The 144,179-nt window shown below is 42.7% G+C and overlaps 1 protein-coding gene and 1 non-coding gene across 15 annotated transcripts; one reads left to right on the top strand and one right to left on the bottom strand.

Annotated features, from left to right (window-relative positions):
• Positions 1 to 12,839: 12,839 nt before the first annotated feature.
• Positions 12,840 to 12,901, bottom strand: LOC116885098. The gene has a single exon (XR_004385965.1). It is a non-coding gene; the product is annotated as a U7 small nuclear RNA (small nuclear RNA).
• A 32,655-nt stretch (positions 12,902 to 45,556) lies between these two features.
• Positions 45,557 to 137,344, top strand: Apc (APC regulator of WNT signaling pathway). Of its 14 annotated transcripts, XM_032885379.1 has the most exons (17): positions 70,626 to 70,716; positions 81,574 to 81,726; positions 88,538 to 88,619; positions 89,299 to 89,497; positions 92,404 to 92,512; positions 95,986 to 96,099; positions 99,721 to 99,804; positions 109,738 to 109,842; positions 114,100 to 114,198; positions 116,539 to 116,917; positions 118,392 to 118,487; positions 119,757 to 119,810; positions 123,023 to 123,162; positions 123,760 to 123,837; positions 124,479 to 124,595; positions 128,774 to 128,988; positions 129,782 to 137,344. In XM_032885379.1, the coding sequence occupies exons 2-17, from the start codon at positions 81,592 to 81,594 to the stop codon at positions 136,350 to 136,352; spliced, it is 8,577 nt and encodes a 2,858-aa protein (XP_032741270.1). In that variant the 5' UTR covers positions 70,626 to 70,716; positions 81,574 to 81,591; the 3' UTR covers positions 136,353 to 137,344. The 14 variants fall into 14 exon arrangements, with proteins under 14 accessions (XP_032741268.1, XP_032741256.1, XP_032741260.1 ...); XM_032885367.1 differs by lacking the exons at positions 70,626 to 70,716; positions 119,757 to 119,810 and adding an exon at positions 45,830 to 45,929; XM_032885373.1 differs by lacking the exons at positions 70,626 to 70,716; positions 81,574 to 81,726; positions 119,757 to 119,810 and adding exons at positions 45,858 to 45,929; positions 86,295 to 86,482.
• Positions 137,345 to 144,179: the final 6,835 nt, after the last annotated feature.

Here is a 144,179-nt window from a genome sequence, read left to right as displayed (position 1 = left end):
ACTTATATATAATAAATAAGTAAATTAAAAAAAAGAAAGAAAGAAAGTTGGGTGTGGTGGTGCACCCCTTTAATCCCAGCACTCGGGAGGCAGAAGCAGGCAGATCTCTGTAGATTCCAGGCCAGTCTGGTCTACACAGTGAGTTCCAGAGCAGATAAGGATGTGTAGAAAGACCCCGCCTCAAAAAACTAAACCAAACCAACCAAAGAAGAGCAACAACCAAAAACCAAGTAGAACCAGACATGGTGGCCAACACCTTTAATTCCAGCATTCAGGAGACTGACGCAGGAGTTCCTGGCCATCTAGGGCTACAAAGTGAGACCCTGACTGCAGGGGAGCAAATAGATGTTTATCATCATTAACAGAGGCACAGAAATTAAAATAGCTGTTTCATGTTATAAGTTTTATGTGTCATAAATAATATTCAATATTTGACTAAAGAATAGTTTTGTAAAATGGCAGACTTGGGGCTGGGGATGGAGCTCAGCTGCTACAGCGCTTGCCTCGTGTACACAAAGCCCTGGGCTTGGTCAAGCATCATCTAAACCAGGTGTAGTGTTACATACCTGCAGTCCAAGCACTTGGGAAGTAGGAATGGAAGGATCAGAAGTTCAAGGTCGTCCTTGGCTACATGAGAAATTCCAGGCCAGACTGGGACACAGGAATTCTTTTGTAAAATAAAATAATGACATGCTAGGCACCTGCCTTTAATAAATCAAATTCTTTGTTAGCTCATCATACTTGATGAGCTTACAGGCGGTTTTAATTTGTAGAACGACAAAGTATACAACTTCATTGAAATCTAGAAACAATCCATATAGTCTACAGTTTGAAAATTATGCAAGTTCTAAAAGGATTTCTATAAGATATCCGTAGCCATTTGTGAAGGAGATCAATGACGCTCATCTATTATAAATAGATCGTCTTTGGAGTTATAAATAAAGGCAATCAATAGTTCTTATTGAACACTTAGGAAATTTAGAATATAAAACAAAATAAAAGCCATTGACTGAAGTCCTCCCCTAAGCCCCTCATCTTTCAAGGTTGACAAGAAACAATTAGTCAGCCTCTCCTATCCTACGTAAGCACATGGAGGGAGTTTGTTCTGTACCAAAGGTCTTACCTAACAGAGTATCTGTACAGACTTTTTCAGAAGGGGCAGAAAACAGACACAGGAGTGAGAGGAATTTGAGATAACAGTGTATCCAGAGGCAACAAGGCCAGGGTCATAAAACCTTGAAATTTAGAGTTGAGAAACACACAAACAAAACCATAAGTACTTGTAAGAAAATTTTAAAAGTAGACTGAAAGATGAACACTCATGTGAATTCACGTTTTAGGCAACTTCTAGAAGTTCTGACACTATAATCACGGAAATCAGGAGCATCTTAAAGTCAAGTGTCTCAATCCATCCTTGTGGTTTGAGTGTTATAGTCCATTAAGCTATCTTGGCAACAGTGTTAGGAATGAGACTTCAAACAGAGCTTAGGTCCTGAGAGTACCTTGACTAAGGTCATCACTAGGAAAGTGGGTTATCCTGAGAGACCTCCTGAGAAAAGGATGAGTTCTGCATTTCCCTCCATCCCACCTCTGTACTTCCTCACTTGAGGTTCCCTCCACCTTTGTGGTGGTTTGAATACGCTTGGCCCAGGGAGTGGCACTATTAGGAGATGTAGCCTTGTTGGAGTAAGTGTAGCCTTGTTAGAGGAAGTGCGACACTGTGGGGGTAGGCTTTGAGACCCTCCTAACCACATTGGAAGCTAGTCTTCTTTTTATCAGCCTTCAGATGAAGATGTTGAACTCTCAACTCCTCCTGCACCATTCCTGTCTGGGACTCTGCCATGCTCCCACCTTGATGATACTGGACTGAACCTCTGAACCCATAAGCCAGCCCCAATTAAATGTTGTCCTTTATAAGAGTTGCCTTGGTCATGGTGTCTCTTCACAGCTGTAAAACCCTGACTAAGACGACCTTGTAATAAGCTGCAAGGAGCTCATTGCCAGAGATGGATGTGTGCTTTTTACATTCGCTCTTTGCCTTGAACCCATATGGCATCAGATGTTAACTTGGCAGCCTCCATAACTATAAGAAACAAACCTTACATAAGGCCCTAGGGACAAATGTACTACTGTTATTTTGCTCAAAGAATTATGTCATCACACCGCCTAATCAAAATTCATGTTCATATTAGCACTGCTCTTGGCATTGACCCAAGAAGCTTCTTTTTGCCCTGGGTAGTGGTTAATGTAGAGACTCAAAGAGATGAGTCTAATCGATGAGTGTTCATCCCTAAGTGGGATATCTGTATCAGTCCACGTCCACAAGGGTAGAAGCTAGAGGGTGGGTAAGCGTTGAGAAATGCTGTCTCTTGGATGTGACATGACCTCACTGTAGTTGTGGTTACTTGCATAAGACCCAGGCAGAATCAAGCCAGCCAACATCCTAGCATGCATGAGGCCCTGTCTCTAGCCAAAGAGCTATTGGCAGTTGATGGCTGCTGAGGGAGGAGTTTGGTTTTTTTTTCCTCCATGTATGCAGCTGCTGGTAAGTTGCCTATGCTTTAGTGAATGGCTGTATACCCATGAGCATATAGTCAACACTAATTGGACTCAATGGGGAAGGAGGAAGAAGAGGAAGAGGAGGAGGAGGAGGAAGAGGAGGAGGAGGAGGAGGAGGTGGAGGAGGAGGAGAAGGGGGAGAGGAGGAGGTGGAGGAGGTGGAAGGAGGAGAAGGAGGAGGAGGAGGAAGGAAACAGGAGAGGAGGAGGAGGAAACAGAGGAGGAGGAGGAGGAGGAAACAGGAGGAGGAGGAGGAAGAGGAAGACATGTTGGGAGAGTGGAAGGAGAGACCTGGGGGTAGTTATGATCAAGATACATTGTATACGTATGAAATGTCAAATAAGGGCTGGAACTGTCATCCAGGGTAGACTGTTTGCCTTGAATGCATGAAGACCTAGGTTCAGTCCCTAGTACTTCCAAAATCTAAGACATTCTATATGGTGTCATTATACCTACTGAGTTGGCAAGATGGCTTAGCAGATAAAGGCCTTGCTGCCAGGCGTGACATCAGTTCAATCCCAAACCCCGCATGGTAGAAGGAGATCGACTCCTGTAAGTTGCCTTCTGACCTGGACACTTACATGTGCTGGGACTCTAACCCAGGTCCCCTAGAAGACCAGAGCTCTTAACTGGAACCATTTCTCCAGCCCCAAACAAGATGTTTTCATAAACAGGAAAAAGTTTACCTTTCATAAAGATGTTCAGGCCAGGAATTGACAACAACATAGAAAGTCTGTCCACTGCCTGTCGCAGCTGCACACCTCACCCATTCTTCTACATAGTTCTTCAGCATGGACCACACACACACACACACACACACACACACACACACACACACACACACACACACACCTGCCTTCTACAAGGTCATCTCTACCCAGCCATGAAGGGAAAGACTGAAGTTCTCTCTGTGGAGATCCACTCTGCTGGCTGGAGATCCACTCCCTTCTGTTTATCAAAGGAGGGAAGAGCTATGTCAGGCCTGGTAGCAAGAACAGACATAAGTGACAGGTGTTTTGCCCAGCCACAGGGCAGATGGATGTTGGCCTGCACACTGAGTCCACAGAGATCTCCTGTTTGGCTAGGTGCACGGTTCAGACGAAGGGGAGAGAACTCAGGCAGGGAGGGGTTACTGCTTTTGCCATTCCCGCTGCTGCTGCTTCTGTTCGGGCTGGGCTGAGCCAACAGGAGACTGACTAGCCAGCGAAGGGTACAAGAGGGGTGGCGATTTCGGGAGAGCGGATCTCTTCCCCAAGTAGTGTTACAGCTTCCTGCACACCTTTAATACTTCTGAATAGGATTCTTAAATACAGTTTTGGGGTGGGTCAGGCTGGCAGCAGGTACTTCCTATTGGTTTGGCCTGAGAGCTTAGGAATACCTCATCTACATATTTGGGGGCGTGGTCCTGCTTCTACCTGACTGATCTGTCTCAAACTTCTCTACAGGTGGCTGTGGGGGGCTGTAGCTACGTGAGAGGGACCTGATCTCCTAGGAGACTGGGAATGTTCCTGCCGTCCCTTAGGGTCCCCTGGGGATTCAACCTTTTTCGAATCAGGAATCAGGGTACCTTTCACAGCCTACCGGCCCACAGATGGAAACAGCTTACAACTGCAGTACAGCTGGCCCTGCTCCAAGCACAATTCCTCCTGGAGATGATCGTGCGTTTTAAAGTTAACCACGGGTGCATCTATAATGTGACCTGTGCTGCTTATTGTGTTAATGAATTGTGCATAAGAGATCATAAATGGTTTCATAGAGAGATCTATCGCAGGCCTCACTCCTTTGCAGTACAGCTCTGTTCCACAGCCCTTTTGCTATCACCCCTTACTTAGCTCACTTCCGCACTAAGAGAGCCACAAACGCAACACAGGTGCTCCCTTAGCAGGAGTTAAAGCGGACAGCACAGCTCCTGAAACACCACCAAGTTGGTACGATTCTAAGATTGGAACTTAGCACCCTTCAAATTATATGTGTTTTATAATCATTCTGTTTCCCCAGGCAACATGATCAACCATGAAACCACTCTGGAAACTTTTTATTAAGAAAGAAGAAAAGAGCATACAGTAGCCCTGGAAAACTCCTCAGCCAACACAAGAGAAGTCCCAGCTCACAAGCCTCCCTTTGGCCAGAAGGAAAGAATGCTGTCCCTCAACCCTAGCCTGATTTAGGTTTTGAAACTCTAGAGTGTGGTCTGTTTATGGAAATCTACCGTGTGTGTGTGTGTGTGTGTGTGTGTGTGTGTGTGTGTGTGTGTGTGTGTGTGTGTGTGTGTGTGTGTGTGTCTGTGTGTGTGTCTGTGTGTCTGTGTGTGTGTAGTTCTCTGTGTGTGTGTGTGTGTGTGTGTGTGTGAAAGCTTTTGATGAATTCACACTTTCAAAGGTATGTCCATGATGTCTAAGCTTGGGTTAAATAACTACTCACATTCTCCACGTTTCCCTACCCTTGTCCACATCCACCGGTATCCATTACTTTCCCATGATATCCTTACCCATTACTTTTCCATATGTGATATTTTGTGTCCTGCAATATGTTATTTTGTTTCTCTCAAGGCGGGGGTGGGGAGTGGGGGGTTGGGTTCTCCATGTAGACCTGGCTGTCCATCCGCGGCTGCCTCTGTCTCTGCTGGGATCACGGATGTGAGCCGCTGCGCTCAGCTGGTGTGCTTCTGTTCAGGAGTCCTTTCTCGGTCAAGTACAGTTCCAAACCTTATTCTGTGCTTAAATTTCAAAACAAAGTGTTTTACATTGAAGCGATCATGCTTTTATAAGAACGGAGTCACGAATGACTTCTAGTGGAACACCTTTTTTCCTACTATCTGGGCTGAGACTTCAATCAAGATCCTTGTGCTGCCTATCTACCCAGACATTTGACACTGCCTTTTGTCCTAGCCAAAGTTCTGGTTTTCTATGCAATATTTTTATAAATGAAATGCCCTAGTAAATGATACAGAACAGCATTACTTAAGGGATTTCTAATAGAGGAAATTGAAGACCACGTACCTGGATGGAAAGGAACAGCCACTTCTACTCCACATGTGCCAAAAGGCAGTAGTGGGGGGTTGGTCTCCACAAGTCAGAGGACACAAAAGGACTTGAGAAGCAGGTGAGGAAAGGCTGCTAAAATAGGAAAGCCCTGAGAGGCAGCAGTCAGAGCATTCCTAATCTTCCCTTTCAATGCTTTTCACAAAATAAAATGAGAAAAGATTCCATCAGTCCCCAGCAAGTACACCAGGGGTGATATCTTGTCACTTTCATGATCCTTGAAGGTGAAGAGTTAAACTACATCATTTACAAAAATAATGTGCTTCTAGCCAGCCTCAGATTTCTAAGATGAATAAAACTCAAAACTGAAAGTGGTTCATGCAATTTTAAAATCTACTAACTACAGCTAAAAAAATTATTGCAAACTCCATGGTTTAAAATAACAAACCTTTATTTTCACAGCTTTACCGAGACCAGGATCTGGGAGCGCTTAGATGCTGGCCTTCTGTCTCAGTAAGTGCTGCCGGGCCTCTTTCAAACTCACTGCCTGGCTCTTGCCTGGAGGTCTCTGTGACTCCCCACTGCCTGGAGACTCTCCTGTGCTCTCTTGATGAAATGGTTCCTCTGAGGAGTGTAGGTGGCTTCCCTCAGAATCTGACCCAGCAACCAGAGTGCTAGAGGGAGTTAGGATGCACAGCTCCTCTGAATTGCGTAAGACTTGACAAAGTCCTTTCAAAGATTCTCACCAATACCTCAAAATCTGGAGTATGTTAGTCAGTTTTTCACCACTGTGAAAAACAAACAAACAAACAAAACACTTGAGAAAATCAACTTAAAGGAGAAATAGACTGACTGGGTGTGGTTATGCAGGCCTCTAATGCTAACGGAGCAGGTAGGCAAGCTCTCGGAATGGCGGCCAGTCCATTGCTACATAGTGAGTTTGAGGCCAGCCAGGGACACATCACAAGACTGTCTCTATAACAACAACAACGACTACAAACTTTAATGTAAAATGAAAGAAAGAAGGTATATTTTGGTTTGTGGTTTCAAAGGCAACCAGGAAGCAGAGGAGAGAGGAGGAGTCCCAGTGTGTCCAACCCCGCTTCTGTCAGCACCCCCTACCAGCCCTACACCTCCTCCCCAGAGTGCTGCAGGGGAGCAAGCAAGCCTCTGGGGGACGTTTCAGATCCAGACCAAAACACTGAGGGATATTGGGAGTGGACGTGGCCCCTGTGTCTGGGAAGGAAGGGAGAAGGTAGAGGAGGGAGGGCCCGTGTGGCACAATGGGAAGGGTGGAAGGCTCTTCTGGGACTCCCTGTGCGGCTTGCCCAGTGGCTTCCTCAGCGCATACCCTCAGCGAGCTGTGTGGTTCTGTGCGCACGCTCTGCACTCCCTCGGCTCCCACACCTGTTCTTCAAGCTGTCAGCTGCAGCCGTATCTGTACACACACATATCTGAAGGACCCATTGCCCTTTCTAGGCAGGCAGAAAGATCTGGAAAATTAGTGCCCCCTTGGGGCAAGGGTCACCTGATAATTAACCAGTCATATGCAGGTAAGTCCTCGTTCTTAGGCTTAGGCGTGACAGCTCTGACGCATCTTCCTGCTCCCATGGAGCACTCACTGGACAAGGTGCCCTACACTGGCAACCCCTGACCCCCTCACAGATGAAGTCCTACCTCTGCCTTCCTTGTTTCAGGTTCTGCCTGGGAGGAAGTCCACATAAGATCCAGGGGAAAGGACATAATGTCAGGTCCAAAGGAAACTCCGTTTCCCCAAGTTCCCCAAGGCAGGAGGGACAAATGGCTACCTGTGGCACCTACCTGCATATCAGAGCACATGCTGGCCTCCGGCTCCCTCAGTGTCACAGGTACCCGTTACACGTTTCAGAGTCCTTGCTGGCATCCTAGTCTGAGTCACCTCCTCCCCACCCTGAACTCCAGCCCACAGGCTTCGCTCCCCACAGCTCCCCCGCTCCTCACTACAACCCTGTATTCTGACTGTGGGCCATCTTTTTGTCTTCCTCGCTCCCTCTCTTTCCCTGTCATCACTCTCTGCCACCAGGTGTGGCGCACTTCCACTGGGGCTGTGAATTGTATATTTTTCTATGCAGCACACACCCTTGAAAGGTCTGTCTGGACAGACACCCTGTCTCTGTCTCCTCGTCTCTCCGTCTGCCTGTCTGGATCTTTCCCCCCCCCCTCTCTCTCCCTCCCTTTCTCTCTTCCCCCCTCCCCGTCCCATGCCTCATGTCCCTACTCCACTCCGGGTCAGCCTTTTGCCCCCCCCGCCCCTAATAACTCTCCTGCATTAGATTTGTTGTACAGTGTGAACTATGCACCATGTCTTGGCCTGGAACTGCCAAGGTAAATTTCTCTGCTTAATGCTAACACGGTCCTCTCTGCTGTTTCCCATGCTCCTGTCTCCTGCTTTCTCCATCATCTGTAGCATGACATCATTCTTCTTAAAGCACTCCCGCCCTCTTTCTGTGCTGCCAGCCATAGGTCCATCTGTCCTTATCTATGAGACTGCAGATAATCAAAAGCTGTTAGCCTAAGAATCATTTCATTAGGCCTAACCACGTCTGCATGGTATGGTTTGGGGGGTTTTGGTCTTTACATTCACTTGTTTCTAATAGGCATATTCCTAGTAGTAATCACGTATGATTTTTATGAAAACAACTGCATTAATTGGAGGGGCCTTAAAAAGCAAAGAGGAGAGGTTGTGGGGTGTGGGTAGGATGTGGATCAAAGCCTACAAACCTGCAGCCATTTGATGAATACGTTCCGAAGGCTCGTGCGACATGGTAACTACACTGATGGCATTGTGTAGTGTATGTGAGACTGACTGAAAGGAGAGCTGAAGTATTTTCATTACAAAAAACAACACAAAACAAAAAAAGGGGGGCCGTGTAAAGTGTAAAGTGGCCGTGTTTAGGCTTGGCGGTGACCATTTCACAACTTACACACGTGTGAAGCATCACAGGGTAGACCTGGAATATATACAATGTCACTAGAATAGACAAGCAAACGAAAAGAGAGAACAGCCGTGTCAGGATGTAAATCAGTAATTCATTCTAGACGGTGTGAACAGAGAGAACCATGATCTCCCATTATGACATTTTTCATGTTAACAAAAACATTTCTTCACGCCTAGCCAACAGTGACTGTCTTTAAAGTTGATAATGCTTCATACTGATGAGAGGCAACAAAACGGGCAGTTTTAGACAAAACAAGGTAGACAGGGGTGCTTTGAATCAGGGAGTTGGTGAAAACTGAGAGAGGCAAATTAACAATATAAATCAGAGGCTTTAAAAATCTGGGTGTGTTTGCTCCAGTAAACCTGTTATTTAGCCTGAGGCTTGTTTTTCAAAGACCCTAGCATGAGAGCGACCTCATGAGAGCATGAGAGTGAAGACACCTGAGTCAGCATCTCGGGGCCTTCAGGCTGGGAATTGACAAACTCTCCTGATGAGTCTTTCATGCGTCAGTTTACAGTCTACAGGTGTGAGAGCGCTGTCACGAATGCCGATTTCTTAGCAAGGAACAGGCTCTGCTCCACACATTGGGAACAGTCATCCATACGTTGCACCGAAAACGGTCTTTGTGGTCATGAAGGTGTTCACTATTAATATTATTGTTATTAATTATTATTACATTCAGACATTTTACATAACCAAACTTACTGGCATGTGATCTGTCGGAAAGATAAATGGAAAGATTCAATGATCTTTTAACAAGTGACATAGGTACCGCTCACCACACACACACACACACACACACACTGGTTAAAACACTAAATGGAAAATAAACATACATGTTGAAGTATGTTTATGGGAGTTTCTGCCCCACTCTAGCCTACACAGCTCTTGAATAAAAGACACAGAGACTTTGTATTTTATTTATCGGCTGTCGACACCGTGCTAGGCAGGCTCTGAGCTATTCTAACGTACATCCCAACGAGCCCTGTGTGACTTGCTGTCTGCCTCTCACCCAGCTTGCTGTGCTCCATGTGTGTCCTCAGGGCAAGCTTCTCTTGGCCATATGCTCACATCCTGCCTCAGGGCAACCTTCTTCCTTTCCTCTGTCCTCCTCCGGGTTCCTACCTGAGTCCCTCAGCCCAATCTGAAGTTCCACTTTCCTCTCTCTCCTGCCCAGTCCCAGGCTCTAGCCTGTTATTACCAATGAGAGCCTCTCGGGGAGCACTCCTCACAGCACATTGGTTAATACAATGCCCATGTCCAGACTGCAACCTCATCTTGGGGCACGGAAGTCTGAATACACATCGCACGAGACCAACCCCAACACAAATACTGACAGGATTGCGGATTATTTCTATTTTCTTCTGTGTCCCTGCTTGTTGTTGTTTTAAGACTAAGCATGAACAACTGACAGAACCAGAAGTAAATGCAACGTTTAAAAATTTTGATCCAAGTACCAGGGGAACGTCATTTTCACTCTTTGAAACACACTTTGATTTAGCAGCATTACCAAATGGCTGTGTTCACTCCTGTGTAAACCCGAGACCCTTCAATTTCATTCTTGCAACTAATTTTTTAATTTTTGTCCAAAGGAAATAAGCTTTAAATTTTTCATGAGGTCAAGAGTACTCTTAACGTTTTTTCAGTCCTGAGATTTTTTTAATCATATTTTATTATACCTTTTATGAACTTGGAATGGAAAACATAAGTGTGGTGTAAAATATTAGAGAGGCATAGAATACAGAAGAGGTAGCCATAATTCTAGCTTCTTCCCCTTATCACACACGGAGAAACACATACCTATCTTTATTTTAATACTTTCCATACTATTTTGCCTCTCTCTCTCTCTCTCTCTCTCTCTCTCTCTCTCTCTCTCTCTCTCTTTCTCTCTCCCCACCCCCCTTCACCAAACATCTTAGACACTCTTCCATGTCCTCTCATACAGAGCACTGTGTCACCTTTGTAATGACTGCACAGTACATGGATGGGATAAAACACCTCTGGTTTACTGTCGTAAGACTCGCTGCTAGGTCAGAGCCTAGAGCCTCGGGTGTGTTTATAACCAGCTCTGACTTCCTTCCTGAAAGCTCCCATCTGTCCTTTCTTTGTCTTAAAACTTTTAGGTTTCCTTTTTCCTTATCAAAAAATATTATTTAATGATTCATTTACTTTATGGGCATGTTTTCCCCCACATGTATGTCGGTGTACCACAGGCATGCCTGGTGCCAAAGAGGCCAGAAGAAGGCGTCAGATCCCTGGGACGAGGGATAGTCACAGTTGTGAACCACACAAGTGGGAGCTGGGAACTGAACCCTGCTTCTCTGCAAGAGCAGCAAGTGGCTTCAATCTCATGCTAACATCTTTTATTCTTTCTTCTCCGTCCTCTCTGTCCTGTTTCTTACGTTGGCCTTGGCTGTCACCCACAGGATAGTAACAAACAGCTCTGAGAATGGCCATTTGCTAGGGTTTAAACCTAGCATGTCTCCTAAACATTTGTATGCTAATGGACTGATCATCAGTTGATGAACTCTTGAGAGCTGACTGGGTCATGAAGGAGCTCATAGCATTGATACACTCATCCATTAAAGAGTTCACAGACAGCTGGACCAGTAGGAGATGAGGCCTCACAGGGAAGCTATGCCTTTGGAAACATGGATCTTATCCCTAGACCCTTCCTCTGCCCCCACCCCTTGCTTTCTGTCTTCCACGAGGTGGACGACTTTGTTTTGCCATGCCACAGCCCAGAAACAATGGAGCGATCAAATGCAGGCTGAAATTCAGAAGCAGTGAGCCAAGATAAATCTTTCCCCAACTCAAATGGTTTCTTCTGGATATTTTGTTTGAGAAGTGAAAAATGACTAGCAAGCCACCAGCATAATTTAGACAAACTTTGATCTTGGGGTTCTAGAGGGGTTAAGAGATCCAAGTTATCGACCTGGTTGGGGCAGCCTGGACCACTTGTTCTCAAACCCTCTCTTGCCTTTACTTAACCTCACGATACACCCAGCACTTCACCCCAGTGGCTTCAGAGTGCACTTTGGGAGTGGGTTTCCTTGGGTTTTTTGTGGGGGATGGGTTTGTTGTTTATTTTTGAGATTGCAATTTATTTATTTTTTATTTTACAATATTTATTTATTTATTTATTTATTTATTTATTTAAAAACCCAACTGCAGTTTCCCCTTCCTCACTTCCTCCCAGTCCTCCCTCAATCCCCGTTCACTCCTCTTCTGTTTCCCTTCAGAAAAGGCAGGCCTCCCGTGGATATCAACCAACCCTGGCAAATAAAATTGCAGTAAGACTAGGTGCATTCTCCCCTGTTAAGGCTAGATGAGGCAACCCAGTAAGAGGAAGGGGTCCCAAAGGTGGGCAACAAAGTCATAGACTGCTCCTGTTCCCACTTAGGAATTCCACATGAAGATCAAGCTACACAGATATAACATGTGCAGAGGGCCTACCTAGGTCAGTCCCATGCAGGCTCCCTGGTTGGTGGTTCAGTCTCCGTGAGCCCCTATGAGCTGTGGTTAGTTGATTCTGTGGGTTTTCTTGCCATGTGTTTGACCCCTCTGTCCTCTATAACCCTCCCCCCCCTTCTTCTGTGAGATCTCCCAAGCTTTGCCTGGTGTTAGCTGTGGGATTCTGCATCTGTTTCCATCAGTTGCTAGGTGAAGCCTCTCTGATGACAGTTATGCTAGGCTCCTGTCTACAAGTGTAGCAAAGTATCATTAGCAGTGTCAGGGGTGGGCTCCCTCTCATGGCATGGGTCTCACACTGGACCAGTCATTGGTTGGCCACTCCTTCAATTTCTGCACCATTTTTATCCCAGTGTATTTTGTAGTCAGGACAAATAGTAGGTCAAATGGAGTCCCATTCTCTCTACTGGAAGTCTTGCCTGGTTATAGATGTCTGGTTCAGGCTCCCTATCCCCCATTGCTAGGCGTCTTAGTTAGGGTCACCCTCATAGATTCCTGGGAGTTTCCATTGCATAAGGTTTCTAGCTCATTCCAGAGATGCACCCTACCCCACTCCAGTTTTCTCTCCCTCCTTCTGACCCACACCTGATCCTTCCTGTTCCCATCCCCACTCCTACCTCCATCCTGTCCCATCCCCCCATTCACCCACAATGTCTATTCTATTTCCCCTTCTCAGCGAGATTCACACATCTTGGGCCCTTCTTCTTACTTAGCTTCTTTGGATGCTAAGAATCGCTTCAGTTTGGGAAAAGATCCTGAGTGTAGGGAGGGGCAGAAAAAAACCAAAGTCAAAGATGGGGTGTAAGCTGACAGCTCTGTAGTCTTCTCAAAATAGCTCCCTAGACAGCTCTTGGATTTTCTTACCAAAGTTAGAAAACCTGCTAGAAAAATTCTAAAAGAGGTATGTTAGCTCTCTAGGTAGCTCTCTCTTGCAGACCAAAGCCCAGTCTTTTATTTACATACCAGTTCAGTCATTTTACCCCAGCTCCCTTTTGATTATCCCACTAATCAGCATTTATGATCTTAGCCCATTGATTCTTTTTTTTTTTTTTTTTTTTTTTTCGGAGCTGGGGACCGAACCCAGGGCCTTGCGCTTCCTAGGTAAGCGCTCTACCACTGAGCTAAATCCCCAGCCCCTTAAGCCCATTGATTCTTAAAAAAGACAGCAAGTGCATTTTTTTAATATAGCAAATGAACTCAGAGATCTCCTGTCTTTGTAACCACAAACAATAAGATAACTTAGTTGGATCCTACCCTGAGATCACCATTTCCACCATGTCTGGATCTAAACTCAAAAAAGGCAGGCCTACCATGAATATCAACCAAATCAGGTTGGCCTTGTACTCAGAAATCTGCTTGCCTCTGGAAGCACAAACAATAAACTTAGTTGGGTAGGATCTTGCCCTGAGATCACTACCCCCTAAACCTCTTCCTTAATATCTTTCTGATAAGCTGGTTAATTATTGCAGCTGCCTCTGGTCTTTTAGGGCTGTGAAGCCCCTCATACAATTTATATTTCATCTTTATATATTGCATAGTTGAGAAATCCTGTTTATATAGTTTTGAACTCACGTTTTCAGCATTCTTTCCCACAGCCTTAAGGGCTGTCCTGAAGATCACAGTGTTTACCATTTTGCTGAGGAACATAGACATATCCTCACTTCCTGGAATCATGCTGTTCCTAATTATCATAGAATCATTAACCTTGGCAGAGAGAATATTTCCCAAAGGAGGAATATGAAGTAAAATATATACATTATTATATGAACAAGCCTTACACCTAGCAACCATGAGCACTTGTAGAGGCCCACACCCTGCTGGCTCTGCTGTTGTGGTCAAGAAACATCTTATGCCATCCCTTCTCCACCCATGCAGGACTTGGCATTTGGGTCTGTAGATTGTAGCATGGTTATCCTTCACTGCTAATATCTACTTATAAGTACTTACTGTGTTTGTCTTTCTGGGTCTGTGTTACTTCACTAGGATGGTTGTTTCTAGTTCTATCCATTTGCCAGCAAATTTCATGATGTCATTGCTTTGACAGCAGCTGACTAATACTCCATCATATAAATGTATCACATTTTCTTTATCCATTCCTCAGTTGAGGGGCATCTAGGTTGTTTCCAGTTTCTGACTGTTATGACTAAAGCTGCTAGGAACATAGTTGAGTAAGTGTCATTGTGACACTTATATATAAGTGAAACTTCTATGTCTGGATCTTTTTTTTTTTTTTTTTTTTTCGGAGCTGGGGACCGAACCCGGGGCCTTGAAGCTTGCTAGGCAAGCTCTCTACCACTGAGCTAAATCCCCAACCCCTATGTCTGGATCTTAGGTATGATTGATTCTTAATTTTTTGTGAAACCAGATTTATTTCCAAAATGGTTGTACATGTTTTCTTTCCCAGCAGCAATGGAGGAGTGTTCTCCTTGTTCCACAGCCTCACCAGCACGAGCTGTTGTTTGAGTTTTTGATCTTAGCCATCCTGACAGGTATAAGGTGGAATCTCAGAGTTGGTTTGATTTGCATTTCCCTGATGGCTAAGGATGTTGAACATTTCTTAAGTGCTTCTTGAATATTAGAGATTCCCCTGTTAAATCTGTACCCTATTTTTTAATTGGGTTATTTGGTTTGTTGATTTCTAGTTTCTTAAGTTCTGTATAGATTTTGGACATCAGCCCTCTGTCATATGTGGGGTTGGTGAAGATCTTTTCCCATTGCGTAGGCTGCCATTTTGTCCTTTGCCTTACAGCTTTTCAGTTTCGTGAGGCCCCATTTATTATTGTTTATATATTATTATCATTTATTGTTTTACTGCCTGTGGGATTTGAGTTCTGTTCAGGAAGCTGTCTCCTGCAGGGTGCACATTTTTAATTGCAGGCAGCGAAAAAGGAATGAGGAAATGGTGGGCTGCTGTGGGCGGTTCTAATTTGCAGTTTCTCATATCAGGCATCATCCTGTCTCTAGTTTCCTGCTTCTGTCACTGTCTGACACAGGAGATGAAGAAGAGTTAGGAATCCTCAGGTTCTACTGTTTTCACACCTGCTTGCTCCTCACAGAACCCAAATCCCAGCTGCACGGTGACAACCTAACCAGGTAGAGCCGACACAAAGCCTTGTGTGTGTGATGCTGCTTGGTTCCATCTTGAGCAGCATACACTTTAATTTTTAACTCCTCAAACTTCTCTAGAATATTTCTAAAATGAAATTTTAAAAAGAACATAACAGAGAGGGCTGGTGAGATGGCTCAATGGTTAAGAACACTAACTGCTCTTCCAGAGGTCCTCAGTTCAATTTCCAGCAACCACATAGTAGCTCATAATCATCTGTAATATGATTCAGTGCCCTCTTCTGGTGTGTCTGAAGAAAGCTACAGTGTACTTATATACATAAAATAAATAAATATCCCACTGGACTGAGAATGGGGTCCCTAATGGAGGAGTTAGAGAAAGGACTGAAGGAGCTGAAGGGGTTTGCAACCCCATAGGAAGAACAACAATATCAACCAACCAGACCCCCCCCAGACCTCCCAGGGACTAAACCACCAACCAAAGAGTACACATGGAGGGACTCATGCCTCCAGCCACATATGTAGCAGAGAATGGCCTTATCGGGCATCAGTAAAAGGAGAGAGAGGCCCTTGGTCCTGGGAAGGCTCGATGCCCCAGTGTTAGGGAACGCCAGGGCAGGGAGACAGGGAGGGAGTGAGTGGGTGGGTGGGTGAGGGAGCACCCTCATAGAAGCAGGGGGAGGGGGAATGGGATATGGGGTTTCTGGAGGGGAAACCCAGAAAGGGGATAACATTTGAAATGTAAATTTAAAACAAAAATCCAATAAAAGAAAGGGGGGAAAAAAAGAAGAAAAACATAGTACTCATTCGTTATGTACCAGAAAACTTTCTTGGACAGTTAATTCTTGCAAAGTCTTACAGATAATTAAACACACAACTTTAATAAAACTAGTGATACTATTAAGTCACTCAAGGAAGTTGCTTTCAGCTGAGTAGAAAGGAGGAGGCAGTGCGTGCGTGCGTGCGTGCGTGCGTGCGTGCGTGCGTGCGTGCGTGCGTGTTTGTTCTCAAGTATCGAGGTATCGTTCTTGTTTAGACACCATCCACCTAAGTTTTTGAGACAGGGTCTCTCGTTGGACCCTGGAACTCACTGATTAGGCCATGCTAACCAGCCAGAAAGTCCCAGAGATAACTGACCTGCAGCTGCCCTCCCAGCACTGAGATTACAACCGCATACCAGCACGCAGATGGTTTGTGCTTATTTTTATTTATTTATTTTTGGGTTTTCGAGACAGGAGTTTTTCTGCGTAACCCTGACTGTACTGAAACTCGAGTGGGATGGCCTCGAACTCAGAGATTCACCTGCCTCTGCCTCCCGAGTGCTGGAGTTAAAGGCATGCGCCACCATGCCTAGCAGGTCCTCGTGTTTCCATGATGAGCACTTTGCCAACTGAGCTGCCTTTGCAGCCCTGGGAGGAGTTAATTTTTAAAAATTATTCCCACTCAATCCGAAGGCAGAAAACTGAAGTTGTGGCTTTGGCAGGGGGAGGGGGTATAGACTCGTTGAGGTCAGCACAGTCCTGTCAATATAAGTTAGAAAAGTTGGAAAGTTAGGCTTTTTTACTTAGCCTCATCTTGTTCTCAGTAATTGCTTCCTTTCAACCATAAAGCTGTTTAGTGTGGGAGACGCATTCCAAGGCTTCTCCTTATATTCACTGCTGCAGATCCCGTTTTAGCATAATTGCAGTCTTGGGGTTGAAGAGACAGGCTCACTCTATCGAGCTCTGCAGCTGGCTCTCTCAAAGGACAATGGGATGGTCCCCAGCTTAGTAACTGCATCGCTGGCTGTCAGCTGGGGAGAGGCCCTCAGGCTGAAATCTGCCCTTGCTTTGTCTGTGTTTCCTCCCTGGAAAGAGGAAATGGTTTAGAGCTTTTGAGGAAGGGAGCTATTTATTCTCCTGGGGCTTTTAAAGGGACCCGCTGAACTCTCAGTGTGGATTTAAGAATCTCGAATCGTAGATTTTTCACCTACATGCCTCCAAGAGACACCACTGAGCAAAAGCAAACAGCCAAAGCGGGAAAAGCCAAGTTGTGCAAAGCCTTTCCCTCTTGGTATGTTCTTCTGTGTGAAGAGAATAATGCAAGTCTACACGCTCTCCCCTTCATTACCTACATGTGACTCCGTGCTCAGCTAGACCCCTTACCACACACATCCTCTCCGTAATCTGAAATGGTCCAGCCCAACCCCATCTGTCCTCCATGCGGAGACCCGTGCTTCCACTCACTGACTTCTCTGCTTCTCAGAAACACTTTTCCTTAGAGCTGGTCCAGCTGTGTTGTCGCTTGCTCCCAGTCCTCGCTCTTCCTGCACACAATTTGCTGCCCACTCCCTTCTATGTCCTGTATTACGCCCTCAGTTTAAGTCTTTATTTATCTCAACTTTCAATAGTAGGGAAGCTTTAGAATGGCCCGTGTACTTGTAGGGCCTCTCTGCCACACTATTCCTTTAAATTAAAAGATACTCCCCTGGTCACATTAGCCAATATGGCTAAATTCAACTGCTTAAGCGTCTCTGGGTGGGTCAGTGCCGTGACTATGATGTTAGCTCACCAATTGCTTGAGTTACCAGGTAGTTCATACTCTTAAAGATCTCAGATCAGCTTTCTCATAAAATGAAAAGAACAGTGAGGTAACTTACACCCAAAAGGACATGCATGGTATGTTCTCACTCATAAGTGGATATTAGCCAAAAAAAAAGTACAGAATACCCAGGACACAATCCACAGAACTCAAGAAGGTTAGCAAGCTGAAGGGCCCAGGTGAAGATGCTTCAATCCTACTTGGGAGGGAGAAGAAAACAATCATGGGAGGCAGGGAGGGAGAGGGGAGAGGGGAAGGAAAAAGGGGAACATGATCAGATATGGAAGGGGTTGGGGGGAGGAGAGAAGCCCTGAGGGTCAGCAGAATGAATGGAAATTTCAACCTTCTAGAAAGTACCAGAGACCCAGGAGTGAGGGAAGCTCAGGACTCAAAGGGAGAGACCGTAGATGAAATGTCCAACAGTGGGGAGAGGGAACTTGTAGAGTCCACCTCCAGTAGAAAGATGGGGCATCAAGTGGAGGGATGGGGTTGCCATTCCACAGCCAAAAACTCTGACCCAGAATTGTTCCTGTTTAAGAGAACTGCAGGGACGAAAATGGAGAAGAGACCAGGGTAACTGGACCAGCCCAACTTGGGATCCATCTCAAGGGGAGGCTCCAAGTCCTGATGCTATTACTGATGCAATGGTGTGTTTATAGACAGAAGCCTAGCATGGCTGCCCTCTGAGAGGCCCAACAAGCAGTAGACTGAGACAGACACAAATACTTACACCCAACCAATGGACTGAAGTTGGGGGCCCCTGTGGTTGAATTAAGGAGAGGCTAGAAGAAGTCAAGGAGGAGGACAACCCCATAGGAAGACCAGAAGTCTCAACTAAAGTGGACCCTTGAGATCTCTCAGATACTGAGCCACCAACTGGGCAGCATATATGAGCTGGTTGGAGACCCCCTGACACATATACAGCAAAGGACTTCGGGGTCTGGCCACAGTGGGAGAAGGGGTGCCTAAGCCTCAAGAGACTTGAGGTCCCATGGAGTAGGGAGGCCTGGCACAGCGGGAGGGACACATCCTCTTGAAGACGAGCAGGAGGAATGGGATGAAGAACTGTGGAAGGGCAGATGGGGATGTGGGGGGGGGCAATGACTGGAATGTAAAAAATTAAAAGTAATAGAAAAATGAAATGAACAAAAGACCTTTTAAAAAACAATCCACATGTGACAGAAACCAAAATCAGAAAAGGACTTTCTGCCCTGGTCCAACTTAAATCTTTTTTGTTCCAGAGACGGGCTCCCTATCGGTTGTTATGGATGGAGTGGAGGTGCTATGTTGCCAGTCTGGTAACATTTGAAATGTTTGGAGATCTTCTGATTGTCATGACTGGTGTGGAATTACCTGGCCTCTAGTCCCTGAAAACAAATAGTATATGCCAAGGTTAGCTAACTCTGCAGGTAACAAATTCCCTCCGGAGTTCTGTCTACCTATTTCCCTATTATCAAATCCTATGTAATATTCAAAACTTGCTTCAACCCATCTCTCCCAAGGCTGTTTTTGCTCTCCAACTCCCAGTGAACATATCAACTGCCATTCTGTCCAGGAGTAATGCACTGTCCTCCATGTGCCCTAGGACCTGTGACCCTGTCTTTACAGGAGGCTGTTTCAGGTCACTGGGCCCATATTATGCTGTTATGTGCACAGCACTGAGCACAGGGCCCTGCACACACTACACAATTAGTAAATGTTTCTAATTCAAACGGTGAACCCATCAGCATAGAGGCTCGCAGTTGAAGTGGTAGAAGGGAAACTGCTGCAGATCGAGACTCGTCAAGCGAATCTCATTCAACGCGGAACTAGAGAAAATGTGAAGGAGGGGGCGGCCATCAGGGTATTGTCCTCACAATGAGAAAGAATGAGTCTTCCCTGGAGTCCTCTTTTCTGTGTGTATGTGTGTGTAGCCCTGGCTGACCGGAACTCACTTATGTAGACCAGGTTGGCCTGCCTCTGCCTCCTGAGTGCTGGGATCAAAGGTGTACGCCACCACTGCCCAGATAGATTCCTTTTCATTTATATACAAAATGTATCATCCTAACCGCTTCTAAGCACACTGCTTTATGGTATTAAGGACACACACACACACCACTGTGCACTTATCACTACCGTCCTTCCCCAGATCCTCTCCCCCAATTAAAAGTCTATATACGGTAAAGACAATGGCTCTCGGACACATGGGAGGCAGGGCGATTTGTCTAGACAAAGATGACACTTGGTGTAGTAGTTTCCTTTCTCATCACTGTGTACTGACATCAGGCTGTTCTCTGACCCAAATTACCCCATATTTTGTAAGGCAGTGGTATACAGGTTGGGCCTTAACCTGGGTGCTTCCATTGTACAAGTGGCACGTGGGCCTATTGTGAGTGCAAATGCAGAGGGAGGGCGACTCTGACTTTGCGGTGCACATAGAATAGATACCATCCCACCCATGGGCACAGACTGATACGCAACTTACTCCTAAGAGGCAAACTGAACTACCCTGTATTAAAGTAGATAGTGACCACACACATACCGTGGAATGCCAAACCATATGAGAAAAACCAGGCCTGAAACTTATGAGATCCGCCAGATGGAGAAAGAGTGTCATATCCTTGCCGGGACCCATATACAGGAGGAAGGCTAAGACTGCAATTATGACAATCTGAGCTTGTGGTATATATGTCAAGGGACCAACAGTCAGAGAGCTCCCAAACGTCCCAGGGCCGTCAGCTGGGCTGCATTGTTGACATGGAATATTAAAAATTGCTACCCAGGGGGTTGGGGATTTAGCTCAGTGGTAGAGCGCTTGCCTAGCAAGGGCAAGGCCCTGGGTTCGGTCCCCAGCTCCGAAAAAAGAAAAAAAAAAATTGCTACCCATTCATCCATCTGGGTCTGGTCATGTCCCTCATCGCTAGAGTCCCCGTGGCCCTGCAGTTTACTGACACAGACCCCACAGTCCCAGACTTCCCCTCTGCAGCTTAACGTGTTCTGACCCTTCATTAACTTTCTTTAAATCGGCACCTGCTTTCTCCTCTGCTTTCCGCAAACTTCTTTAACCCTTTCATAGCCATTTAGTAAAAACATATGCACATACACACACAACAGAGATACATAGCTATTGTGTGATAGGTAATGTGTGACCTAAGAGTTAATATTAGTAATTAGGATGGGATGAACCTGTATCTGCCAATGCCCAGATACCATGAGACATATGAGCTACTTAGCAAATTATAGCCAAGGAAACTAACATAGCTTGTGAATGTATTTTTACCCAGTAAGTCCTGACATGGTGGAAGGATAAACATGCTTGTTTCTGTTTCTGATCTGGGGCAATCACAACACTGTAACAGAATACTCCACAAAGGCAATTTCAGAAGGGGGGGGCTTTTGCTCCCTGTTTGAGGAGATACAGCCTGTCATTGCAGACAGGGCTTGGCAGCAGGGGTGGCACCAGGCAGTTTGCTGTCTCCTTGTCAGGAAGCACACATGAGCATGCTGTTCAACGCATGCTCTCTCCTTCCCCCTTTTAGTAAATCAAGGCTCCCAGCCTTGTTATTGTGCCTCTCACATTCAGGGTGGATTGTTCTTCATTAGTCTAACCTCTGTAGAAACACTCTCCCGGACACACCCAGGAGTGTGCCTTTTAGGGGATCCTAAATCCATTCCAACTGAGTGAAGATTAACCTTTACACTTGGTATATCCACTGTGAGTGGCACGAAACAACCGTGTCTTGGGATCTGGGATGGAGGACCTGCGCTTTCTCCTCCCCTCTACCTTTAGCAACCACTTGTCCACTGCTTTTTCAGGAACCTAAACCTGCTTATTCCAGAAAACCAGTATGTGAGGACTCATGCTGCATCTGTCCTTTCCTGACCTATTTATGTCACTTTGTGAATCTTCACGTTCCACTAATGTTATATGTCAGGGCGAGGGGGAGTGGGGGTGGCTTAATATGGGGTTTCTTTGTGAGAACCTGCCCATCCTGGAGCTCCTCTGTAAACCAGATCTCACTCTGGCCTGGAATTAAGAGATCTACGTGCCTTTGATCTACTCCTGACTGCTGGAGTTAAAGATATACGCCCCCCACCAGCCAGGGAGAAGGACTCTTCTGTAGCCCAGCTGGATTCACAATCATAACTAAGGATGACCTTGAACTCCTGAGTTACTGTATAATAATTATAGATTAGTATATCTTAAATATTTATCTATTATAATTATTAGTAGTCCATGATATGCATGGGTATGCAGGCCACTGTATGTATGTATGTATGTGTCAAATGGAGGATAACTTTATGATGCCAGTTCTCGCCTTGCTATTTTCTGAAGAACATTTTATAAAATAATAACCATCTTAATTGGTACAAAGTGATATTCATTGTGGTGTTGATTGGCATTTCCATGTTGATTAATGATATTAAATATCATTCGCTATGTTTGCTGGCCACTTGTATATCTTCTTTGGAGGATGTCTATTCAGTTCCTGTGCCTATGTATGTGTATGTGCGTGTGTGCATGTGTGTGTGTGTCTGTCTGTCTGTGTCTGTGTACATATGTTCATGCATGCATGTATGTGTGCATGCATGTGTGTGTGTGCATGTGCATATTTGTGTATGTGATGATGCACTTTGGTTTTTCAGGCACCACCCATTTTTTTCTCTTTAAGAAAAGTTCTCTTACTAGCCTAAAAGTCACCAAGTAGCCTAGGCTGGCTACCCAGCAAGCCTGTCTCTGCCTTCCCAACTCTGAAGTAGAAGAGTATTCCCTTGGGCAGGAGAAATGGCTCAGTGGTTAAGAGCACTGACTGCTGGGGTTGGGGATTTAGCTCAGTGGTAGAGCGCTTGCCTAGCAAGAGCAAGGCCCTGGGTTCGGTTCCCAGCTCTGAAAAAAAATACAGAAAAAGAGCACTGACTGCTTTTCCAGAGATCCTGAGTTCAATTCCCAGCAACCACTGGGAATGGGATCCAATGCCCTCTTCCAATGTGTCTGAACAGTGTATTCACATACATGAAATAAATAAATAAATCTTTAAAAAAAAATAAAAACAGTATTCCCTTACTCCAGCTTTTCCTTTGCTCAATTTTTAACTATTTGGGTTTTGTTACATATTATAGATAGCACTTCCTTATCAGCTAAAAGATTTTCAGACATTTTCTTCCATTCTATGAGCTGTCTCTGTGCTTGTTGACAATGTTCTTTAGTGCACAAAAATTTTAAGTTTCAATAAAGTCCAACTTATATGTAATATGTATTATTTTTTTCTATTGACTTTTTTGCTATTGAACAGTCATGGCATTCATTAAAAACGGGGATGGGAATGGCTCAGTTGGTAAAGTGCTTGCCTTGCAAGCACAAGGACCTGAGTTCAATCCCCAAACACACAGAGAAAGGCCAGGTGTGGTGGTGTATGACCTCAGGGTTAGGGAGACACAGAAGGACCGCTGGGCACACTGGCCAGCCTAGCCTAATTCGCTATCCCCAGAACAGAGAGAGACTCTGCTTCAAAAAAACAAGGTGAACAGCTCCTGAGGAGCAACAACTGAATTTGACCTCTGGCTTCCACACATATGTGAACATATGTGGGCACACACAGGCTCACAAATACATGCTCACACAAGCATTAAAACAAAAACAAAGACAGAAAGAAAACAAGAAATTCGAGGCTTGCTTTAAGGAGTTTGTTTCAGTGCTCAGATAAGAATGGTTAAAATCGAAGACAAGAATGACAATTAATGCCTCCTTTGAACCTTGTCTAACTCTTACTTCTAAATACAGCGCACAGGTTTTGAATCTACCTTAAAAGGTAAAAGCCCTGTGGCATCAGGAACATGTATTTGTGGCAAGTTTCATGGTCAGTGACTCACCCTTCCTGTACTATAGTCAGTCCAAGTCTTCAATAGCTGAAAGTCTACAAAGGTTGATCAAATTCAGATGACTCTTACATAGTCTCCTTAGCTGTGTTGACGCTATCGTCTTCCTCAGAATGAAAAGTCAAGCTGACAGTGTGAGCGGCTGACCTGAGACGTATGAATTAGTAGAGACAGGTTTAGGGGCACTGCCATGTCAAGGTTTGTAACCACAACATGCAGTGTGTCCTATGGTGAAGAGGTCTGCCTCACAGAATTAGCTCTCCTCCATGGATAGACAGACTCGGCTCCACCAAGGAAAACCTCCGCTTCGCCTTTCTTCCTTAGATCTGTGCTGTCTCTCCTATGAAGTTAAAAACTCATGAAATGTAAGCCCACGTCTTAGATTTGGTCTTTCTTCCTCTAGCCCTTCTCTGCTCTTTCCTTAAATTGGAGACTGTATTTTTCCTGTCTCATCTTTATCATTCATCATCATCAATAATTCGTATGGGTATTTTGTCTGCATATATATCTATGTCTGGTACCCAAGGAGCTCAGAAGCGGGTGTCAGATTCCCTGAGCCGGAATTACAGATCGTTGTGAGCCACGGTGTGGGCGCTGGGAATGGAACCTGGGTCGGAGCGGCCGAGCCATCTCTCCAGCCTCATTAATCACACGTTCATGAGATTTTCTGCACAAAAACAGGAGCGTTGTCTCCTGCTTCTTTGCTTTCTTTACTTTCGCTTCAGCATGGCCGCCATCACTAACCCAGAGATTTTTTTCCCCAGGCCTGTTTTAAAGCTAGCGACAAAAGAGTCTCAGTGAGGCACAGTTCTCTACTGCGCTCGCTTCCCTAGGGTTCAGACACTGAAACACGGGGGTGCTCAGCAGTGCTCCTTTTAATTAACTTCTGTTTGCTTTCACACTCTGTTTAAAATGGAAACGTTTTTAAACTGGAATGTATTTGACAGGATTGATTAAAACGGTTTTAACTCCCAGAGTCCGACTCTAAGAAATCTGAGCCCTCACCCACATCTCAGAGGTTAAAACAGCAAACACCCCCAACCGAACCACGACTGGAGAACTCCTTAGTTCAGCTTCTCAGGCTGCCTCTACCCGCGAGACACACCCGCCTCATTGTGAAGAACGGAATAAGCACATTTTAGCCACTCACTTTTAACATGCTCCAGGGAGGTAGATAGCTCCATTAGTCGATGTCACAGAAGATAAATGTACTCAAATTAGTTGCCCCAAAAATGCTCAATGAGCATCAAAGAGTCACATTCTGCTTTCCAAATTCTGAAGCAGACTATTCAAAACTACTGAAACATTCATTTTTCCCCCCACTGCGGATTGTTGAGCAGCGGCTAGGAACAGCTGTCCCTCCCTGATACCCTGCAGTGACGCCTACAGGAGTTTTCCTCCTTCTGCGTTCAACACACTAAAAGGTCTGAGAGGTTACAGGTCGTTTAGCAGCCCTCACATTTAGGATTTGACGGAAGGATTTTATGTACAGACACTAATGGACCCCGGGAAGATAAACATCTACATTTAGATGCATCAGCCTGTATGTCTGATATACATACAACTAAATGCATCTTACTTGGTGCCTGTGTATCTTTCTGAGAGTCAGGACCTGAAGCTAAGCCAGCCATAGTGTGTTTTGTCTTAGTGTGTGTGGAGGGAGAGGAGTAGACATGCATGTGTGTGGTGTGTTGAGGGTAAAGGACAATTTTAGATGTCATTCTTCAGGAGCTGCCTATGTTGGTTTTTTTATGCATTGTCTGTGTCTGTGAGTGAATATGTCATATGAGTGCATGTGTATGCAAGAAGCCGAAAGAGGGTGTCAGATCCCTAGAAACTGGAGTTGCAAGTGGTTGTCACTGCCTGACATAGGTCCTCTGGGACAGTAGCAAGCTATCTAGTCACTGAGCGCTCTCTCCAGGTCCCCATCTTGATTTTCTCTTGTTTGTCTCTCATTGGCCTGACATTCATGGATTTGTTTAAGGCTGGTCAACCAGGGAGCCCCAGGAATCTTGCTGTCTCTCCCTCCTCAGTGCTGGGGACTACAAGCACACACTACTGTGCCTGTTTTACTTGGTTTATAGCATGGGATTTGACTTAGGTCCTCCTGTTTGTGTGGGCAAGCACTTTACCAAATAAACTTCCTCTTTAGCCCTACAATACATTTTGGATGTGACATTTTGTTTTATGTCAGAGAAGTTGTCCATTTCTAAGTAACTATGTTTTGTGGTGGTTGTTGGGTTGTTTTTTGTGTTTCAAGGCAGCTTCTCTATGTAGCCCTGGCTGTGTTGAAACTCACTTTCTAAGCCAGGCTAACCTTAAACTCAGAAATCCACCTGCCTCTGCCTCCTGAGTGCTAGGATCAAATGTGTGTTCCACCCCTGCCCAGATTTTTGTTTGTGTTTGGTTTTTTTTTTTAAGGTTTATTTATTTTATTTATATATGAGTACACTGTAGTTGTCTTCAGACACTTCATAAGAGAGCATCCCATTACAGATGGTTGTGATCCACCATGTGGTTGCTGGGAATTGAACTCAGGACCTCTAGAAGAGCAATCAGTGCTCTTAACCACTGAGCCATCTCTCTAGCCCATGTCTGTTCGGGTTTGAGTATTTATTTATTTATTTGGTTTGGTTTGGTTTTTTGGTAACTATGATTTTTAAAATATATTTTAATTAATTTATTGTGTGTGTGTACATGTGTGTACGTAGACACGTAGACATGCTTGTGCCATTAACAATTGTGTGGATGTCAGAGAACAGCTTGCAAGAGTCTGTTTTTCCTTTTTACTGTGTGGTCCTCAGTCACACTCGGGTCTCCGTGCTTGGCAACAGTGCCATCACCCTGAGTCACCTCACCAGTCCATCAACTATGCCTTGAAATGAGATTGTACAATGATCTGCATCAGAGTTAACCTGACTGATAAAAACTGAAGATCTTCATGCATAGGGCCTGGGAACCTCCATTGTAGCAAACGTCACAGGAAATAGCCCCCTTCTTAGTCATCTTATGTCTAAGAAGAGTATGTTAAAAATTCCCCTTAGGAGGATTGAGTTCTCCTCCAATCTGTAATGGAAGGAAGGACGTGGGTACTTCTTCTCATATATGTAGAGAGAACTACTTGCAAAAAGAAATAAGCTCACTTAGTAACATTGTCAGACAGTCATAACTTAGCTGCCACATCTTGCTCTGATGTTTTTAAGTGTTTTCCAAAATGAGATGAAGTCTGGTGCCCCAGTCCTATGGCTGTGTTTTTTCACAGCTCACTGAGGACAGAGAATCCACCTTGGCCGCTGTGTAAGGACACAGCACTCTTTATTAGTCATGAGTGGACTTCTGGTTCATTCTTTTTTCTTTCTTCTGGCCACTGAGCTTCCTGGGATGTCATAACAAAATGCCATGGAGTTGGGAGAAGGGGGAATGTATTTTCTCGTGGTTCTGGAAACCAGACGTCAAAGATTGAGGTGCTGGCTAACTCAGTTTCTGTGAGACAGCTCTTCCTGGCTTCCCACGGCATGGGTTTGGAGAAAGAAATTTCTAAAGTTCCTCTTTCTTTCATAAAGGCATCAACCTATCATGTTAGGGCCCCTCTCTCCTGCCTCATCCAACCTCCTCTGTTTCTGAAGGCTTGATACGAAGGCAGTCACTGCAGTGTTCAGGTCTCAGCTTTTGAGTTTAGAGGAAACAGTTCAGTGCATCGCAGTGCTGAGCTTGGGAATGAAGACGTGGACTGCTTCATCCCACGGTGATGTATTACTCAACAAGAAAAAAGGCAAACTGTTGATACACAAACCAGCCTGAATGAATCTCGAATTATAGTACTAATTGATACACACCGTAAGAAGTCATGTAGGATGAAATTCACCATATAACTGTTGAAAAAAGGCAAACCTTTGGGGCCGAATACAAATCAGTGCTTTCTGGAGCTTGGGGAAGTGTTTTACTAATAGTGATAGGTCTGACATCTGACATGATCCCAATACAATAAAGATGAAGTTTTTTGCGTGATGGGAAAATTTCATCTCTTGGTTGCCATGGTGCTTACATGACTCTGTCAATAACTGAAAATCTCTCCACTACAAAGGTCACTTTACCATAGTCGAATTGTGTATCACTTAAAAAAATCTTAAGAATGATAAAAAGGAACATCTTTATCAGTTGGTGTTCATATATAACCAATAATGTCTCTCGATGATAGACCTGTTTTTCCCTGACTAGGTGGGCTTTTCATAATTGTTTTTTTTTTTAATTTGACAGAACCCTCTTAGAAAAAGAAAATCCTGTAATAAAGCAGAAAAGTGCAGTGGAGGTTTAAGAAAAGGGTTGTGTGTAGGAGGAGGAAGAGACGCACATGTATATGCAGGTATGGAGGTGAGAGGTCAATGCCGAGTGTCTTTCTGTAGTGCTCTCTGCCTTACTCGTTTTAAGATTTATTTTTACTTATGTGTATGTGTGTCTGTATTTCCATTGTGTCTGTGTATGCCATGGGTGGGTGGGTGGCCATGGAGGCAGGGAAGGGAGTTGGATCTTCTAGGGATGCCCTTGTGTTCTGAGACAGGGGCGCACACTGCCCCTGAAGCTCACCATGGACTAGACTGGCTGCCCACAGAGTCCTAGGGATTCTCCTGTAGCACAGTGGTGTCAGTGCTATTGTACTCAGCTTTTAAATGGGTAACTGGGATCCTAATTCAAGCCCACATGCTTGTACAAACATTTTGCCCCTAAGCCATCTCCATGGTCCCCTAGGAAAAGATGTTTCTCCCTTTAGTTTAAATGTCCTTTGTGTAATCCTACAAAACAGAGGTCACTGACTAAGGTTCCAAGGCCACAAATTAATAATAATATTAACAAAGCTAAGATAGAAATCTTTAGAAACGGCTCTGCTTTCTTGCCTAGAAGCAGCTTTTAAAAGATGAACAAAGACATCAAAATGCCGGAGAGAACACGACGAGCACAGCCTGCTGTGTCCGCAGCCTACTGTGTCCGGCAGCAACACAGCTCCTCAGAGGAAGGCATCAAAGGTTCCGCTCTTCAAACTGTGCCACACCTATACCTCACCTCTCTCCATTTTCCTGTCACCTGCCGGGTGTTCACACAGCAACCACATAATATCAGAAATAATATCACCAACCAACAGAAAAGTAAATGAGTAAGCAACGCCTTTGTTATATCAACACTAAAAGCTTTTTTAAAACCCCACCAAGCAGGAAATAACAGGTGGAAGCCACCATCCCCAGTGGAACTTGTTTCAGAGGAAGCAGGTGACAAAGCATTGATAGGCTATCAAACTGCGCATGCGGGCGCGTGACTAACACAATAATCCAGGAGGAGTTTGTCTATTTGATAAGCAGCAACCCTTTGAATACTTTTAGGGATTAAAAAAAAAAATCCTATCATACTCAAAAGTTCCAAAGAGGCCACGTTTTCCAGGGTGAAAGTAAAAATGACTTTGCATTAAATAAGATCTCACCCACTCTCTCCTAACTGGACAGAGCCCCTCCCACCACAGCGTGGGAATAGCTGACTTGGCATCTTGGCACAATGGGCCAGAGTGGGTACTCAAACATTGGCCACTAATTATCCAATCTATTCGGAAAGGCAGATGGCGGTGGGAATGGAGATTGACAGGTGAGCCCCCAGGCTGAAGATCCAGGAACCCACATCTCACCTAACCGGAACTTTGAGTCTTTACCGTGACGCCGAGCGCTATTGTATGTTAGGGTTGGTGTACATGGAAAGAAAGCTCTGCTGATCTGCAAATAACTGGGATTCAGGTTTGCTGCTGGCCGGCAGCTGCAGAAAGCAAGTCTGTCGCCTTTGTCAGGTTGGTGCCATTCAATGAACCCCCTAGAACTATCAATTCCTCGTCCCTTCTGGTCATTTTTACTGTAATTTTAGGGCTCCTTAATAGCGGAGGAGCCTGTCACTCCATAGCTAATATTTTACATTCCCAATGATGTCTCTTGACTCACATCACCCCACCCTCAAATCCATGCCACGTATCACCACCTTTAAGTTCCTAAGGGACAGGAAGAGCACACTCCTCAGTATGAGCTCTCAGCCTCACGATTCCTGTGCACAAAGAATTTTTCCTGCGTCCACACTAAGCTCTGTCTAATGAGGCCGAGTCCCATTCCTAGATCCCCCATCTTTGCCAGAGATGGGACTAGCTATGTTTTCTTCTAGCTTTATTAGAAACAAGAAAAGCAGGGCAATAAAAAATAAATTGGCTTCTTTTTTATCAAAATCCATGTGCAGGCGAGCTGTGTGTATCCCCCACTGCAGCCCTATATGAGACGGGAGCGGAGAATCTATGCTTTAAGTCTCCAGGCTGAGGAATTCTGCCACGATTGCTGTAAATCACAGGAGCATAGCACCGCCATTGTAAGATGCTATACCGTACGGGGGAGGAGAAATCTCTGCTTTTGTTCTAGCCGAGTCCCTTTTTAATCATTGAGTCTTGGCAGGTCTATGTCTCACCCAGAACTCCTCTTACTAACAGCTTGTTTCTATTCTTAGCCTGGTGAGAATATTTGACTTTGTGCTGTATTCTGGGAAAATCAGCTCAAGTCATTGAATGTGCAAATCAGGGGAGTTCTTCTTCAAGGTGCACTCATTAGTGTCATGTAATGCCACAGCTTGCATAAGCTGGTTTTTCATAAGAAAGTCTATTTTTAAAGTATTGTATTTGCCGGGCATGGTAGCACAAGCCTTTAATCCCAGTGCCCAGGGAAGCAGAGGCAGGTGGATCTCTGAGTTCAAGGTTACTCTGGTCTACAGGAGTTTCAGGACAGCCAGGGATCCACAGAGAAACCCAGTCTCCTAAAACTAAACTAAGCGAAAACAAATAAAATTATTGCATTTATTATGAGTATTTTTTTGGTGAAAAAAATTTTCCTATTAACATAAGAAAGTGATTAGACCCAGTTCTAGGGATACAAATAGACTTGCACGTAAGGGCATGTATGTTCTAGATCACTGACATGGTCTCGCCTTCTGCTTCCCCATGACAGCTGCTATGCTCCACTAAAGAGCTTATCCCTGATGAAGCCTGAAGCAGAGCATTCTTGGGGACAGGCCTTTCATTTTCTTGCCAACTATTTGAAGTGTTGGATGTGCTCTTCAAGATAGAAGAGGAATATAAGTAATTCGCTCTGGTGTGAAATTGAAACTCACGGGTTTAGACTCTTTTGATATAGATTAGAATGCAATCCAAATCTAATGTTGAAATAGTCCCTCGGTAGCTACAAGGGACAAGAGCTCCATAGATATCGAAAATTACGTATACTCAAGTGTGATATATAAAATGGTTTAGCATTTGCATAAAACCTACAGACATCTATCTTCCTGTGTTCTTTAATTCACTTCAGATGGTCTACAAATAGTTGTCCTACTGCACTGTTCAGGGAGTAATAACAGGGAAAAGGGAGGCACATATTAACTATAGATAGTATTTTTCCCAAATGTTTTCAATTTGCAGTTGTTTGAGTCCATGGATACAGAGAACTATTATATTGTTTCAATATTAACTTCAGCTAAATAAACCAAGAAAATACTAAAGGTACTGTGGTATTTGGAGCAGGCTAGGCACACTGATTGATACAAAGAGCCCTTTGTAGTTTAGAATATTTCACATTTCTTTTTTTTTTTGGTCCTCCCCCAAGGCCCCCCAGCTGGGGACCAACCCAGGGCCTTGCGCTTCCTAGGCAAGCGCTCTACTACTGAGCTAAATCCCCAACCCCTATTTCACATTTCTTAAAAACCCAACAGAAAAGGTTACTCTTATGAGGTTATCTATAAGGTTAGCACACATGAAGATTTTATATTTGATTCTTCAATTTGGGTATCAAAATCTTTTAAATATTGCCATCTGTTCCTGGAAAAATTCTATGGGTGAATGTTTTCCAATAGCTTCATCTTTGTTACTGTACCTTTCCAAGAAGCTAGGCTTTGTTTCCAATACCTATAACATGATACAAATAACTTTTTTTTTCTTTTTTTCAGAGCTGGGGACTGAACCCAGGGCCTTGCGCTTGCTAGGCAAGTGCTCTACCACTGAGCTAAATCCCCAACCCCACAAATAACTTTTATTATTATCTGAAATCGGTGGAAGAGACCAATGCGCATCAGCCATATGCGGTTTTGTACCAAAGTGCATCTTGGTAGAACTCCTTAGATTATTTGTTTCAATTTTCAGACCCACTTTACCACCAGTTAAATGTTCCGTTAGCTGGAGCTAGCCCAGTGTTGGATGAATATTGCCACAGCCCCCACATAAATGGTTCTCCGGAGACCTTGTGGACTTAGCAGTCTTTGGTTATCTTACTCCAAACGGAAGCTTTCAGTGGAGGAGCTGGACGATCTGGAGGTGGAACTGAAATACGAAACCACTTCCGTCCTTCTGTTGCCACCCCCCACTCATTCCTATCCCCACCCCTACCCCCTGCCTCTACAAGCTCTGAGGGCCAGAACAAGAGTCTCCCCAAGATCCAGCTTGTTGTCTTTGTTTCAAAAAGCACCAAGAATAAGAAACTTTGTACTCTTCTGTGGGGGAAAACTCTGCTAATTAAGGTCGAGGTCTACCACTGACCAGATTGCCTCTGGGCTGGGTAGAATACCGGGACTCCCTTCATTGGCAGGGCCTCTCCTCCTCTGACCTTGTCTGGGGAATTCAAAACTCTACCAGCGGAATGCCACTCAGTCTTCTTAAATTACAGGAGCAACTTCTTTTCCCCTGAGAAGAACCCATTCAACTAGCACCTGAGATTCCTGAAATGCTTCCCCATGCTAATGAGGCATTTCCGTGCCCTAAGCCTTCAGTCAATGACCTCTGCCTATCTCGGATGTTCCCAGTCCCAAACCCACAAATTATATAAACCTTAAATCACCCCAAGTAAAGTTGATCTGCCTCCTCGCAGCTGGTCCTGGTGTGATCATTCACAGTAGGTACTCACAGGGCTTCTGACGCGCCCACCCCCACCCAGCCCCCACTCCCATCCCCCACTCCCATCCCCAACCTCCGTTTGTCATATGCTCCCATTGCCCTCCTGGACCTTATTGGCTAATGATCCCCGAGGGCAGAGAGAGCCACACTCAGAGAGAAGCTGAATTTCTTCAATTCCCAGGAGTTGATGTTTCTTCTTCTGTGATCCTTTCTGTGTCTCATCAACAGGAGCAGTGCTGGGCATCACCTGTTTCCAGCCACCACCGCAGATGGGTTCCATGGTATCCAAAGGGGGCATTTCACTCCTGTACTAAAGGCAAAAGCAGCGTCTTCTTTGCCTCGTGTCAGAAAAAGTAGGTCTGGATCACGATTCTTCAGCACCATAACTAGAAACAATATATCAGAGTAGCTCCTTATGAGGAGATTTTGATAAAAAGCTCCCCTTTATTCTTTCATAATCTCTAGGAGTTAATGTGTGACATAAACATTTGGCCCTATGCAAATTTCTTAGAAGTAAATAAATTGAAGCTGCTCCTTTGCACTAGATCATTATCAGTTTTAATAACTGTTTTTAAAGTAGCTTGGTTTGAAGAGAGCTTTGTTTTTCTCCTCTCTTTCTCCCATCTGTCAGGTTTTGTAACAAAGCCATAATATGCTGTTCTGAGGTTAGTTACTGTGTTAATTAATGCACTGCTGTGCTAGCAATGCTTAGATGGCATGAGTAAGTAAAGGGGTTTAGATTATGAATATTAAGCTACAATAAGCATTTTTAAAAGTAAACCATTTATGATACAGAATCAATTTTAGAATTAATTCATATTTCTTAGTTGCAGGTATATTTTAAAGGATTAAGCCAAAGCAAAAGATATTTGAAAACACTTACTGCTTAGAAAATGAAAGGATAGGGCTGGAGAGATGGCTCAGCGGTTAAGAGCACTGACTGCTCTTCCAGAGGTCCTGAGTTCAATTCCCAGCAACCGCATGGTGGCTCTCAACCATCTGTACAGGGATCTGATGCCCTTTTCTGGTGTGTCTGAAGACAGCTACAGTGTACTCATATGCCTAAAGTAAATAAATGATTCTTTAAAAAGGAAAAAGAAAGAAAATGAAAGGATATACCAATGAAGAGATTCAACTACTGCATTTTTTCTAAAAGATTTACTTACTTCTGTTTTACATACATGGGTGTTTTGCTTGTGTGTATGTCTGGGCACCATGTGTGTGCCTGGTGTTAAAGGAGGCCAGAAAAGGTTACTGTATACCTAAAACTGGACTTACAGATGGTTGTAAGACACCAGGTGGATTCTGGGAATCAAACTCAGGTCCTCTGGAAGAGTGACCAGTGATCTTAACAACTGACCCACCTCTCCAGCCCCAAGACTCTTACATTTTAAAGCAACCCTTCATTTCCTGTCCCAGCATGTGTGTGTGTGTGTGGTGTGTGTGTGTGTGTGTGTGTGTGTGTGTGTGTGTGTGTGTGTGTGTGTGTGTGTGTGTGTGTGTGTGTGTGTGTGTGTGTGTGTGTGTGTGTGGTGTGTGTGTGTGTGTGTGTGTGTGTGTGTGTGTGTGTGTGTGTGGTGTGTGTGTATGTGGTGTGTGTGTGTGTGTGTGTGTGTGTGTGTGTGTGTGGTGTGTGTGTGTTCGTGGTATATGTGTGTGTGTGTGTGATGTATGTGTGTGTGTGTGCATTGCATGAACACACTTGTGTATTAAGGGTAGATAATTGAATTGATGTGTGAAGAGAAGTAGACTTTCTGCCTCAATTAATAATTCTCTTTAACTCTTTCATTCCCACGACTAGAAAGGAAGACCTTCTCATCTCCCTGACTTCCCAGTCCCTCAGCTCTCAGCTTCCATATTTTTCTACCATAGATGACCGTGCAAACACCACTTTACCATACCAACAGAGCACCCTCCCCCAGAGTGAGCCCAGTGTCTTCATCCCTCTGCATCCCTTAGATCAGAGGAGACTTCTGGGGTTGAGGAGGAAAGACTCAGACCCGATGCGTCACAGTCAGCGAGCTGATGTTGGCACAGCTTCTTCCCCATCATTAATGTCTGTCCTTCTCTAATGCCACCACATCCACTCTGACTCATTCCTGCCCCTCACTTTGTGCACTGCCTCTTTGCTGCCCTTTGCCATCAAGGGGGAAGGGAAAGCGGTCTATTATTTGAGAGATTTGGCTGGGAGAACATATCAAATGCTCTCAGACGGAGGCGGTTGTCAGCCTGCTTCTTTCTTTGTTGCTGTCCTCGAGCTCCAGGAAGTAAGTACTCCCTTTCTGGCATGTTATTTACAGACAGGCATTAGCCTGCCGCTCATGCCTGATGAATGCTTCTGCCCCTGGGAGGTCATATTCTGATGATGATGGATGGATAATGCACCCCAGCATCTGAAGAAGCTGCACCATCACTGAGCTATTGTTGCTGGGAGAAGCTGAAAACTGCTCCGGCCTCCAAGCCAGATCCAGAAAGAGAAATGCCCCCCAAGGTACCGAGTGTACCCCCAGAACCCACAAACAGTTCAGATGCTGAAGCAATGATCTCACCCCTATCTGAGTAATGCTTCTGTCCACAGCACAGACAAAACCTAAGACTTCAAAGAGAGTATGGATACGATAGCGTAAAATAGGTTTAAGATTTATAACCTACAGCTTGAGTGGAAATAGTTTATTTCTCTATTACGGAATTCAACTTATCTCTAAAGTCCTCATTTTTTACCAAATGGGAGGAAACTCTGCCTTACCGCTCACAAGATGACCAGGTATTTGCAGTTTCCAAGTCAGTCTCTTGGAGTAAATATTCAATTCAGTTAAAGACTTTAACTCAATCTACTTGGCGTTAAGTTCAACATAGTTGCTGCTCAACAAACAGCCTTAAAGAATCTCTTCTTCTCTCCCCATCAGGATAGCGTATGTCTGGATGGGAGAGAAGACAAATAGCCTGGTTGTGGTTCTGTTCTTGCTGCAGCCTCGCATTTCATGGCTGCAAGATGTATAGTTTTTCATCTGACCCCACCCCAGGTCGGGTGAGGCTTAGAGACTCAACCTCATGTCTGTCCTTTGGCTGCCCACCCTAGAACTCAAGCTGTAGTCACTGTGTCCAAAGATAGGACAATCTGTATCATGCCTCTCCTTGATTTGCTGGAACCCTGAGTTCCTCTCCCCTGCTTAGGCTGCGATCATTTCCAGTCTCTGCATTTACCTCTCCTTTCTGCTTGGTGTACGTGAATGCCGCCCTGATGGCTTCTTCTTGGGAAGAATTAGAAGTCCCCTTTGGTCCAGACTTGTCTAGCCTTACCTAGAAGTTTGTCCGCCACAGGGAAGAAAGGGAGGTGGCTGGAGCAGCACAGACACTCCCAGCTAACTTTCTCGCTTTTCCCCTCTTCTTGTCATCTTGCCACGTTTTGCTAGTTTGTTGTTTTTGTTCTGGAGATAGGGTCTCACTATGCTCGCTCGATGGCCTGGCCGAGAACTCTAGATGTAGACCAGGTCAGCCCCAGCCTCAGACATCTGCCGGTGGGGATTAAAGGTGTGCACCACCACACTCCATACCTGACCCTTACCAGGCCTTTCTCCCTGGCCAGGAATGGAATCCCTGTGAGCCTCTAACCTCAACCCTGAGTCTATTTAGCATTTATGCTCTCCTCTCAGCAAGGGGACTTTGTGTTGTTATTCTCAGCCCCATTCACAGTTCCCCTCTGTGTGCCCTGTCTCTCTTTCCTGTCTGCCATGACTGAACTTTTTTGCTTCACCACAGGCCTCTTTCCAGGATGTTATATCTACCCTTGGGTCCAGAAATCTTGGGCTGAAACTTCTAAACTTCTTTCTTTTTCCATTTTCTCCAGGATCTTGTCACAAAACAACTGGCTGATGCAGTCATGCCAGAGTTGGCCTGGTGATTGTGGGTGGAGACTGCCACAGGTGTAAGTCAGAAACGCTCAATGCTCAACATGTTGGGCAAAGACTTGCTTTCCTTCTCACGGACGGCTGCCAGCAGGCGCTGACAGGAAGAGGCAGGACACAAAGCTGAACAGAATTTGTTCTTCCTCTCCCTCCCTGTCTCTGCCTCCCTCTTTTGAGTCCTATGTCCTCCAGATTTTCTCTCATCTGCTGCTGCTATGCCACAAAGGATCAGGGGTGGGAGAGGGCTCCTACAGCAAGATGAGCAAACAGAAGACAGAGATATCGACATTCCACTCATCTGTCAATGAGGTTAATAGTGAGGCTGGATCTGACAAAGGTATCTGAGTGCTGAAGGAGAATGTGTCTGTCCTTTGAGCCACTCATAATAGAGCAATCCTAGATGGGACATATTTTAAGTTTAATTTACAATATTAACATATTCTCCATCACCAAACAATTTACAAAGCAATAACTCAGCCCAGGTTTGGACCACTTGTTGATATCCATAATGCGAAGAGATACTCAGGTTTCAAAATAGCAATGTGGCAGCACTGAGCGTGGTTCTGAAACATCATGCAGGACTCTATCATACAAAAGGTGGAAGAGTATTTGGAGTGTGGCTAGAAATGCAGCAAACTGACTGAAAAGCGACAGCCTCAAGTCATTACTAGTTTTGTTTTCAATGTAATAATAATTGAATTGTAATTTGATATCATTTAATCTTTAATAATGGCTGTCTTTAATAGCCGGCTCATAAAACCTCTAAAATTTCACAATCAACTCTTCCCATCAAGCTGCTCCAGCCTACTCAAGATCCTGATGCAAGTCTAAGGACCCTTTCCTCATCCCAAATTCTAGCACAGCCGTGGCACCGTGAAGGGAGACAGGAGGGCGGGGTGTGTGGTTGCTTCCCTTGGACCTCACCAATCGCAGACTGCTGCTGGGCCTGCTTTAGTTTTATAGCTATCCCCCTGATATTCAGACTGGCCGCTAGAGTTGAATTATCAATGTCATTAGTCAAACCTTGAGCTATGGGGGACATGGTTATGGGCTTCAGGGAAATCAATAGTTCATTTTCTTTGTTAAATTTCATTCCTTAAAAATGGTCTACGTTTTCATGACAAGGTCGATCTGAAATGTGTGTAAAAGAGTAAACAAATGAACTTAGACACTCCTCAGGAGAGAAAAAGGATTCTATTTTGGAGGTTTGTTGAGCTCGTGTTGTTTTGTTTTTGTTTTTTGGGATAGAATTTCACAGAGCAGATCTGCCTTAGAACTTGCTAGGTAGCCAAGGATGACCTTAAAATTTTTCAAATGAATTTTGCATTCTTTAAATATTTATTTATTTATTTATTGTGTGTGTAGGGCCTGCATGAATACATGCACCATGGCATTCATGTGGAAGTCACAGGACAGCTTGTAGCAGCTGGTTCTCTCCTCAACCATGTGGGTGGTAGAGCTCCAACTCAGGGCTTCAGGCTTCGTGGCAAGTGCTCTTACCCACAGAGTCCTCATAACAGTCTCCACCTTTCTTGTTTCTTTTGTTTTAAAAAACGGATTTACTGCTGATGGAGAAATTGTTATTCTGAGCTGTTGTTTATGTTAAAATAAATCTGAAAAACAGTCATCAAAAAATGCTAACAATTATCCTAGATGTTAAGTTGTTTTGTTGTTTTTTTTTTCCTGGTGATTTTTCTGAACTTCCAATTTTTGTTTTCAATGAATGCATTACACTGGTAATATAAAATGAAACAATTTTTAGTAACCTAATAATCGAACTGCACTGCTGTTGTCTCTTTAAAGGCTAGAAGGATGAAATAGCATTTTCAGTAAAAGCCATGAGAAATAAACATTGCTGTTCCTGATTTTGTTTAAAAGCCAGATATCCAGGAATGGGATATGGTTAATTATCAGTTTCTGTCCAGATGGAGTGCTTTCCTCTTCCCTATCATTAGATGGAAAAGCACAGCATCTCTGGCTGCTTCATTACATTCGGCTGATTCACTTGGAACACATTCAGAAATCGGCGGAGTTCAGAAGGGTGGTGTATTGTACAATAAATAAGTTGATATGGGTGTGGTGGGCAGGTTCTCTGGCAGGTTCATGTTTGAGTGCACACATGCACTTGCATACACACATGCACATGCACACACATATTCACATACACGCACACACATACACATACAGACATGCACGCACATACATACACACATGCACACACATACACACATGCACACACACATACACATAAACACATGCACACACATGTGCACATACACACGCAGACACACACATACACATACACACACGCACACAAAAAAAAGGAAAATAATAAAATCAGTAATGGTTTCATGAAGAAAGACTGCAAGTCTGTTCTATGACCTCCGTGGCTGGAATTGGAGCTCAGATGTTCCTGTTCTAATCTATTGATATGCAACATTTTGCCAAGACTCAGTTACCTACAAGAAATACGTATGATTTCATAGTTTCTCAGGATTGTGAGCCTGGTTTTGCTGGGTGTGTCTGCCTCCATGTCTCTCGTGAAGCTGCCTGCAGGAGCTACGTAGGTACCTGAACATTTGACTGGGGAAGAATATGTGTCCAATCCCCGATTGCTTAATCATGACTTTTAGAACACGGAGCAAAACTTAGACGATAGTGTCTTAATAAAATAGTGCCCTCCTTTGCTTCTCTGTTGCTGGGATAAATACTGACCCAAAGCAGCTTGGGAAGATAAGGGATTTATTTGGCTTGCAAGTTCTAGCACATCCTTGAGAGTGTCGAGGCAGGAACTTGGCGGTGGGAACTGAGGCAGAGACCACGAGGAAAAAGGCTTCCTGGCTTGCTCCCTATGGCTTTCTCGGCTTGCTTTCCTATACAACACAAGGCCTCCAGCCCAGGGCTGGCTGGGACCTCCCACAGTAATCATCAGTTTAAGAAAATGCCCCTGAGACATGCCCACTGCCCATCAGATGGAGGCAATCACTCAGGTGAGGTCCCTCTTTCCAGATGACTCCAGTTATCTCCACTGACGTAAAGCCGACCAGCACGGATGGACCAGGAGTGTGGACTCATGTTAAATGATTGCTCATGTGGGCATGCTGGGTAATGAATCATATGGTGAGGGGGTGTGAGAAAGGCTTCCCTTTGGTGAAGTGGAGGGAGGGTTTCGTCAATCACTCTGTGTTTTCATTTGTCAAATTCTCTTATTAACAGATTGAACATCCTGTCATTCTCAATAGTCACAGGTTTATTTGCATTATGAGCACCTACTGTCCAGGAAGGACAGCCATGTTTTATTACAAATGAGCGTTGGGTCTCCTCTCATTCATTTTCCACACCAGTTGATAATGACGCTATGAGAATTGTCTTCTTTTAGCCTGTTGATAGGTAATGTGGTTATATTGATTGGGGTCGTGTATAATTAGGATAGATAGTAGCTATTCATTTGATCATATTTGTGAACTTTTTAAATGCGTTTTCAGTTGAAATGCCAGCACTTGGTTGAGAATTTCTGCATCTAAGTTTGTGAGAGATGTTGGTCTCTAGCGTTCGTTTACTGGACTCTGCATGGTTCAGGGTATCAATGTGGCGCTGGCCCCCTAAAGTGAGGAGAGAGGACGCCTTCCTTTTCAGTTTTCTGGAAGAGAAAGCAGAAGGTTAGTTTGCTGGAGCTCTCCAGTTGAGAACGTCTGTATCTTCTACGGCATTTCAATGACAAGCTCCATTCCTTTAGTGGACAGAGGCTGTCTATCCTGTTTCATCTCGTTTGAGTCTCGGTGGTCTGTGGTTTTTATTCATTTGGTGCCTTTCTTCTAAAGTTGTTAAATTTACAAGTCCAACTGGGTCTTCAGGGCTCTCGTATTTCTCTGATGGCCGCTGGGACTGTAGTGACAGTGAACACGGTGACGGACATTGGTGTTGTATCCTTTCCATTTTATCTTGTCAGGCCCACTAAAGGTTCCCTTAGCCAGCTTTCTGACATCGATTGTCACTGTAGTTTTCCCTTTCAACCACATTGATTCCTGCTTGTGTCTTTATTGCCTCTTTTTGCTTGTTTTGGGGTTGTTTCATTCTTTTGTTTTCCATCCTCTGGATCCTGAAGACAGGGTATAGATGACCATCTTGAGACTCTCCAGTGTGATCTTTTCTTTTTTTTAAACATTTATATGTTTACTTGAGTATAAGGGAATGGTTGCCACAGCAACGGAGGGCAGAGGACAGCCTGCAGGAATCTGTTCTCACCTTCCACCACGTGGGTCCTAGAGTTCAAACTCAGACACTCAGGCTGGGCCGCAGTTGCTGCCTGCTGAGCCATTTTGCTGGCCATGTTTTCATCTCTTCTGAGGTAATCATTCCTGCTATGCAATTCCCTCGGCTCAGCTGCCTTTCACAAATTTTGATGCTTTGGGTTTTTTACATTTCACTCAGCTTATGGATTGTTTGTTTGTTTTGCCTTTTTAATTTCCCTTGAGACCTCCTCCTTGGTGACATTTTGTTTAGATGTGTGTTGTTTAACCTCCACATGAAGAGGGTTTTTCTGTGGCATTTTTCTCACTGATTAAGATCAGAGGCCAGATCCTGTGTGGTTGGCCTTCTGGACCCTAAAAGAGTCTATCATGGTGCTTGAGAAAATAAAATGCACTTCATTTCTCAAACTCTCTGGAATGCTGGGATCGCACAGGGTATGTGATTTTCTTTTAAAAGAGTGACTCAGTAGACCAACGTCTGCCTCCTTACACAGGTGACAGCGACCTCTGGCTCAGTGCCTTTGTGTTATAATGCTAGGAGAGCTAGACCATTGGAGCCGCCCTGGAAGCAGTTCCTCCGCCATAACGGTTAGCGATAAGAAAGTGCACATGGCGGTGATTGTGAATAGACACTTGTGGCCCCTTTAAGAACACCTGACACAAAAGAACTGTGACAGAGCATAAGTGGAGATGATACCCTCAATCAACTGTGTTCTGGGTGAGTTACGTCTGTATCCCCTGCAGCCCCAGAGGATCCACTGACCCCCTCCAGCCTCCTGGAGCACTAGACCATGTGCAAAGCCCTTCCCCACGTGGACACATAGTTAAAGTCTTTAAAACATATAATTAGGGCTGGGCGGCGGTGGCAAGTTAATTTAATCCTACTGGGAAGGCAGAGGCAGGCAGATCTCTGAGTTCCAGAACAGCTTGGTTTACAGAGTAAGTTCCAGGACAAACAGGGCTACAGGGAGAGCACCTGTCTTGAAAAGACAAAAAAATAAAATAAAATAAAAAAATTAGAAATCCATCTGTTGTTTTAAAATATATTTTTATTAACTTAAGAGTCTTATACCTGTGTGCAATGCATTTTGATTAGATTGACCCCCAACTCCTCCCCTAACTCTTCTCGGGTCCATCTCAGTTCCTCTTCCCACCCTCAAGCCCCTCCTAACTGGTTTTCATTTTTTTTTTTTTTTTCTGGAGCTGAGGATCGAACCCAGGGTCTTGCACTTGCTAGGCAAGCGCTCTACCACTGAGCTAAATCCCCAACCCTGGTTTTCATTTTTTTAAATAACACACTAAGTCCAATTTGTGTTGCCTTCATTCAAGGACATGAGACCATCCTCAGGACCAGAGTTAATCTGCCAGGGACCACACCCTCAAGAAAACTGACTCCATCTTCCCCAGAAGCTATCAACTGGCCATGGCCCCTCAGCTCAGGGTCAGGGCTCATGAGTTCTTCCCTGCTGCAAGTTTGCGTATTGACCAGATTGATCTACTGCAGACAACCACAGCCACTGTGAGTCCCTAAGCCTTGACATGAGGGTTCACTTGTGTGAACCACCTTTCTTAATGTGGCTCTTCAAAGTCTTAAATTGCTAGGCACATACTTCTGCTGGACAGCCTGAAACTGCAGGATGTGTATGACTGGGTTGTGTCAGTCATTTGTCCCCGTCGAGGTGTAAATTGAGGACTGTGAAGCAAAGTGACCTATTCTACTCCACTGGGAGGAGTGGTGGTGATCGTAGCTGTTTTGGGAGCATCAGAAACAACACTGACCTTCTAGGTCACCAAGCATCACACTCTCAGTTTAGGTTCCTACACCCAGCAGTGGCCACAGTGGAGGCTTCATGGACCCACTGTGAGCACCGTGATGATTGTTGTGCATGAATCTAAGGCCCTTCTGAGAAATTCTCTCCCTGTGCAGGCTCTTCATGAAGTTCCCTTCTCTGTCCTCATTCACAGGGTCTTTCCCCCTTCGGCATTAACGGTGAGTTAAGATGCAAGCCACACACCCACTAGTGATAATCTCACACTGAAACGTTCTGTCTTCTCAGCCACACTGTAGAATTCCCTGTGGCAAGTACCCTGTGGTGATGTGAATGACAATAGCCCCACAGGCCCATAGGGAGTGGCACTATTAGGAAGGTGGCCTTGATGGAGAAAGTGTTACTGGGGGTTGGGCTTTGGGTTTTCAGATGCTCAAACCAGGCCCAGTGTCACCCCCTTCCTGCTGCCTGAGCATCTGGATCTCGAACTCTTAAGCTCCTTCTCCAGCTGAACCTCTGAACTGTAAGCTACCCCAGTTAAATGGTTTCTGTGGTCATGGTGTCTCTTCGAAGCGATAAAAACCCTAAGACAAAGCTGTGTGTCACATAATTGTTCTTATTATCTGTCAGACCTTGTTGGTGATATCACTCAACAAAATACTTGCTATCATACAGATCTCTGAGGTAGGCAGGGATCGGCATCCTTGCTTGTGGATAAAGAAACCACTGCTTAGTGACTAGCATGACTTTTGCAGCTGGTTCGTGGAGCAGAAGCCCCCACAGACTACTCTCTGTCCTTCATTCCAGGCTCTGCCACATAAATCAAACGGTGTGTTCATTACCCAGGGTCACTGTCTTAGTTAGGGTTTTACTAACCATGACCAAGGCAACTCTTACACGGACAACATTTAATTGAGGCTGGCTTACAGGTTCAGAGGTTCAGTCCATTATCATGAAGGCAGGAGCATGACAGCATCCAGGCAGGCATGGTGCAGGAGGATCTGAGATCTGGATCTGGATCTGAAGGCTGCTAGGAGAAGACTGGCTCCCAGGCAGCTAGGACAAGGGTCTTAAAGCCCACACTCACAGGGACATGCCTACTCCAACAAGACCACACCTTCTAACAGTGCCACTCCCTGGGTCGAGCATATACCACAGGTTGGGCAGCATAACCCAGTGTGTGTACTCACGGTTCCGAAGGACATACATGTAAAATGAAGTGTCAACAGAGCATGTTCCCTCTGAAACCTAGAGACAAGTGTGTCCTTGCTCACCTTATCTGAGTTTTTGATGGTTTGCTGGTGACATTTGGCTTTCCCTGACTTGCTGCTACATTTCTCCAATCTCTGCCCTTGTCCTCACCTGAATCAGTGTCTGTCTGTCTTTCTCTCCCCACTCCCTCTGTCTTCCCGGCATCATCTTCTCATACTGGCATACTTGTCGGGTCTCTTCCCTTTGCTCTTTGGATCTGCTGTTTTAACTTAATTGTATCACTAATGAATCCACTTTCCAGTGTGGTCACATTCTCTGGTGGTTAGAAGCTGAACCCATTTGGGGGTGAGCACAATTCAACTCCTGACAGATGGTAAACGTAAGAAAGACTGTCAAAATTCTGTGATTTACATTTAATTTAAAGAGCCAGTAGGTGAAAAACAATATAATATACCACTAATTACTTAGGTTCAAATGTCTACATTCATCAATTCATGGTGTTAAAAAGTAAACATTGACCCTCTTGGGAAATTTACTGTTTAATGAGGAGACAGTAAGTAAACAATAAATATATCATTTAAGGTCATAGCCTTAAAACACTGAGGCACATGTCTGTAATTCTAGCACTTGGGAGGTAGAAGTAAGATGATCTGAGGTGCACGTGAGGACAGGCTGGGATATTTGAGGCCCTCTCTCAAAATGAAGTAAAAATTGAGGGGCCAATTACAGCAGCACATACCTATAATATTGGGGAACCTGATGATCACCAGTTCAAGGTCAGCCTGGGTTACAGTGATACTTTGTCCCAAAACAAACAAAGAAGAGGACGTTCAAAAACATCCTCTGCCATGGAAGAAATGACAAGGTGTGGTGATGAGGGATCATGCCCAGGGCAGAGAGGCAGAGTTAGTTAGGAAAGATGACCGAGTAGCCTGTCTGAGGTGGCAATTAAACCAAAACATGATAACAAGAAGTCAGACGTGTAAAAGACAAATGGCGGTTTTGTGGCTAGTCCAATCTTCATGTACAAAGGCCGTCAGGAGCTAACGCGGTAGGAGTTGTAGATGGGAGGTTCAACAGGCTGGAGTGACCACTTGGAGTTAAGGTCATCCTCACACCCCGGCCTGGAGGCCCTTTCAACATGGCCTCTCACATTCTAGCACTGTCCTCGAACCCTACTTTTATTTGTTGGGTTTCCCTTACAAATTCATTCCACCTGAAGTTCCCGTTTTTCTGTCCCCTTGAAAGGCTGTCCCAGTTTTAGGGTCATATGTCACCTGTGGGAAGAGATTGCTCAACACTGTCCGTTGGTGTTCATTTTCCTTTCCGTGTTTGCTCCTTTTCTATTCCTTATCACTACCATCATTTTTAGTTTTACTTTTTACAATATTTTTTGGTCTATTCCTTCATACTAGAGTGTGGATTCCACAAGTTTATATTCCCCAATGCTGTAACCCTAGAGCTGGGGTCAGTATGTCCAAGTGTTAACACCCAAAGAAAATTATGATAGATGGGTAATGCCAGGCAAAAGAACTGATAGCTGTTTGAGACAAACTGGGGACGTCCAGAACAGGTAGGTTTGGAATTAAAACGGGAGAGGACAGATGGCTGGAGGGGCACCTACAGAACAAAAACTGGTTTCTATCTTCTTCACTGGGCTAGGGACTTCCTTTGCTCTAGGGCCCGTATTCATTCATTTTTCTATAATCAGTGCCTGGCCCAGGACGTGGTACTTGGTGGATGCTTGATATGAACAGATGCTCGGAGATAACCGTAGTGTGCGCAGGATAAGTCTAGTAATTTGGTTTTAGTTTAGTTGGGAAAGGTGAGCAGGTTAGAGAGACTCAGGATCCCCAGAGCAAAGAACAGAAGAGACAAACCAAATACCGCAGAGGCAGGGCATGGGCTGCTGCGGCTGCGCAGTCCAGTCCCTCAGTCCCGAACAGCGGGACGCCCGCCAGCCGCTCCCATCGCGCGTGCGCACTTTCCGCTTCCCGCCTCTAACAAGATGGCGAAGGCCCTGTGCTGAGGGGGCGGAGTGTGGCTGCCGGAAACCCGGCCGCTACCTTCGGGGAAGCTTCGGGCGAAGGCCCGGGAGCAGCGGACTGAGGCTGGTGCGATGCTGTTCCCGGGAAGCGCAGTCGGCTACCGCTGAGGAAGGTGGAGCGAGGAGTTGCCTTTCCAGCGCCCCCTATGTACGCCTCCCTGAGCTCGGGGCCGGTCGCCGCGTTGCCCGCCTCCGTACCGCCCGTGACTCTCGGGGCCCGGAGCTCCGGCGGCGGCCGGAGTCGAGTCCCGGGGGAAGGGAGGCGCCCGGGTGGCACCCGAGCTTGCGGCCGCGGAGCGAGCGTCTGGCAGGTGAGTGCGGCTGCGCGTGCCGGCGACTCCCACCCCGGCGGCTGCGCGGGGACCCGACCCCGGCGGCCGGGTTCCGCCGCCCTCCGGTCTGCACGCTCCGGACCTGCCCCTCTCCGGCCTTCTGCTGGCCTCGGGCTCGCAGGTTTCCTCTGCACACCGCGAGCGGGGGTCGCGACTCCCAGCGCCCTCGCACCTTTCCTCGCTTCACAGGCAGCCTCGCCCTTGCTAGCAGTCTTCTATCCGCTCTAGGTGCGTGGGTCGTCCAGCCCGTTTCATTCGTGTTCAACCTTTTTGCTCCCTTTAAAAAACAAACAAACAAAAACCCAAGACCTTTGAGTTCTGGGAGGATTTTCTGAGCCTGGCTTGAGGAGTTGCAGAGGAAAGGCGGTTGTTCAGAGGCCGGTGGGATCTGTTCTTGAGAAGACTCCGGCAGACTGGGATGGGTTAAAAGCCTGACTTCTGCCTAGTGGATGGAGCCTAGGATGGCAAAACGATTGTTCGCTTTTTAAATCATTCATCTCTGTCATAGGCTTTGGTCTCAGCTTTTGAGACGGAAGCGTTAGGTTTTGTAGATCCATTGAAAGAATTGGAGTGTTACGTCCCTTAAAAAACAAGGAGGACCTTATAAATGTAAGATAGTGCACAATGGCACAGGAAAGGATTGCTTTCTTTAGGTATTAGCTTGAGGAACGCATTGAAGCTTTGGAATCCCTAACATGCAAGCCCTTTGTTGTTGTTTTGTTTTTTAAGAAAGGAATGATGGAGAAAAACTTTTTAAGTTCAAAACTACTCGAATTTCTTGTATTCTCAGTTGTTTCCAGGGCTTAACAGCAATTACAGCTCATGATAGTGTCTATTACGTGAGTTTGTGCCAATCTCAGCTGCCCTTCAAGGGTAGTCGCGATTACCAGTATGAAAAACTGTCCGGAGTAACTTAGGAGCCTTGCCAAAGTTTGCAAGTGCAAACTGCCCAACGGAGTAGCAGTGGAGGAAGTCATCTGGTAGTTTGTTGCTTCTGTCCCATTAGTCGGGTGTGTCAAGAGCCCCAACATATTTAAACAATATTAAAAATACTTAGCCATTACCATCTGAGGTTGCAAATGAGTGGGGTTTTGAAAGCTAGTGAGCCCAGTGGTAGAGTGCTTGTAAGACCGACTCTGTTCATTCTCCAGGATTGCAAAAAAGGTTATGAATTAAAGGTTTAGAAATAGAATTGCCCACCTTAAAAGAAGAAATCTTTTTGAGTTTTATATCTCATCTGTTGGCAGTTTCTCCCTCCCAGCATGAAGACTACATGCTCTTAGGTCTGTCTGTCCCTCCAGTGCTGAGCTTTCATTTCAGTTTGAAGAGACAAGAGGGAAGTGGGGCCTTCTAAACTCCAATGGCTGAGAAACATCTCAGCTGTCTGAGGTATACTACCTCTGTTTCCCAATGCTTTTGTTTTCATCATTATCTCCTTATTTGCTCACATTTCAGAGGAGGGCATGTGCACTTTTGCAAGAGCAGCCCTTTGCATCTCTCTCTACCGTTATCACTGTCTGGAGGCCTCTGGAAGTCTCTCCCTCTCTATGCTGTATGCATGTTCCTGTTTCCTGCTGAGCTGCCAGACACAACTCTAGGAGGCCATTCCAGATCCAAATTTTCCTTCAGGATTCCTTCTTCCAAGGACTCTGATGTAGTGAGATGCTTTCTTTCAGTCTTGGTTTTGACTCGTGTTAAAATTATTTATTAGTGGCTGTGGTCATGTTAGACTTAGACTTTTCTGTATCTGTAATACTCACCGTGCACGGTGGAACTAGAGGGAGTTAATGTGTGTTAAATGTCCATGTAAGTGTTTGTCACAGCCTTATCTCCATCTTTCCTTTTCACTATGATGTCACCACAAAATGGAAGTCCCTTACCATTTCATTGCTGTGGGGCCATCAAGATGGGTCAGTAGGTAAAGGCACCTGCCTTGGAACCTGACAACCCAAGTTAGCTCTTCAGGATTGTGGTTGAAAGAGATAACCAATTCTTGCATGTTGCCCTCTAACCTACATCACACACAGACTCACAATAAATGTAATTTTAAAAAAAAACTTTTAAAAAAATCACCAGAGAACACTAAGCACCAAATCGAATGGCAGGTTCTCTGTCATTGTTGGTTTCTATAGGCAAATGAATATATGTAAATTATATAATACTCTGTAGCAGTAAATGTCTGTTCTTAGTCTTCTCCATCATACTTCCTGGTCTCCTGGTCCCTTGTAAGTTTTTTGCATGTCCTGCCCTCTTTCAACTTTATTCTTCCCTTAATCCCTGTATCAGCTAGGCTGCAAGTGGCACGTACAAAGGGGGTGTATTTGGTCTTGTATTTGGCAGATGCATGTTTAGAGATCACCCGAAGTGTGGTTTGTTTAGAGACCATATCATCAGTACTGAAAGTCCACTTGTCTCCTTTTTTTCTTTTTTCTTTTTTTTATTTATTTATTCATTTATTATATATATAAGTACACTGTAGCTGTCTTCAGACCCACCAGAAGAGGGCATCGGATCTCTTTACAGATGGTTGTGAGCCACCATGTGGTTGCTGGGAATTGAACTCAGGACCTCTGGAAGAGCAGTCGGATGCTCTTTACCGCTGAGCCATCTCTCCAGCCCTTGTCTCCTTTTTTAAACATTATCTTCCTGTTTGAATTTTTTGCTCAAATTTAACAATGTTGATGTCATGGCCTTCATTTACTGCCATTGGAAGTTAAAGACTTCTGTAGATATTCCCAGAGTCCTCTGCTCTCTGCGCTTGAACAGTACAGATGATGCTGTTAGGTCTCATCACTTTGTCTGAGGTGGTAGTTAGGTAGGAGTGAGTCCTCCCTAAAAATAAGGGCTGCAGCACAGCACAGGGTGGGTGAGATGGGTCCCAGGAAGCCTTCATGTCTTCGAGGCTTTGTAGGTACTTTGGTGTGTTTTCTTGGCCATCATGCCATATTTTTTCTTTATAATATAAATCATTTCTGTGTGGATTTTCCTGATCTCTGGATCTCTGTTTCCCACGTCTGTTTGCTGTGTATTTCTGTCTTAGATATGCTGCTAAAATTCACATGACAACAGATGGAGTCAGTTTAGTCTGCATACATCTCCGTCTTATGGCGTGTTCATATGTGCTTTATGCTTACTCTCTCCTCCTCCCAATTTCTTTTTGTAACCACTTTCTTCTCAGCCCCCGATCTTGAACCTTATAGTCAAGTAGGCTCTTCCCCGCTGCCTGTCAGTCATCAGCTCTTAGCACGTTAGTTAGGCTCCGAGTTATAGCGTGCTTAACCGGGCAGTTTAATCAGCGTCTCACATAAAAAGATGATCAGAGTCAGAGGACTTCATGGCTAGTCGATTTAGCCGTACAGAAGGTTGTCAAGGACCCATCTCTGACTGACTAGTGTGCTAACCTTTGAACATAGGCATATGCCATCATGGTTCTTCATGGTTCCCTTTTTCCAAGTATCACTTAATTATATTGTAGCCAAAAGCAAAGACCTGTAGGTGAGTAAACCTTCCACAAAAGGCCTGTATCAATCAGGTGTCTCCTAATTGTAGTATTTGGAAAACCCATTTGTGGTGGTTAAATGTAAGAAGAGGCTCAAGAGAGAGTGGCATATAGTGTCTGTGGCATACTTCTACTTTGTTCTATGGAGAATTAAATTTAAAAAGAGAACTTGCAAATGACAATAGTCCGCTTAAAGCACTGTTTATCTGTGCATTGTTATAAACCACACACAGGTGTTTTGCCAAACATTTTAATAAAATTTGCAAGAATCAAAGAGCATGTATTCTCTTTGAGCTTAGGGGCCAAGGCCAGCAAACTGTAGATCTGTGCACAGGTCATGTTTAGGCTTTGAAGTAAATCAAATGGGTTCTGGTGATAAAACTCTGTTTAAGTCATTAAAGGACCTGAATGGATAAAGTAGTGGCAGAGTCATGGAAGGGTCCACCGGGGTGACGGTCTGTCTTATCCTTGTCAGGATTTGAAATCAACATTGCACTTAAGCTTGTAACATCTCTCATTTCTGCTCAGAAATAGTTTGTACACAATGCTTGTTATAATCCAGCAAAGAAGACATCAGGGTTCTAGTAATGATTTGTTGTTTTGTCAGATGCAGTCATAGGGCGGGAGGTTTGTCTTTGTGGAACAGTTTCTACTAAAGGTTTTGCTAATTAAATCTCTCTCTTCTCTTTTTCTCTTCCCGTCTTTCCCATCTTTCCTCTCCTTTACTGGGGGTTGAACCCTGTGCTTCACACAGACTAGCTAAGCTCTCTATGACAGAGCTATACCTCAGTTCTTGATTGCTCATCTGTGTGCACAGGTGAGCATGAAGCTCAGAAGTTGGCCTCTGACGTCGGTCTGGAGCCGTTTGCCTTGCTTGAGACAGGACCTCACTGGAACAGGAGTTCCTGGGGCTCCTGACTAGGCTAGGGAGAGCCGGTGAGCCTCAGGGGTCCTCTAGCACTGTCTTCTTGTTGTTGGGCAAATACTTTACCGACTGAGCCCTCTCAGTCCCTGTTAATTAGTACATATTTATTAATATTGTAATAATATATACTATGTTATATCACCATATTTAGAGTGTGGCATATATTTACTGTAGCTTGTATTTCCTATGAACTTATATGTAGGCTCATTTTTACTGATCTTAAAAGATTGAAGCACATGCTTTAGAACGCCTTCCCATCTGCCTGAAAGGTCTATTTTTCCATTTTTTAAAATTTTTTTAATTTTTTATTAACTTGAGTATTTCTTATTTACATTTCGAGTGTTATTTCCTTTCCCGGTTTCCGGGCAAACATCCCCGTAATCCCTCCCCCTCCCCTTCTTTATGGGTGTTCCCCTCCCCCCATTGCCGCCCTCCCCCCAACAATCACGTTCACTGGGGGTTCAGTCTTGGCAGGACCCAGGGCTTCCCCTTCCACTGGTGCTCTTACTAGGATATTCATTGCTACCTATGAGGTCAGAGCCCAGGGTCAGTCCATGTATAGTCTTTGGGTAGTGGCTTAGTCCCTGGAAGTATTTTTCCATTCTTAGAGGATGTTTTAGTTACAGAACTCTGGGTAGCAGTTACCTATGGAAGACATGTTACATTGGTTGTCGCTTTAGGCCAGCTCAGGTTCTTATTGACACCATGGCTCCTTAAACTCCCTCTGTCGAGCAGGCTGACCTCTAACGCACAGAATCTGCCTGCCTCTGCCTCCCAAGCACTGGGACCAGAGGTGTGTGCCTCAGGCCTGGCTCACTCCATGGCTCTTAACATTTTCTTTTAAAAACAATTTCGTTATGTCCTTTTATGGAAGGGAAACTTTTTAACCTTGTCTTCTGCTTTATTATTGTCATGAGGGAATTCTTTGGACTTCATGAATGCATGGGTCAATTCTTTTTTTTTTTTTTTTTTTTTTTTTTCTTTTCTTTTTTTTGGAGCTGGGGACCGAACCCAGGGCCTTGCGCTTCCTAGGCAAGCGCTCTACCACTGAGCTAAATCCCCAACCCCGCATGGGTCAATTCTTATTGCACATTACGTCAGCCAGGGCCTTCAAATGTCACCTTTGCTTCAGTGTTCTCTTTTGATTTTAGTAAGGTTTTTCATTAATACATGAAGATTTCTGCCTCTTATGCACCCTGCCCCCTCTTATTTTCTTAAAGGCTTTATTCTGGACAGTTTTATCCTTAAAGTACCTATTTTTTCATTCATATCTAATATTTGGTCACTGGTCCAGTAAGTGCTTAATTTAGTTCATTTTTTCAAATGCATGTGACTTTTCATAGTGTGTGTGTGTGTGTGTGTGTGTGTGTGTGTGTATGGTTAAACTTTGGCCATTATCCTCTTGAGAATAATAATTAGGAGTTATAATTATCTGTCAGTTATGAAAATCTGTCAACGCTAATGTTTACAAATCTCTGGATCTGTTGGAGGAATAATTTGATGTATAAGACAATAATAATCTTTTTGTGAAGATTTTTATTTGGTCAAGAGTTTGGGGCTGTGAAACCACCTTAATCAGATGATCACAATGTTACCTCTGCCAGACCACCTGCATGACTTATGTGTGGTCAAAGGTCATGATCTCTGCTAAGATTTGAATGTTGGGAGTGACCTACAAAGGTCCACATTAAAGACCTGGTCCCCAAGGTATCACTGTTAAGAGCTGTAATGTGAGATGTTTGGTGTTGTCCCCCCAAAGGTCACTTTGCTTTTGGGGCTCAGGAGATGAGCTGCTTGCTTTGACTGTGCACCCGCCATCTTGTGCTGCTCACCAGAGTTCCAGAGTAGTGGGGTCAGGAGGTTATGGGAAGCTCTTCTTTTTGGGTTAACTTCTCAGGTGTTGGTTGGAATGACAAAGCAGAGTGTGGTCTTCTAGTTCTTTGTTATCTTAAAATGGAGGGGTCCCTGAACCAAAGCCCAGAGCCAAAGATGTTTTCCACTGTAGTTGGCATCTGTGTCTAGGACTCTTTTTGGCCCCCAGTCTTGCAGTGCAAGCAACATAAAATATTTATTTGTTTGTTTGTTTGTTTTTAATAAACTCACCAAAAGCAAAAGTTGAGATCACTTTTCTGAGTTCCAACTTTTAATGGGTTTGGACTGTTTATCTCTCATTATGTTAATAGCTATTTAATGCTTTTAAGGAGATTGTTTTAATATCTAACTTAAAATTATTTTCAGAGTTGGTCTGATTGTCCCGTGTGCTATGTTTCTAAGTAGAAGTCCAGACATTTGACAACTTGTTCCAAAAAGACCAAACGTTCTTTCATTAGTCATCTTTGTTAATGCCTCTTCGTGGCATAAATGAGAGACTCAGGAGACATAAAAACTAACACGTGGTTGTTTTCTTAATACCCTCACATATTTGTTTTTGTTTTTTTGAGACAGGGTCTCTATATATCCCTGACTGCCTCTAACTCAGAGATTCCCCTCCTCTGGGATTAGAGGCTGAGCCACAGCCTTCCCTGCCCTGATATGTATTATTTGCCAGGCTAGTTCCTGCGTAGAGCCCCTAGGAAAGGAGGCAGGATATTGTAGTCTAGTGTGGTCATTGGATTAGTTGTCCATCTAACCCGAGGACATAATGTGAACATTGTAAAGAGGGATTTTGTTGGGACAGAGAGGACAAGCACTGAGTCGACAGGGCTTACAAACAGATTGTCCTGCGTGTATTTTCAGTAACTAATGTGAGAATTCTTGTGCTGTGTGTTATTTGGGATGTGAGTGTCCACCTGTGTCACAGCATGCACGTGGAGGGTCAAGGACTGTGGGCGCCTCAGTCCTCTCCTTAATCCAAGGTCCCCAGGATCAAATGCAGGCTGTCAGGCTTGGACGTAAACACCTTTACCTCCTGAGGCCAGCCCAGGAAGTTGTGAATTTTACTCTTTCATGGACAAAATAGGAGTTTTAAATCTTACATATCTGTAAAAGTGACTAATTTGTATTTGAGTTCTGAATTTGACTAAAAGTGGAAGTCAAGCTTTTGGTCAGGAACTCTGGGCTTTATATTGGCAGGCTGCCTTCCTTGTTTGGATGGTTATACTGGAAATTAAGAACAGTATTGATATTCATAACTATGTGATGCTTTCCATATCTGCAGTCAACTCGATGCATCAGAAACATACAAGCGGCCCTTTGGTAGGAAAAGTAAAGTTTCTGAGTTTCGCTGATTCTTTGTTTCCCTCTGCCAAATGAATATACTGAAGACCTATGTTGGTTATGGTGCCCTTGCCTCCTGTGTTGTCTCTCCTTTGCCCACTTGTCTTCAAAGCATGGATGATAGATAAGAAGAGACTTTTAGAATCAGAAAAGGCCCTGCAAGCATGGAGTCTGTTGGGCTCTTCTGTCTTGCCGCCTGTGTAAACTGTGAGAGATTAGGAATGCCCTGTCATTGTTTCCTCAAGTGCTGTTTGCCCTGCACTGCCTCCTAGACAAGGCCAAGATGGTGACTGATTGGTGTCTTTTTCAGATCTGTCAAATGGCTAGTGTAGCTTGATTACTTACATATTTATTGCCAATGCAGTTAATCTTAGGCTTCATGAATTAATGAGTGAATTTTGATTTCTTAAAGTCTGCTACCTGACTGAATTCGGTTTGCGTTAGTCTCAGCCCTTGGTCTTGGAAGCTGTTAATTTTTTGTGTCAATCCTCAGCCTGGCCTTTCTTAAGCATTCCTTACCCAAAATACTTGAGACCAGAAGTGTTTTGGATTTTTATCCTTCCTGGGTTTTGTAATATTTACATATGCATAATTTGGGGATGGAACCCAAGCCCAAATATGAATCAGCTTATATATTTCTCATACTCCTCAAGCTGTGTATATGCATACTCATATAGTCTCTTGGTTGTACCAGGACCAGACCCAGGGCCTAACGCCTCAGTGAGCACAGACCGCTGCTCTTTAGTTTGAATTTTGACTCTGGCCTGTTACATGAGACTGTGTTCACTTTCCCATCACGTTGGCACTTACAAAGTACTGGATTATGGAAAGTTAGATTCCTGGTTTTCAGATTGCAGTGCTGTGTATTTTCGAAAGATTTTTTACTTAAATAGTAACCTTAGTAAAGCCGCAGATGTGTTAGATTGTGTACCTCAGACAAGGAACAAATGATACAATTTGATACTATTCCACAATCACAGCATTTAATAGATCTAATTAGTGAGCCTATTACCTTTTTTCCAATCTTGTTATGCTTGGCTGACAAGTGTGATGCCCAGTTTTCCTTGGTGTCTTCCTTTGTGTGCCCTGGAGTGTAGTTTCAGTTCCTTTATTTAATTAACCTGGGACATTCTACCCACCTCAGTCTTTTAATTTCTTCTGGCTTTGCCATAGTTTCATTTCAGAACATCTTTGATATATTTTATAATATTCCAGCAGCCTTACATTAGTTTCTTACTTCAAACACATTTCTCCTGTGTCTTCTCTAACATTAATTCACATATTGATAGCACCTAATAATATATTAGCTATCTGTTGAAACAAACTTAAGGGTTGAAAAGTGGACAGGATCTTAAAATTTTTATTGTTTAAATAATTTATTCATTTACTTTTATGTATGTGTATCCGAGTATATCTAAGTGTGCAAGAACCAGAGGTGATAAGAAGAGGCATCAGATCCCCATAAATGGAATTACAGGCAGGTGTGAGCAAGCAATCATGTGGATGCTGGGAACCAAGCCTATGTTTTCAAAGCAGCAGGTGCTCTTAGTCACAGACCATCTCTTTTTTTTTTTTTTTTTTTTTTTTTTTCGAGCTGGGAACCAACCAGGGCCTTGCGCTTCCTAGGCAAGCGCTCTACCACTGAGCTAAATCCCCAACCCCCAGAGCCATCTCTCTAGCCCCCTAAACATTACTTTGGTTGTTGTATTTCTTTGGTTGAATACTTACCAGCTATGTGCATGTATGTCCTAATCATACATCATATTGGGTTGAAACTAAGTTATGATTTTCATAGACATTTAATACTCACTTAAAAACCAAATCATGTTATAAAAAATGGAAGTCTGTTACAACAATATAACGCCTTTGACAACATCAAAATTCCTTCACTTTCATAAAAAAAAATTAAGTATTTTCTGTATTGGTAGAATTTTTCTCACAACTTAATATTTAATAAGGAGTTGCCGTGTTATGGTTTCCCATTAGTTTATATTGAACTAGTGAGTTTTTTGATCAGAATAGAATTAGGTCTTTAACAGGAAGTTACATTCCAGTGTGGCCAACAGCTTGCTCATTAAGTGTCATAAAGGTGTTGAGGATTTGAATTTGAGCTGTGAGAGGAATGGCTTCACCTGTGGCCAGTGTTGAGCACTTGGCTTTCTGTGCCTGGAAAGTAGATTGCTGTATGCTTTGGTTTTTTTTCTTCTAGTCGTTTCACTTTTGTTGAGTTTCAAATTAAAATGTTTTATTTGTCTTATAGCTCTTAAAAGCCCTATGATTCTAGTAGCTGAGGCTTCTAGTTCATTACTTGATCTGTAGTTATCATTTACTTTGAGTATTTTATATAATTCTTACGTAGTAGATGTATACTGTCATTTTATTGAAATTAAGCACTCATCATTGGTATAAGAAAAATCTGTTGAGAATTAATTGCCTTAGTTCTTAGAGAACACAACCTGGATTCAAATTTGACAACTGTCTTAGTGTTCTATTGCTGTGAAGAGCCACCATTACCACCACAGCAACTCTTATAAAAGCAAGCATTTAATTGGGGCTTCCTGGCTTCCAGTTTCAGTGGATCAGTCCATTCTTGTCGTGGCAGGAGCATGGTGGCACACAGACGTGGTGCTGGAGAAGGAGCGAGAGTTGGACATCTGGATCCCCAGGCAGCAGGAAGAGAGAGACATTGGGCCTGTCTTAGACTTTTGGAAAACCTCAAAAGCCTCCTTCAGTGATACAACTTTCTCCACCAGTGCCTCACCTACTCCCAACAAGGCCACACCTCCTAATCCTTCTCAGGTAGTTGATGACTAAGTCACTGCCTGATGACTAAGCTTTCAAATATTTGAGCTTCTGGAGGCCATTCTTCAAATGACCACTGCAGCTTTAATTTGATCAGGAAAACCCGTTGAACTGTTATGTGGTTCACTTGTAAGTCTACAAGATGAAGGCACGGCATATTTTATGCTTTTTAAATACATTTCCTGAGTTGATAATATGGAGCCACTCCTTTTATATAAAAGATAACTTCTATACACAGACATTTAAAACTCATATCCCACTTAGATTAACAAACGTAGGCCATTTCTCGTCATATTATCTTGGGTGTTTTCAGATTGTAACTCTTGCTTGTTCTCCTTAAACCCTCACCCTCCCACCAGGGGATAGCTAGACAGTGGTGGAAAGCTTGTCCAGCAGGTCTAAGGCCATGGGTTCAACCCCTAGCACTAGATGGAGGGAAGAGAGGTAATGAGCATAATTTTAGGCTAAAAGTAGTTAACTAAAGTAGTCTGAAGTTTCTCCCACTGTCTGCGTACACATGTTCATATATGTTGGTGCACATATGTGCATGTGGACACCAGATGACAACTTCGGGTGTCTTAGGTGCCATCGATGATCTGTAGCTTGACAAATAGGCTAAGTTGGCTGGCCAGTGAGGTTAGGGATCCACTTGTCCTGTCTCCAGCAGCTGGGCTCATAAGTGCAGCACCACACCCAGTGTTTTAGCTGTGGATTCTGGGGTTGAGCTTGGGTGCCCAAGGTAAGCACTCTACCAACTGAGCCGCCCCCGTTACATCACTCCCATCGTTTGCTTGTTCCTGGTTGTTTGTTTTTGTTTGTTTGTTTGTTTGTTTGTTTGTTTTGAGATAGGGTTTCTCTGTAGCCCTGGCTGTTCTGGAACTCACTCTGTAAACCAGGCTGGCCTTGAACTCACAGAGATCCACCTGCCTCTGCCTTCCAAGTGCAGGAATTAAAAGGCTATACTACTACCTCTGACCAGCTATCATTCCCATTTTAAACATAAAAGAAATCAGCTTTGTCAAGAAACAGACTTAAACTTTTGATCTTTGAGTAGGTATTGAATGCATGCAGTACACATCTCAAACTGCAGCCATGTATATATAAAATGAGAGTAAATCCTCTCGTCTTGCCTCATCCACAGAAGCAGAGGCAATCAATTACTAATTTCTTGCTTGTCTTTTCAAGTTCTATCCCACAGAAAGACAGATTTTAATAAACTGCTATGGATGCTCTTTTGGAGGGCAAAAATGTATATTATTAGAGTATCACATTCAGGAACTTGATGTACTTAACAATTTCCACTGATAACTTGTTCACACTACAACAAACTTTTTCATTTCAAACCCTATAAAGCAAATATTAGCCAACAGTAAACAGCCTCTGGTCACAAAGCACTTCAGTTTGGAAATCCTTCTGTTCCGAGTTTAAAAGTGGCTCTGTGGTCAGTGGTAATAGGGACATGTGGTGGGGGCAGCTGGGTTGCCAGCCGTTGGGCAGAGGGTTTCCAGGCATTTCCATTGGGCATTACCAGGGTAAGGGGAGAGAATCTGAGTCTTCCACTAATTGCTTACCTATATAAGCAATTTTTGTCAACTTGACTGGAGCTAGAAATTCATTTCCAAGTTGACTTGCTTACTCACCTGACTGGTAGATCAGTGTTGAGCTGGGCCTCTCATGTTAGCCTCTCTGCAGGGCTACTTAGGTATCCTGAGGACAGTGTGACTGGTTCGAGAGTAAGCAGTCAAGAAACCAAAGCAGGAGCTATCGTTTCTATCACCTAGCGTGGAGGTCCCTTACCTCCATATCTCCTTCATCACACAACTCTGCCTTACTCACTATAGGGGACCGCACACAAAAGCCTTGGCCCCCAGAGCTTTAAAGTCTCCGGGGATCATCTTGGAAAGTGGTTGTTGTCCCTTAACATAACTATATACACAAGGATTACAGTAGCATTCCTGGTTTGGTGTCTGTTGTTACCTCGAGGATAAGACTTTCAGAGCACTTTCTATTCTGCACCCGTTGATTGCTTACTGTTCGGAATAGTGCTTGCTGGTCAAACCTGGGGCCGGCCCTTTACCCCTGAGCTACCTCCCCAGCTCTTGCTTTACTGAGACAAGTTTCTCTTGGTAGCACAGACCTCTCTTGAATCACAGTGTAACCCAGGTTGATCTCACCTTCTCTTCTTTGTGTTGGGATTACTATTACAGCATGCCCCACCATGCCTGGCTTGGTTTACTTTTAAAAAAAAGTCTAATAAGACAACAGTGGGAATAGCTATGGCTATTGATGACTTCCTCTTTGATATTGAAGGACACATATATTAGATATGGTTCTCCAGAGGAGGAGAACCTAGACAAGAGGGGGTGTCTGGGAGGGAAAGAATGGTAATCTCAAAGGCAGAGACAAAGGAACGAGGCAGGTGTAATCATTCTGAGTCAGAAGGCCTGTGAATGGGGGGAGGAATGAGGGACTGACAGATACCCTGGAGACAGAGCTAAGGACAAGGAGCTATGCTGTCATAACCCAAGAAGAGAGCTCATCCTTGTGACTTTTTGCTCTGTCTAGATCTCAACAGACTAGATGATGTCTGTCCACATGGGTGAGGATAGTCTACTGATTGAGATGCTAGTCTCTTAGAAATAGTCTCTCTCATAGGTACCTAAGAAATAGTACCAGATATTTGGGTGTCTGTTAATAGTCAAGTTGCACCACTATTGGCTAAATCATGTGTTACTCTGCTATGTTGTGGTAAATAATTAAAAAACAGATTCATTTATCCCAGGCTAGTGCCGGTACCGTATGTAGGGCCACATGGCATCTGCGGGATAGTTTCATCTCAGTCAGCAGAGCGTTTCACCTGCGAAGCTCCATCCCATCTCACACTGCCGATGGCTACTCTCTGAGCCCAGCGGCAATCCATCTAGTTCCCAGGGCGGGTCACTGCCATATCAGTTTCATACAGAGACCACCTCTCAAGGCTCTCTTCCTGTGGACTCAGTTAAGTCACCACATGAAAGGACACACCACACAATAACCTCTGATCCAATTGATAAGATATAATCTGCCCATCTCGACAGCACAAAATCCTGCACACACCCATCCCTTAAAAATAGTCATAATAATCCATATCTATGTGCAGAGAAGAATCTTATCATCTGCCGCCATGTTCTTCCAGCTCCTTCTCCTCGCTCCAGCCCCTCTCTCTTGCCTCTAAAACTTTGTTTCTGTCCATCCTTCTTTCTCATCCAATGACAGGCCTTGTTCTATCCTGTACCTGCCTTCACCCACATAATGACATCAGCCTACACTGCTATAGCTGTTACCATCTAATCCAGCCAATGGATTGTCATTCAGATTTTAATGGGCATAGGGTATCTTTCATTCATAAAGGTATGAATTCTTACCGTATTCTGCATAAATTTTAGATGTTGAAATCATTATGCTGCGTGAATAATGTGGAGGAGTGAGCGCCACAGTATAAGACAGAATGGGAGAATTATCTGTTATTATTCAAAGAGAGCTCTGATGGGCTAGGGAGAGGACTGGCCACATAAGCATCGGGAGCCAAACATGGCAGCGTGCATCTGTAATCCCCACACTAGTGAGGTAGACACAGAGGATCCTTGGGGCTTGCCGTCCACCAGGCCAGATTGGTAAGCTCTAGGTTCACTGAGAGACTCTGTTTCAAAGTATGAGGCAAGGAGCAGTTGAAGAAGGTGTTAAACATTAACCTTGGCCTTCAAACACACATGCACACATATGCACATCCAAAGTAATAAAAATACCCAAAGTAATTTTTAGGAAAGAACTTGAAATATTTAGTTGCAAGAGGGTGCGATGACAGAAAAGTCTGTAACTCACATGCTTGTTTAATTCATGTGTTTCATGCATTCAAGTTAAACATCAGGTAGGTAGTTGAATATTCAGGAGATAAGGTTAAGAAAGAAATACCACTTTGAGATTTAGCATAATATAGTTGGGCATTTACTAGGTGAGAATGATAATGTAAGTGGACAATCCTAGAATAAATTCTGAGGTACGCCATTCCTTAGATGACTAGTGAAGATTGTTAGTGGCTTTTAAGTAAGTGTGCGTTGGAGTTTTCCTATAACTCAGATAGCTCCCAAGTAATGGAGTCTGAACTATTACATGTATTTATCAAGCTTTAAGGGCACAGCACTGAGCAGTATTACTCTGTTTTAATCCTCTAAGCTAATCTGGCTCCCACCCAGGCAAAATCCCAGTGATACTTGCATTTTAGTATTGATGTGGCTCCCTGGACTCCAGGTGTTTCACATGGCGTCTCCTCTCTCTCCTTCCCTCCTACCTTGGCTGGAAGTCTACCCTTGTTCTCTACCCTGCTCAGTCATCGGCTGATCAGCTTTTATTGACAAATCAGAAAATAAATGGGGAACAATGTTTACATAACATTGAGACAGGAGATTCTCAGAATAAAAATTGCCACCAGATATGGGGAGCACAGAAATCAACACTTGAATAATCTTCACACAGTGCTCGATAAAATTATACCTACAGAAGAGGCAGGGCTACTCAGTGAAATTAGGAGGAAAGCCATTAGAACATGGCATAGAAACTAAGTCTTGAAGTATGTTTAAGAAGGAAGAATAATCATAGCTTTGTCAAATATTACTAAACAGATGGAATTTGGCCATGTCTTTCACAGAAATAAAATATCTAGGACGGATTTGTACAGATTAGTAATACTAGGGTGTGTCTGTAAGAGAGAGCGATCCACTAGAAAAGGAGAGCTTGATTATGTAGAGAGAAAAGACTAATTAAAAAGATAGAGTGGTTAGATAGAATCAACCTTTGATAGGAGCAAGAGAATAAGGTTAGTCCACACTTATGACCGTGGAACGGAAAGATGGTGGCTTGTGCTTGGAATTGCAGCACTTAATAGGCTGAGGTAGGGGTATTTCTGTGAAATCAGATCAGCCTGGGGACAAGAATTGAAACAAAAGAGACAAGCAACAGTAGGGTGGGCAGCTGATCCATGATGGTCACAATAAAGTTGCTTGTCTAAGGTTCCAGTCAACAGCTGCTGCCACCCAACAGCATATAATCTTGAGGTGTGCTGGAGAATGCAGGAAGTGGAAGGTTGGCTTTGAGTTGTTGGCAGTGAAAGAATTCACCAAGTCAGAGCAGAGTTACTGAGAATACTGCAAGGGAGCCCCTGCCCCTTAGGAAGGGGCTCACTGTGTGTATGCTAGTGCCTTTGTTTGTTTGCTACCTTACATAAATGGTTGGTCAGTGTTTGACTTGGGTGGGAGTGGAGTCAGGACTTGTAGGGTGGCAGTTCCATGTTGGAAGTTTGTGGTATAGTTAGTTTTGATTGGCTGTGTTCAGTCACAGCCTTTCTGTAGTACCCATCAGACCACTCCTCAGTGCTCCAGCTTCCTGAGTTTCTTGTTACTTTTTCTCCCATAAGCAGCATGGTAAACTCATCGGTACACCCAGCTGGTCTCGGGTGGAATCTTTGTTTTGGTTTTCGGTGCCCTCTGAGTATGGGTAAAATAGACATTCATTTATGTCTTCTCAGGAAAAGATATTACATATATCTGCTATATCTGTAGCATTACAGATATAAATTTGTGTGTTATGCTTGACAGATTATGTAGTTTTTTCAGTAGCTTTTTTTTTTTAAAAAAGAAAGATTTATTTATTATATAAGTACACTGTAGCTGTCCTCAGACACACCAGAAGAGAGCATCAGATCTCATTACAGATGGCTGTGAGCCACCATGTGGTTGCTGGGATTTGAACTCAGAACCTCCGAAAGAGCAGTCAGTGCTCTTAACCACTGAGTCATCTTTCTAGCCCCTTCAGTAGCTTTTATATTGTTAAATAATTGTATTAATTCTTTGAGAATTTTATACAATATACTTTGAACATTCATCCCCCTCAGCCCTCCTGCGCCTTCCCACCCAATTTTATGATTACTTCTTCTTCTTTCTCCATCAAGTCCAGCTAGTGCGTCACATTACTAAAGTGTGCGCACACCCTCTGCTAGGATTTTGTCTGGCTAGAGCTTGTACAGGCCTTGTGCATGCTGTCCCTATTGTGCATGGAAATTCAATTGCTTTTATTATATCAGTGAAGTTGCTCTTTAATTGAGCATATCATAGGTGGTAAAAATAGATTTGTTACGGGTTCGAGGAGACATGAAAAGCTCAGAGTAGGAAGCAAACTGTCTAGGAAATAGAGTAGTGTGAGTCCCTTTCATGTCTTTACTTGTAAATGTAAAGTGAAATAGCCAGCTCTGTTCCTGACCCGTAAGAGTGCCACTTAGTTCTACTTCCCAGAGCCCCAGAGGAACCTACTTCCTTTGTGATTTCAGAATTTTGCAGGCAACACACTGTTCTTAGGGTCAGAAGAGTATTGTTTTCCCGTTTTAGAAGGTAGAGGAGGGATGCCAACCCTCCACTTGCAGACTGATTAGTTCTTATAAAGTCAGTTTCTGTGGGACAGTTACCAAATTCAGCCAGAGTGCTTATCACTTCAGTGGATCTGTGGCTGTCTGTCTGTCTGTCTCTCCATCTCTGTGTGTGTGTGTGTGTGTGCGCGCGCGCATGTTTATGTCTGTCAAAAAGAACTTTGTATTCTCAGTCATGAAAAAACACTTGGAAAGGTACTCCTCTTCTGCTCCACCTATTTTATTGAATGAGTCTGTTGTTTTTTTGTTTTTTGTTTTTTAAAATTAAGTAGCAGAACTTTGGGGAAAGACTAAGAAAAGACCATTTTCTATGGAATATAGTATGGTTTAAGATCAAGAGACATTTTGATATTCAATATCAGTTAAGAAAGGTATTTGAATGTGAGATGAAATGTAGTTCAATTTTTGAATCTTACTTTTGGTTTCTATAAAAGAACCTATGTGCTATTTCAATAAATTCTATCTGACCTTGGATACTTTTACAAAAGACATTTTTAAAGACTTAAAAATTATATGATGTTTCAGTTCTAAAAACATTAGCTGGAATGGGGATATATTTAATGGTAGAGGATGTGGGTAGCATTCAGAAGCACTCAGTCCCCAGAACCAGGAAAAGGCCACCACATCTGATTTGAGGGAGGGTTCATGTGTATTCTGTGCATTGAATTCATTCATCTCAACTCTGAATGTCAGAGACATTCATTATGAATCCATTGACTAGTGACTTGTTTTCTTACCAGAAGGAAGTGAGGTCTGTGTGTTGAGTGCCACCTGCAGTAGTTGTACAGAAATCCAGGGTCTCCTGTTCTGAGTGACAACATCCTGTTACATTAGGGAAGGCTTATAATTTGTTTCCATTTAGAACCGTGGATTATCTGGCCTATAATAACGAGCTTTTGTCTTCCAGTGTACAGACATTAGTGTTTAAAGTTGAACAGAAAGCAAAAGGAAGAGAAGATACTCAGAAGAAGAAGAAAGGGGCTCATCAGTAGGAGATGCTGCTGTCTCTAGTTGTTATGGAGTAATAAAAAAGGATTTGTGCATTTGATTTGTTTGTTTTTGTTTTGGGTTGTTTTGGTTTTGTTTTGATGGTACAAGCTTAGGGATATTGCCAGGTATCCAGCACTCAGTTTCTGAGACCTCGTCTCAGGAAAACCAAACAGCAACAATAGAAAGCATACAGACAGACGAGTGGGATTGGGAGGTATTGCCATGAAAGTCAATCTTTTGTTGCATGGAAGCTTTTTAATTTCATGAAACCTATCAGTCAGTCTTTGCTGTGTTATTTCCCAAGCTGTGTTATGTTGTCAGAAAGTCCTTGCCCGCTGCTTCTGTCTTGAATGCCTTTCTTCGTTTTTTTCTCTAGCTGTTCTTAAGTTTCAAGTCCTACATTAAAGTCTTTGATTCATGTTGCATTTATTTTCCTGCAGGGTAGGAGATAAGGGTCTAGATTCATCCTTGTACAAGTGACTGCACAGCTTTTCCAGAACCATTTGAGAATGTCTTTTATCCAGGGCACTGGTTTTTTGTTTTGTTTTGTTTTTTTGACACCTTTGTCAAAACCAAGAGGTTTATTTTCTGCCTGTTATTCTGTCCCATGGACACACTGCCTGTCTTTATGCCTGACTACCCTGGTTTTGTGATCTGAAGTATACTTTGTGATTCTTTTTTTGTTTTGTTTTTCTGTTTCTGCTAATAATTTTATTAGATCTTCTGAATTATTCACAGAAATATAAAACAGCTCCAAAAGTCATGCTAGAGAACAGAAGACCCCAGATAGCTAAGATACTCAAACAGGGAGTGCAGTGGTAGAGGAGTCATAATACCAAATTACAAAATATATTTTAGACTTTTGTTCCCTAAGAAAGAACAGTTTATTATATGCCTTGATTCTGGAACTTTTACAGCTTAATATAGTAAGAATTTAGAAAAAAGAATATAAAAGTTGATAAATAAAATTCTTTTTTTTTTTTTTCTTCTTCAGAGCTGGGGACCGAACCCAGGGCCTTGTGCTTGCTAGGCAAGCGCTCTACCACTGAGCTAAATCCCCAACCCCTGATAAATAAAATTCTTACTATAGTCAAACTATATTCTTTTTCTTGTAAACATGGTTTTCCAGTTGAAAATACTTTTGACCATAACACTTAGCTATAAATTTTATGGATATAATTTCTGATCATTTTTCCTTTTGAGTAGGAAGAGAGAGTAGTCCTGTTGCTTTTTGTAGACTCTGCTCTAATCATACATTCTTCTTTATTTAAAAATACGTATTCCGTTGCCTGTGGAAGGAAGCTTAAAAGTTGAGCCTAATAGGTAAGATCAAACTCTGTGCCCTCAGCATCCTTCAGGGCTTGTTCTGTCACTGTGCTCTCTCTATAGTCCTTTCTTGATAAGCTAGGCGTGATCTAACCTTCCATCTTTTAACCATATTAAAACTTGAATCAGCTAATGGTTAAAGCTTACATTACACATGGCCCAGTCCTTCCCAGACTCACTAGCTGATGCTGTGCTCATCATGTTGTGTGTTCACATACTGAACAAAGTACGTAAAATACCTGAGAAGCAGCAAGGGCAGGAACATCAAGGCTCCTGACCTCGTTGAGTTTGGGAAACAATAAGAAAACTTAACAAACATACAGACAGGACCTTTTCTATTTCAGAGTACACATGAACACCATGGTGTGATAGGAGCTTGAGGAGTAGAATGGTGGTGTCTTTGAAAATGGAGGGTGTAAAGAAACAGGCATAGATTTGGGGAGCAGAGTTCTTTGTCTGTTTGATTACTGGAGACTGAGTCAAGGGTTTTGTTCATGGTAGGTAAGTTCTCTTCTTCTGGGCTGTACCCTAGTTCTTTTTTGTAAGCATATACATATTCATACATGGACTTAAAACACATGCACATAATTAAAAATAAAGTTGTTTTTAAAATGTTAAGAGAAAATGCATAGCCCAGGTGGTAAATCAGTGATACATTGTATTATACACAAGGCCTTGGCTCACTCCCCAGCCGCCACCTCCCCCTCCGACCTGGCCCACAAAGTTAGTTGGCATTGTATATAAAATATATAATGTTCTGTATTTTTATAGTATCTCATAGTTATAGTTACATAGTATGTAATTGTTACTTTGTACAATATTCTATTCATCTTGGAAAGGTATCAAAAGTTTTTAACATCTTAGCAATAATGCTTAATATTTTTTACAATATAAATAGTTCCTCTTTTTTTGCCTCATTTTTATTTTGATGGTACTAGGATTGAACCTAGGGATAAGCACTAGCATTAAACTGTATCCTTTCCTCATATTTTTTTTTCAAAAATATTTTATGTGTGTATTTTGCCTATATGTGTGACGGTGTATCATGTATATGCTTGGTGCCTGCCAAAGGCCAGAAAGGGGCGTCATATACCCCAGAAATATATCTCTTTGTAGGCAGAAATCTGTTCTGTTTGAATTCTGTAAAGAGATAGTTGAATTCATCATTAAAAGCAAGACTCAACTAAGCCTCTCAAAAAGGAGCATTGATTCTAACTCACTTCAAAAACTGAATTACCATTGTTAATATCCTTGTCAGTTCTTTAAACTGCTAAGTTTTTTAGAAAAATGTATCTACTGGTCTGGTATGAAGTTGACCAGTCCTGAGGGAGGAGTGAGGTTGAATATAGGAAAGATGAAAACGACGTAATAGGTTCATTCTCCAGCACCCCCTGGTCACTGAATCACTGACTACTACTAGTGCATGTAGTAAAAATGTAGACAAGTGTTGACTATCAACTGATTTCTTAAGGTCTAAGTTACTTTTAACTCATGACGTAAGATGTGGGAGGGCTGCAGGTCTACACCATGTCAGCCCCAAGTGTAGTTCTCATAGGCATCTTATACTGCAGTACTGTGGGAAGCAAAGCCACAGGCCAACAGGAGTAGTTTCACTGAAATGTACATATACGGCATTTGTTCTCGCCCCAAACCTCGCTGTTTCTTCCATCAAGTCAATAGAATCTTCATCCCCTAGCCTTGAGCCTCAAGTGCACCTCCTGTTATCATTCCACCCCTCTGCAGACGGGGAACTCTGCTAACAGACCCTGACCTGCCTTGACTCTGCTTGGCAGACAGAAACTTTTTTTTCTCTGCTTCAGAGAAGCGACAAACAGCTGTTGATAATGTTTTTTTAGTGTGTGTGTGTGTGTGTGTGTGTGTGTGTGTGTGTGTGTGTGTGTGTGAGTGAGTGTGAGTGTAAGCACGCATGCGCTCACACACCATGTTTGAATGGGTGCCCTTTGAGACCAGAATAGGGCATGGGACCACCCAGATGGAGTTAGAGACAGTGTGAACTTTCTTATATGGGAACTGAACTTGGGTCCTCCGGAAAAGCATTCTTTAACCACCGAGTCATTTCTCCAGCCTCTAAACTGTGAGTCTTAAATTGGGCTTGATGAATATATGAAATATAGAACATACAGTTGAAGATAAACTATTAATCTTATTTGGTTGTATGTGTGTCTCTGTGCATGTATTTATGTATATGTAAAAAGCCTATCTGTCTATTGGGTGTGTGTTTGTGAGACAGGGTTTCCTGTGTAGCCCTTGTCTGTCTTGGAACTTGCTTTGTAGACCAGGCTGGGCTTAAATTGAGAGGTCCGCCTGCCTCTGCCTCCTGAGTGCTAGGGTTAAAGGTGTGCACTATTACTTATGCAGCTTGGTCATAATTTTTTTTAAGGTTCAAATTTTTCAAAGATAATTTTAATTCACTATTTAATAACACTTATAAATGAAGCCATTTACTAAAAACAAATGTAAAATGGACAGATATTTAAAATTAGAAGTATTTCTGGAAAAATGAAATCTTAAAAATCTTGATATAAAATTTATTTCAGTGTTATATTTTGGATAAAAGTTATCTTTATTTTTTTTATCATTCCATCTATTTCTGTGAGAGTGTGTCTACATGTGTAGGTGAGGGTACTTGTGGGGCCCAGAAGATGGTATCTGGTTTCCTTGAAGTGGAGTTGCTAGACAAGAATACTGGAATCCAGACCCATCCATCCCTCATGATAGAGCATCAACTGATCCTGACAGCTGAGACATCTCTCTAGCCCCCAATTCTCTCTTTAATTCATGTATATGTAATGCAGATCATAGCATAGAATATAGATATAGACAGCTCTATTCCTATATATGTACCACCTGGTACATATATATTACTTTACACGTAGCAAAACATATTATCACTGTTTACATTGTTAGTTGGAGTTTAAAAAAAATAGTAATTTTTTTTTTTTTTGGTTCTTTTTTTCGGAGCTGGGGACCGAACCCAGGGCCTTGCGCTTCCTAGGCAAGCACTGTACCACTGAGCTAAATCCCCAACCCCAAAATAGTAATTTTTTTAAGATAACATTCAGTCTTAAGGAAGCTGGCTTTTTTTTTTTTTTTTTTTTTAGTTCTTTTTTTCGGAGCTGGGGACCGAACCCAGGGCCTTGCGCTTCCTAGGCAAGTGCTCTACCACTGAGCTAAATCCCCAACCCCGGAAGCTGGCTTTAAAAAAGGCTATTATTGGGGTTGGGGATTTAGCTCAGTGGTAGAGCGCTTGCCTAGGAAGGCAAGGCCCTGGGTTTGGTCCCCTAGTTTCAGGAAAAAAAAAAAAAAAAAAGGCTATTATTGATAATTGAGTTTTTTTGTTTTTTTTTTAAATAATCTAGTTGGCCACATGATTACAGTATAAAAAGTCTTTGGTTTCTTGTACGTGAACCATAGTGGTTCAGGAGCATAATGATCATAGCTTTCTTTGAGATGTAGTTTTTGGTGAGCCATGTGTAAGGAGGCCAATGGGTTCATTCTCCAGCACCCCCGGTCACTGAGTCACTGACTGCACTAGTGCGTGCAGTAAAAATGTAGACAGGTGCTGACTATAACTGATTTCTTAAGGTCTAAGTCACTTTTAACTCAGAGCCTGAGTCAAATTATTAGGCTTAATTGTTTTATAGACTATTAGGGATTATTTTGAGGAGTTTTTAAAGTATATTCTTATTTTGCAAGATAATTTTTCTTTCTGGAAGGTCAGTCGTGTATGAGAAATCCTGAGTGTGTCATAGGTGGTGACCATGTATGAGTCCTACAGAGGGAGGGAGGCGCTTCCAGTTACAGGACCGTAAGTCTTTGTAAAGCCACGCCATCTCATGAAAGGCACTTGGGATACAGTGAGGTTGACTCACATGCTTCCTTTGTTCAGTATGACTCGTTATTTTTTCTAAATATGTTAAGATTTTAGTGTGTAATTCTAATTACAGTTATAGTGTGGTCAGTGTGGAAGTCCTGATTTTCATGTAGGAAATATACAGTATAACTGGTATAAATGAAGATGGATAGAAAAGACCCAAACACAGAAAAAATAAAAAGCATATTCCCCACAATCTCAGCTTTAAAAGAATAACTATTTTTGTTGTGTTTTATTTTAAGATTTAATTTTTATTTTATTTTTGTATTTATGTGTGGTTCTGTGCACATGAGCCAAGAGAGGGAGTCAGATTCCCCTGGATATGGAGTTACAGACATATATGAACTTCTTCACCACCATACCCTCTAGCCCCTTGTGTTCTACTACTCTATATAATGTTGTATACACTGGAATTGCCTCATAAATGCTACTTAGCAGCTTCTTGTCATATTTGAAAAAAATACAAGAAGTTATAGTGAATATACTTCATTTAAATCTTAGTTTTAAAACTTAAGTGGATAGGGCTAGGGCAGAGAGAGTGCTTATTTGGTAGACTGCTTGCTTAGCATATAAGACGCCCTGGGTTTTATTTTTAATGTCTAGCTCCTCATAAACTGTGGTGGTGGTATATACCTTTAATTAATATCAATTAATACCTCTAATTAACTAATACTGATTCATGGCAGCATACACCTTGAATCCTACCTAACACTCATGGAGGCAAAAGTCCAAGGTCTTTCTTGGCTCTCTCAAGTGTGAGGCCAGACTGGATGCATGAGACCGTGTCTCAGAAATCAGTTTTTAAAAAGTTTCCTCTTTTAAACTGAGTTTAAATTAAACTTTTAAACTAGAGTTTAATGTGAATCTTGTCCTTTTAACTCATAAATCAGTAAATGAAGCATAAGTGTATGCAGTAGGCTCACCAGTAATTAACAACATGTACTGTATGCCTGGGAGTGCCTTAAATACTTTCTCCATATACCAACTTCTATTTTGTGCTTGTTCTCATTTTATAAAAGAAGAAATCTAATCACTAAGAGGTCAAGTGACTAGTTAGAGGGTGAGAAGAGCAAAAGCTTTTAGACCCGGCTGCAACTCTGAGGTCAGACACCAGTCACTCAGTTCTGTCATCATGGCTTTTCTGGTAACTGTCCTTATACAGTTGTAATTAGAGTTAATATACCGAATAAGTTAATGATTTGCAATGTCAAGTTATTAGTTGTAATTCACGGACTAGAATTGTGTTTCTCTGCTGCAAGTGAATCATGGGAATGAAATATATTTACTGCCCCTCCCACCGTCAGTATCCTGCATCCTGTGCCGGGCTTTCCACCCTGAGGAGCTCCTGGTTAGGAGCGTCAGTTAACAACAGGCTCTCTGGGTTTGCCGAGGTAGAGGTTTGAAGGTGCACAGGAATCTTGGTTTCCTCTGGACACTGCGGTGGAGTGGGGTGGGTCTCTGCCCTGCTGTGAAGCAGGGTCAGAAGCGTGAAGCAGCTGTGTAATCCGCTGGATGCTGACCAGGGCGCTCCCCATTCCAATCAGGAGCCTGAGGATTGGCTGGGCGTAGGCACACGTGACCGACATGTGGCTGTATTGGCGCAGCCTGCCGGGGTGTCACTGGAGACAGAATGGAGGTGCTGCCGGGCTCGAAAATGGGGTAGGTGCTGGGCTGTGATGACCAGGTTTGCTACAGGAGAGAGGGGGGAGGTGGTTTTCCCATGGACTGCCTTAAACCGGTGACCTTTCCTTGGCACAGGCTCTGCTGCCACATGCCAAGCCTAGGAGGCAGGGGCGTCGTCCCACTCCTCCCCCACCCCCCACTGCAGCACAGGAGATAGATTTCCTGTGCTTCTGATCCTGGGGTTTTTGACAGAAGAGGAAGAAAGGGGGAGGGGTAGAAGTGGTAAGGGGAGGCTGGGGAGAAAGCCGTTTTGTTTTTTATAATGCCTGTTGACAGTGGAGTGGAATAAGAGTATCTAAGGAAACGAGTAGAGGACAACAAAGAATGGAGCATATTCATGGCGAGGAGCGAAAGCCTAGCCCTTTGAAAGGCTGCTTTTCCTCCTTGGCCACAAGGACACAGGCAGTGGTAGCCAAGAGTGGGCATTCAAAGCTGCAGCTGATGGCTCATGTGGAATCTAGCGGAAAGGGCTACCGAGGATGGGAGGAAGAAAGGACATGCACTGCAGATCCCAAGTGGTCATTTGGTTGACTGGTGAAATACCGTTCAGTAGTACTGCGCCTGCTTTTGTACAGTGTAGAAGTGAACTGGCTGAGAATAGGGTGGCAGAGACACCAGTGTCTTTGTTAGCTCCAGAATGCAGTGGTAGAGGCTTTCCGTGGTGACTGCAGCAGGGCTTTGCTGTAGACAACTGCAGAGGAGTAAGTGCCCCTGAGCAGATAACATGCTCAGTAGCAGGCAGTGTACAAGAAGCCAGCTCGTAGCTTCACCCCAGACAGGAGAAAACACATATTTTGCACTTTAAAGTAGGAGATATATCAGATTATGAATGTTTTGGCAGTAAAATGTATCAAACGCTTTGATTTTATATCACAAGATAGATTCCAGATGGTTTGATTTAGCATAAGAACTATAGGAAATCTTAATGCATTATGTATGGAACTGGATCTTTCCCTTTGTTAGTCTAGCTTTTATGCTGTTAATTAGATCATTCGAGGTTAAATCACTTTAGAATGTAAATTACTTGGTGAAAAATTGTGGGCAATAAATTTTTTATAGGCCTGATACTTGAAACCTATATTTATTAAATAAATTTGTGTTTCTCTTTTGTCTTTTTAAATTTTAATTTAATAAAATCTACAGATAACTACTTTAGATGTACATCGATTTAGTGAGTATCCACAAGGCATGCTTGGTATGTTTGAAAGTGTTCATCTGCAGACTGAGTCTTTGCCTTATTTCTGCATGTCTGTGGCAACCTCCTGCACTCCTGATACCCTGAACTGGACTAGTAGTGGCTTTGTAGGGCCCTTTGGGATCAGTGTCCAAGACAGTCCCCTTTAAATACTGTTTGTGTGGTTATCTTAAGGGAATTTCCAATTTTGTCTCAGTATTTTTCAAAATAATAATTACTTGAGTAAATAACACGACATAAAATTTTCATTGACAAGTTAGCACAGTTTATTCATTTTTGCTTTGCTCTTTGTCACTGTTTTGAGACAGTTCAGACTGGCTTCCAACTTACTTATGCACTCCAGAGCAAATTCAAACTTCCGATCCTCCTGCCTCAGCCTTTCAAGTGCTAGGATTATAAGATTTTACCAGTAAGCCTGGCCTAACTTTATTCCTTTTGTTTGTTTGTTTTATGTTTTAATGTTATGTGATTGTGGATGTCAGGATTAAAAGTACTTAGGGTAGCTTTTGAATCTGATAGAAAGCATAGCCAGGAGTAAAGATATCAGACAGAGTTGACAAGCGAATTAATAGCTAACTCTATTCAGTCCCCAGGATCTCAGTGTAGGTCTTGAGTTTATAAAACTCTCGTTTTCACAGATGTTGTCTCATTTAATCACTTAGTGAATGTAGCATTATTTTCATCTTATATGTTCCAGTTCTCTTACTTAGGTGTGTGACACTACCTAAGGCCATCTATTGTGTAAAGATAAGCACTTACATCTATTTTGCTACTTCTATAAAATCACTATTAATGTCTCAGAGTAGAGCATACAAAATAGTGTATGTATGACAATTGAGTTGAAAAGCAGTATCATCTGTGTGGACAAGAATCCCGGTATGTGTGACTTTGAATGTTTTGTTTTGACTTTCAAGATAGGGTCTCTCTGTGTAGCCCTGGCTAACTTGGAACTCACTCTGCAGACCAGGCTGGCCTAGAGCTTACAGAGGAGCTTCTGCCTGCCTCAGCCTCCCAAGTGCTGGGATTGAAGACTTGCACCACTACTGTAAGAATGCTTTATAAAAGATTTATAGCTTAAATTACATTTACTTATTTATTTACTAATTTATTGTATGTATGTATGTAGGTCACATGACAACCTATAGGTCTTGGTTCTCTCTTACTATGTGGTTTCCAGGGATCAAACTCAGTTTATCAGGCTTGATGGAAGCACCTTTACCCACGGGGCTATTAATTAGCATAGTTAAGATCAATCTTTTAAACATTTCTACAGTATTACATTGCAATATCTTTCGAAGTGAAGTAAATAGAAGACTACATTAAGAAGAAATCACTCCCGTTCAGGGTAACATTCACTGTCACTGAGCTTTTGTAGTCCTTAAAATTATTTATTGTTAATTACTATATCTAGAATTATGTGACCTATTTAGAAATTCATAAATTAAATATTCAAAAGTATGTTTTGTGAACTAAAAGCTATTCATGATTTTGTTTGCATTACTTAGATTTTTGTTTTACTGTTTTTCTCCTTTACTGATTTTCCGTAGTGTAACTAATATTGCAGTGTTACATGTTTAAATGCTTTGCCACTCCAATCTCACTTCCCACTGGGAGGAGGAGTGCAAGTGAGACCTATCCGCACACGCACCTGAAATGTGATAACGCTTGGTTTAGGACAGTAACACTTGAGGAAGCATACTCAGTACATACTTATCAGAGTGCCAGCCACTGCCAAACCTCGGAAAGAACCAAATGAAACCTGGGAACAAACTCTTACGAGACTCGGAGCAAACTGTAAGATTGAATGCAGGTTGAACACTGATAGCTTTGGCTAGCCCTGGGCACCTTTTCAAAAAGATTTATAGTATCTGAAATATTTCCTGATTTGCAGGAAAAGGGTAGATTCTTTGAGGTATGTTATATAAGGAGAGCTTTCTCCTCTTTATTTTCACTTCTCCTTCAATTCTTCCTTCAAAGTGTGTGTCTTGGTTTTGCAGTGCTGGAGACCAAACCCCACAGCCTTCATGCTGTCCCGAGTCTCTGAGGTGCGTCCAGGAGCATTTATAGGTGTACGGTTTTGTGGTATTGAATGCATTGTGCATCTATAACTACCGTCATCTCCAGAATGTCTTCTTCTTGTGGAAACTTTTGAGAACATTAAAACCCAGTTTTCCTTGCCCCTTGACACCTAGCAACCAGCTCACTACTTTATGCCTTTGTGAATTTACCTGTTGTAGAACTGCTTATAAAAAGATTCGTATAGTTGACATCTTTTGACTGGCTCAGTTCATTTAGCATAATGTCTTCATATATGGTCTATGTTATACCGTGCTTTAGTCTCTTATGTTTTAGCTTCATTCCTTTCGAAGGCTAAGGAATACGGTCATATGCACACTAAGTGTTGTTTATCTGTCCTCCTTCAGAGTGTGCTCCTGTTCTGTCCTCAGTAGTGCGGTGTGACCATGCGTGCTCTGAGAGCTATTGTCTTTGCTTTCATGCCCTATGTGTGCTACCCAAATGTTTTAACTCACTGCCATTTTTAGAGACCTGTCATTTTTAATTTCTGTCCACTGATTTTGTGCTGCTAACAGCTGTGTAGCATCCCATATTCGCCGTTACTCTAGTGGAGACTGTAGGGTTCCTTTTTTCTAAATTCTTATCTCAAACTGCAATGGTATACACTTGATCATGACTACTCACTGGTTGCCTTAGTTATGTTACTATGTTACAAATCACACCAACCCTTAATGGCTTGAAATGACATTGTGCTTAAATTATAAGCATGTTATTGTTTCCATGAAGCAGGAGTTCAGGAGCATCTTGTTTGTGTGAGAAAACTCCCAATTTCTCAGGAAGCTTCAGTCAAGATTTTGGTCATCTTGGTAGTCATCAGACTAGAACGGAGGCTAATTCTAAGATGGCTCACTTGTATGGCCTCAGCTTCCTCGCGGCTGTTGGCAAGAAGCTCGTTTTGCAGATCTCCATGGGGCTGCCTGACTGTCTTCATGACATGGCAGCTGGCTTTCCCCAAGTGAACACAGCAGGAGAGAGGAAAAAGGAAAGCACTTGTGACCAATGTTTCAGAATGTCTGTACACTGTTATTTCTGTTGTCTCCCCTTTATTACAAGCCACTGAGTCTAGCCTACAAAAAAAAAAGACGAGTTAGACCTCTTAAAGGAATAGAGTCAGAGAATTTGCATAAACATTTGAAGGTTGTTTTATGAACCAAGAAAATGTCGCTGGAATTTAGTCCTAAGAGAAGTGATCATCATATTGGCATTGTTCCTGTTGTAAAAAAGTACCACAAACTTAGTGGGTTTGTTGTTTGTGAGGGTTGGTTGGTTGTTTGGGTTTTGAGACGACGTCTTGTGTAGCTCAGGTTACCTTTGAACTCCACATGTAGCTGAGGATAGTCTTGAGCAATTACTGATTTTCTACCTCTACTGCTGGGGTTATGGATGTATACCCAGTATTATGTGGTGGTGGGGTCAAACCCAAGGCTTTGTGTGTGCAAGGCAAGCACTCTCCCAGCTGAGCCATATCTGCAGCCTACTTCATGGTTTAAAACAAAAATGTACTCTTGTCCATTCTTGGAGATCAGAAGTTGAGATGGTTTTCACTGTACCAAAGTGAAGACACTTCAGAGGCACAGCATGTCCTAAAAGCTGGAGAGAAACATTCATTTCCCTGCCTTTCTTTCCCCCAGCTTCACTTCCTTTCTTCACTCGCCCTGTCATAATTTGTCTCCCTCTGAACCTGATGCCTTGCTTCCGTTGTCACGTGTCCTTTCCTGCCTGACCCTGTGTCTTAACTTCTGAGGACATATGTGATAACATTGGTTCTGCCGAGTTGAGGAAAATTTGCTGTACAGGCCTTACTAATGACCTCTGCAAAGTCCTTGTGGCCAAGAAAAGCCATGCGTTTGGAGATAACAGTGCTGCCATTTTGTTTGCCACAGGTGTCCTAGCATAGCCTTTTTCCCTGAAGCATTTTAAATATTAATTTTGAAAATAATTATTTTGGAGTGGGTGTTTATCTGTATATTAACTACTTAGGACTTAGTCTGTGACAGAAACTGAGAGATGAGGTTATCCTTTGTACCTTTTAGACTTTCGCAGCACCTTTTGTGGACTTCCTAGTCAACCCCCAGCCTCTCTATACATCTAACCACATACACACTGGTGTTATATCTCCCTCCCTGGTTTTCTAGATTCCTCCATACTGCGTGTGCGTGCATGTCTGTGTCTGAGTCTCTCTCTCTCTCTCTCTCTCTCTCTCTCTCTCTCTCTCACACACACACACACACACACACACACACACACACACACACACACACACACACACACACACACACACACACACACACATTCCTGTTACTGAACTTGGGGGTCACAACCTGTACCCCAAGTCAGGTCTGGTCCCCCATCCTCAGCAATTAAAAGCCAATTGAAAGAACCAAATTAAAAGTGGAAGCTGAAGACTTCTTCAGTGTGGCCACATTGGGAAGAGAGAGATGTAGGGACCCCTCCCTCCCTCCATCTTCTCTGTCCTGAAGTGAAATTAAAGTGAAAATAGAGGACCTAGGATTTGTCCATCTAAACAGTTCAGGTCAGGATGTGTGACCACTACCATCATGGGTAACCTGCCCTTGTCTGGACTTTAGTCTCATTCTATAATCCAAAAGGTTTTTACAACTGTGTGGAATCTTTTCCCAGGAGACAAGTTTCCCTTTGCTTCTTCCACCATGAGATTCTTAGGAAATTTCTATTTCTTTAAGGGCTCGTTTCAGTAGTATGATAGTCAAGTTGAAAGACCTGGCTCTCCCTTTTATCTTCATTTCTGCCAGGTCTGTTGCCTTCCTTTCCTGAAATACATTTGCATTGATGCCACTGTGGTCTGATGGGTGAAGCAGTTGTGGCCAAGAGAACAGTAGGTGGTGCACACAGCCCTAATGGGTCCTTTTATGGGAGAGCTTCCTGACCCCCAAACTCCAGGTGACCTCAGAACAAGGGACATATTAGCTTATCTTTATATTATTTTCCCAGAGCTGTTGTAACAGAGTGCCACCAGTGGTAGTCTAGAACATTAGAAATCCCTGATTTTACTCTTCTGGAGGCCAGAGTGTTGGAAAGATTAATTTTTTCTGAAGACTCCAAGGAAAGAACTTGTCCCTGTCTTAGTTTTTGATGCTTGGTGACATCCATTACCTCCCAGCTCTCTCGTCAGTCTGTTTCCATTGTCAGACAGTATTCCTACTTCGTGTCTCCTGTTGTCTGTCTAGTCACGGCCTTCAACTGCACCAGTCATAGATTTAGGTCCTACTTTAATATAATGTCTTAGCTTTATTACTGTGCATAGACCCCGTCTCTAAAAGGTTTATATTTATGTGCTCCTGTGACTCAAACAGTCCAGACCGTTGCTAGAAATGAAAATCAGCAACACATAAAAGAATACCCAAACAAAGCAGAAATAGTTTTCTAAACTAAGAAAAATAGTAATTTTTTTTTTTCTTTTTGTAAAGAAAACCCAGAGCAAAAACCCTGCTAGCCAGCATACTCTGAAAGTGAAAACCAGCATCGGGCTTTTCCCTGACTTAGATGGAGACTGCATTTCTTCCCACTGGTGGAGCTTGGCTTTATAGTCTGACATGGTTGGTACTGTCAGCCCAGAGTGGAAGGGGAGCACCTTCTGGGCGTAACTACTTTTGATAGGAAAAGGTTTCTTATACCACTAACACCCCCTTACAAGACTAGGTGATGGTGTATGGATAAGAAGTTATTAAATATTTTTTGATTCCATTATGTAGCCACAGAGAGGAATCCATTATTTTATTCTTTAATGGAAGATTATTTTTTCATTTTTTCTTTGACTTTGTCTTGCTTTCTGTTTGCTCCTGTAACTGATAGGGCATATTCTGTCTGTTCTTTTCTCTTGCATTTACCTTCTTTGTGACTAGAGTTGGGAACATTTTTGTGGAATTACAGAAACTGCATGTTACAAACAGACGTCTCCTAAAGATGTGTATGTGTACCTTAGGTGGGGAGACAAAACATGTCAAAGTAAGCTAGAGCATAGTTAGGCCAAGGTTCGTCATGTTTACTGCTCCTTTGGCAGGAGTGTGCAGTGTGGACTACAGGTGTCAGAAAGGCTTTGTGTAAGGCAGCTGGTCTGGACCTGGAAGAGTAAGATGCACCATAACAAAGAGCATGAAAATGCATGGCAGCCAAAGAGGAGGTCAAAGCACACACACACATACGTGCACACATGTACACACTCTTAAAGAAGTCCTAGAAGAAACAAAGGACCAGACAAATATGAAGGAGAGAAGAAGACAAAGAATTTTTAAATGGTAGACTATATACGATGCTGACAATATGCTTAGACAGCTAGAGGAGACAAATTAGCAAGAAGACTTACCTACTGAAGAGATTTCTTTTTTTTTTTTTTTTTTTTTTTTCTTTTTCTTTTTTTTTAGCTGGGGACCCGAACCCAGGGCCTTTGGCGCTTGCTACCACTGAGCTAAATCCCTAACCCCCATACTGAAGATATTTCTAAACAGTTAAAGAATCTTTCTTTCCAGAGGGAACTTTCTGATTTGAATCCTAGCTGGTTTTCACAGGTTAGTATCAAACTAGTCTAGACCATTTAAAAAATGAGACATGCGGTTGGGGATTTAGCTCAGTGGTAGAGCTTTCTAGGAAGCGCCAAGGCCCTGATTCTCCCCCTCGAAAAAAAAAAAAAAAATCTGTCTCCAAAAAATGAGACATGCACCACTTTGTTTTATGGATGTAGCATAATCTTCATTCAAAATCTTAAAGTCCCCACACATACACATACAAACATGTACGTAAATACCCACAAACACACACACCTACACACACATACATATACATAAATACACCTACACGCACACACACGCACATACATAAACACACCTCCCCACCCCCGCTGCCCTCCACCCCCACACATGGTTCTCATAAGATACTGAAATACTTAAAATTGAAGAGAATAAAGCACGAACAAGTGGGGTTTGTTTCAGGAATGGCTCAACATTAGAAGAACATACTTTGAGAGAGGAAAAACCTCCAGCAACTTAGGGTTTCAGCAACCCCAGACTTAAAATAGTAACAATGAATTCTCCACATTTAATCCTAATTATGTATCTTTTATATTTACGTTGCCTTTCTCATTTCTTGCAATGCTGTGTTTTTCAGTAAGCATTTGGAGAAGAGTCTAGATAACAGTCTCCTTTTGGCTTGCTTTTGACCTACCTAAATATTTATGCATGAACAGAGATCTAATTGGCTTCTTAACTATAGAAAAATAAGTTGGCGTGTGTGCATACTCTTCGTAAAGTCAGGTTTGGAGATTATTTTTCTCATTTCACAAGGCATGTACCATTGTGTGATCACATAAGCATCTTTCCTGTGCTTGTGTGGGTGCTGGGGATTAAACCCAGAGCCTTGCACATTCAAGGCAAGAAGTCTACCACTGAGCATCACCTTCAGCTCCCAAATTTAAAAATAAGAAGTTGCTGAATGACTTTCCAGTTATATTATTTGGTATGAAATTCTTATGATGGCATGAAATGTATTCCCAAAGTAAATGCATGAGTTCGCAAGTTTTGTAAAGACCAGTTGCAGGTGAGGAGTGACAACTCAGCGTCCTAGGAGGGTTGAAAGGTGGAGAATTCCTGCATGAAATATCTTGTTGTTTCCTTTTCCATTGTTAGAGCAGAAGAACTTCAATGAGTTAGGTTGTATAGGGGAATAGAGGTCAGGAAAATCATGAAAGACTACCATTCAAAACAAGCCAGAGGTTTCAGCCATTAAGACTGCCTGCTGTGGCTTCCAGAGGACCTAGGTTGGTTCTCATACTGACACTGGGCAGATCACAAGCTGGCCTATAACTCCAGCTTAGAGGATCTGATGCCCTCATCTGGCCTCCTTGGGCATAGAACTTCTGTGCACAGTCTGTACGAAGGTCAGCCCCCATCTGAACACTTGTAATAGTGTCTGCCTGCTGTGCAGTTTGCTTTTTGTGATTGTGAAATTGTGACCTGTCTTAGTATATTTCCACATTATGTTTCCTTGTTTGTTTGTTGTTTTAGAGTAGCATCTGTTTTTGTAAATGAAATAAATTACTTTGAAGCTTAATTATTAGAATTTCGTCAGATCCCCACTTGTCAGGTGATTTCAATGTGCTGTGTATTTCTGGGCCTGCTCATTATTGGCATATCTAAACAGAAAAATGGTTATTTTTTTTCTGTGAGGTTCTCCTCCATCTTTAAGAGCTCTCGTTGGTGCTGCAGAGAGTGGCTTACTTGTGCACTCTCGTCTGTTGGTGTAAGGGAAGGACGGCTTCACTGTAAGTTTTGTTAAGAAGTTATGCTACACGTGTGTTTTATAGTTGACTTACACGTTTTTGTTTTTCAGTCTATACTGTGTACTGACTCCACTGGGGTTCCTGTAAGCTATATTAAAGCAGTTGGTAAATGCCCAACTGCAGGTTGAAGTAACGAAGGGGCAAATGTTAGCTGATAAATGACCACCCCTGAGCCTGAGCCCGGGCATCCAAATGCAAGTGCTTGTCCTTTGTACTTTGGAGACTTCCTGTGGATGGTCTCCAACCCAGGCCTCCCTCCTTGGACATCGCTGGGCTGTCCCATTCACCAGTGGAACTGACTAGATCCGAGTCCCTTGATATGCTGTCAAGGTCCCCAAGTTGTGCCATTCCCATATTATCATGAGTAGCCAGTATGATATTATTCTTGTGTTAGATAATGCAGAATTGTTTATTCTTAATTTTAATTCCAAAGTGAGTTGACATTAAACTAAAAAGAGAATGTGGGCTTCCTGACTCTTCCTTGATCAATCCCAGCATACCTTGTGTCATCCTGTAACTAGTCATGCCAAGGACCTCTTATTTCTGAGCTGTTCTCTCTCTTGTCTTCTCTCCTTTCTTTGCAGTCTTACTTCTAAGGTCATCCATGTTAACCCTTTTATCTTTTAGCCTGTTTGAATACTGACCACTTTTGCCATAGGATGCTGTTCATCCCATCAGAATTTTGTTTTCCTTTGTGATGACTTTATGAATGGCTGTAGTTCTGTGGCATTGTAAATCTTAAGAACTACGTTGCCATAGATAATGTTTTAATACAAAGCCTTTTATTAAATAAAAATGGTAAGATGAACTCTTGTCTCATTACTGTATCCTGGTTCTGAAATCCTATTAGCCAAGTCCAAATCAGAAACTAAAATGCAACGTTACTTACACAGATTCTTTATCAGTGGTTATATTCTGTAAGTTTGACGTACTGGACTAGTTAGGTCATCTTTAACCTTGAAAGAGTCTTACCAGTAGAAATCTTACCTATAGACATGCAGATATCTTCAAAAGGGACTGAAGCTCTGCCCTTTGCTTTAATGCTGTTTCTCTTCAGCTCAGACCCCATGTTCCGTCCTCTTAGGGAAGAAACTATTGCTGCTTGAAAGATGTCGTTTGGAGAGCAAACCTGGGCACAAGCACCACTCCTCCTGTCTGGAGAGCTTCGCTTCCTTTGTCTCTTTCTTCAAAACAAAACACGCAGCTACTCCATTTTTAGTAGTGAATTTCAAAATCCTTTTTAACCTTGTAGGTCCAAGGGTAGCCAAGGATGGCAGCAGCCTCATATGATCAGTTGTTAAAGCAAGTTGAGGCCCTGAAGATGGAGAACTCAAATCTTCGACAAGAGCTCGAAGATAATTCCAATCACCTTACAGAACTGGAAACTGAGGCATCTAACATGAAGGTATCAAGACTGCGACTTTGATTGTAGCTTATCCACTTTCAGTGTTTCCTCTTGTAAACTTGGGATAGCTGAGACACTTTATTTACCTAAAACTATATATAATAAACTCTTAGAAGAGTTAACATATTCTTAGTAAATGCATCAAATTAATATACTGAATCATGCAAAAAAAATTAACCTTGGTTTTGGTTCATTCTTAGTCTTTAATTTTAAAAATAAGATCCCCAACTTTACCTTATACTTGATTTAGTGGAAAGGTTTTCTGTATACGCGTGGAGATTAGCTTTATTTTACAGTGCATCTCAAAGGTTACATTGTCCTGTTTAGAAAATACAGTCATCATCAAGTCTACGTGGTGATTGCCATGGTACTTCAAGCCCTGAAGTTTTTTCCAGGTAGCAAAAAGAGTTACAGAGTATTTAGTGTGTAGAGGCGAAAACCTTCTGTCTTCAAAGTCATTGATTAAAATTTTAGTTACTTTAATTTCCAGTTAAGCAGCTTCCCACTGAATTTAATAACTTCATAAAATTGGAGATTGTCAGTAGAAATGTTTCTTTCCTTTAAAAAATTTGTTTTGTGTTGTTTCTGTTGCTTGGCTATTTTAACATCTCAATTCTGGCTTTTTCTTCTGAACACTCTGCTTTCCATATTCCTAGTCTGTCTAGTTCTTTCTCTGTCATTTCAAAGCCTCCTCTCTTTTCTAGACTGTTGTGTATCACTGAGGAAACTGATCTTCTCTTTCCTACTTATCCTTTAGATACGACATCCTATCCTAACAGGGCAGCCTTTGATCTCACAACTCTCTTACCTATCTTGCTATTGATCTTTTTTTTCCACTCTAATAATTGCCATAAAACGCTCTGGCAATAACATCTCCAAAATATTCACTTCATAGCCCTTTGGAAATAGGTAAACTATAACAAACACTTATTTTTCCTTATCACCAGCTACAGATCAGTGACTTTAAGTACCTAGGTCAGTTATCTACTAGGTTAAAAAAGCCATTTGTTATTTAACACCTACCAACACTTTAAACTGCAGTCCGGGGCATGTGTGTGAGTTCAAGACTACAAAGTACAGATACATTTTGTGTACTTGACTAGTATACTCTGTAGACCTCCTCCTAGAGGACCTGTTTAGATAGTAAACATCTAATTTGTGAGAGAACTCAGATCTAGATTTAACTTTTTATTTAATTACTTAAGTCAATTCAGAAATAGTTTTTAAGAAACATTTTGGGCAAGACATTTTAATTGACACTTTAATCTCCATGCTGAAGTAGTGTGCCTTTCGGAGTGATCGTACAAGTCACACAAACTTATATGATGGGCTATCAGGCTGCATCGGGAGATGCAGGTGTGCCTGGATTTGGTGATTATCCAACTCTTTATGCACGCATCCTAGCAGATCTGTCCATGGGTGTCGTCAGAATTGGGCCATTACAACCTTCAGTGAAGTTAGCTATGTGTTGCTTCCCTAACGCTCTGCTGTTAAAGAGCAGAGCTGTGGCCTGTGTGTCTTCCACTGACTGATGTGCAAAAAGATGTGTTTGAAACCACTGGTGCGTTCCATTTTGGGTTACAATTAAGTACAGTTGTTCTTCTCCCCAAACACACTTAGTAGTCTTTGGGACACATACAATCTCACTACAGTATGTTTCCTGACCTTATCAGTCTAGTTATCACAAAGAAAGGCCAGGTACATCCTGCTGTTGGTTACAGAACATCACTATGAAGGTATAACAGCCAGGAGAATGTATATAAAAAGTTAGGGAAATATTAGCAGACCATATATTTGAGGGAATTGAGGAAATACTTGATATAAATATGATACTGTGGCTGTGTTCAGAAAGAATCCCTATTTGAACATACTTATTAAAACATTGTGAAAGAAATGCTATGCCAACTTTCCCAGCGTCATGAAAAGCAAAGCAAGGCTGAGATTACTGGTGACTTTCCTCTCTGGGGACATTGGATAAGTACAAGCTGATCTTTATTCTGGGCACAGCAGACAGAGTTGCTGGAAGGTATCATCCCTGAAGGCAGGCAAGAAGAACTCTAGATATGGCTGCCTTTGATGGGAGGTTAGGGGAAGGTGGAATGCTAGTTTGCAGGACTTGCTACAGAGAAACTTTGGTTTCATAAGGTATTTGCCGGAATTTGAACTTTTTGAATCAGATTAAAAACCTCGGCTCCAAGGACCAGATTTAGTGCTAATAAGATAAGCGTCACCAGAAAATAAGCGGAGTGGGAAACCACAGAAAGATGCTCAAGAGACAGCTTCTGCTATGCCAGAGCTCGGATGTGAGGCCACGCAGAGCAGGAGGTCAAAGGCTAAGGAAGCCAGTTTGCCATATTTCAATCTAAGTCAAAAAAGGTCACATTCAAGGTTTAAATTACCTGAAAACTAAGTTAGCTTTAAACCATTCACTGTGACTAATAGAATGGAAAATAGCAACCCCTACAGTAGGAAGAGTACGTTCTGGAAGAAGAACACACCTACCACCGTACGTCTTTCTTGTTCTTACATACACACCATTTGCATACTGTCAAGTTTGAGAAATAAGAAAATGGTAATCAAGAAAACAGAAGATAGGTGGTAATTCAGAAGCAATCCCGGTGTTGGAGTTAGTCAGCAATTCTTTACAAAAATATAATAATGTATTGAAACAAAAGGAAATTTTTATAGAATGCCAGAAATACTATAGATTTTTCACAGGGAAGTGTATTACAATAAAAACAAATCAGGTGTGGCTCTCAGGAAACACATCCCAAAAAGGCTTCAGCTCAGCAGCGCTGGGCCCCTCTTAGTTACTGGTAATTTCTCAGCTCGAGCCAACTGGTGTCAGGTGTCCCAGCAGAGCAGAGGCTTTGCTCTAGTGGTTCTAGTCCTGTTATCACAGCTGTTTCTTCAGCCCCGGCTGACCAGAACCACAGTCTTGATTGAAAGTAACAAATGACCCCCATAGAATCCTTAAACTTCCCTCTGAAACTTCCCAAGCCAGGCCACCATCTTTTGCACTGCCCTCGACATTCTTATCTTCCAAGGTTCCACAGAACAGCCTACCAAGCTTTTAATACCGAATGGCTTTTCTACTCTAAAGTTCCAAAGTCCTTCCACATTCTTCCCCAAAACATAGTCAGGTCTGTCACAGCAATACCTCCCTATCCTAGTACCAACTTGTCTTCGTTAAGGTTACTATTGCTATAATGAAATACCAACAATGAGCCAAGCAACTTGGGGAGGAAAGGGTTTGTTGTGGCTTGTGCTTCCACATCACAGTTCATCATCAAAGGAAGTCAGGACAGGAACTCAAGCAGGGCAGGACCCTGGAGGCAGGAGCTGATGCAGAGGCCATGGAGGGTCCTCAGCCTGCTTTCTTACAGAATCCAGGACCACTGGCCCTCTAGGCCCTCCCCCCATCAATCACTGATTAAGAAAATGCCTTATAATCTGATCTTATGGAAGTTTGTTCTCAGCCGAGCTTTCCTCCTCTCGGATAACTCTAGCTTGTGTCAAGTTGATATATATATTAATTATATATATATATATTAAAAAAAGTAAAGGCTTCATCAAAATTAAAAACATATGTCTTCTAGAAGGCTTCAATAAAAAAATGAAAAAAAAAAAGGCCATCTTTCACTATTGAAAATAACCTACCACACTACAATACATTCTACAAAAGAACTTATTTCAAAATATAAAAGAACTTCTACTATAAACAATAAGATAGTGAATTTAGTCAGCAGGTAAAGGCACAAGACTGAGTACATGCAGGGGGAGCACAGAAGAAAGCGATGCGCTGCTGGCATCCTTAGTCCGGGCACTCCTAAGACCAGAGGAGAGCAGAGACAGGAGGACCACTTCCCAGAAGCTCGAGGTCCTTAGCCTGGGACATCTGGCTTAGCAGCAGCCTCAGCACAACAGATGAGAACTGACTCCCAAAGCTTGTCTGACCCTCACAAGTGAATACACACAGACCCACACAGACCCACACACACACACACACACACACACACACACACACACACACACACACACACACACACACCCTGGGTGTATACATTGAGTAAACAGACAGATAGGTTTAACTATCCAGGTTTTTTTGCAACAAGGCCTCAAAAACTAAAAGATAACTAAAAGGAAGATAAATGTCCGGGTACACTAGTGGAAAATATCTCAGCATCACCTTCATCAGTGAGTACGAAGATCATTTGACTCCTACTCAGATGGTTAAGATTTAAAACAGATTCCCACAGATGGGAATATTGGAATGGACACACTGCTCGGGGCCCTATCTCAAGCACAGAGGCACACAGTCAGTCACACACTCACACACTCACACACTCACATACTCGACAGCAGTTTCTTTTCAAGGTAAACCCTGTGACTGCAGCATTTGAACTCTGAGAAACTACGCCAAGAGAAGTAAGTACTTGTGTCCACTAGATGTTTGTACAGAGTGATCGTGTTAGCATTCTTCATGTCAGCCTTAGTAACATGGAGATGTCTTACAGATAATTATGTTAAAGTAGAAACAGAGACTCAAAGGACTGTATACTGTCTAGTTCCAGCATAATGGTTATTTCTGGGAACTGAAGATGCATTGACCCGAACTTGAGGGGACCAAGGCTGGAAAGGCCAAGCCACCAAGGACTGAAGATCTGTCCCTGTGCACATTGAGCCTCAAAACAGAACACAGTTGGGATTACTTTTGTTAGTAGGCATAGACTATTCATTGCAAGCTGTGAGTAAAGTAAGTCATGCTAGATGTTGTCCTCTTAAGGCTAAGTAACTGGATGTGAGTGAGTTGGCTTATCCGGCTTTGCTCAGTGACGTTTATAATTAGAAGCACTTAACAAAGATAACCTAATAGACACATTGGAATAAGCTAATACTTCGCAAAATTGCTACTCTTAAAACCCTTAAAAATTGTAGCCTTAAATTTAATTTGTTTTATTTACATTGCTGCTTTTATTAATAGATTTCTAACAGATGTACAGATATTGGCCTTGAGAATTAAGCCTAAGGTGACACACATTCTCAATAAAAAAGCATTCTACTGCTGAGCTGTGCCTAGCCACAGAGACTTCCTGTTCAGTTATTTACTTGCTGTGTCCATGCATGTACATGTGTGTCCCTGTGTTTGTGTGCATGTGTGTTGCACATGTGGAAGTCAGGACAATTTGCGGGAATCAGCATGTGAGTTCCAAGATTCAAATTCAGGCTGTAAGTCCTCCCTGGAAGCACTAGTTTTATTACAAGGTGTGAATGTTAACTGGAGTTCAGATTAGAAAATGTGAGCACATGCCAGAGTCCCTCAGTTGTGCAGGGATCTGGAGAGGGACCGATTCTCAGACCTGTGTGTCCTATAAGCACAGACCACTGAGCTTGCCTACTGTGGCCTGCCCACTGCTTTAGATTGTAGTTCTGTCACTGAGGGGAGGGGAGCTCTCTCCACTCATCCTATGTGATCGTGTTTAATGGGGTCCTCTTTCTCTTTGCACACTTGGTTTTTTCTGTGTGACACACGGTGATAAGATGATAGGAGGTGATGTGAGATGTTCAAGGACTGCTGCAGCTGCCAGCCAGAGGCAGAAGAACGAGAGCCCTGGAAAAGGAAGCCATAGTCTGCAGTGTTGTTCTCAAGCTAAGGAAGAGCAGCTCAGTTAAGCATTTGGGCACGCTCTGCTCTGGCTGGAGAGAGGTGTCTATGTGAATGTAGAATCCTTCCCACAGAGGAAGTCACCTTCATGCCCCATACCTCCCACTGGAGTAATTCAAACAACAACACAGCCTGCTGTTTGACGGGCACATGTAAGACCACAGGTCCTTTGTTTTCATTGCACACAATGACAAGAGCAAGGCAGGGCAGGGAGCTGTCCCTCGAGGATTAGCTCACGTTCTGGCAGGTTTCTTTCCATGCTTTCGTCTGCGATCACTTACTGTCCAGCGACACGGCCTTAAGTCAAGGTTGCAGATGCTCACTGCATCCCCGACTTCCGAAAACTAATTGTGAAACAAAGGACACGCTGGAAGCTCCTGAGGCCTGCACCGCTGTATGGGAAGTACGGGCAGTTACTAAGGAATACTAATAAAACCAAGGTTTATAGGCAGCCAGGCAGAAAAATTGGATAGAAAATTATTTCAAACTTTTTTCGGGGGGAAAATCAAGAAATCCTTTCTGTGTGAAGAAAGACAGTGACATCAAGGGCTGGAGGCAGCTAGCATGCGGTTATTTGAGTGTCTGCCAAGAGTGAACCAATGCTCTGGCCAGCCCTCGGGTGTGCCTGGCCCTGAGTGGTAAGTCACTAGACAGCAGAATTGTCTCCTGCTTGTGCAGGTACAGGCCTAAGAGATGTGGGTTCTAAGTAGCCACTTTTGTATGGCTTAAGCAAGTCTGTAGGTGTCAGCTGATTGAAAATGGTAATAATTCCAGCTTTCTTAAAAGTCATTAGCCCATATTGTAAAAAACAATGAGTTTGTTTCATTATGTCTTTTTATGTATGCATATAATGTACTTGGATCATACTTCCCCCCAACCCCTTTACCTTCCTTTATAAAGTATACCATGAAGTGTCCTGCATGGAGACTCCTCAAATCACCATTATCACAAAATACCACTATTGTTGTTGGGATAAAATAATGAAAAATAGGTAGTATGTTTAATATACACTATAGCCTATGGCATGTTGTCAGTGTGAACTGAAATAGCTTTCTCCCCAGTCCTATCTAAATGCCAAGAAATACAGACTCATGTGTTGAAAGGTTATTTAGCATTTCATGCTAATGTACTGTGCTCTCTCACTAGGAAGTACTTAAGCAGCTGCAGGGAAGTATTGAAGATGAGACTATGACTTGCGGACAGATTGATTTGCTAGAGCGCCTTAAAGGTACGTTTTTAAAGGACTTTAGAGATACTGTTGTAAGCTCAGTTTCCAGGTCAGGTGCTCTCATGCGGACCTGGGCTCAGCCTGCTCCTCTTCCTCACTCCCCACTGGGTTGTAGCTGTGGAATGCAAATAGATACAAGCTCTGCTGCTTGTCTCTGCTTCACATCATTGGCTTTGACGTTTCCCCTCAGATCTGACATATTTTTAAAACTCATTTCATTCTACCAGTGACTAAATACGCTTCAGTAAGCCATGTGCCATGAGGCTTCTGTGGCAGATAGGTGCGAAGGGGTATTGTTATAGTCTTTTTGCCTGTATTTTCCTATGCTATTTCTAGTAATATCTGTCTTAAAATGCCTTTCTCACTTTTTTGCCTAAAAATTCCAGTGCCAGACAGGGACCCTGCTTCTTAATAAATGAAACCAGACAAATTACTTTTTGAGTTCCTAATATTATCTACAGGGAATCTAAGGATTTTGTGTGATTTTCCTTTAACACACTTGTTTGCAGTATAACTCATGCTGACTTTGCAGGGCAAGTTTTAACTATTTTAAATAATTACTCAACTGCATATATTTGTAGTTAAAATATAAACCTAAGAACTCACTTTTAAAATAATGTAATAGGAGTATTTTACATGGCATAAAGCAGTTACTACATAAGAACTTGTTTCTGTTTAGAATTTAACTTAGATAGCAATTTCCCCGGAGTAAAACTACGCTCGAAAATGTCCCTCCGATCCTATGGAAGTCGGGAAGGATCTGTATCAAGCCGTTCAGGAGAATGCAGTCCTGTCCCCATGGGGTCATTCCCAAGAAGAGCATTTGTAAATGGAAGCAGAGAAAGCACTGGATACTTAGAGGAGCTTGAGAAAGAGAGGTAACATTTGTTCCTTATGCAGTGTGTACTCGTGTGTACGGGAGCTCCCTCTGCTGTTCTGATGTAAGATGATAGGTGGCAGCATGCACCGATGGAGCATCACTTTGTTTTAAACATCTTTCTCGCTTTGTAGACCAGGCTGGCCTCGAGCTCAGAGATATCCCCGCCTCCACCTCCACCTCCACCTCCCACGTGCTGGGATGAAAGGTGTATGTGTGCCCCACAATCTGCTGGTTTAAATATGTTAATGATCGTGCTCGCAACAATTCTAAAAGTGGAAAGGAGGAATTTTCTTGAAATTCTAAGATCTTATATTTGATTACTTTGGTCTTTTAAATATTCTACACATGGTGAAGCCTTGGTACAGTGGTGAGCATAGCCACCTTTCGTTGAGTAAAATAATCTGTACATTGGGTAAAACCCTAAATCACAATATTTATACGTAGGTAAATGTATCAATGACTTATAGTAGAATTTCAGGTTATCTTTTGAACGAAATTCAGTAGCTGCTACTTTGTAAGGAACTCCATTATGGAAGGCAGACTAGCTGTAACCACAGTGAGAGAAATAGTCATGCCTAACAGGGTGCCTTACAGCTGGCTGTAAACCCAGTTCCAGGGACTCGGATCCTTCTTCTGACCTCCGTAGGCAGCATGTATATGGTACACACATATACAAACAGTACACCCACACATACATAAAAAATTAAACTATTTATAGGAAGGAGTGCAGCATGTTTCACTGGTAGACAAAGGCAATGTTATTTTGATTTGGGGTGAGGCCATCTCTAAAGTCAGCCTGGCCACGTGGACTAGGAGGGTGTTGAGCTCTCTTTCATCCCTTAGCTGTGCCAGGGCCTTCCCTCTCTTTGTTCCCTTTCGTTCCATAAAGAGGCAAAGGCCATGTGAGCAGGCCAGACTTCCCAGGAACTTGCTTTGGTGCTGATATTATTAGTTAGAGAGCTTTAGAGAAAAGAATTTCTTAAATGGATTTTACTGCAAGTGCTAGATTTCATAACAGCTATTAGTAATGAGAACTTTCAGTGGACATGTTCCTTTTATCTTGGCCTCTCTGACACGTAGGGGAAAATGCTCTTGGCTCCTGCTGTGGCATCATTTATCTCTTGCCAGTCCCTGTCCATTTACTTTCTCACAATTGAGGATGCTTAGCTTTGAAATTGTTTCTTGGGAAAAGTGATCTTAGCAAGAACAAAATCTTCTATACACATTAGTACTCATTATAAATGTTTCCCAAGGAAATATCAAACAGAATTTTAAAAATAATGTATCATAGGAGAGGAGAGCATCATTGTATATGGCCAAAGTTTAGATCATAATAGAAAATATTCACAGGTCTGATGACATGAATATCCATAACAAAAGTGTCTTAAGTGATGAATTGAAGTGACCGAGTCCTGCCGTTCCCAGTACAGACATCCTCTAATGAGAGGCAGAAGTTACCGAAGGGGGTGGGCTGCAAACTTGGAAAAAGCCTAGTCTCGTGCACATCAAAAGACATCAAAGTCTGGGTGACATCCTGAAGGTTATAAATCTACTTACGTAAGACTCTAGAAGTTGTATCATACACTTAAATGTGTGGAAATTATAGGTTATACAGTTGGTACAAGACCTTACTAGAACACTTAAGTTAAAATTCATGTACCATCAAAATTTACCATGTGTTCATGCATGAACATGTATGGAATGAAGTGCATAAAGACATTCATGTAATAAATATTATTATATAAGTATAATATTTATTACACTTGAAAGGCCCTGAGTGCTCCCCAGCAAAGGATTGGCCGTAGTATTTCTCCTTTATGAGTTTATTAATTTCGTGAGATAAACAGAGTTAGGCAGCTATAAAGAAGTACATAGTAAGTGTTTTGTTCTCATATGGAATGATATTTTAAATGAAAAAACATGTGTAGGACAACATATATACTAATAATCTAGTATTTATGTTTTTTTTTTTTTTTCTTTTTCTGTTTTTCGGAGCTGGGGACTGAACCCAGGGCCTTGTGTTTGCTAGGCAAGCGCTCTACCACTGAGCTAAATTCCCAACCCCTAATATTTATGTTTTTAAGTGTACATGTAATTATGCACATTATTCTTCATTTTATAGAAAACCTCTGGAAACAACACAAGAAAATTATTCTATACTTTGCTTAGGGAACAATAAGGAGCTTGCACTTGTTAGTCTATTGAGTCTTACCTCAGTCACAGTCTTCTGTTATATGTTTATGTTTATAATGGTCAGGTGTGTGGTAGAACCGGTTCTTTCTGCCTCAGAGTAGCGCCCTCTGACTATAAATGTGATGTGTTTATTCACAGTGTTGTTGCACAGTGGCCTACCTCGGCATAGCAGCCTACCTGGATGCAGCCCCAGGCTTCTCCCTTCCCCAGGCTTCTCTCTTCCCTAAACTTCTCCCTTCCCCAGGCTTCTCTCTTCCCCAGGCTTCTCCCTTACCCAGGCTTCTCTCTTCCCCAGGCTTCTCCCTTACCCAGGCTTCTCTCTTCCCCAGGCTTCTCCCTTACCCAGGCTTCTCTCTTCCCCAGGCTTCTCCCTCACCCAGGCTTCTCTCTTCCCCAAACAGTGCAGCTATTCTTAACTCTGTTAGTGTAGTGTTTATTTTTTTCCTGGCTTTGGGTTCTAATCTGGCCACACCTTTCACTCACTTCTTAGACTATATGAAAGAGAGCCCTTGGTTGAAGCAGAACTGATGAGCGTCTTAGCAGGGAAGGAGCACACTTGATACTCAGAAGTCAATGGTTGTAATACTCAAGTCCTACTACAAACCCCAGTCAGTGCGCTCTCACAAGTCCATTGCTGTCTTACAGCAGCAGCTGCTGAGAGCACCAGGCAATATGTATTAGCTTGTGTAAATTTACCCTTCTTTTAAACAGATCATTACTCCTTGCTGATCTTGACAAAGAAGAAAAGGAAAAGGACTGGTATTATGCTCAGCTTCAGAACCTCACGAAAAGAATAGATAGCCTGCCCTTGACTGAGAACGTAAGTAACTCGGCAGTGCAGCTTTTAGATTTGGGGACTTGACCTTCAAAGGTACTCAGGTCACCTATGAAGAATTCAAGATAACTGAATTTGTAATCATTTATAAAATGTAATGTGTCTTAAGCAGCTTTTGACCTAAGTATGTAACGGTTACTGAGTGTCACCGTCGTCGTTGTTGCTGCTGCTTAGCTTTGTTTGTTTTGTGGGGATTTGTTTGTCTTTGACACAGAATCTCATGTGCCCTGACTGATGTCAGACTTGCTATACAGCTTAAGAGGACCTGATCCGCCCAAATATTGGGATCACAGGCCCGCTTTACCATAACAACTTGTTAATTAATGGTTAATAGAAGAAAAAATTTATTGTGTACCAACAGATACTTATTTTAATCCCACAGGAGTTTAAATCTGAATTGCTCTTAGACAATTGTATTTTTAATTGGTAGAAACATTATACTATCTGTTTGCAGTTTCTGTACAATGCAGGAATCATACCAGATGGTTTTTACAACAAAAATATCCTTCAAGATAATATGAATCTTATTCTATGTAGTACAGATGCCAATAGCTATCGTCATGGAAGCTACTGTGTTTGTGAACTCCATGCTCCTTTATCAAATACACTTAGGTTTAAATCGTTTAAGTCTCAGGAATACACCTAATTGTAGGGGAAAACTAACTTGTCCCTTGACTTCCACATTCATGCTGTGTCAGCGCATAGCTCTGAGTTAATCCCAGAGCACCTCATCACCTGCATACATGATACATGCCTGTAATGGCTATGTCCAGCATAGCTCCAGAGATGGGTGTGGCTGAGACAGTGGGGAAATGAGGAAAAGACAAACACACGGACACACAAACACAGCACCCTGGGTGCTCAGCGTGTTTATTGTACAGTGTTAAACAAGGAGGTGAAGTTATTGCTAGCAGACAGACAAGGAGTCAGGTTTAGCTCATTTCAGTAGGGACAGCCTCTACAGGGGAGCTGCCTTCAAGGCATAAACATCAGGCCAGAGGGAGAAAGCTGTGGTGGCCATTATCTGTACACGCCATCAGAATTCACACTCAGACCAGGAGAAAAGGCTGTGCCATTTCCCATGCGTCTGAGTCTGTGGGGTCCTTGACATAGGCTTGCCCATATTAACAACACACAATTACTCTGGACTTCACGTCCTTGTGCCTTCTCCTCCCCACATGGAATCTTAGCATTCAGGAATTTGAGGCAAGGGTATCAGAAATTCAAATTCATAGCTAGGGAGATGGCTCAACAGTTAGGAACATTCGCTGCTCTTCAGAGAATCTTGAGTTTTATTCAACTCCCACGTGGAAATTTACAATCATCTGTAACTCCAGTTTCAGGAGATCGAATGCCCTCTTTTGACCTCGGTGGGTACCAGGCACCCACATGGAGTGCATATATACACACAGGCAAAACACTCATACAAGTAAAATAAAAACAAGTCTTTTTTTAAAAAACTGAAGGTCATCCTCAGCTGTATAGTAATTTGTCCCCAGTGTGTTATATAAGGTCCTGTCTAACAATCTAATACATTAATAATCTCAAGGCTACATGTCCATCAATATTTTATATAATAAAAGGGGAAATAGACAGTCTCTTATCCACAGACTCCAGGAGACTGACCCTGAGGGTGACAGTGAGTCCAGGGCCAGCCTGAGCATCAGGAAGGCACCTTCTCAGTGTAACCTTCATTCTTTTTTTTTTTTTTTTTTTTTTTTTTGGTTCTTTTTTTTGGAGCTGGGGACCGAACCCAGGGCCTTGCGCTTCCTAGGCAAGCGCTCTACCACTGAGCTAAATCCCCAACCCGTAACCTTCATTCTTAGCGTGGGTTTTCACTTCCTTATAGTAGTTTTGAGAGAATGCAGTGGGCAAAAAGGGGAACTAGAGGGAAGAAAAGCCTTCCAGAATATAGTTATCTGGGTCTCCTGAGTGCAGGAGCTAAAACTCAAGGCTTAAAGTGCTCACTTTCCTTGGTTAAATACCAGAAAATCAAAAGTAAAGATCAGTTGTCAAATAAATTTATTATTTGCTATTTATTAAGTAAGCATTTTTGGTAGAATACAGAAAAATACATAACCGTCGTGGGCCATTGGTAACATTGGTAATTTAAGCCTGCTTGTGTTTTATCCTCACGTTCCGTACTTTGTCTTCTTATTGGGGAAACAAGTCAGCAAACATCTCCATATGGAACTACTCATCTGCATATGGAAATACCATCCACTTACCAGCTCTAAACCACAGGATTATAATGTGCCGGGTCGACACTTTACAGTCCTTGCACCCAGCCTGCCAGGAGCAGTTTTCTGTAAGCGTGGATTGTGAGGAGCTCGCCTTCCTCCTCTCCATGGCTCCTATCTGCCTGGCAGCTACCTCACTGTGACCGTCAGTTAACACCCACTTGTGAAGTGTGTTCGTATCTCACTTTCTCCTTACTTTTAGATTTTTACAGAAGTCAGTGTTGATTTTGTCTGGCTTAATAATTTTTTAAAATATTTTTCATGGTTTTCTGGGGTTTTTTTTCTAAGATATATTTATATTTATGTACATTTGTGAGGTTGCCAGATCTATTGGAACTGGATTTACAGTTGTGAACTGCCATGTGGGTGCTGGGAATTGAACCCCAGTCCTCCAAAAGAGCAGCCAGTGCTCTAAACCATGGAGCCAACTCTCCAGATCCAGCGCTAATATGTGAACGTTTTCTTACTCCATTTTCTTCATATGGCAAATGGAATGTTTTTCTCTGTTTAGCTTGTACATATAAGGCAGTTGATCCTTAGTTCAATCAGAGGTTAAGGGTAATGAACGCCTGCTGGCGTTTTACCCCCTGATGCTGTCTGTGTTAACTTACTAGTTTTCTTGTTTGAGATAGAGTCTCATGTGGCCTAGTTCTCCTGAACTCCCAGTGTAGCCAAGAATGACCTTGGACTCCTGATCCTCCTGCCTCCGCTCCCTAAGTGCTGGGGTTGCAGGACACACCTAGTTTTATGTGGTACAAGCTGAGTAAGCACTCTACCAACGAAGCTCGTCTGCTGTCCAAAATACTACTTTAATAATTAAAGGTTCCTCGGGGCTCTGAGGTGTAGCTCAGTGGTACTGTACTTGCCTAGTGTGAACCCCAGAAAATCCTAGTACCACAGAAGTTAATTAGGTGCCCCTTTAACAGATAAAAATCATGAGGGGACAGAAGTTCGGCACACCCTGCCTGGACCAGTTACATATTTTCAACAGCACAGTCTCAGGTAAAGCCAGCTTTTGCTTCGGGCCGTTCCATATGTAATCAGGGACCCCAACTAAGCTTGCTACCCACTCTCATGTTTTAGGATTCCTTGGAAGAAATTGATAGCTTTCTCAAGTCTGGTGACTCACAGTTATTTACTCAATTTCTTAATTGATATTTATGTGCTTTTTGATTTTACTAATAAACTGAGAAATTAATGTGCTCTTTGTGGTCCTAGTTTTCCTTACAGACAGACATGACAAGACGGCAGCTGGAGTATGAAGCACGGCAGATCAGGGCCGCAATGGAGGAGCAGCTTGGCACCTGCCAGGACATGGAGAAACGAGCACAGGTGCCTGGCGGGGTCTCACACTGCACACTGACAGCTCTGCCAGTGTCTGTTAGTGCATTGTCTGTGTGAAGGGTGTAGTTCAGTGACAGGGCACTGCCCCCCTATACAAGGCCATTGGTTTAACCTCCAGCACCATCAAAGAGAAAGTTCAAAGTCTGTCTTAAATTGCCACTATTTCAGGATAACAGTTTCTCCTGGCTGTTGGGCATTATAACCAGTACTGACTTAATTCTGCTCTGCTATGACATTTGAGTATTAATCTTTCTGCATAGAATTACAGGGAAAAAATATTGATTCTCCTGTAGCTGATAACTAGCTTCGATTCCTTTGAGATTGCTGTTTCTTGCAATCTAAGTTTGTGTGGCAACAGTCAGACGTTAAAAAAAAAGTAGCAGCAACAGCGCACGTTTGAGGCAAAGAGGAGGTGTAAGAAATAATGCGCGTAAGGGAAGAGGGCGTGAGGGCTGAGGAAGAGAGGCCAAGGAAGGACGTCACCTGCTTTTATTGTAGAGCACTTCCTTGTGCGCAGGTGTGTGACAGGCTAGTGTAGCCCTGTAGAAGACAGGTGTAGCTACTGCCTCACCTTGCTTTAAAGTGTGCATGGGGAATTTTTTTTTTCACTTCTCTAAAAAATGTAATTGGAATTAATTATATTTAAAGATTTCATTTAGATAAGACTATTATTTGTATGGTGATATATCAAATTCTGTAAAGTGATTTTTTTTTCTTCTTTCTAATTTTAAGTTTTTTTCATGCAATATATTCCCCTCTTTCATCTCCAAGATCCATTTCATATTCTCTCTTAAAGCCAAAACTGTGGATCCTGCTCCATGTTGTCCGACTAGTTACTACTGAGCACGTGGCCTGCTCTAAGGTGTGGCTATTGAACCAGTGTCTCTATTGAAGAAAACTGTTTGCCCTCTCCCAGCAGCTACAATTTCAAATCGCTTCTCGGTTAGGGGTGGGATCCATGTTAGAATATAATTTTAACTGGCGGTGGTGGTACACATCTTTAATCCAGCACTTGGGAAGCAGAGGCAAATGGATCTCTGAGTTTGAATCCAGCCTGGTCTACAGAGTGAGTTCCAGAACAGCAAACTCTACATAAAGAAACCCTGTCTTGAAAAATTAATAATAAAAAATTATATCTAAGGTAATATTTAACACCATAACATGACACATTTTATAGTTTCATAATTGATAGGAAAAAGATTATGTGACATGCATATCATGTATCTATTTGTATATCTGTTATCAAATTACAGTTAGTAATTTGAAATAAACATAATTGAAAGTATACATAAACATTTGAGTAGAAAAAATTTTTAAACCTTCTCTTTGGTATTTTTTTTTAGATTTATTTATTTATGTGAGTACACTGTAGCTGTCCTCAGACACACCAGAAGAGGGCATTGGATCTCTTTACAGATGGTTGTGAGCCACCATGTGGTTGCTGGGAATTGAACTCAGGACCTCTGGAACCACTGAGCCATCTCTCCAGCCCTTGAGTAGAAATTTTTTAAGCAACATGAGATAATAAAGTATAAGGCTGATGAGTTTTACTATATTAAAATTAAGAATTTATTGTCATTAGGAACCATCAGAGTAGTTACAAACTGGAGGAAGATAGTTATTATTGCAACTAAGGATTAAAATCAAGAACCTGTAATGAGTTTCCAAAAATATGTTCTATTTACATTTAGATTTAAATTTGAGATTTTTGTATAATTATTTTTTAAATGTCAGACAGACTTATTTCCACCAAAAAAAAACCTATGAGAAATATTCATTTGCATTCTTAGAATGTAACTATGAGTTATGCTTTTTGTTCCTAGTTTTGTTTTGTTTTTTATTTGTTTTTAGAGATCCTGAGAACATGATGACATAGTAGACATAACATTCTTGTTATGTACAAAGTAAGTGGATAGATCCCGGGTTCTGACTTGAGTCCCAGAAGAGATACAAACCCGACTTCGTTCTGGCCACTTTACGCCTGGATGTGGCATGTTTCATTTTGGTGGCTGAGGTTAACACTTTAGGAAATTTAATTTTGTATCTTGAGTGACACAACACATTTTTCCACTTGGGAATAACCATGTGAAAATTAAGTTTAACAATCACAAACAGGACAAAAAGGCAGGGCTGGCCTTCAGTGACAGCAGTACAAAGTGGCGTCTCCTTTATAAGAACAGAACAGAATAGAAATGACAGTGGCTGGAGTGGTGGCCCCAAGAGTACATCAGAGCTAGCACAGTGTAGGCGTCATAGAAAAGCAGTTATTCTGTGAGAGCTTCCACACTTACGGACATCTACAAAGGATGCTAGAGTCCTCTCCCTGCTCAATCTAAATGGGCTTTATTTTGCATAGTTGTAAATGTTCTGGATTTATCTCATAGATCTCAAATACTACACATGATACTATCTTTTGTCTATTTATAATATGTAACTTGTACTATAATGAGAGTAAAAAGGTGAGTATGGAAATGTTTGTAACATCTGAGAATAATTTTCTGTACTGTACAGTGAACGCTTACAGATGTAGTCCAGACTCTGTGCACCCCTGTAACCCAGCACTCAGGGCCGGAGCAGGAAGGTCGTGTTGGAGGCCAGCCTGAGCTACATGTTGATTCCTCTCTCAAAAAGAGGGGCTCAGGTGTGATAGCTCTACTTTAAAGCAAGTTCAGTTGGTTAATAGTTGTGAAAAATGTCGGCACTCAGTCTTAACATAAAAGAGCCAAAATTAATAGGAGAAAATGTAAAACATTTGAGTCTTAAGAAAGAAAGGAAACTCAAAAACAATAAAAGTCATTTTCATCAAAATTTAAAGTACCCGTCATAAAGAATGAAAAGGAAAAATATCTTTAACAGTATAAAGAGAGCAGTTAATATCCCTAAACTGTGAGGATTCCTGTGGATCAATTCTTGAAGACTATCCAACAGTCTGTTTAAAGGATGGACATGTTCAGTACAACATGTAGAGATAACTGGTAAATAATTCAAGGACATTTAAAGCAAAAGCCATTCTTGTTCCTACCTTTGTGAAGTCCATTTCTGCTACTAGTTTGGTTTTCAGCCTCCTTTTTCAGTGACATCTCATCCCACAGCATATTAGTGAAGGCTGGGAAAATGCCCATCAGGTTGTAACAGCCTACTTCAGGGCCCGTGTGCTGCACGCACCTTTAATTCCAGTCCTGGGGAAGCAGAGGCAGGTCTATCTCTTGAGTTCCAGGCCAGCCAGGACGGCGTTAGATCATCTCCAAACACAAAAGCAATCACAGATAATGTGTTTCAGTGAACATGTCTTTCAGAAGTTCCTTCACAGTGTGAATGCAGAACTGTATCATCTTTGTGTTCCTCGTATTGTAAATAAAAGTAATGTTCATTTGGAAAGCAGAAGCCAAAGAAACACAGTTCTAAGCTACCTTCAACCGTGCACTAACTCCTAGGCAAGGTGGACAGAGAAACTGGGGGTGGGGGGAACAGGGGCAGCAACCAAATGTAAAGTAAATAAATTAAAACAAAACACCCACGGCTGGCAGCTCTAGGGGTACCCACACACGATTACGCACACAGCACATAAAAATAAGTGAGTATCTGACTTGTTCTCTTTTTCTATTTCAGCGAAGAATAGCCAGGATTCAGCAAATAGAGAAGGACATACTTCGTGTACGGCAGCTCTTACAGTCCCAAGCGGCTGAAGCAGAGGTTAGTAAAGTCCCCTTTTGTTAAGTGCGTGTGTGTAACTTCCTGGAAAAGAAACTGTGTGTGCTTATATGGCATCATCGAGATATGGACCTTTTAGAGAGAAAGGTTTTTTTAAGATTTATTTTTATATGTGTTTGCTCACACATATGTCTATGTGAGGGTGCCAGATCCCCTTGAACTGGAGTTACAAACAGTTGTGAGCTGCCATGTGGGTGCTGGGAATTGAACCCAGGTCTCTTCTCCAGCCCTAAAACATTTTATACTTTTCAACAATTAAAATTTAGTCTTTAGCATAAGCTGTCAATTTGTATTATCAAATCACTACTTGAGCTATCATTACCCTTTAAGTAGGCTTTTTCCTATATGTAATCCCAGACATATGTATTTGTGGTTATCTCAGAGTCCTTACTGAAATGATAGTAAAAGCATTAGATGAAAAGAATCACATACACCAGAGAAAGTGACAGGAATAAAAATGGAGGCTCTGGAAGAAAGTTCAATAGACTTAACTGTTATAGCATATTGTAGGAAGGCTGTGACAGAGCCCAGGGTATATTGTGGAATCCTAAAGGGTTCCAGACTGACTCTGCAGGTCACCTGTGAATATAATTATTAGAAGAGACTGAAACGAGGTTAGTTGAAAACTGAAATGAGAACCAGGTGAGGTGGTGGGGAGACAGCTTAGCAGTTAGAGCATGGGCTGCACTTCGGAAGAGCCAGGTCAGATTCCCAGCACCTGCATGGTAGCTCACACCATCTGTAAGTCCATTTCTATGGTATCTGGTACCCTCTCCTAGCCTCCATGGGTAGCATGCTTGCATTGCACATGATTGTACATGTATGCATATGAAGGCAACACCTGTACAGATAAAAATAAATTTAAAAAAAGAAGCAAATGAGCCCCTGAAATTTTCCCACATTTTTGGCACAACTGCTGCTGTTTCTCTTTTCTTTTCTTTTTTTTTTTTTTTTTTTTTTTTCCTTTTCTCTTTTTCAGAGCTGGGGACCGAACCCAGGGCCTTGCAAGCGCTCTACCACTGAGCTAAATCCCCAATCCCGCTGTTTCTCTTTTCACTCCTAACGGAAAATTAGTTGCCCCACACACACCACCCCCCTCAGAAAGGATCTTTAGATAGATTACAGTGAATTTAGTGCAATTAATTGAAGCTGGAGACAGTGTATTAAAAAGTTGAATTAGTTTGAAATTTACTCAATGGTGAGATTCCTGCTGTCCTCTAGCCTTGTCATCTCTAGGAAGCTTCTTTAAGAAACATAGTTAACCCAAGAAAAGGACTAAGGAGTCACCAACAAACCGGACCAGCTAGTCCATTCTGTGGTCACGGTAGCTGGCAAACTTCATTTAATTTTTCTGTAGCCCACTCCAGTCTGAGTGGACACTAACAACTGCACGGCATTTTAATAAGGTTCTGGTAAGAGAGATCGAAGAGTAGCAGAGTCTCGTAGCAGGGAGAAGGGAACTGGGCACTACAGCTGACGCATGCCCCAGCAGAAGCAGGGTGTGACTGCGCACGCTCTCCTGAACCTTGGCATTAGGGGGGCAGAGCAGCAGGCCAGCCTGGGACACACGAGGTCCTGTTTCAGCCATTCACCCAGGAGAATTTTTTTTAAAGAGGTCATGAGAGTTAAATTTAAAACCACAATTGAAAAATTAAAAGATAGTTTTTATAAAGTAAAGAAGACAGTGAAACACAGACTAGAATGGCAGGCAGAGATGGCTCAGCAAATGCAGGTACCACCATAGAGCTTGCTGGCCTAAGCCCACTGCCCCAGCCAAGGACCCACGCGGTGAAAGGAGCCGACCGGTCTCTGCAGTTTTTCTCTGGGCTTCATAGGTGTGAATACAGGAACACACACACAGACTTAAACAAGTAATAAATGAAGAAGGGCTTATATTTTAAAGAAAACTCTAAAGCCTAGAAAAGGAAGAGAAATTCCAACAAAATATAAAGTGAATTCCTTTAGATTTCTCAGCAGCCAACCTAGGAATCCAGGAAATATGACTGTGCGTTTTTTAAAATTCCAGAAAAAATTCAGTTCCTTTGATATCAATTATTTGAACTCATTCTTTGTCTTACGTCAAATACCTGAAGTTGGTATTGGATCCCACAAGCAAAATTGATATTTATTTGTAAGACTGTTCCATCTCACCCATTTTACAACAGGACTTGATGTGCCACCTGTAATTGTTTGTGCTGGGCTGTGACTCCCACTGAAGTGGGTATACTGCAGCCATTGCCATCCTGACAGTACCCGACCCCACACGACAAAAGCCAAGTCCTTCGACCTTTAAGTGCCCTGACTGTATGCTACCCAATTGACCTTACACTTCCTGTTGGCTATAAAAAAAATACCCCAGTGGAGAAGTCACAGCCGCAGGAGCCTGAGGCAGCATTCACAGCCAAGAAGCAGAGAGCAGTGTACACCGGTTATGCAGCCAACATCCTCCTTTTATGCAGCCCAGGATCCCAGCCAGGAAATGAAGTCATCCATGGGGGCAGGTCTGTCCAGCTGAATTACTTTAATCAATACAGTGCCTCACAGGCATTCCCAGAGGCCTGTCTCCTTGGTGACTCCAGATCTCAGATTGAGAATTGAGATCATTATCACAGCAGTAACATTCACAGTTGTGAGGCAATTTAGAAATTCAGGCCTTTCCAAACATCCAGAATGCTCAGAATTCACTAAAAGCTCTTTATTTTCGTGATTCTACTTATTGTTAGGGGACACAACAAAAGCCAAATGGGAGACACATTGTAAATGTGCAAAGTCCAAAGATGAGGTGAGGTGGTGGCAGGTCAAAATATCGAGTGTTCTCCCCTTGGAATCCCAGTTTCTAATCTCTCATTTCCATGTGGGTTGCAAATTTACTTGGGGTTGCAAATTTGCAGGTTTTGATTTGTATTTAGGATGTAAAATGGTACGCCTAAAAATACTTGGCAGTTCTACAAAACAGTGATGTAAAGTCGCAACGTAGCCCAGCAGTTCTAGACTCAGGCGTCTAGAAGACAGAAGTCACATGATTCTTAACTTGGGCATTCATTCCGCCTTATTCATTGTAGCCCAAAAGGATGGCACAAATGTGACACCACTGTAAGTAAAATGTGGCTAACTTTGAAAACTCATTACATCAGATTAAACCACATAGGCCCACTTATAAAATTGCCAGAAGACTGGGGCAATGGCTTGGTGGGTGAAGCTTGCTCTGTAGGCGTGAGGGCCAGAGTTAGGACAGCCAGAGCAAGCAGCTACAGCAGCTCAACTCGGAGCTCTGGGATCAGTGAGGGCCCTGGCTCAGTACGTAAGTAGAGGGTGATCTCACAGGAGACTCCCGGGGTATCTTTGGGCCTCCACAGCTGCATGCATGTGTGCACACACACACACACGCACTTTTAACTGAATGTCAGAAAAAAATTGTTTTAAAGAAACAACTTAGCGCAGAGCACTTGGTAGGTAGAGGGAATTGAGAATTTCAAGGCCAGCCTGGGCAACATGGTGAGACCATGTCTCCCAAACAGAAACTCAAGACAAAGCAAATAGCCGTTGCGGTGGGAATGGGGTCAGCTGTAAACGGGTGGGGAGAACTGAACTGTAGTGACAAAATAGTCTAAAACAGAGTATGCTGATGCTTCGTAAATTTATTGAAAATCATTAAATTGAACACTTAACGGATATATTTTGTGGCACTTAACTGCTTAAACAAAACTGCTTTTATCTATTTCACTAAACCAGCAATGCACTCTTATTTGAGGCAGGAGCTCATGTAGATCATGCTGGTCTTGAATTTGCTATGTAGCTGAGGTGGGCCTTCTGATCCCTTCTGATCCTCCCTGCCTCTGCCTTCTGAGTGCTGGTAATAAGAGTGCATTCTGCCACCTAGGGCAGGAAACTGTCCTTGTTTTATAGTAAGCATAGGACCTCTGTCTACCAGAAGTCAGCAGCAGCCGGCCTTTCTTGTCTATAGAGTAGTGATGGAGGACAGTGACCCAGGAGTGCAGTGCTCAACTCTGGGATTGGTAGAAGGAGGAAGGAAGAGAGGTGATGTCAGTTATTGTGAGTGGGCTTGGCAGTGTTTCTGTGACCTTCCTAGACTTGCCTTCTTTACCTGAGTGTCAGTTACAGGCAGCCTTAAAGCTTGTTTTTCCCCCTTCTCTGAATCTTCTCTTCCCTGGATAATCTCATTAATGTTTTAAGATTTTAGGCACCATCTATATGCTACTCAGTCTTGATTTTTTTTTCGTCCTGAGGGCCAGATTCTTAATCCTGTGTTTCTACCACTTAGGATTTGTCAAAGATTTTAAATTCAACATATCAAAACCTAATTAACACTTGGGTGCAGTGACGATTACCTTTAATCCCAGCACTGGGGGTTGGGGGGAGGAGTCAGGCAAATCTCGTGAGTTTGAAGCCAGCCAGGGTCAACACAGTGAGTTCCAGTCCAGCCATGGCTGCATAGTGAGACCTGTATCAAGAAACAAAACAACCAAAGCCCACCTACCTCCTTGTCAGCCCCTCCTTCTTCCTTTTAGTCCCTGTCCTTCCTCTCTATAGACTCTGAGCAAAAGGTCATCAGAATAATGCTTCACACCCTTTAGCCACTGCTGGTTACTTCTTACATTTGCTGCAGCAAATACCAGGCACAAAGCAAATTAAGAGAGCAGGCAGTGTGAGAGGGTGCAGTCTGCCTTGCTGGGCCAGGCATGGCAGCAGGAGCGTGAGATTACAGCCAGGAAAGGGGAGACGGACACTGCTACTCTGAACCTTCTCCCAGCTCCCTGTGACTCAGTCAGGGGTCAGCTGCTGAGTGGGTGGGTGGCAGGCACTGTCCACATTCAGGGTAGGTGTTCCCTCCTCAGTTACGCCAACACACCCAGGGTGTCCACGTCTACTAGGTGAGTCCAGATCTAGTCAAGTTGGTGATGAAGATTAGCCCTCACAAGGTCCACCCACCCCTTGTCAGCCTGACACCCAAACACATCCCTTTTAAATCATAAAATCCTTCCCAGACCCTCAAATATTCATAGTCTATTCATAACACCATGCATTTAGTCCATCTCTACACATCTCTGTTGCAGTCTGGAAATCACCACTCAGATCTCGGTTAAGCAAGAATAGTTTATTGAATGCATACCTTAATACTGGATGTCCGGGCCCGCAAAAGACTCAGGAGCCTAATCACAGGACTAGTCTGCTGTCTGTCAGAGTAGACTCTGAGAGGAAAAACCAGGTTCAAACATTAACCAGCAAGGAGGGGAACAGTTGGCTGAGTAGGCAGGGTGTTATCAGCTAACCTTTAAGCTGACTGGTCCTGAGTACGGTAACGGGGTGGTGGATGGGTGGCAAACGGGAATTTCAGAACACTGAGATAAGAAGCATGAGTATTATAATCATACCCTTTCAGCTTATTAGTAGCATTCTTCAGTGTCAGCCACAAAAGCTACAGTGAGTTCATACATAGGTACAGGAAAGGCTGCCCAGTGTTCAGCTCTGACTCAAGCCATTTTAGACCTAACAGTTCATATTGACCTTTAATTGATTTGATGGGTCCTATGTAAAGCTTTGTGGAATTTCTTAAAATTAGCAAACCTCATACAGAACATTCAGAACATAGAGAACAAAACAGGGTATGTGGTCAGTGTGTCCGTGCGCCAGGTCACTTCTCTGTCAGTGGCTGGCAGGCCTGTTACAGCAGCAATATGAAGTAGCTGGCAGGCATGAACAAAATGGCTACAGCTACTGGGGATGGGGTCAGACCATAACAATTTCATAGTCTGATCAGTGCTGACATTGTTCAAAAACCCAGTCTCTTAACCGGAGTAAAATAAGTAACAACTGTAACATTTTACAGCATGGTGACACAGTAGTGCAGTGAGACTGGTTGATGGACCAGAGAGAGCTTATTATCATAATGATAAAGATACTCTAAAACTGGATTAAGGTGAGACTGATAAATCTATTGAAAATCATTTAATGGAATAGGTGTATTCTGTGGCACCTAACTGCTTAAGCAGAGTGCTTTTAACTTTTTATGTATTTTTTTTAACAAAGCCAGTAATGCACTCCTGTCACCCAGCACTCAGAAGGCAGAGACGGGGATCAGTAGTCAGCTACATAGCAGACATTCCCATTCCAGCGTGAAGGACTGGGTGGATGGTGAGGACAGATGAGAACAAAGTAAATGGGAGCTGCAGCATGGCAGATGCAGACGCTGCCCTGGCTCTAGTTCTGCCTCCTGCCTCTCATGCAGCCTCTCTGTTAGGCTGCTTCCAGTCCGTGTGTGCCTCTCTTCAGGGCACTTTGTAGTTCGGCCGTCTCTGATCTATTGAACTCTTTACTGAAGTCGAGGCTTCACCTTCACAGCCCCGTGAAGTGGTCTCTCAGGGCCTCCGTGCAGAGACTTCACCTCTGCTTCAGCCCCCAGCAGCCTCCTGGACTCTCGCAAGTTCCCGTGAGCTAGAAAATCCTACACTGCACAGCCGCAAGGCCACTAGAGCAACCATGTCCAGTTTTGTTGCCAGAGAGAGCGGCAGCCTGACCAGTTTTTATCTTTTCTGTCTGTGGTGGCCATTGTGCGCCTGGCAGCAGAACCTGGGAACTTTCCATGAGAGTCACTGCAAGGTGACTTCTCATCTCAGTTCCTCCCTTCCCTTCCCTATGAATCTGCACTTTTTTGGCCTGGAGTCGTCATTGGGTGGAGTCTTGCCTGTAAGACACCTTTCCTGCAGAGTGTGAGTTTCTTAATTGTGCGTGTCTCTAACATCTCTCATTTGTCTGCATCACTCAATTTCAGACCCTCCTGCTCCTTTGTTTGCCAGACTCCACATTTTCCCTGTATTTACTGTGAGACCATACCTGTGTGTTGTGCTGTCTTGAAATTTCCTCTACAACTTAGTTTATTACCTTTGAATTTTGCCTCAATTTTTCAGGATGTGGTCAGAGCAGCCATGTTTTTTGCCAGATGTAACACAGCTGGCTTCTAGCCCAGTTCCGCTAGTCTTTGTTCCCCTGGGAAGCCTGAGAGCACAGTTGTCACTGTGTGTCCTTCTCTCAGCGCTACCACCAGAACCTTCATTAAGCTCTGCACATTAAGGTCCACAACCTGTAGGCCTCAACCTTTTGGGAGGAGGGAGTTCACAAGACTGTCAGAAAACACAGTTATTTACATTAAGATTTGTAACAGTAGCAAAGTTAAAGTTAAAAGTAGCAACAAAATAATTTTATGGTTGGGGATCAGTAAGACATGAGGAACTGTATAAAAGGGCAACAGCATTAGGAGGGTGGAGAACCCCTGGCTTACTACATTCTAGGGCTTCTGTAGTCCACAGACCAGTCCCAAAACCTACCTACCTCGTGGGCAGGGTCATCGCAGTAGCAGCCCTGCTCCTCATGCCACTTCCTATGGGAATTACTTTTCTCCTTGCTGTGAAAAATTACCTCCCAGAGTTGAAGAAGGGTTTGAAGGGACACAGCCTCTCATTCTGGGAAGGCATGGGGACAAGCTTGTGAGGTGGGTAATTACACCGCCTCTACAGTCAGGAAAAGGAGAGAGAATGCAGGTGTTCAGCCACTTCCTCCTTCCCTCTGTCAGTGTCGGGACCATCGGTTAGTGATGCCCACATTCAGGATGGTCTTTCTTCCTTGTTGGTGTCTGTAGACTCCCTCTCATGTGTCCAGGGGTTACCCAAGATTAACCGTCACACTAGTCTAACACCAAAGCCCGTCAGGTTTCTCTTTGTGGCTGTGCTTCTATCTCCACTGCCACCCTTCTGTGACACATCAGCCTCTTTACTAATGCTACTGCATTGGCCTCCCAACTGCCAGTTAAGTCGCTTAGATTTGACCGGTTGATATGTTAATATTAACCGTGTGCGGCAGCAGCTGGCCACACAGTACAGTTGATAAGAGTACTGACCTAGCGTGCACAAAAACCTGGGTTTATCCCTGGTATGTAAACCAAGGATCGTGTCACACACACATCCGTTATCCCAGCATTTACAGATATGAGGCCAGATTGGGTTACATGAGGCTGTCTAAGTAGATGAAGTGGATGTGATAATGTGGTAGCCTCAGAATAACTTAGAGAAAGCAAATCCAACAAAATCAGCAGTCTTAAAAACCACCGCTTAAAATTATTTTTATTCTATGTATATGAATATCTTTTTGCCTGCTTCTAAGTTTATACACCACATGTGTTCCTGGTGCCAACAGAAGCCAAAAGAGGTCGTCAGATGCCTTAGGGTTGGAGTTACTGATGCTATATTAGCCACCATGAGGATACTAGAACTTGAACTTGGGTTGTCTGGAAGAGCAGCCAGTGTACTGAACCACTGAGCCATCTCTCTGGCCCCATAACCACGTTAGTTCTGCTCACCATTTTACTTGTAGTACTTGAGCAATGTTGTGACCTTTTGATATGCTACAAGAAGTCACACTTCCCCCGCTGCAGCTCTTTCCATGTGATCTTCTGTTCACCTAAAATGTCGTCTACCCTCCTAGTTATCAGTTCCTCTTCCTAGTGGTACTTCCTAAGAGAGCTCTGCCTGCCTTCGTAGCACTTGTTGAAGTTTTGACTTTTTTGTCCTTTTTTGGGGGGATGGGGCAGTATGTTCCCTTGAGCCAGGACAAGCAGACAGTAGTGTTTGCTATGAGCACACTGATATCTTCCCCTGTGCTTGTCAGGATCCTTGACTAGTTTTATCATGGGTGACTGGATTTCTACTCTGGTTGATTTAAGTCTTCAGCTTCTGAATTACTAAGGGTCACTAGCTACAGCTGTTACTAGTTGTCTTAGTTAGGGTTTTAGTGCTGTGAACAGACACCATGACCAAGGCAAGTCTTATAAATGACGTTTAATTGGGACTGGCTTACAGGTTCAGAGGTTCAGTCCCTAATCATCAAGGCAGGAACATGGCAGCATCCAGGCAGGCATGGTGCAGGAGAAGCTGAGAGTTCTGTATCTTCATCTGAAGGCAGCTAGGAGAATACAGGCTCCCAGGCAGCTAGGACAGGGGTATTAAAGCCCACACCCACAAGGCCGCACCTATTCCAACAAGGCCACACCTCCCAATAGTGCTACTCCTTGGGCCAAGCATATATACACACCATCACAGTAGTTTTGGGTGAAAACGGTACATGTAAGTTATTTTTTTAAGTCATGTTTTTAAATGATCTAGAAAGGTTTAAGTGTTAAAAATCCAGGGAAAGCATTTTAAAATATATGGTACTTTATGTCAGCTTGTTAAAGCATAGTCTTTACGTTAGATATAATGATAGCATTTTCCTAAAGGGAGCAGGTAAGAGTTTCTATAAAAGATGGCAGGAGATTATTTTAGTTCTTCCATCTGTGGTGGTGGTTTACAAAGTCTGACTTTGTATATCCTGTTCTAAAATGACTACTTTTACTAGGTATAATATGTCACTTTCATTTCACATAACAGATGGTGGGTACATTAGCAAAGTTTTCTGTTTTATTTATCAGTTTTGATGAGCTTGTCACTTGGTCTCATATGACATTAGCACATGTGCACATGCTCTCCCTAAAGTGTGCCTACAGGGGAGTTATTTGTAACCTTCGGTGTTAGTGTGACTGCTATATTTACATCTCTATTAAATGCCAATGTCAGGTGACCTTGCAACAAAGGACAGTTATTGGCTCTGGGTGGGTTGTGTTCCTGATACTGAGAGGAGCACATCTGGTGGAGGATGGTGTTTCTGTGAGCCTCTGAAAATCCTTTGTCTGCAGCTCGAGTGCTCAGGGGACACTTAGCCGTGCTGCAGGTGGGAAGTGCAGCGTGCACTTCTGTGCCCTTGTCAGCCCATATAATTGATTCATCAAGAGGCTTGAAGCAAAGAATAACTGTGAGCTCCGAAAGCATACCGGTTTTGTACATAACGATACTAACTCCGTGTTAACAGAGGTCATCTCAGAGCAAGCGTGAAACTGCCTCCCATGAAGCTGAGCGGCAGCTTGAAGGTCAAGGAGTGGCAGAAAGCAACTTGGCAACTTCTGGTAGTGGCCAGGTATGAACGTCTTCAAACTGACAAGTCTATCTATTTCCTTAGAACGTGAGCCCCTGGAAACATTCAGTATCAAAGTACTCTCTTTTACTACATTTAAATGTACGTTCTGAACTTGTTAATGTTTTATGCTCCGGATCACGGCTGTGTCCGTCTTCAGCAACTGCCATGCGTGGGTCTGAAGAGAATTTACTTCCGATGGGTTGACCCTGTTGTGTTAGCACAGTTCTGCTCTCCTCCAAGGCCTCAGGACAAAGACTCAAAGCTCCTACTCTCTGGTGTACTTTAATTTACACAAACTGAGAAATAAATCTTAACTGGAAAAGATTATTCTGATGCTTATAAATAAAAAGCTACATACATACCATGGTTTATTGAAATAAGACAACTTTTCAAGCATGCGTTCTATATTTTTCAAAATTCCTCGCACAGGCTGTTTTATGTTGTAAATTAATAATATTTAAAAACTAGAATTTTACTAAATTGATCTTAAGATAATTTTTCTACTATCCTAAGTTTCTTTTGATAGTATTATTTATATCAAAAAATGTATAATATCCTGTTAATTCACTAATATATAAAGCTTAAAATACTATCTAAAAATATTTCCTTGTACTAAACTAAAGCAGATACTTTATTCCATATCACTAGTTAGTATTATACAGAAAAGTTATTAAATGGTGACTTAGGATAAAATAATGAGATGTAAATAGAAGTTGTGTGAGTTCTTTCTCTGTGTTACTGTTCTGCACTGTAGAGGAGGAGTTGAGTTTCACTTGACAGTTAGGTGTTCAAGTGTACATGATGTCAGGCCTGATCACTTGGTATTGGACAGTGAAGGGACTCGTCTCTGGAGAGCTATTTTTAGTTGCCTGTAGTTGTTTGTCTAGGCATGCCTCCTCCCCACCTACACTGGAGAGCCCCTTTCCATAGTGGCATGTCTGATGCCACTGTCCTTGTGCGGGTCCTGTTTAGGTGCTATATCATGGGCAGAGCTTCCCTGTCATTTCTAAGATACAATTTCAAAGCAGATTTCCTGGTCCTCTGGCTTTTACAGTGTTCTGACCCCTCTTCTGAGATGTTGCCTGTGGTTTAAGTACAAGACTTGTGTTGTAGATGTGTACACAGAATCCGTTGTTCTCTGCATTTTTACTTTTCTGTAATGGTCTCCTCCTATTAAAGAGAGAAGCTTCTTTAGTGAGGGTTGGGAGCAACCCTGAGGTGTGGGTGTAAGGATAAGGATTTAGAATGGAGTTAAGAGTGTGCTACTTTAATAAATGATTGGTAATAGTCTCCTCCAAGAGCTGTGACCTCACTTGCCATAGATAGCTGACTAAACTTACAGTTCCAAGTATAATTTCACTTCCCTCCTGGTTAGCAGGCCTTAATTCTAGTTAGGCTACTGTTTGTTAACCACCAAACTATGTATGCGTGCCACTGTGCACCCTTAGGGATATATAATATTTACTCTATCTTCCTTCCTTCTTTCTTTTAACCTACATTTATTTATTGTTTTTATTCATAGGTGTCATATCTGGGTAGGGCTGTTAGTTGCTCCCTGCCCCTTGTCCAGGGCTATGAAAGCTAGTCCTCAGGGAAGAGGCTTTAAAATGTCAGGATCAAAGCTGGGCATGTGGCATGTCCCTATAGTCCTGTAACTAAGTGGGACGCAGAAGCAGTAAGACTGGGAGTTCAAGGCTACCTCGGCTACAGAGCCAATTAGAGGCCAGCCAGGGTTACAAGAGACCCTGTCCTATAACAAAAGTCAAGATTATGTTACTTACAAACATTTATAGAAAGCAAAAATTTAAAATATATAGATATTTACAAGTCAGCTGTTTAATAAAGATGTTTCAAAGTGGGCACAAGAGGGGCCAGTGAAATAACTCACTCCACACGTTTGATGCAGTTATAGCAGTTATTATGTGTCGAGGTTTTTATAACTTCTGTTTTATTGTTTATACATTTGTATATTAAACATATACACAACACCCAAGAGTGATCAGTCAGGGACACAGTCAGACTCAGGAGCTGAGACCTCCACCCTGACTGTTTCCCAGGGGCAGCTTATAATGGCAAAACCCACAGGGGCTCTTAGCAGCCATAAAATCTCATACACTGGTGCAGGAAGTGCTGCCAGACAGTTGGGCGGATGGGTCAAGTCCGAGGAGGACGGGAAGGAGTTCACATAAGCAGTGTAGTTAGTGTTGCTAACTATGCAAAGCCATTCTCACCTTCATTGTGATTGCCTCTAATGGAGGGTGAGGGTCTGGGGAATCTCCAAGAACACCAAAGCATAGAACTTAACAGGATTTACGGTTAATGATTAACTCGGGCATGGAAAAGGCGCTCTGTAACAGTGTTAGATGGCTGGCAGCAGATATAAAACAAAATGGCTACAGTACTGTCAGAAAGCTACCTAGGTCTTAAAGAAACCCAATGTTATTTAGTGTAAGAATGGAGAAGAGGGAATCTGATGAAAGGAATGAATCAGAAGCGCCGGCCAGTAATTCCAACACCATGAATTGAGGAAGGATGGCAAGTTCGAGTCCAACCTGGGTTACATAGTGAGTTCTAGGCTAGCCTGAGCCACATCGAGAGACACTGTCTCAAGAAAAAGCGATAATTCTGAGCCGAGTATTTATTTCCTCTTCAAATAGTGAATTCTTTTGTTTTGTCTTACATTAATTCCACCAACACTGTATGTGTGGTTATCCTAAGGTAGATGAACAGTCAGCATCAGTGAGTCCAAAATTCCTTACACTCAGCCATTTGAAAGGCTGATGCAAGATTTAGTCAATTTTGTGCCTTCAGAGTACTGGGATAAAAGGCCACAACTGGCCCTTCAGCCTATCTTGATAGGTTCTGTATAGATGACATCTTTTTCCTGAATTCTTCTCTTCATTTATATTATATACTGACTGAAGTTCCCCTCCTTCCACTCATCCACCACCTTCCTCGTTTGCACTCCCTGTTTCCTTTCTATAAAGAGCAGATCTCCCAGGGATATCAACTGAACATGGCATATCAAGGTACAGTAAGACGAAGCCCAACCCTCATATCACAGTGAATGAGGCAGCTCAGTAGGAGGAAGGGTCCCTAGAGCAGACACACACCCTTCCCAAGCATCAAGCTACACAACTGTAACAGTTATGCAGAGGTTGAGCTCAGACCCATACAGGCTCTAGGATTGTCACTTCATCTCAAAACCAACAGCAAAGGGAGTCTTATGTAGTTGCTTTGTGTACCACAGTCTCTGATAGATAACTGAGTGAGTAACTCGTAGCTGTGAAGGAGAACTGATAGATCCTTGCTAGGAGAAGGATTTCTTGATCTATGCTACATTTCCTTGGGAAGCTAAGTGAAGCCAATTATTCAGACAAGTCCCTGCTCGTTTATGTCGAACTTCTTCTTAATGGGGTCTCAGCTTTGCTGTTTGAAGGTCTTTGATAATGTCTTTGGCAATGATGATGAAGTTCAAGCACAAGTTAGGGAAAGGTGGACCCGTGGGAGAAGCCATGAACTGCTGCTGTCTCTAGGATTCCTTACTGTGGGCAGTTACAGATGGCACAAGACGGTTACCCAGATCCATCCGTATGGATCCCATCCACTTTGACTACTCATTTTATTTCTGAAGAATGTTCCATCATCTGTCCCATAAATATTTCACTCTACATTTTCAAAATGCATACCTACTGTCATTAATATCCCCAAAGAAACAAATGATTCCTCAGTAGCATAGGGTAGCCGATCACGATTCATTTGCTGTTTTTTCATAAGTGTGTTTATCATATTTTGTTTGACTTTTGGCCTAGATAAGGACCACGAATCAGAATTTGTTGGTTTATATCTAAAATCTTTGCCACCAGTGATTTTCCCATCCTGTCCTCTGTTCTTTTTAAACTAAAATTCTGAATTTGCCAGTCTCCTACCTAAAGTCCAGTGACTCCACAGCTAAAATCTTTTAAAGCCCCTCAGATACTTAGTTACTTAAACTAACCTGTGTCCTCATTAGAGTACACCATATTCCGTACTTAATAAGTTTTATTACCGCAGCTCTTCAGGCCGTAGGCGGTCATTGCCTCTTTCTGTTCTCCTCTGCACTGCACAGTCTGCTGGTTGTGTTATACTGCAGTTGTCATCTCCTCATCTTTCCCCATAGAGTCCAGCTCTTTCTAGACTGAGAGCGTCAGGGTGGTCTATGTTCATAATCTAAATCTAAATATAAATCTGTAAATCTATAATTTGCTTAAATTCTAGAGTTCAGCTGCACGTGTGGATCATGAAACAGCCGGTGTTTTGAGTTCTAGCGGCACACACTCTGCTCCTCGAAGGCTGACGAGTCACCTGGGAACGAAGGTAACAGCGGATGCACCTTCTTGCCAGTGCTAGCGGTGCTGTGCTAAGACGGTCTTCATAACATTTAAAGAGTTCTCACTCGGTCTTTATACAAAGCATAAAAGGAGGACATGAAAATTATAAACACCACAGAATTGGGTGCCTGTTAGTTTCATTTTCAGCTTATTCTCCATTTACCTGTGAGCAGCCTAAGCTCCAGACAGGCTGATGTCTTCATGACCCTGGTGCCTTTCCACATGAGTGCCACGCCTCCCCCACCTTGAGGGCCTGTTGGTCTCCACAGCTCAGGATTCTGAGCTCTGTGTCTCCAGAAGATGGTTTCTTAGCTCCTAGAAGCGTCTTAGCCACTCACATCCTCTGTCTCTGTTACTAACAGTCGGGATGAACTCCCTCTTACACTGCAGATTGTTCTCCGTCTTTACAATCTCAGAGTGGCTAAAGTGAGTGTTAATGAGTATTTATTGAAATGGATGGAAAAATTCATTGAAATTGAACATTAGCCAATACAGCAAACATCTTAAGATCATGGGAAATGTGTGAGAAGAGAATCTTATTAGTATTTTGCTAAGGTACAGTTATGAGCAATGCGTTTTCAGTCAAAACTGAAGAATTACATTGTCCTCATAGCATACTCTGTGCTCTTTCAATAATATGGCAATGCCCAGGAAACATTAAAATAACATTAATTTAAGAAGTGAATTTTAGGGCTGAAGATGTAAATCATTAGTAGAATGCTTGCCACATATGTTCACGGCTCTAGGCTCAGTTTATTAAGGAGAAAAGGCAGTTAATTGAAGGAATGGCTAGTCAGTCCTAGCTCACGCCTTTAATCTCAAAGGCAGAGACATGTGCATCTCTGGGTTTGAGGCCAGCCTGGTCTACACAGTGACAGCTAGGACTAACCAGAGAAACCCTGTCTTGGGGTTGGGAGGTATAAGGAGATGAATAGAGTGATCAGTGGTGAGCCACCGTAGTTTCTGTTTGGGACCTCTCTAAGATGTGCCAGTAAGTAATTCATCTCTACGTAGTCACCGCTTCCATTCTTACTGAAAAGGAAGAAGCTGCTTCAGGCCATTCCAGTCTAGAGCTGATGCGACAGGTTCAGCATCAACACAGGGTTGACTCTCGGCACCTGGACATTGGCAGTCGGGTGCATTTCCTTTAGCAGGGATTTGCATAGGCCTGGTTTCCTGTTTAATATAAAGCCCTTCATTTTATAGCTCAGAAAATTGATGCTCAAAGGAAGTCAGATAAATTAACTAGTACCACACAGCTTGCTTAAGTAATGGAGCCAAACTTTGGACCTAGGTCTGATGAAAACACATGTATTCACATCGTCACTGCCATCTTAGAACCAGCACCAGTGGAAGATGTTTGTTCCACATTCCAGGCAGTGCTTTGCAACCTCAGCACGGGACTAAGCCATTCTGTGAGTGTAGGATGTTAAACCGCACTCTGACCTCTACCTGCAACCCCTAACCCTCATGCTCCACTGTTGTTAGGACCAAAATTATGTCTGCACACACAGCCAGACGTCCTCGTGGGTCTGACCAACACGGGATGCCTTCATACTGTGCCCTCTCCTTCCGTGGAGCAGCCTCTGACTTGGAAGGGAAGCTGGCAACAATCCTTGCTAACCGGATGCTGTTTTTCTATTTCTGATTTGCTTCTAAGTTAATCTGTCAAAGCAATTAATGCTTACCAATTGCTTCAAAAGAAAAGGATGACACATCTTTGCTTTGCCATGCTATGTGATTGTGACATTTTTCTTTTTATGGCAAAATAATTTTATCTAATAGATCATGTAAGTTTAAATGTCATTATAATCTGATGAAATGTAATGATTGCAAAGAATTAGAATTTAGTAGATTATAATTATTGCAAATGTTTTTATTGCTTAGAAGTAAAATGCAGTTTTAAATTATATAAAGAATTTAAATCAAACAAATTCCAGAGAGAGCGAGAGAGAGAGAGAGAGAGAGAGAGAGAGAGAGAGAGAGAGAGAATGTGAATGAATGGAGTATCTGAGAAAAGAAAAAATTATTTTCATTCATAATAATCAGTGACCTTTAGCTGATGCTGACAAATAGCAATTTCAATACTGTAAGAACCTGCTTTTTGAAAAAAAAAAGAACAAAAACAGTCTGTACTATTACTATTTATTCACATAAACCAACTGTGGATATTTTTTAAAATAGCTGTCATCACTTCATCCAGAAAAGGTTTCTTTTTGTTTTCATTTTTATCAAAGACAGTAAATCATCCCATTCATCACTTCATTAGATCTGGTTTTTGGGTATTAAAGTTATAATTTTGTTTCTAAACTCGTTTGGCCCACAGGTGGAAATGGTGTATTCATTGTTGTCCATGCTTGGTACTCATGATAAGGATGATATGTCACGAACTTTGCTAGCTATGTCTAGCTCCCAAGACAGCTGTATATCCATGCGACAGTCTGGATGTCTTCCTCTCCTCATCCAGCTTTTACATGGCAATGACAAAGACTCTGTGTTGTTGGGAAATTCCCGGGGCAGTAAAGAGGCTCGGGCCAGGGCCAGTGCAGCCCTCCACAACATCATTCACTCACAGCCTGATGACAAGAGAGGCAGGCGTGAAATCCGGGTCCTTCATCTTTTGGAACAGATACGAGCTTACTGTGAAACCTGTTGGGAGTGGCAGGAAGCCCATGAACAAGGCATGGACCAGGACAAAAATCCAAGTATGTTCTTTGTAGTGTACATCACAATGCATGTTTCAAAGCATATGTAAAAGCTTTCAGTTAGAAATTCTTCTTAGTTAGTTATCTCTCCTTATCAATGGAAGGAATTTGTATTAGCTAACTAATGCTGCTTAAGGCTTAAATCTGCATTTCCCTGAAAAATATTTAGCAAAGGAAAGTGTTACGTGCAGTACTTACTGTGTAAGCAGAACAGACGGAAGGGTAATCTGGCTGGGCAGGCACTCCCCTCCTCCCTCAGTGCATCAGTGCCCCCTGCCCCACTAAGCTGAGTGCTCAGTTACAGAGACCAAGACAAGGGCCATCCAGTCAGGGCTGTATGGATAGCAACAGTCCCATGCTAGAACTTCCAGGCAAGCTTTCAAGAAGCACGATAAAAAAAAAAATTGTAGTTAAAACTTAGAGGTAGCTGCTTTGATGATTCTCGTGGAATCTCTGCATTTGGAGATGGAGACATGAGGATCAAGAGTTCAAGGTTATCTTGGACTGCACAGATTTCATGAGACCCCGTTACAGAGAAACACGAAAAAGAAGACACTACTTATTAGAGCTAGAATCAGTGTGAGCAGTTAGGTTGCCTTTGGATGAAGCTCAGGAACGTGAATTCACATAAGTTCCTTCAGCTGTTAGCATCCAAACTGTAATCTTTTCTATTTTCATATCAGTATTCCCTGGACACACTACCTATTGGTTTTTGATACTAACAATAGCCGTTTGAAGCAGAAGAAAGGACAGGTGTTGTTGCTTCCATTTATAAATTAAACTGAGGCTTAAGCTAAAAACACTTTTATATGTTCTAGAACCTGTATAGCAATATTTTCCTAAGCTTAATATAAAGATTATTTCAAATCTTAAGAATGTGTAAGAAAAAGAGCAGAGATGATTTTTTTTAATCCACTTAGAAGTCTTGGGGTGAGAGACACTTTCTTTGGAGAACATTCCTGTCTTGGTAGATACCCATATTTATTTACTAATTCATATTATTGCTTCTGAAAAAATATTTTCTGTCAAATAATGACTTTTGAAACCTTGCATATAATATTAAAATGTAGGCGCATTTTCTTTAATACCATTTTCTTTAAATTTTTACTATGTATCTGCCTATATAGGAAACTTTCTGTTGAGTATCATATTTGTATACAGCAGTATGCTTTTAATTCATGACTATAATAGTTGTTTACACTGAAATTAGAAACAGAATCCAACAGTGTTATACCACAGTGTATGTATTCTTAGCTGCAAACCTAGGAGAGGTTTAGTTTGCAGTCTTGGTTAGGGCTGCCACGCTCCCGGAACTGCTGGCTGTTCTCCTGTAGTATTTACTCCATCCACAGACACTCGCTGCTCTACTAACCTATGCTCTAGGGCTGTGTTAGTAACCTCTGCGTATTTAAACATGTAGGAGCACTGCTGTAAGATAAGGAAGCATTATGGCTTAGGTGACTTTATTTTTCAGTGCCGGCTCCTGTTGAGCATCAGATCTGCCCTGCGGTGTGTGTTCTGATGAAACTCTCATTTGATGAGGAGCACAGACATGCAATGAATGAGCTTGGTAAGAGAAGAGCTTTGTAATGCCACAGATAATTGCGGGTGAATTGTTTTTAAAACACAAAGGAAATTGATTATTCCTTTAAGTTTAAACAGAGAAGTTGAACTAATGTAAGGCCACTAACTTCAGCTGCTTCCATCCATATAGGGAAAAAAGTGAAAAAAGTGGACCCTGTTCCCCACGGGAGACAGGGTCCTGTACCCTGGTCTCTATGGGAGACAGTTATGAAGTACAGAAATGTCTATCTCCTGTAAACCAGCTTCAGTTTTTAAAATCTTAACTGAAGATTAGAAAAACTACCAAGTGGACCACCTCCGTCCCTGTCGCCAAGTAGATTCTGTGGTGTCTGATGAAGAGACAGTTTGCAGTATTTGTCAAGACATCGTTGTTCTTGCAATCTGTCGGGCACCTTGGATGAATCCCAAGAAGAACAATTATAAGATTTTTAGTTTATCTTAATGGTTGTCAGTATTTTACTGGATTTTAGCCATGGTTGAAACTGGGGCATGTGGAAAGACATGCTCTAGCTGAAGTCAGAGGAAACACGTGTTAATATGTAGAAACACTCCTTTAGGTGTGTATACTAGTACACCCTCTACACCCTGTAATCATTGAGCATCCGTTTTTTCATGTTGGTTTTTCTTTAATTTCTAGGTTTATTTTACACATATATTCATAAACTGCATCACGCTGAGCCCTGTCATGTGAACTGGATTTCTCTAGTCGTGCCACACACAAGAACCGCACACTGAGTCTGTCCTAGTATGGCTGTGCCCGTGCTTTTGTGCTGTTCTTACATCCGTCCAGCCCCCGCCTTGCATCCTCGTCGTTTACTGTGAACGGGGCACAGTTTCGAGCCTTGAGTACACACACACTGTACTGCAGACAGCGAGTGCGCTCCCCTCAGAGGCATCACTTTGGGAGGCTCTGTTCTGTGGTTTGAGGCCTGCCCTCCATCCGTGCTTTTCTTCCCACGGGCCCACCTGGTCCTCTTGCCAATGTCCTGTGAAACCTCAATCTTTTGGGTTTTCCCCATTTCAGTACAGTCTCAGCATTTGTGGATTTTTTTCCTAATGCCAATACTTAAGGGATACAACTACATACATATAAAGGATAAGACTAACAACCAGGAAAACTCAGCTTTAAGATATTGCAAAGATTTTTCTATAAGTGTTCGTATGTTCCAATGGACTGTAGACTGGGACTGACACATTAATTATCTGAATTTGAGAATAAAACTTAGACTCAGTATTTGTTCCTCTTCTTCTTCAGGTAGGAAGGCTACCCGGGGCATTTCACCACAGGAGCTAGGTCAGGGGCTTTCAGGTGAGGAGCAGGATGGGGCCTCTGGGGGTGTGGCTGTGGGGACATAGCCACAGGGTGACCTTCCTCTCACTCCTCGCCTTCAAACTTGCTCTGCAGCAAAGGACAGTTAGGGTCTGTGAGTCAGTGAGAGCCAGCGTAAGATAGCACAGGGATCTGGCAGCAAGGAGTAAGGAAGGGGTCCGTCCTGGTTATGCAAGGAAGAACTCTTAGACCTAGTCAGTGAGCACTGTCACTTGTATGTATGTGGGGATCCCAGAAAGTTTGCTAGGCACTGGAGCTTTTTAAGTTTTTTAGTTAAGACACTCTGGCTTCCAAAAAAATAATGTATTTACATTGGTATTTCACAATATTTCTTGGTCATAACAGTCAGTACTTGCTAGGCCAGATATGTCAGACTTCCCACAGGAGCCCAGGAACCCCATCAGTCAGTGTGAATGATGCCTGTGGAACTGCAGTGTCAGTCTGCTGTGGACCCGACACTCACTTAGAATAGGACATGTCATGCTAATACAGCTACCCAAGCCGTGTTAGAACACGCATGTACTTTTAAATCAAATATCTTAATCTTGTTTTAACCAACAGTGTAAATTATGGGCTCTGTTTAATATCATTTGGAACTGTTGAATTTACACTATATTTCAGTGACCCCCTTTTACAGTGAATTTTAGTTTTTGCCTCAGAATTCACTGATTTTTTTTTTTACTTGCCTACCATTAGAAAGGATCCTTTTTTTCTCTAGTACTTGAATGTACTAATTTTTCATCAGTCGTCATACTGTTGACATCCAGTATATTCTGCTTTCCTCTGTGTTTAAACTCAGATCCTAAGATTGATATTTTTGGATACAAGGGTTCTCTGACAAGTTAATGCCATCATAGCACCTTCTCTAGACCATTGTATCTTCCTTAGGAAGCAGTCCATCACTCTACGAGGCAAGATTTCGTGCAAGTACGAAGCATACTGAAGCATCCTGGCCACAGTCTTAAGGTCTACAGTGACTTCCTAGTTAGTGTCCTGGCTCCTTCTTTGCACAAGTGTACAAATATTGGCCTTCATTGAAGCTGGCCCTGGCGCTCTTGTTCTCCCTGTCTGTTGTATCATCAATTCCTAGGGCTTCACTTAATGTATTAGTCACCCACCATTGAGCTAGTGTTCTTCAGATTCACGTCTCAATCTAACTTTCCCCTCGTAAGTTTTACATGTGCTAGGCAAACACTGTCGCTAAGCCCTTTGGACATGTTCGTACTGTTTATCTGACATTTCTCTTGATAAAGTACTCTAGACATTTGTAACTGAACTCTCACAAACAGAATTTGTTACCTCCATCCCCAAATCTGTCTTTTTCAGTGTCCTTTTGACATTCTAATAACCTAGCTGCTCAAATCAAAATTTTAGAAAAATACATGATTCCCTTTAAATCTTCTACAGTTAGAAACTGAGCACTTCAATCCTGTTTCTTGAGTATATCTCAATCCAGGCATGGTGGCACATAGTACTTGGGAGGCAAACAAGATTGATCTCCATGAGTTCAAGGCCAGTCTGGTCTCCATAGGGTGTTCCAAGTCAGTCAGGGATGCATAGTGAGATCCTGTCTCAAAACAGTGTGTGCACTCGTGTTGTGTGTGCATGCATGCATATGTACATGTGATTGTCATTTCTCATCCTGAGGCAAGGCATCATTGTCTCTCTGGTTCTACTTTAGTCCAGCTTTCAGTCATAAGCCATTCTGCACATTGTACCCACCATATTCTATTTACAACATATCTCTACTCACATTTTCCTCTGTCTAACATCCATGTGTGACACGGAGAGTCTCTCATCTGGTATCTGCCCACCTCTGTAGCTTCACGTGGTGCCCGACCTTATCGAGCTCTTACACATGCTGTTTTTTTTCTACCTAGAATCATTCTTTCTCCTCCTTGCCCCACCCTATTAGATATTCAGTCACCCAATAGATTTCACCTTAAATGTTTCTCAGACCCTTTCCTTGGGGCTCTCCCCACTCTAGATCTGGGTGCTTCACACCATAAGTTTCATGAAGACAGGGACTGAATTTGGTTCACTGACTGTATTTATCTGTTATTGCAAATAGATGGAGGAAAGTCTTCATAAATATGGTTTGGATTTTCTTTATACAGATTAATTTGCTTGCCTATGTTTAGAGCATTGCCTGTCATCTCTTCTAGTCATAAGGGTCTGTGTGAGTCTTCATACAGTCAAGATGCCTTGTCTTACAGTTCTCAGCTCAGCATAGAACTTCATTTTGTAAATGTGCAGATTCTTCTGATGATCTTTTTTGCCATTCACAGATTGTTAGTGCACTGGCCTTTCAGATTAGCATGTCTTTTTTTTTTTCTTTTTAATGCCTGAGCACCTCTCTTTAACAATACAATACACCAAGTCCCATGGTGATTGATGTTGATGATGAATAATCTTTTAATAGTTCATGTGCATTTTTATCTTTCTTTTATTCTCATCCTCACCATTTCACTTCCCTTTTTTTTATCCCCTTCCTTTACTGTCTTCCCTTTCCCTTTGTGTTTCCAACCCTCTCCTCCTCCTGCTGACCGCACCCTGGTTATTCAGCACCCTGCTAGTTAAGTATTAGGAAAAAGGAAAATACTGAATCCTGGTACGGTTGATTACTTATAGTAGCAAAGAAAATTAAGATTATTTTTTAAAGAAACTTGATAGAACTTTGTAATAGGTTAAACAGATCATTCTCTTCATGAAGTAAGTTTTACTTCAAGCAAATTTTCATTTAAAAGTTTCATTTTTTCTAAGGATCATCATTTGACACATTAAAAAAATTGGACCACAGTATATGATAAATGGAAAGTAATTTTAAAGCCCATATAATAGCAGTACATTAATTTTTCTGTTTAGCTTTAGGAAGACCAGTGTTAACAATTAGCTTCATTGTTGGCAAGATACAGTGTACGTCAGTGAATAGAAAATAATGTTTATTTCATTCAGTGAAGCAAGTGGTGGGAGGGTAGAGACATTGGCAGGGAGTGACATTGTCATCAGTTGTAATTACGTTACACAAAAATTATTTACAACAGTTTTGTGGCTTTTAATTCTAAAGGTAAATTTAAACCATATATTCTCATTCTTAGAGATCTTTCTCCCCCTGGTTTTAAATTTCCAAATTATACCAGTTTGTTCGATTATGGATTATTATATGTTTCCTTTTGCCCTTGTTAAATTAGGGGGACTGCAGGCTATTGCAGAGTTACTGCAGGTGGACTGTGAGATGCATGGGCTTACTAATGACCACTACAGTGTCACTCTAAGACGGTATGCTGGAATGGCTTTGACAAACCTGACCTTTGGAGATGTTGCCAACAAGGTATGTCTTTTATAAGATTTACTTCCTAAGGTGCTCAGTTATGATTTAGTTTATTTTCTTATAAACTTTTTGAACTAAACAAAGAATTGCTTATACTGGTTTTTTGATGTCTCCACGTGACTCCTAGAAGCCCCTTTCTCACACTGCGACTGCGTGTCCCAAACAAAGCAAAAGCACACCTGGAGATGGAACCTACACTGAGGTTAGATGGCTGCACCAACAGCCTGGCTCCTCACTTAAGAGGGTAACTAAAAAGTGTAGTACCTTTCCCTAGCAAGTGTAGGTGACCAGCACCATAGAGAGTGATGACTAATGAAACCCTGTGACAGACAGTACCATCCTGAGGCCATCAGACAGAACTCCACGCTCTGGTTCTTGCTTATCATTTCTCGGGATTTCGTTGGGTTTCCTAGTTAGATAAAGGAAATACATAGCAGAAATAGGAGGCCTCTATCTTTCATTTGGGCAGTTTGTTCTGCGTCTTGTACAGTAAAATAACTTTTATGATTGAAAAACAAGCAGGTCTGAAATTTAGTAGCTAGAAATAAAGCCGTCTCGGGCAGGCCCCTTGATACTACTCTGCATCTCCTGTTACAGGCTACGCTGTGTTCTATGAAAGGCTGCATGAGGGCACTCGTGGCCCAGTTAAAATCCGAAAGTGAAGACTTACAGCAGGTACTACTTAGAATTTCTGATGTGGGTTTTTTTTTTTTATTATTTTATCAGGTAAATGTATTAGTTTATATTAAGTTTTGGCTTAATATTTAGTGGCTTGTGTTAAAGTATGGTTTTACTAACACTAAAGTAAATAATTATATTGAAGTACTTTTTTGTAACACTTGTAACATCCTAGTAACATTTCTGAGGCGTTGACTATAGGCAGAACATTCCTATTTTTATTATTGTAAGCAATCATATGTATTGTTCAAGTTAGTGGGTGTTACTTGTGACTTTCAGTACATACAAATACCATGCTTTGATCTTATGGGATACCTGATACTGTTTGTATTCTGCTAACCTGACACCACATGGGGAAAACCTATGTTATGAAGCTGCTTTATTCACTGTTATTAATATACTATAGAAAGTTACCTTCCAGTTATACATGTAAGAAACATTATCTCATACCCAGGATATCTCAAACGTATACAAATATTCAAAAAACCAAATTTAAAATGGAAACGCTTATACCAAGCATTTAGATAGGTTGTATTTAAGCTGCACAGATTCTGTTCTTACCTCTAGCATTAGAAACAAAAAGGCAGTTAGTATGAATCATTTTACATGTAAATTGTTCTACACTTGATTATTTACAGGTTATTGCAAGTGTTTTGCGGAATTTGTCTTGGCGAGCAGATGTAAATAGCAAAAAGACGTTGAGAGAAGTTGGAAGTGTGAAAGCATTGATGGAATGTGCTTTGGAAGTTAAAAAGGTAACTTTAAAATGTCCGGTACTAGAATAGGAGATCCACCAGCCTCTGCCTCTCTAGAGCTGGTATTAAAGGCATAGTCCGCCAAAGAGACCCTGTCTAAAACAAGGTGGGAAGCAAGTACCAGTCAGAGGTTGTTCTAGTTAACTTGCGCGTAGTGGCAGACACACACCTATGTACAACTCAACAAGCATTGTGCTCATCATACATCTGTACATAGACAGAGCCATATTTAGATGTACATAGGTTCTGTTCTGTATAAAGATACCTTAGAAACTGCTAAATAGATGGTTAGGACTGATACTTTAGAAAAGTATCAATAGCCACTAAGTGCTGGAAAGGGTACATGATGTTATTGGTCACTAAAACTACAGTGGGATGCTATGATACATACCATACTGGCTTAAAGTTAAAGATTCACCACACATCAAGGTTGCTGAACTTCTGGAAGCATTCTATACTGTTGTTGGGAATGTGAAAATGGTCTTCAGAACTTTGTAATGGCCAAAAGTCAGAAGTAACTGTAATGATTGTCGATACGTAAACAGAAAACTGTAAAGTATATATATGAATAACTACAGCCTACCCAACAAGGTATGGTGGAGGGTTACTCAAGCCTGGGAGTTCAAGACCACTCTGGGCAACATCGTGTGTCTGTCTGTGTCTGTCTGTGTGTTTGTGTGTCTGTCTGTCTGTGTGTGTCTGTGCGTGTGTCTGTCTGTGTGTGTTCATAACTGCATGTACAAACAAGAGATATATGTAGAATGTCTTCCTCAATCCTCTCACCTGGTTGGTTGTTTTCAAGAACAGGTCTCATGTAGCCCAGGGTAGAACTTACTATGGAGCCAAGGATGAGACAGAACTTCTGGTCCTCATGTCTCCTCCTCCCAAATGCTGGGATTACAGACCTGTACCTCACCTCCTGTTTCCCATGGTCCGAGGGCTCAAACTCAGGGCTTTATTCATGCTAAGCAGGCACTCTTATCTGCTGAGGCAAATATGTAGCTCTCCACCTTTTTATTATGTATGGGTATTTTGTCTGCATGTATGTCTGTGTATCAGATACATGCCTGATATCCTCAGAGCCCAGAAACAAGGTGTTAAGCCTTCTGGAAGCAACCAAATGCTCATAACTGCTGAGCCTTCACTCCAGCCCGTGTTTTGGTGGGTCCTCTCAGTAGACCTGGAGCACATCTATTCAGCAAGACTGACTAGACATCTTCCTGTCAGTGCCTTCCAAGCCGCCACATCCAGCTTTTTACATGGGTTTTGTGTAAATCAAAATCAGGTTTCATGTTTGTGTGGCAGACATTTTATTTTACAAGATGAACTATCTTCCAGCACAAAGAACAAATTATTGAAAAATAAATCAGTAAGCTGTATTTAGAAAAACCTCTCCACTTGGTTTTGTTTTTGCTTGTGTGAATGCCTGCATGTCTGTATGGGCCAGCCTCTGTGGGCACATGGGAGGTCAGAGAGGTCTCCGGAGTTGATTCCTACTCCACTGTGGGCATGAACTCAGGTCGCAGGCTTGTGTGGCAGGTGCTGTTGTAGTCGACGTCTCACCAGCCCACCGACGAGCATGTGAGCATCTGCAGCCCTGCCTGTGGTTCTTTGGTTTCTGGAGGTTTCTTTAGCTTGTACTTTTTGAAACGTAGACAGCAGCACCAGATAGAAAGCCAGAGAGGAGAGGTGTTCATTAACCCTCTGCTCATCGAGGAGGATGCTAGTGTTAAAAGCAAGACAGTACTTGTCTAGACCCTGGGATAGAATGAAAAGATGGGTTTAGAGACTTATGAAGAAACCTTGGCAAGTGTAAATATTTGTTAATTGATTGGAGTGAAGGATTCATTGGTGTATAGCTACATTTAAAGTGTAAGAATGTATATGTGAAAAGTGTACAATTTGTTTCTCTTCAATAATAGTTCCATAAAATTGTACCAGAAAATTAATGCTGGGGCTCACACTTGGTGTTCACTTAGACCAGCTACTAGTCTCTCCCTCTGCCTGCTTCATCTTTAGATCTTTTGTGTTTCAGCTGTCTATTAAAAATCCAAATATTTTAAAAATAAAATGTTCTCTGTGGCTTCTGATTACTACACTGTTTCTTTTCCTATAATGACCAAAGTCCTGAATGGGTCACTTGCCTCAGTCCCTCCTAATCTGGTTCCAGATACCTTGTCCTTTATCTCAGAGTCTACTGAGGTTTACTTGTTTTTCTTTTGAGTTTCCTTGCACATTATACTTTTTGATACGTCACTGTACTACAGTTCCTTTCCTTATTTCTTTTTTTTTTTTTAATCTTTATTAACTTGAGTATTTCTTATTTACATTTCGATTGTTATTCCCCTTCCCGGTTTCCGGGCCAACATCCCCCTAACCCCTCCCCTCCCCTTCTATATGGGCTTCCCCTCCCCATCCTCCCCCCATTACCGCCCTCCCCCAACAATCACATTCACTGGGGGTTCAGTCTTGGCAGGACCAGGACTTCTCCTTCCACTGGTGCTCTTACTAGGCTATTTCATTGCTACCTATGAGGTTGGAGCCCAGGGTCAGTCCATGTATAGTCTTTGGGTAGTGGCTTAGTCCCTGGAAGCTCTGGTTGCTTGGCATTGCTATTCATATGGGGTCTCGAGCCCCTTCAAGCTCTCTTTCCTTATTTCTAATCTTTAGCCATTTCTTTTCCTTCTCCAGCCCTTCACACCATCACTCATCCCATCCCTTGTGTGCTGTGTCCATAGCCGTGCTCCTCAGCTACACCCCCAGCTTGTAATCATTTCACGCCTCCTGGAACTTCAACTGTAAAGTGTGTCTAATACAGGCCCTTGGCCCTTAGGCTGTAACCTTTGAAGCATCTTACACTTAAATCACATTGTAATTAAATATGAACTCAGGACCTTCTCATTTGCACATGTGTGCACGCACACATGCATGTGTATGTGTTTTGGGTGTTCCGTTTTGTTTGTTCTTGTTGTTTTGAGGCTGGATCTTGTGTAGAGAGGCTGGCCTTGATTTTGTACCAATCCTTCTCTTGGCCTCCCAAGTGCTGGATTTCAGGCATGAGCTATCTAGTTATCTAATGAGTTACATAAAACTGGCCATTTATGTAAGGCGCCATGAGTTACTGGGAATTAGACTCTGTTTGTTTGCATAAGATACAGGGTTCAGACTTCCAAATAGTTCTCATTGGGAATTCTGTTTCTGGTGTGTTCTCTCTTCCATCATCTGTGTTACCTTCCTACAGCGTTGTCTCCTTTGTAAGGTATTTATTTTAAACTCAGACTACAATAGCCTCATTTCTAGAGTACTATTTTGCAACTGTATTGTCTGGAGCGCCTCTTCTTCTGACAGGAACATTTCTAATAAAGATTCCTTGATGGTGTCTTAAGAAGAAACACTGACATTTGGAGTGTGACAAATTGTAACCAAATATCATTCATTGTATATCAGAATGTTTCTGCAGCAATTGAAAATTTTGTATGTGAGGGAGTTTGGGCCTTTTTGTAATTTGTACTTTCTTTAGGAGTTTTAAGAATTTGTGAGTTCAGTTCCCAACCACCACATGGTGGCTCACAACCATCTGTAATAGGATCTGATGCCCTCTTCTGGTGTGTCTGAAGAGAGCAACACTGTACTCACATATACAAAATAAAATTTTAAAAAAAATAAGAATTTGTATGTTAGCCAGGTGGTGGTGGTGCACGCCTCTAATCCCAGCACTCAGAGCAGAGGCAGATCTCTTACGAGTTTGAGCCAGCCTGACTTACAGATTGAGTTCCAGGACAGCAAGGGCTATACAGAGAAACCCTGTCTCAAAAAAACAAAAGGAAAAAGAATAAAGTTTTCAGAAGTCATATTATTTTTAATCAGCACATGAATACATATTTTTGTTTTTAATACAAATAGAATATTATATAACTTGTTGTGCAGTGTGTTGTTATTTAGATATCTTTCCGTATCCACACATAGTATATGAAGATGTTTTAATTGAGTTTCCGTTATCCAGATAATATTATATTGTGATAGTGAATATCATCAATTCTGCATCATGGAAAGATACGTGGTCATTGTTTAATACTGTGTTGATTTATAGAAACAGCACTGAACTAAATTTACTTTGTATGAAACTGTTTATAAAAGAAAGACTCTAACTAAATGACACATATTTCAATCATGAATAGGAATCAACTCTCAAAAGCGTCTTGAGTGCCTTATGGAATCTGTCTGCACACTGCACTGAGAATAAGGCTGACATATGTGCTGTGGACGGGGCACTGGCATTTCTGGTTGGCACCCTCACTTACCGGAGCCAGACAAATACGTTAGCCATCATTGAAAGTGGAGGTGGGATATTACGGAATGTGTCCAGCTTGATAGCTACCAACGAAGACCACAGGTATATACCAAGTTTTGTATTACTTTTAAGTGGATTATTATAGAGTTTGTTTCTTTAGAACGACCTAATTCTAAGCTGTTTTATATTATTATGAAAGCTCTAAGCAAAGAGGCCTTATTGTAGTGTGAAGACCACTATCAACTCCAAGAGTAACTCATGTGCATGTTGTTGCTAATAAAATTCAGAGTATCTTATAGGAGTCTACAAATAAACGGTAGTTGAGAGATCCTGCCAGGCTATGGAAAAAGGAATAAAAGTCAAATTAATTCTCCCCTATTTATATGGCATAAACAAATACAAAACTAATTTTCAAACAGAGGGAAAACTCGGAGTATGACGTAGGAAGTGTAAAGGTTCAGCATTTTCCTAATGGTGTCTTAGCCAGCACTGAAGCTTATTACATTGCCTTGACAATGTCAAACTCAGATAGAGTAGGTTATTGCTAGGTGCTAATTCACTTTAAAAGACTGCAGATCTCTCTAAGACCCAGCGTTCATTATATTGACTGTTTGCCCTAATATTTAAATGCTTTTTGTATTTTTAAAACCTATACTTCATGTTATTTTTAAAAACAATGCTTATTGACAGACAGTACTTGGAAAAAATAAACATCAAATGAGCCAAGAGAACAAAAAGAGAGGAGATATGCTTGGATTTCACAAGATAGTTGATCTGCTAATAATAGCTAGTGTGTTTAGTAATCGTTTTTTGTTTACAACTGTTTGCTGTCCCTTTTTTTGTTGTCACTAACCACATTTCCTCCTTAATCTCACACACTTTTGTTTTAATTCAGACAAATCCTAAGAGAGAACAACTGCCTACAAACTTTATTACAGCACTTGAAATCTCACAGCTTGACAATAGTCAGTAATGCATGTGGAACTCTGTGGAATCTCTCTGCGAGAAATCCTAAAGACCAGGAGGCTCTGTGGGACATGGGGGCGGTGAGCATGCTCAAGAACCTCATTCATTCCAAGCACAAAATGATCGCTATGGGGAGCGCAGCAGCTTTAAGGAATCTCATGGCAAACAGACCTGCAAAGTACAAGGATGCCAACATCATGTCTCCTGGCTCAAGTTTGCCATCCCTTCACGTTAGGAAACAAAAGGCTCTAGAGGCAGAGTTAGACGCTCAGCACTTATCAGAAACCTTTGACAATATTGACAATTTAAGTCCCAAGGCATCTCACCGCAGTAAGCAGAGACACAAGCAGAATCTTTATGGTGACTATGTCTTTGATGCCAGTCGACATGATGACAATAGGTCAGACAACTTTAACACTGGAAACATGACTGTTCTTTCACCATACTTGAATACCACAGTATTGCCCAGCTCTTCTTCATCAAGGGGAAGTTTAGACAGTTCTCGTTCTGAGAAAGACAGAAGTTTGGAGAGAGAACGAGGTATTGGCCTCAGCACTTACCATTCAGCAACAGAAAATCCGGGAACCTCTTCCAAACGGGGTTTGCAGCTCTCTGCCACTGCAGCCCAGATAGCCAAAGTGATGGAAGAAGTGTCCGCCCTCCACACCTCCCAGGACGACAGAAGCCCCGCCTCTGCCGCCGAGCTCCACTGTGTGGCGGAGGAGAGGACTGCAGCACGAAGAAGCTCTGCGTCCCACACACATCCAAACACACACAACTTCGCTAAGTCGGAAAGCTCAAACAGGACATGCTCCATGCCTTATGCCAAGGTGGAATATAAGAGATCTTCAAATGACAGCTTAAACAGTGTCACTAGTAGTGACGGCTATGGTAAAAGGGGCCAGATGAAGCCCTCGGTAGAGTCCTACTCAGAAGATGATGAAGGTAAGTTTTGCAGTTATGGGCAGTACCCTGCCGACCTAGCCCATAAGATACACAGTGCAAATCATATGGATGATAATGGTGGGGAGCTGGACACACCGATAAACTACAGCCTCAAGTACTCAGATGAGCAGCTGAACTCGGGAAGGCAGAGCCCCTCACAAAATGAAAGGTGGGCAAGACCCAAGCATGTGATAGAAGATGAAATAAAGCAAAACGAGCAAAGGCAATCAAGAAGCCAGAACACCAATTTTCCCGTCTACTCTGAGAACACTGATGACAAACACCTCAAGTTCCAACAGCATTTTGGGCAACAAGAGTGTGTTTCCCCATATAGGTCCAGGGGAACCAATGGTTCAGAAGCAAATCGAATGGGTTCTAGTCATGCAGTTAATCAAAATGTGAACCAGTCTTTGTGTCAGGAAGACGATTATGAAGATGACAAGCCTACCAACTACAGTGAACGTTATTCTGAGGAAGAACAGCATGAAGAAGAAGAGAGACCGACAAATTATAGCATAAAGTATAATGAAGAGAAACACCATGTGGATCAGCCTATTGATTATAGTCTAAAATATGCCACTGACATATCTTCATCCCAGAAGCCATCATTTTCATTCTCAAAGACTCCATCAGTACAGGGCACTAAAACTGAACATAACTCTCCAAGCAGTGAGGCTGCATCTGCACCTTCATCTAACGCCAAAAGGCAGAGTCAGCTGCATCCAAGTTCAGCACAAAGAAATGGTCAGACTCCAAAAGGGACTGCCTGCAAAGTCCCCTCCATCAACCAAGAGACAATGCAGACTTACTGTGTAGAAGACACCCCGATATGTTTCTCAAGGTGCAGCTCCTTATCATCGCTGTCATCAGCTGAAGATGAAATAGGCTGTGATCAGACAACACAGGAGGCAGACTCTGCGAATACTCTGCAAATAGCAGAGATAAAAGAGAATGATGTGACGCGGTCAGCTCAAGACCCTGCGAGTGACGTCCCAGCCGTGTCCCAGAATGCTAGAACCAAGCCCAGCAGACTCCAGGCTTCCGGCTTAGCTTCAGAATCCGCCAGGCATAAAGCTGTTGAGTTTTCTTCAGGAGCCAAGTCTCCCTCCAAAAGCGGTGCTCAGACACCCAAAAGTCCCCCAGAACACTATGTCCAGGAGACACCCCTTGTATTCAGCAGGTGTACTTCTGTCAGTTCCCTCGACAGTTTTGAGAGTCGCTCCATCGCCAGCTCTGTTCAGAGTGAGCCATGTAGTGGAATGGTGAGTGGAATTATCAGCCCCAGTGACCTTCCAGATAGCCCTGGGCAGACCATGCCACCAAGCAGAAGCAAAACCCCTCCACCTCCCCCACAGCCAGTGCAGACCAAGAGAGAGGTGCCAAAAAGTAAGGTGCCTGCTGCCGAGAAGCGAGAGGGTGGGCCCAAGCAGACGGCCGTGAGTGCGGCTGTGCAGAGGGTGCAGGTCCTCCCGGATGCCGACACTCTGTTACACTTTGCCACAGAGAGTACTCCAGATGGCTTTTCTTGTTCCTCTAGCCTGAGTGCTCTGAGTCTGGATGAACCCTTTATACAGAAAGATGTGGAACTAAGAATAATGCCTCCAGTTCAGGAAAACGACAACGGGAATGAGACTGAACCAGAACAGCCTGAAGAATCTAACGAAAACCAGGATAAAGAGGTAGAAAAGCCTGACTCTGAAAAAGACTTACTAGATGATTCCGATGATGATGATATTGAAATATTAGAAGAATGTATTATTTCAGCCATGCCAACAAAGTCATCACGCAAAGCCAAAAAGCTAGCCCAGACTGCTTCAAAATTACCTCCTCCTGTGGCAAGGAAACCAAGTCAGCTGCCTGTGTACAAACTTCTGCCGTCACAGAGCAGGCTGCAGGCACAGAAACATGTTAGCTTTACACCAGGGGACGATGTGCCCCGCGTGTACTGTGTAGAAGGGACGCCTGTAAACTTCTCCACAGCAACATCTCTGAGTGATCTCACAATAGAATCCCCTCCAAATGAGCTGGCTGCTGGAGATGGGGTTAGAACAAGTGTACAGGCAGGTGAATTTGAAAAACGAGATACCATTCCCACAGAGGGCAGAAGTACAGATGAGGCTCAGAGAGGAAAAGTCTCCTCTATAGCTATACCAGACCTGGATGGTAGCAAAGCAGAGGAAGGAGATATTCTTGCAGAATGCATCAATTCTGCCCTGCCCAAAGGAAGAAGCCACAAGCCTTTCCGAGTGAAAAAGATAATGGACCAAGTCCAACAGGCATCCATGACTTCATCCGGAACTAACAAAAATCAAATAGACACTAAGAAAAAGAAGCCTACTTCACCAGTAAAGCCCATGCCACAAAATACTGAATACAGAACTCGTGTGAGAAAGAATACAGACTCAAAAGGTAACGTAAATACTGAAGAAACTTTCTCAGACAATAAAGACTCAAAGAAACAGAGCTTAAAAAACAACCCCAAGGACTTCAGTGACAAGCTACCGGACAATGAGGACAGGGTCCGGGGAGGCTTTACTTTCGATTCACCGCATCATTACACACCCATTGAAGGGACTCCTTACTGCTTCTCACGAAATGACTCTTTGAGTTCTCTAGATTTTGATGATGACGATGTTGACCTCTCCAGGGAAAAGGCTGAGTTAAGAAAGGGCAAAGAAAGTAAGGACTCAGAAGCCAAAGTTACCTGCCACACAGAACCAAGCTCAAGCCAACAGTCAGCTAGGAAGTCACAGGCCAGTACAAAACATCCAATGAACAGAGGACCGTCTAAACCACTGCTGCAGGAACAACCCACTTTCCCCCAGTCCTCTAAAGACGTACCAGACAGAGGGGCAGCAACTGACGAAAAACTGCAGAATTTTGCTATTGAAAATACACCAGTTTGCTTTTCTCGAAATTCTTCTCTGAGCTCCCTTAGTGACATTGACCAAGAGAACAACAATAACAAAGAAATTGAACCAGTCAAAGACGCTGAGCCTGCCGACGCACAAGGAGAGTCAAGTAAGCCTCAGGCATCTGGGTATGCGCCCAAGTCCTTTCATGTGGAAGACACCCCTGTGTGTTTCTCCAGAAACAGCTCTCTCAGCTCTCTGAGCATTGATTCTGAGGACGACCTGTTGCAGGAGTGCATAAGCTCTGCTATGCCAAAAAAGAGGAGGCCTTCCAGACTCAAGGGTGAGGGTGAAAGGCAGAGTCCTAGGAAAGTGGGCAGCGTGTTAGCCGAAGATCTGACACTCGACTTGAAAGATATACAGAGGCCAGAGTCAGAACACGGTTTATCCCCCGATTCAGAAAATTTCGACTGGAAAGCTATTCAGGAAGGTGCAAACTCCATAGTAAGTAGTCTGCACCAAGCTGCCGCCGCCGCTGCGTGTCTGTCCAGACAAGCGTCGTCGGACTCAGACTCCATCCTGTCCCTGAAGTCCGGCGTCTCCCTGGGGTCACCTTTTCACCTTACACCTGACCAAGAGGAGAAGCCATTCACGAGTCATAAAGGCCCGAGAATTCTCAAACCTGGGGAGAAAAGCACATTAGAAGCAAAAAAAATAGAATCCGAGAACAAGGGAATCAAAGGCGGAAAAAAGGTTTATAAAAGCTTGATTACAGGAAAGATTCGATCTAATTCAGAAATCTCCAGCCAAATGAAACAACCCCTTCAGACAAACATGCCTTCAATCTCAAGAGGCAGGACAATGATTCACATCCCGGGAGTTCGGAACAGCTCCTCAAGTACAAGCCCTGTCTCTAAAAAAGGCCCACCCCTCAAGACTCCAGCCTCTAAAAGCCCCAGTGAAGGCCCTGTAGTCACCACTTCTCCTCGTGGAACTAAGCCAGCAGTGAAGTCAGAGCTGAGCCCTATTACCAGGCAAACTTCCCACATTAGTGGGTCAAATAAGGGGCCCTCTAGGTCAGGGTCTAGAGACTCCACTCCCTCGAGACCTACACAGCAGCCATTAAGTAGGCCGATGCAGTCGCCAGGGCGGAACTCGATCTCCCCCGGTAGAAATGGAATAAGCCCTCCTAACAAACTCTCTCAGCTGCCCAGAACATCGTCTCCCAGTACTGCTTCCACCAAGTCCTCGGGGTCGGGGAAAATGTCCTACACATCCCCAGGCCGGCAGCTGAGCCAGCACAACCTCAGCAAACAAACAGGCTTGTCCAAGAACACCAGCAGCATCCCCAGAAGTGAGTCAGCATCCAAAGGACTGAATCAGATGAATAACAGCAACGGGTCTAATAAAAAGGTAGAACTTTCTAGAATGTCTTCAACTAAGTCAAGTGGAAGTGAATCAGACAGGTCAGAAAGACCTGCATTAGTACGTCAGTCTACTTTCATCAAAGAAGCCCCAAGCCCAACCCTAAGGAGGAAACTGGAGGAATCTGCCTCATTTGAATCCCTTTCTCCATCTTCTAGACCAGATTCTCCCACCAGGTCCCAGGCACAGACCCCAGTTTTAAGTCCTTCCCTCCCCGATATGTCTCTGTCCACACATCCATCTGTTCAGGCAGGTGGATGGCGCAAGCTCCCACCTAACCTCAGCCCCACTATAGAGTACAGTGACGGAAGACCCTCAAAGCGGCATGACATCGCACGCTCCCATTCTGAAAGTCCGTCCAGACTACCAGTCAACCGAGCGGGAACCTGGAAGCGTGAACACAGCAAACATTCCTCGTCCCTTCCTCGAGTGAGCACTTGGAGAAGAACTGGAAGCTCATCTTCTATTCTTTCTGCTTCTTCAGAGTCCAGTGAAAAAGCAAAAAGTGAGGATGAAAAGCATGTGAACTCTGTGCCAGGACCCAGACAAATGAAAGAAAACCAGGTACCCACAAAAGGAACATGGAGGAAAATAAAGGAAAGTGAAATTTCTCCCACAAACACGGTTTCTCAGACCACTTCCTCAGGTGCTGCCAGTGGTGCTGAATCAAAGACTCTGATCTATCAGATGGCACCTGCTGTTTCTAAAACAGAGGACGTTTGGGTGAGAATTGAGGACTGCCCCATTAACAACCCTAGATCTGGAAGATCTCCCACAGGTAACACCCCCCCAGTGATTGACAGCATTTCAGAAAAGGGAAATACAAGCATTAAAGATTCAAAAGACACCCAAGGAAAACAAAGTGTGGGCAGTGGCAGTCCTGTGCAAACCGTGGGTCTAGAAAACCGCCTGAATTCCTTTATTCAGGTAGAGGCCCCGGAACAGAAAGGAACTGAGACAAAAGCAGGACAGAGTAACCCTGCCCCTGTAGCAGAGACTGGTGAGACCTGCATGGCAGAGCGCACCCCTTTCAGTTCAAGTAGCTCCAGCAAGCACAGTTCTCCCAGTGGGACGGTCGCTGCCAGAGTGACGCCTTTTAATTACAACCCAAGCCCTAGGAAAAGCAATGCAGACAGCACTTCAGCCCGGCCATCTCAGATCCCCACGCCGGTGGGCAGCAACACAAAGAAGAGAGACTCGAAGACTGACAGCACTGAATCCAGTGGAGCCCAGAGTCCTAAACGCCATTCTGGGTCTTACCTCGTGACGTCTGTTTAAAAGAGCTAGAAGGAGAAATGTAGGAAAAGCTGGTGTTAATCACAACTGCTGTATAGAGACTTTATTTCAAAGGAAACTTTAAAGGTTGAAAATTTTTGTAAATAGGTTTGATTCTTGTTAGAGGGGTTTTGTTCTGGAAACCATATTTGATAGTACACAGTCCTCACTGGTCATTTTGGGAGGCATTCCTGTTAGGTAGGAAAAAATGGTAAAGCCACGTATATCTATCTGTACAGTGTGTTTTACATGTATTTAAGTAGCATCCGTTCCATTGTCCTTTAATTATCGCCTGTCTTAAAATAACACTACAGATAGACACTATGATATATTGCTGTTATCAATCATTTTTAGATTATAAAGTAAATTCACATCAGGGAGAAATTGGTATTTATGCAAAAAAAATTAGTCCTTGTGAATCCATCTACCGTCATAATTAATCATGTGGCTGTGAAATTCACAGTAATATGGTTCCCAATGAATATGTTTACCCAGCCTGCTTTGCTTTACTGCATGAATGAAACTGATGGTTCAATTTCAGAAGTAATGACTAATGATTCTGTGATCACATGGTGTGCATAGAGATAGCTACAGTGTAACAATTCACACTATTTTGTGCTCAAATCTGTGTAACTGTAAAGCATTTGAATGAAACTATTTTAACTGAACTAGATTTTATCAAAAGTAGGTAGGATTTTTGCTATGCTGTAACTGTTGTATATTCTGGTATCTGAGGTGAGATGGCTGCTCTTTTATTAATGAGACATGAGTTATGTCTCAAACTAAATGAACATTTCAGAATAAATTATTGCTGTATGTAAACTATTACTGAAATTGGTATTGTTGGAGGGTCTTATTTCACATTTGTATTAATAACTGTCAAAAGGGCCTCTTTTAAAAGCTAAATGTAAATTTTTTCTTCAGATTCTATGCATTAAGAGTAAAATTTCCTCTTGCTGTAATAAAGACAATTGAAGAAGATTGTTGACACTTAACCATTCCTAAAATTTATTTTTATGTAATTAGCACCTCTCAATGTTTGGTATTTTTCCACTTTTTTTCTTCCTCCTCTGGAGTTTGATTAAAACAAATGCCTACAATAGCACAGGACTAGGCCCTGGACATGGAAGCCCACACAGAACATCTCCTTTTCTTAATAGAATCCATACTTGAAACACATTGATTCTTGACAGGTACAAGTTTTGTCTTTCAGGCTTTCCAGTGCAACTGTCTTAACCGTCATCTTCTCTGTGTTGATACTGGGTCTGAAACAAATGCCTACAACCACTCTATATATTAAGGCAGATTTTTTTCATAACCAGGCATAATCAGTATTTTCTCATACTCAAAAAATACAAGTCAGTGAAATGTCAGAGAAATTTTATGCTGTTATAATATTTTAAGAAAGATTCAAAAAAGGGCCAGCAAGATGGCTTAGTGGGTAAAGGTGATTGCCTCCAAGCCAGAAGACCCAGTTCAATTCACAGGATGCACATGGTAAAAGGAAAGAACCAACTCCCTAAAGTTATCCTCTGACCTCCACACACCTGTCTTTGGCACATTTGCATGTGTGCACACACAAATTTCTTAAGTTATTCGTAGGAATATTTAGGGCTGACAAGACGGCTCAGCGGGTAAAGCCTGATGACCGAAGTCTGTCGCCAGAGTCTGAATAAAAGTGTAAACTGCCCTCTGACCTCCACACCTGCTCTAATTAGTAAATAGAAAGTCAAAAGTTTTTGTTTTAATTCCTACCTGCTAAGGACAACTGCATCTTTAATGGGTACGGTGGTTGGGATGTTATTAAATGCCCACTGCCCATATGAATGATAATGCACTGACACATCTAATAGCCAAGAGTTTCAGGTTTGTCCGACTTTATCTTAAGTAGTTTTATTATATAACAGTATTCCATATTGTTCTCCAAGGCTGCCGTCAGTGATGAGAGAGGGGAATATAGGTCATACCTGTTCTTCTTTCCTAGTTTTCCAGTAGAACTACTGCACGTCAATTTCTATAAGCCACTTCAAGTACTTTTGTGGTTTTAGTTAGAATAAAGTTTCCTTTTAATTCATGTTTTAAGAAATTAATGTTGGGAGTTAAAGAGTTGATTCCACCTCTTAGAGACTAAATTCCCATGGACAGCCCTACTGGGAAGGGTCTGTCTTGGGTTGTCCCTTGAAGATGAAGTTGTTGATGAAACCCTTTGGATAGAGCTAGTAAAGGCTATGAAAATAAAGAGGTTTGCCTTAGTTATGCTTTGAGAAGTTCACTGGATGATTCCTTAACTGATAGCAGGCCGAGTACCCCTGGCTTCTGCTTTTTCAGACGGCACACTAAGCCCAGTGTTGAGGGTTGGTTACTAGTCAGGATGCGTATTAAAGGGCAGGAGCCTAAGCTTTGGACTGCAGCAAAGAAAACCTGAGGTAGCAGTTTCTAACAGGTGTGTTTGGATCACCAGAGGAGTGTATTAGATCATAGCTGGGCATGTGCCCCAGTTTGATAGAGTTGATCTGGAGAGGGCTACAAGAATGTGCATCTCTGATGTATTTAGGGGTGGTGGGTAGTATGTGAGCTTCTGATATGGGGGCCATACTTGGAGAATTACTGTCCTAAGTAGACACAGCACAGCTATTAATAAGCAGATGAGTTTTTAATCTACCAAGTAAACTCTCCTTGGCATGAAAGACTTGAATATTGAGTTTTCCAGTCTCATAGCCTATGTCAACTTACCAGACTAATGACTATGAAATTCAAGATGTCCACCGTCTCTGAGGATCAGCTCTTGTCCCCTTTGAAATAGCTACTGTTAAAACAAGTGCGTGGGGAGTGCTTAAAAATAGTTTTGATGGGCAATAAGAGGCTCTGAAAAGGGAAATTCAAGATAGAAGTGATTAATTAATGAAAAATATTATATTTTATAATGAACTTTACAAATTATCAGGGTACCAACTAGGTAAATAAATGAAAGATAAGCCCTGTTAGGTATCAACCAGCAATAAGTAATGTCAGTGTTTATTGTGTAAAATGTGGATCGTGGTACCACAAAGTTAATTGAAAGGTGACTTTGTTGCTGAAAATGGGAGAGAGTTGTCAGGGTTTCTTTGCAGCTAAGAAAATGAAAAACTTAAACTGTTCAAAGCTAAAGGGTTTACATGATCAGATAATTCAGATTTATCAAACAACTTATCAAGAGTCAAGGCTGAAATCGAGTGTATATTCTTTCTCGTTTTCTAGTAAGCCTATTTCCCTTATGTGCTAACCTTAGAATACTACCTTGTAATGTGGAACTCTATCAACTGTGACTTCTGTAAACCCAGGTCATTTTCCTCCTGTTCTCACTCTGTTCTCTAGAAACGTCCTGCTTTTTGTTAGGCCATTGAGCATCTTTCAGACTGTATGTTCTGTGTGTATACTACTGTTCTTGGTGCTAAATAGACTTTCTTTCCTCTGATATTCAGGATAATTTTTCTCTATATTTCTGTTCACTTGTTTTCTTGAAGTTATCTGATTGTTATTTTTAATTAAAAATACTTAATGTATACTAGTGAAAGTTGCCATTGAATATAAGCAACACTAGTTAAGAAATAACTGTTGAAAGAAATTACCTGCCCATTTACACATTCCCTTGGGACCTAAACACTATCCCACTGATGGACCACTGAACCGTGTACACTGTCTTTCCCTTGATCGTGGCTATACTTGAAGACCTATATGGTCTGCCTTAGATTAAAACTAAATCGACAGGGTTGGGGATTTAGCTCAGTGGTAGAGCACTTGCCTAGCAAGTGCAAGGCCCTGGGTTCCGTCCTCAGCTCCGGGGGGGGTGGGGGGGAGACATGATGATGACTAGATTGACAGATTTTTTTTTTCTTGTCCTAGTGTCACACTTGTGATCCTAGTGTTGTGGGCTGGTATCAGAGGGTCAGGAGTTCAAGGTCATCTTTAGTTAGAGGGGTGGAAGCCAACCTGGAATGCTTGCTGATTGCCAGCCTACCTCCAGGTTCAGTGAGAAACCCTACTCTGAAGTGATAAGAGTAGGACACTGACCTTCCTCTGCCCTCCATGAGTGCACAGCCTGACCACACATGTGCACATACACCACATACACATTTTGGCTGGTGAGAGCTGTAACAGTGTCCACAGACTGAAGGCTGACTGCTCCGACTGGCTTATGCACAGTGTAACAACCAGGGGAGAAAGAAGGGACCAGATTCAGGAAGAGACTTGGAGAGAGAAATTAAGAGACAATCACCAGTCACTATAGTTATTCCTCATGTAACTGGAAGCCAACAAAGCCACATTTAGACACACGATGGTTGGGTTTGGTAGTGCTGGGGAATCAAGTGTGCAAGGCAAGCACTTTACAGTGAGCCACACTCTGCCTGATTGTTTCTTAATATCAAAGATAAAGGGGAGAAAGGAATGGGTCACCTACAAAAGAAAGGATCGACGTCAGAGTTCCAAAATACTAAATAAGAAAATCACCACAAGAAAGTGATATATAACCCTTGGAAGAAAATAAAACCATTCCATTTGGAGCTGGAGAGATGGTTTAGCAGTTAAAAGCACTGACTGTTCTTCCAGAGGACCTGGGGTTCAATTCCCCGCATCCACATGGCAGTTCATAACTGTCTATAATGCCAACATCTGCTCCCCTCACACAGACATACAGGCAAAACACCAATGCACATAAAATAGACACGTTATCTTTAAAAAGAAAGAAAACATTGCATTTGTCTAAAGTACTTTTATTATTTGGGGTCCTTTAAAGCTTTTAAGTCCTTTAAATGACAAGCTGTCTTTAGTGTTCCTATTGCTGTGCTGGAACACCATGACCAAAAGCAACTTGGGGAAGAAAGGGTTTATTTCACTCACAATTCTGTATAACAGTGTCGTTAAAAGCAGTAAGGGCAGGAAATCACATAGGACCAGAACATGAAGGCAAGAGCTGATACACAGACTATAAAGGGGTGCTGCTTACTGGCTTGCTCTCCCAGGATTGTTAAGACTGTCTTCTTACAGAACCAGGGACCACTGACCCAGGAATGACCCCACCCACAATGGGCTGGGCCCTCCCAGCAATCACTAAGAAAATACCCTATAGGCTTTTCTTATTGATAAGAGGCATTTTATAGAGACATTTTCTCACTTGAGATTCCCTTCTCTCAGATGACTTTAGCTTGTGTCAAATCGACATAAAACTATCCAGCACACTTGGTGATGTTTAGAATATTAGATAGCTCACAGAATCTGAGAGCTAAAAATCAGTCTTGAAAAGTACAACAGAAACCCTTTCCAGAACAGACATACTATAGTGATGACGTACCTGCTGCTCCTGAACAGTGGGCTGGGGCATGGGTGAGGCACTTCAACTACTTGCGCCCCACTGAAGTCTCAACTTCAGTGTGGTGTGTTACATACTTACAAAATCTCTATGGAGAAGGTTGACTTCCTAAAACGGGATTCTTGAATCTCCTGGGGGCATGTAGAAAGCACTGGGAAGCCAGAGACTGACCCTGCTGCGCCACTGCACCAGTAAAACTGAGAGGTAATAGAGCAATCAAACTCTTAAAAGTAAGCAAGGCAGGAGGGTAGGAGAGCTGACCTTGTACCTCACCTGGGCAGCACAGTAAAGCTGATCCTGGTTTGGGGTTGGGAGACAGGGTTTGTGGATGAGCCAGCCAAGAGGGCAGGAGAGCTGACCCAACCCCTTGTTTGCTGCAGCACTCAGGAGGGGCAGACCCAGCACCTCACCTGGGCAGCAGAGGGCCTCTGCTGGTATAGGCATAGGTCAGGCAATCAGAGCAGGCTCTGTCCTTTGCTGGTTGCAGCATTGGACGAACTAGCCAGGGACAGTGCTGGAGAGCTCACTGTGGTGGTGTGGGTGAGGAAGAGCTGGCAGGCTGACCAGCTCAGATACCTCCCAGATCCAGGGATTTGAGATGGCCCACTCTAACGTCTGCCCCATCTATGATCTACTGGAGCACATGAAGGGTCTGGTCCTACAGATCCAAAGCTGTAGGATCTCTTGACACAGGACAACAACAGGATATCTGAGTGGAGTCCCAGTGAGGATCCAGTATTGATAGTGTAGCAGAAGCCGGAGGCCTCAAAACAAACCAGCAACTCATTGCGATGTACATTTGCAAGCAAGGAAATGTGGTATACTGTGGGACACACTGACATGCTACAGCTTCTATGATGAGATTTCTTTGTGTGTGGGGTGGAGGGAGGGTTGTAAGAGCAGAGGGTGGGGCTGGAGAGATGGCTCAGCGGTTAAGAGCACCCGACTATTCCAGAGGTCCTGAGTTCAATTCCCAGCAACCACATGGTGGCTCACAACCATCTGTAAAGAAATCCGATGCCCTCTTCTGGTGTATCTGAAGACAGCTACAGTGTATTTATATATAATAAATTAATAAATCTTTAAAAAAAAAAAAGCAGAGGGTGGGTATGAGGGGACAAGGGGATGACTGAGTGGGCTGGGGTGCATGATGTGAGATTCACAGAGAATAAAAAGTTAAAAAAGAAAAAGTAAACAAGTAGGTAAATTACTGTGAATTTTAATCAAAATGACTCAAAACAGGAATGATGAAATGTGTAGTAGTTTTAATCTTACACTTCAGACTATTCCAAACCCTACTGGGAAACAAGGGTTCAAAGTGAAGTATAAAAGCTTATAAGTCGGGGGGAGGGGGAAAAAAAAGCTTATAAGTCTTTGAGGACTTCTTCACAGTTAACAGTTGATTTGGGGGAGGAAAACACTGGTAATATGCACACGTTCCTATAAGTAAACTCTGACCCAGCTCCTGTACACATCCCTAGTGAAACTCATCGGGTCATCAAGACATGAAGTAGAAGGGGAGCTAGCTGGGAGGAGAAAGGGCATTAACAAATGGATGGGAGCCAGAGGGCGGTGGAAAGACACATCACACACATACATTATGTCTATGTATAAATTTGTCAGCAAAACCCATTGTTTTATATGATTAATATGTTAAAACATCTTAGAATAATTATTTCATCTTTTAGTAAAGGCAGATGAGGGAGAATTAATTACAGTGCATAAAGTAACATATAAGTGTATTAAGCATTTGACTAATCACCAGATAAAAAGTAAAATCCTCCACTAACAAAAGACCTCAAATGATCAAGAATGAGTAAAAACACAACTGCGTACCTACATCTCAAGTGCAGAGAAAGCAGCCACAGCCGACCTATGCAGAACTATGTACAGTCTTGGAGGAAAGGCATTAAACAGGAATAAAACTAGATGGGTATTAGTTGTGGAGCTTAACGTAGCTTTCCTATCCTTTCACCTGGAGGTCCCGTCTGCCCTAGGTGATGAGGCTGGCATGAGTCTTAGAGAAAACAAAGAGATGTATCCTGTTCACTAATTTTTTCACATTTATTACGTGTGAATGTGTTTGGATACAGGTGTGCCACAGCACATGTCTGGTCTGAGCAATTGGAGGAAATTAGTTCTTTTCTTTCCACTATGTAGGTTTCAGAGATTGAACTCAGCAGCAGAGATCTGGACTTCTAAACTGAACACTGGGTATAAACGAAGGAAGAAAGAGTGCTGGGCAGGTAAAGTCAGCCTCCTTGCCAGTTGTTCTAGGCTCCCTGGAACCTGGAATGACACACTTTTAGGACACTGGCTGGGGGCTTTCTGGTACACTGATGGAGTGTCTGGACAGTATTATAGATCTGATAGCTACGATGTCCCAGTTACTCCTGGTCTCCTTCTGCCTTTACCTGCTTGCTGAGCCATGGCACAACTTAAGATACCAGGCGTTTACCTTCCTTTTAGCCCCCTCTTAAGTC

Source organism: Rattus rattus, chromosome 15 (assembly GCF_011064425.1).
Source record: "Rattus rattus isolate New Zealand chromosome 15, Rrattus_CSIRO_v1, whole genome shotgun sequence".
NCBI classification, from domain to species: domain Eukaryota; kingdom Metazoa; phylum Chordata; class Mammalia; order Rodentia; family Muridae; genus Rattus; species Rattus rattus.
The sequence above is the reverse complement of the archived record's forward strand: the minus strand, read 5'-3'. Positions and strand labels throughout refer to the sequence as shown.

Bases quoted from the DNA above. Each gene is read 5' to 3' on its own strand.
- Apc (XM_032885379.1), top strand. From the start codon at position 81,592: ATGGCAGCAGCCTCATATGATCAGTTGTTAAAGCAAGTTGAGGCCCTG. The intron at 109,843-114,099 runs GTATGAACGTCT...CTTAAATTCTAG, and splicing joins CAACTTCTGGTAGTGGCCAG to AGTTCAGCTGCACGTGTGGA. The intron at 123,163-123,759 runs GTATGTCTTTTA...CTCCTGTTACAG, and splicing joins TTGGAGATGTTGCCAACAAG to GCTACGCTGTGTTCTATGAA.